General features: G+C 38.0%; 2 protein-coding genes across 6 annotated transcripts; both read right to left on the bottom strand.

Moving 5' to 3' along the window:
* Window positions 1–2572: 2572 nt before the first annotated feature.
* On the bottom strand, window positions 2573–15121 carry LOC103038276 (glutathione S-transferase P). The gene is made up of 7 exons (XM_007253626.3): window positions 14955–15121; window positions 12845–12880; window positions 8581–8687; window positions 6670–6757; window positions 6002–6105; window positions 5583–5684; window positions 2573–2990 (listed from the first exon to the last, which is right to left on the bottom strand). Coding segments are annotated over exons 1-7 (627 nt in total). The 5' UTR covers window positions 14956–15121; the 3' UTR covers window positions 2573–2801.
* A 17163-nt stretch (window positions 15122–32284) lies between these two features.
* trpc3 (transient receptor potential cation channel, subfamily C, member 3) lies at window positions 32285–95270 on the bottom strand. 5 transcript variants are annotated; one of them, XM_022672001.2, is made up of 13 exons: window positions 95047–95270; window positions 84524–85289; window positions 82707–82757; window positions 73991–74176; window positions 63287–63451; window positions 58568–58784; window positions 50781–51014; window positions 48570–48834; window positions 46581–46776; window positions 43971–44186; window positions 37730–37813; window positions 37457–37532; window positions 32285–36523 (listed from the first exon to the last, which is right to left on the bottom strand). In XM_022672001.2, the coding sequence occupies exons 1-13, from the start codon at window positions 95223–95225 to the stop codon at window positions 36381–36383; spliced, it is 2778 nt and encodes a 925-aa protein (XP_022527722.2). In that variant the 5' UTR covers window positions 95226–95270; the 3' UTR covers window positions 32285–36380. The 5 variants fall into 5 exon arrangements, with proteins under 5 accessions (XP_022527722.2, XP_022527723.2, XP_022527724.2 ...); XM_022672002.2 differs by lacking the exon at window positions 95047–95270 and adding an exon at window positions 85406–85496; XM_022672003.2 differs by lacking the exon at window positions 37730–37813.
* Between the last annotated feature and the right edge of the window lie 13313 nt (window positions 95271–108583).

Genomic DNA, 108583 nt, shown 5'->3' with positions numbered 1-108583 from the left:
TATCACATGTGTATTGTAATCATCTTTGGCTTAGAAACCTTGTAAAACATTAAGTAAATCTGCCTCAGTTTGACCAGTACATGTTTTGAATTGTTAAATATGTGTTAAAAGATTCAGAGTTGAAAAAAGCTAAAAAAAAAAATAATAATAATAATAATAAATACAAAATAATAATAACAATAATAAAAATAAGTTTAATTTGGAAGAGTTACAACAAGCAAATGGCACCATTCAGTGGAATGGCCTCTAACAGAATCAAGAAGATGCTGTATGTGTTTCAGCCAATGGAAGAGCGAATAATTCAATGACTGATTTGGGCTCCCAGGGACAAATTAAGGATTTAAGGGCATTACAAAAAGGATCTTTATTAAAAAAAAAAAAAAAAATGCCGCAATCAGACCACTTCCTTTACAAATTGCACTTAAATGTGCTCTGAAAATATTTTTTTTTACAACTTTCATTTGTTATGTTTTTTTTTCTATTGCTATATGTAAATGCAGAACTTTTAATATATACCAAATTACCATTAGCTATTGTTTGTTTAACTCTGCTCCGGAGCAGCACGGGCTGGTCAGTGGATCTGCAGAGATTTTTGATGAAAGGAAGAGTTCCCCTTATTATGAGGCTCAAACCTTTGTCCTTAAATTAGGTCACAGCTTCAGTTTTTCGTCCTGATTGGTCAACTGTGAGGAATGTTGGAAGAGAAAATGCCAGATATGTCAAAGGCAGTCAACTGCTGTAAAGCTCTCTTTATTTAGACCATGAATAGTTTGGTTTGTGTTGGAACAGAACCAAATCCTTTCTTGTTGAGTCTGGTCCAGATCTGGTTCTTAAAGTGGAAGTTTCCAAAGTATATTTAGAGAATGTTCCTTGCATGCAGAGGCTCATTAAAATACTATAAGGCACCATATTTTATAGACAATAAATAACTATATATTTATTAATCATTTTATTTGAGGTCTGAAAGCTCTGCATCTTTTTTGTCATTCTAGCCATTTTTCGTTTTCTGCAAATAAATGCTCTAAATTACAATATTTTTATTTGGAATTTATTAGAGAAACCGATTCAGAAACTGAAATAATCTACATACATAATTCTTTGATCCATTTATTCCCTAAAGCAGTGTTTTTCTTTTGTAGATCACTTTTGTGAGTGAGTGAAGTAATGCTAAAGAAATGGTTATTTTCTCCTACAGAAAATAAAATTCAATAGAGGGTTAATAAAACCTCTGATTTCTCCAAAAAGGTAAATATGTTAGATATATGGTTGTTTGTTGGAAGGGCTCTTATACTATCAGCACTAAAGCAGCTCAGTTTTTGTTCATACAGCCCGGGGGGTTTAAGCTTATGACAGTCATATGACTGTGGTGGACATGAGAGCCTCACACATCTCTCGTGTGTGTGTGTGTGTGTGTGTGTGTGTGTGTGTTAGTTAGTTAGTTCATTGTTAGAGGCCTTAATACAGGGGTGTCCAAACTACGGCTTGCGGGCCATTTGAGGAGAGGGTGCGCATTTCTAGCACAGAAAAAGGGCCTAAAAAGAGTCTAAAAGTTGCCATAATTAAGGAGTTTAATATTGAGAGACATCATGAAATGAAACATCAATTTGAAAAATCTTAGTTTACACAACACTGTCAAAGATAAAGATAGTAAGTCAAGTAAAATGTTGTGTAAATGAAATAATCAGGAAAAATGTATTATTTAAAGTGGTATATTTCATTATTTGTTTTATTACAGAGTGTGGCCCGGGACTTTATTTTAAATTTATTTCTCCTTCTGGCCCCCAACAAAAAAAGTTTGGACACCCCTGCCTTAATAGTTTTAAACTACTAACTACTAAGCCTTTAATTTGTATGCATGTATTTATGACAGAAGTCATGGGATAGCAGCATGTAAATTGATCTTAAAGTGTCACTTTAAGGGGCATCTTGGGAATATCCACACCTGTATCACACACCTAATTAATACAGATTTAAATAGTGATACTCAACTGTAATCGTCCCAAAGTTTGTGCATTTACACTGGTCAATTATTTGGGTTCATAATCTGTGTTCATACAGTTATGAAAATCCTTAAGAAGACATGAAATCTAAATATAGAAATTTCCAGGACTGGAAAAGTTTTGGAATAAAAAAAAAGAATATATATAATTATGTACAAATATACAAATCTTTGTGTTTCCTTTTATCGATGTAGAAAATCTATTTTGAGCTAACAAATACATCAGCACAGAATTAATTTAGTAATTTAGCCCTACACTATGGAGCTCTCAGAATCTGACATTTTATTATTAAAGATTGTGTGTCAAGTTCATTTTAGGCCTACTATAAATCAATTTTGATTATAGTTTTAGTTGATTTTTGGTTTTATTTTCCATGTTTGCACTGATATTTAAAAAATAGTCATCAAAATGTGCCTTGAAGGCATTGAAAATTCATAAAAAAAAAACATTGGAAATTTATTGTTTAAAAAAAAAAAAAAGCATATGAACCCTGTATAATTTTTAATTTATTATTCCTTATTAATGAAACACCAGGACTGATAGAAGAAGAAAAAAAGTAAACTACACAAGCCTTACATTGTCTTTTTATTTTTTATTTTTTTTTTTACATACACAAGTCTTACATCTTAGTCCAAAATAATATCAAACCGTGTTTAAACCTTACAAAAAGAAAAAAAAAAGAAAAAAATACCCACTGAGTGGAATGCTTCACTAATCAATATGAAAGTCATATTTGAGGGACGGTTAGGTTTAATGGCTTCAGAGCGGATAGTGCACATCCCTTTAGCTGCTGCAGCAGAATCACTGCTTGCCGTTGCCGTTGATGGGAAGTTTCTTGTAGTCCTCAGAGTCCAGGAAAGCCTTGATCTTGGGACGGGCGGACAGTGTATCCACGAAGCTCTTAAGAGCAGGGAGAGAGTCCAGGCAAGTGGGGCTCAGCACCAGGTGGTTCAGCAACACCTCAAACAGGCTGTAGTCTGCGAAGGAGATCTGTAGGCAGAGACACAACATCAATATAAACTTATTTAATATTAATATAATTTTATAATATTGTTCTTTTACTGCTAATTTGTTCTGAAACTCTGCACCTTTTCTACTGTACCTAATCAGTACCTAAATTCACAAGCTGAAAAAGTTATGGTTCATAGTAATCTGCTATATTGTGTCAATCTTGTTTGCTAATAGCTGCTGTAAAAGCATGAGGCCAACATATTAGCTAGAATGTAAGGTTACATATAGCAAAGCTTGTACTAAGCCTCATTCAAACGGCAGGTAAAAGCGCTGAAACTTTTTTTTTACCCAGATTCGACTATTATGTTTAGTTGTTTCTCTTACATTATCTCTATTTGCTGATCCCATTTCTCTTTTGTACCCCTACCTCTTGTTTTTCAAGTGTAACCCTTCCCCTTGGAACAGATTTAAATACGAGTTGAAATCATCCCCCTTGCCATCAGCTGCCGGGGCCCTGAGAGAGCACAATTGACATTGCTCTCTCTGGGCAGGTAGATGGTGCTCTCTAACCACATCACTCCAAAGGGTGATGCTATCAATCAGCACAAGGCCGTGTCTGTGAGCTGATGTATCACCGTGCGTCCACACCGAAAGCGACGCGAGCGACAAAGCAGCCGTAAGTCATTCATTTTCAATGAGAGCGAGTGACACTGGGCGACAGGCAGCGACGCGGCGCGACGCGAAGCGGGCGGTTTGAGCGACGCGAGAGAGTTGACCAGAACTTAACTTTATGCAAATGAGCAGCGACGCGCGGCGGCGACTACCAATCAGAAACAGATTCTCATATGTCCGGCCTGAAATCGCTGCTCTGATTTTCGGTTCCTACTGAAGATTTATTCCGCCAGCAAAACGGAGAGTGGGAACAGAACTGAACTGAGCTGATCTGAGGTAAAATACTCCACTACACCAGCAGCTACCCCACTATACTACTATCCTTACAGAATTACCTTTTTTAATAGAAAACTATATATTAAACTGAGGAAATTATTTATAAATTAACAGAACGATTTATGACAACTAAGGGAATATTTTTTTAAATTAACAGAACCTTTTATTGAAACAAAGGGAATTATTTATTAAAGTTAACATAATGATTTATTACAACTGAAGAAAGTAATTAATACATTTAACGTAACAATTTGTTCAAACTGAGGTATGGAATTTGAAACGATTTAGGTAAAACTGAGGGAATTATTCATTACATTTTACAGAAAGATTTATTAAAACTGAGGGAATTATTTATTAAATTAAGAGAAAGACTTTATTAAATCAAGAGGATGATTTAATATATTTAAGTAAACATTAATTACAAGAATTTATTTAATACATTAAGTTAACAATATTTGAAATTATGGACAAATTAAGAGAATGATTTACTACATTAAGGAAAATAATGTATTATATTTAAGTAAACCCATTTATTGTAATATGAGATAATTATGTTAAATAATTGTACTTAAAAATAGTTATAAAAGTTTTTAATGTTTAGGAATTGTGTAGAGAGGCTGAACCCTTGTTTCTGTACGTGCCGTATTTGGAAAACGCCCACCAGCGACAGCTCGTTCTGAGTGAGACACGCCCCCAAGCGACTTATCGCCTGTTTGACAGGCGACACAGAGCGATTTTATCGCGTTCGGTGTGAACGTACAGTCAGAACCGAGTCGGTGCGCTGTGATGCTACTCAGCAATGCTGTATCAGCAGCAGCTGAAAAAGAGGTGGTGGCTGATTGCACATGTATCAGAGGAGGCATGTGCTAGTCTTCACCCTCCTGGTGTGTTGGGGCATTACTAGTGATGGGGTAGTCCTAATGAGTCAGTTAGGTAATTGGCCTCATAAATTGGGGAGAAAATGGTAAAAAATTTGGAAAAAAAAAAAAAAAAATCCCCCCCCCCTAAGAATTGGGCCAACTCTTTAAGAACCCGATACAGATATAGATATAGCAGTAAAGCGCTGAAGTTCAGTAACCTAGCTGCTGCTTAACTGGTTATCTTTTATCTTTAGGGCATTGTACATCTTCAGAAAGGGGGTAGGTGGTGCAGAAATTAATTATTTTTGTCCCTTATTTAATTCCTCTGTGATGAGGAGCTGAAATGAGCTTTTATTTTATTTTATTTTTCCATTTAAATGCTGCCGCCTCTGCTGTCTGTTACCCCATTTAAGGAGGAACAAAAAAATTAGCTAGCTAGCGAGTTTTTTTGTATGCTTGTTATGAAGAAAGTGACCATAAAACACTGAAACTACAGATTAAAATGGTAATATAGTGTTTTTCGTAATTTTCAAGGAAAAATATGTGGGTTTCTTTGGTCGCCATCTTGCCAGTTATTCTTTATTCCTCTGTTTTGAGTGTGTCTCTGAAAAATCTCAGTTTGAAGGGTCATGTATCCATAACACTTCCTCCAATCTACCCCTCCAGCCTAACAAGAATCAGGACATCCTTTCACAAATAAAGCAAATCTGTTTTGGATCGGGGCTCTTTTACCTGCAGTCTGGATGACGCACCCTAGGTACACCAGTAAAACTTAGAGGAGAAATAAAACAAAACTGTTCAGGAGTCGTTACATTTAACGTACCGAGTCTCCAACGAGGAAGCCACTTTTGTTCTTGGCCAGAACAGCCTCAAACTTGCACAGGTGGTTGGGCAGGTCCTTGATGTATGCGTCTTTTCCAGTCTCCTTAAAAAAGAACAAAAGCAGTAAACGGTGTAAGTAACTGTAGATTGAGTTAAAGTCTGTAATGCTCAAATTTTAACTCTTTTTATTAGGGCTGCCCTTACAACTGACATTGTAAAATGTTTTTTTTTTTTGTTAATTTTATCAAGCTATAATTCTAAAAAGCACAGGAATGCTTGGTTTCTTTTGGTTACCCATTAATATGCCTTAGCATGCTGGTGCTGTAAATTAGTTATTTATATTTTAGAAAGAGGGGGGACTCTTTTCTGTTCGGCACAATGAAGCAAAGTGAGCATCCCTAGACAAAATACATGACTCACATATTCCTGGTAGATCATATTCAAGTATTTGGTGCGAAGATCTTCAACTCCATCGTTGAACATGTCGATCTGAGCAGCTTCACAGTCATTCTTTCCGTAAGCCCCTGAGAACAGAAGTGAGAATAAGCTCATTTAAAGACCACATCTTGATTCATTACCCTGGAAAAGCACAGTACAATATAACTTCATTAACCTGCTATGTAAAATGTTACAGGAGAGAGATAAAACCTTCTTAACTTTCAATGGAACTCAACGTAAAACCAGTTTATTTCAGGTAGTTTTGGAGACATTCTATTGGTCCATACATCAAGAAAGTTTAACACAGTATAAGGGACAGTTGGTTTGTTGAAATGATGTAGTAATCTAAAAATTTACACAAATGGAGATACTGGTTTTTCATTGGAAAAAGACTATATACATTCTGGGCACAGATGAAATTTAGCCTCTGCCTAAAACCCATTCATGCAGTGAACACACAAATACACATACTAGTGAGTACACACAAGAGTAGCAAGTAAACATTAGCTTAAATGTGTAGTCCATTGTGGAGACACTGATATCTTATTTTCACTTACTAAATCAATACATGTTATCTGATCAGGGTGCCCAAATCTAACAATATTTTTTTTACTGACAATGATGTGTGTGTATATAGAACAGATAATTACCGTGTTTGCGACCCAGATGCCTCAAGAAGGTATTGGACTGAAACAAAGTCAGGCCACCATCCTCAAATTTGGGCAGCTGACCAAAGACCTACAGAAACAATAAAGAAAAGAAGTTGGTTTATGTAAAGGATCACATACAGCAGATCACACTCTTGTATATGACTGTCAATTTTAGTATTGATGCAATTCAGAATATTGTAGTCAGGGATAGACACAACACACCAAAAAATGTACCTTGGTCACTAAACTAAATAATCTTATGCCCAAAATTAGGATGCAGTATTGTGAATTCGGGGCAATGTTGATAATAGCAGACCTCAAAAAATAGAGACGCATCTTTGACAGCAGGTGCAGCTAACAGGCAGGAGAAACCACCACCACAGTCACCACCCAGTTGCGCTAGCATTAGCGGTAGCTACTAGGGCTGCAACGAATTATTATTTTGGTAGTCAACTAATCTGATGATTATTTTTTTGATTAATCGATTAGTCAATGATTATTTATGCTATGTTCTCTCTAAAATCTCTAAAAACAATAGAAACAGCTGAAAATGAGATTTAAAAGGCATTTAAATGTCTAGATGTAGTTTAAATGTGGAAAGTACTGATATTTAATGATTAAATATGTAATCTGTTGAGTTTGGGCACTTTTGGAGACGAAGACCATTACACTTCTGTCCCCAGCACTCTGTGTAATGCAGTACTGTTACAAATTAACGATTAGTCGACAATATCGACTAATCGTTGCAGCCCTAATAGCTACAGTTAACAACTTCCTACATTTCCTACAAAATCTGCACAAAGAAGCATCTTTAAAACAGGCTGACGCTTGGACAACCAAACCAATGCACTAAAGACAATGTCCACACCTGGGAGGGATTAAAATTAGACTTTAGGAGGAATACAACTAATGTAGTATCAGAGACCCATATATAATATTATATAAGACCTTTCTTAATCCTGTTCTGAGGCTCACTGCTCTGCACAGTTCCTGCTTGAACACAACCCCTGCAGATCAGTAATGAACTGATTAATTAGAACAGGTGAGTTGGGAGCAATGAAAACCCTATTAGTGCAGGACAATGGGCCTCCAGGGCCAGGGTTTGAGAAATATTACACAATAAATTGCATTACATTATACATTTTGGCTGGTAACCACTGTAGCAATCTATCAACCCTGGTATCAGAGCGCTGCTATATAGAGTGCTGGCAGGTAGTTTAAAAATGAAGATATGAGCGCTACAGGGTTAGGATCTAATTTAGCAATCTGACTTTTGTGGTCTTGATGTGGCTTTGAATTCATGGAGTTCTGGCAACATTCTGGGTGATATATTGTGGCATGTTGAGGACTCTAAACAGTAGCCATAGTTAATCCGGTGTGTGTTAGCCAGGGGTGTGGGAAGATTTTTTTTTTTTAATGTGGAGGGGACACACTTGACTTTATGGATGCATTTTAATTTTTAATTTGTGAATACCCTATGATTTTAAGAATACTCTACTCTTACTTAAAGTCAATAAGTCAAAGCTTATGCCTAACATTTCATTGTTTAGCATTGGTTAACATATGTTCAACATGGCCTAGGGTTCATTTTGAAGGCATATAAGAAAAATTGTAAAAGTTTTTAGCAAAGCCTGGACATTGTGAGATGGCAATGGGGCTGACGTGACCTCCTCCAGACGACAACCTGGGGGAGACTTTCAGTGGTACGTGTATTCTCCAGTTGATCATATGGAATATTTTTTTTTCACAAAGCAATAGAAACAGTGCTGGATGAGTTAATATTCTATGTTAAATGTGTGTGGTCCAAAGAAATGATTACGAAATGGCAGGAGCACCCAAGGTGTATACATTACGTATAGTTTAATCATTAGAGCTTTATAGTCCTATTGAATCTGTACATGAAAAACTCACGCAGGTTTTCTTCAGGTCTCCCTTCATCCAGTCCTCGAAGGACACAACAATCTCCTTCCACTCCTGCCCCTGATCAGCCAGCATGATCCGCGTCGCACCACATCGCCCTGTCACAACACAGGACACCAGAACATTAAGTCAGAAGGATATTACTGTGGCCAGTGCACACTTAGAGCACTAAATCCTAAAGAGGTGATTAATAACTGTTTAGATATACAGCTCTGGAAACAATTAAGAGACCACTTCAGTTTCTGAATCAGTTTATCTGATTTTGCTATTTATAGGTTTATGTTTGAGTAAAATAAACATTGTTGTTTTATTCTATAAATTACAGACAACATTTCTCCCAAATTCCAAAAAAATACATTGTCATTTAGAGCATTTATTTACAGAAAATGAGAAATGGCTGAAACAACAAAAAAAAAAAAAAAGCCAAAAATATGCGATATTAGCTGGAATAATTATTTTTAAGCACAGTTTTCATGCATCTGTGCACCATGCATTTCATGCATTTCACGCACCATGTGGCCTCGGTTGCTCGATCCTGCCGCTTCGCGCTTTATAACATCAGGAAAATTAGACAGTTTCTGACGCAACAGGCCACCCAACTCCTGGTACAAGCAGTCGTCATCTCACACCTCGACTACTGTGATGCCCTGCTAACTGGCCTCCCGGCCTGCGTAGTAAAACCACTCCAAATGATCCAGAATGCAGCAGCACGTCTGGTCTTCAACCAGCCAAAACGGGCACATGTCACCCCGCTGCTCATTGAGCTCCACTGGCTACCGGTTGCTGCTCGCATCAAATTCAAAACTCTTACAATCGCCTACAGGGTGATGACAGAACAGCTCCTTCCTACCTGCACTCACTACTGAAGGCTTACGCTACCTCCCGGCCGCTGCGCTCCTCCAATGAACGTCGCCTCGCTTTGCCAAACACTCACACAAAGCAATCCAGACTGTTCTCATACAGAGTTCCCCAATGGTGGAACAAACTACCTTCCACTACCAGATCAGGAGAATCTCTCGCTATCTTTAATAAACTCCTGAAGACAGAGCTCTTCAAAGAGCACTTACTCTCCTAACACCTCTAACACACTAACTACTTCTAACCCCATTTCCTTCTTCCCCTCCTTCACTTCTCTATCCCTTTATTTCCCTTCGACCTCCTTTAAGCCCTATCTAAAAATGGGTTATCTAAATTCCTATTACTTTTGTACTTCATTATTGTAAGTCGCTTTGGACAAAAGCGTCTGCCAAATGAAATGTAATGTAATGTAATGTAATGCATCTTGGCATGTTATCCTCCACCAGTCTTACACACTGCTTTTGGATACATTTATCCCACTCCTGGTGCCAAAATTCAAGCAGTTCAGCTTAGTTTGATGGATGTGCTCATTCCTCTTCCTCTTGATTATATTCCAAAGGTTTTCAATTTGGTAAAATCAAAGAAACTTATCATTTTAAGTGGTCTCTTATTTTTTCCAGAGTTGTCTGTAGAAGCTTTTAATTTATGCTTTGAATAGTTCACTACACAGGATCTTCTCTTTTCACACAAAAGTTTATTGTATTTTCTTATACATCTGTACAGACACACACACACACACAGTTACACACCTTCAGACATTTAACATTTTAGGCTTAAGATGTCCAAATATACTCTAATGTTTAATCATTTCAACAAGGGTTTTAGAGATACGTAATATAAACATTAATTAATTAACTGAATAAAATAAGTGTTTTAGACTACCGGTAATTTTAGACAAATGGTTTCAGATCTGGCTCATTAAATCTCTACTGTATGAATTCTCAAATCTATATAAAAGTACAAATTCTTACTTAAAGGAGCCTAAATTTAAGAAAACCCCAAAAACAGATGCCTTGACAGATATATGTCAGATATTGTGTATTTTGATGATTTATGGTTGTGTGGACTAAGTTACAACATCAACAACACACTGCTAAATAAACACAGCTAGATATCATTTACACATGCCAACATGAGGACATGACAGACATGTATTAAATCAATGTCCAAAGAAAACAGAAAGAGTATGAAAATAATCCTTTTTACATATCCATTACCTTTAAATGCAAATAAATGGCAGTGTCCACTGTACCCAGTGGCAGTTTATCTATTGTTTATCCAAGTGTCAACATGACAATAATTCAATAATTCTTTTCTTTTCTTAATATTACATAAAATCTGTTTTCAATTTCTAATAAAAATCAGTTTCTTAAAAAAATGCAATTATTACTACTGTAATTTCTACAAACAAGTAATTGCAATTTTCCACATTTTATATTTCACTATAGTAAGAAGACATGTGATTAGATAAATGTTTGCCATTTCATACACAGTGTTCAGTTAGTTTTAAATATTTTTAATTTTGTAGATAAAATCGGGGGAAAAGTTATTTTGACATACATGGCCACACCACACAGTAAGGGGTTAAAAGAACATAAATACTTTAGCTATTACAGATAATACTGAAAATGTCTGTGTGATTGTTGATTTAGCTCACACTGTGAAAGCATTGTAATAAATATCCTAAAATAAATAAACTCTTTACATCTGTCAGTTTATGGTTATTGGCATTTGCATAATCTATTAGTGCATCTGAGAAAATGCAAAAATGTGTTTTTGGATTTGCATATTTCACAAATGCTGAGGAGAGCCTTGGTCTGTGAATCTGCAGGGATTTATATGATAAGAGTGTTACTCAGTAACACATCCCATAAAAATAAAATAAAATACAGCCAACCTTTGTCTCTAAATTAGGTCACAGTTTTAAAACTGAGGCCTGATTGGTCAACTGTGGGGAATGTCTGAAGGGACGATGCCAGATCTGTCCGGGACATTGATGTGCTGTAAAGCTCTTATTTAGACAATGAATTGGCTGCTTTACTTTTGGAACAGAGTCAATTCCTAGTCCAGTCTTCCAACATTTAATATTTCATACATACGATCTGAGGAAAGCCAGATCATGTCATTTCATACAGATTAATAATGTTGTAGTTGTTTAAACATTAAAACAATCTATACTATGATAAACTGTGATTTTTTTTGTGTAATTGTTTTTATTTATATGCAGTTTATAAACTTGCTGTCCAATGAAAAACAAGCATCTCCATTTGACAATTTTTCATTTACTACATAATTAGAGCAGACATACTGTCCATTAAACTGTGCCATAATTTCTTGATGAACTGACCAATAGAAATACTTCAAAATTACCTGAAATAAATTCTTTTTACTTTAACTTCAATTGAAAGTTTTTTTTTCTCTCTGACTTGCTGTTTTGGAGATACTTATTTTTCATTGGACTTTTTTATATAACTAATTGTTTAAGGGTCATATGTCCACTTCTACTATCTTATGGCTGTTACATTTACAGTGTTTGATTAAGGACTGTATCCATAATAGAGGTGGGAAAAAATATCAATATTGCGATATGTCGTGTCGTTACATATTTTTTATTTGTGATACTTGGTGTCAAATATAGATATGTTTATTGAAACAGATGTGCACTAAACTAAATATATGACTCTTCCTACAATTGAACCTACTAAAGTTACTGCTTCATTACTCAATCTGATGGTGCTAATCTAATAAACAGGGTAAGACTGTGGTGAAAAATATTGGTTGTATAATTCTGTAAAACTGAAACACCAATACATTGATAATTCCTGTTTTTTGCTTATATGGGAGTATTTAATCCTCCTCAGTAACATAGATTGAAGTATCATAGAGAATTGTCTTGTGATATATTGAGTATCACAGAATCACAGTATTGTGATCTCATTGTTATCATGGGGCAATGTATTGTGATAATATTGCATTGTGTGATGCTCTGCGATTGACACCCCTAGTATCTATATTGGCACATATCTAAATCATGTTACACAGAAAGGTAAATGTAGAGTTAAGAATCCTTGCACCAATATTCAAACCTTTCCACAATGGGCCGAAGCAGCTGCAGGTTTTCATTTTAAATAACAAACCAGCAGCTCACCTGATTCCACTGTTTAATTAGTTAATCAGTCTTTACACAGCTGATCACATGAGCTTCTGCTTGGCTGGAATAAAAACCTGCAGTCACACAGACTCAGCATGGACAGGTTCTACACCCTGCCCTACAGTCATATTTACTATCACCACTAAGTCATCTGACCAGCATGACCTATAAGACCTTTTGTTCATACAGCCCAGGAGGGCAGGGATTAGTCACATGACTGTGGTGGAGATTAGGGTTCTCACATACCTCTCACAGCGAAGTAAGTGATGGTGTAGGGAGCCACTGCAGAAAGAGAGAGAGCAAAACAAGTCAGATACACCTGATACATTCTAAACCTATTCATATACTCATATTCTCATATAAAGCAGCATCCATTTACATTTTTTACTTGACACAGGGCATAATCTGAGTATGGTAGTGATTCTTTACATTGTGTATATACAGCTCTGTACAAAAGTAAAAGACCACTTAAAAATGATTAGTTTCTCTGATTTTACTCAATTGAAAAACTCTGGAATATAATCAAGAGGATGAGGGATGTCACAAGCCATCAAACCAAACTGAACTGCTTGTATTTTTCCACCAGGAGTGGCATAAAGTTATCCAAAAGCAGTGTGCAAGACTGGTGGAGGAGAACATGACAAAATGCATGAAAGCTGTGATTAAAAACCAGGGTTAATCCACCAAATATTGATTTCTGAACTCATATGAACTTTGCATTATTTGAGGTCTGAAAGCTCTGATTATTTTTTGTTATTTCAGCCATTTCTCATTTTCTGCAAATAAATGCACTAAATTACAATATTTTTATTTAGAATTTGGGAGAAATGTCCGTAGTTTATAGAATAAAACAACAAGATTCATTTTACTCAAACATAAACCTTTTTTGAGATTTTTTTTTTTAAAGAGGCCTGACCTGAGAGTGCTATTGCTAACGCCTGATAATGTATGTCAATGAGAATAACCCTTTTAATTCTATTAAGAACTAAAAGTGTGTCTTATTTGGGCTGTTCTTTTTTCAGTGTTTGCTCAGTAATTTTTCTGTGTCTTCATGAGGTAGAGTCATCTCATCTCATTATATCAAATCATTGCTATCCAATAAATAAATAAATAAATAATATATATATATATATATATATATATATATATATATATATATATATATATATATATATATATATATATATATATATATATATATGCAGTTATTACCTATATTGTTTTAAAAGATTATAATAGGATTTTCATAGTTCATATTAAATGGAATAACAGAAATGCTCCATAATTGACTCCAATGACTGGAGGATTTTTACTGAAAGCTGCACCTTTGCATAGTAAACCTTGACTATCTATTACACATTATCTCGTCTAAATTAGATTACTCCAATTCTGGTTGACCTAAAACAGTCTTTCAGCACAACTCGTGTTATGCAACCTGGCTCCAAGCCAAGAGACACCTCCCCCTTCTTCCTTCCTTTCTTTGAACTTGAGTATTGAAAGTGTGCATTTCAGGTGGCCAACAATTCAAGTTGTCAAGATTTCAAGCGATACACTTTAATATTAAGTCATGCATCACCAATAATAATGCATGTTTAGCTTGTCCAGAGCTACTGCACGAAACTGAATTGGTTGGTAATTCGAACTCTACGTTCCACCTTAAATTCTGCAGCCGTACAGTAGTTCCAATGGAGCGCCTGTTTAGGGCTTATAATGAAACTCTATGGTAGCATTTAAGGTGGAACGAAGAATTCGAAAAAGACGCAACGTTTAGTCTTTTAACAGCATGCAAAGCATATAAATAAACACGTACGGTTGCTTGAATACTCTACACTATCTGGTAGCTAATCTATTCACGCATAATGCGAATTTCTTCCTTGAACTTGATTAACTTATTGAAAGTGTGCACTTTCAAGTGGACAAGTCATGTTAAAGATTTCAGGCGAAACACTTTATTAAACGAATATAAAGCCATGCATCGTCGATAATAATGCATTTCTAGCTTGTCCAGAGCTATTGCACGAAACTGAAGTTGGTCGTTAACTCGAACTTCACGTTCCACCTTAAATTCTGCAGCCGTTTCAGTAGATCTAATGGAGCGCCTGTTTAGGGCTTAGAGTGGAACCCTATGGTAGCATTTAAGGTGGAACGGAGAATTCGCAAAAAGACGCAAATTTTAGTATTTTAAAGGCATGCAAAAGCATGCAAACACATGTAGGGTTGCTTGAATAGCCTATACTTTATCTAGTAGCTAATCTATTCATGCATAATGCGAATTTCAATATACGTATCTATATGCACTAATGCACCATGCTATCTAATGCTAAATAAAGCTAGCAGAATGCAGTGAAGTACTCACTTGTCTGGAAGTATTAGGCTGGATGGTAGAGGTGAAGTTCGCGTTGGGGTCTTGAGTGGAAAGCTCGAAGCGCAGGAGAGAACTGTGGAGCTGCTTTTATAGTTAGCTTGTGACCGCCTACTGCTTCTTGCTGAGTCATGGCTGTCTGGCTAGTCTGTCTCTCTGTTATGCGCGTGTGTGTGTGTGTTTGTCAGTATGTCAGTATGTGTGGAGTTGACACGGTAACTGGCTTTCTATCGGTACAACACACCCCACCCATAGCCCAGCACAGCAAACACTAACCTAACCCTCAACACAGCAGCAGCTGCTACCTGAACACTACTACCTGTTGAATGGAGTCTATGGAGTGCCCATATCCTCTTTCACTCCTAAGGCCCACTTACCAGATAACATGCACATGCTCGGCCATCCATGGTTTTATCCTTGGTTTCCCCACATATATTAATGGAACACCCTGAGAAATGGCTAAAAAAATGCAGAGATTTGAGACCTCAAATAATGCAAAGAAAACAAGTTCATATTCCTAAAGTTCATAAAGTAGAGTTAAGAAATCAATATTTGGTGGAATAACCCTGGTTTTTAATCACATGCAACATGCAACTTGGCATGTTCTCCTCCACCAGTCTTACATACTGCTTTTGGATACCTTTACCACTCCTGGTGCAAAAATTCAAGCAGTTCAGTTTGGTTTGCTGGCTTGTGATCATCCATCTTACTCTCGATTATATTTCAAAGGCTTTCAATTTGGTCATTTTTAAGTGGTCTCTTATTTTTTTTCCAGAACTGTAGATATGACCAGACATGTATAAAATACTAAAGACCCAGACTTGAGTAAAAAATAAAAAATTAGACTTCAGTAAAAGTACCAAAATATTCAACATTTTATAGAATTAAGTTTTGCACATAGTTTATAGACCATTTCAATGAGGAAAACAATAACAAAGCTACTGCGCATGTCTGTTCCTTCGACGCTTCCGGTGGCGCTATTTTCAAGTATACAGCTGTCAAAATGAGAGCGCATATTTCGCTCCCGAACACAGAACAAACACGCTATAGTGTTAGTAAAAAGTGATCAAACCTCTTTTCCTGATCCTTTTGATAAGGATTTAAGAGGGAAGTTTTTTCTCTGATTTAAAACATTTGCCAGAGGTGACCTACCCAGATGTGATCACTATCTTGTTGAAACGGAGGCAGTGAAAGCGCACCGCAGTTTGAGCACATTTAATTACTTTCTCAGTGGAAAAGTTGGAAATATTTGTTCCTATAGTAGAGAAGGCATCACTATAGAGTATGGTGAGGTTGGAGCAAGTCAAACGCTATCCAACACGTACTCTGCATGGTTTATAGATAAGAAGGAGGGAGAAGTTGTGAGCGGACACTGTAACTGCAGGGCAGGTTAGCAGTGTGAAAAACGAAAGCAGGCGTGTTTACTATGGAGGACCAAAAATGACATAAGTATAAATAAATAAATATTGAAATAAATAAATGAATAAATAAATATATATAAGAAATGTATTTATTAATTTATTTATTTACCTATACAATTATTTGTGCATGTATTTATTTATTTATATATTTACTTATTTATTCATTTATATGTGCATTTATTTATATATTTATTCATTTCAACATTAATTAATTAATTAATTAATTTATTTATTTATATATTTATACATTTATATGTGTATTTATTTATACTTATGTCATTTTTGGTCCTCCATAGTTTACTTGTTTAAAGAACAATTTGACCTGATTTTCAATGTTTGTGACTCTCAGATTAGGTAAAGTTTGCATTCATGTTAAATTAAAAAGTTACGTCCACTGTTTTGAACGCTGTTTACCGCTAAACGGAAGTGTTCTAGGAACAGCTACGTCACTTCCTACGCTCATGAATATTCCTCTGAAACGGTCTATAGTAAAATGTTGTAGTGAAGTACTGAGAGTAAAAGTACAGTACTGTGTTTTTAGTGTAGTTATTACAGAAGGCAGTGGAAAGTTATCAGTGCTAAAGGCAGAATGGTAGCAGCCAGGTCTTCTCATAAGATCAGCTTGATTCACTTAATGATGAGCAGCTTCATCAAACCCGGTGACAGTGCACAGCATCTACCGCCCTTGTTTTTTTTTTGGATTCAAAATTATTCCAAACATTTTTTTTTTGTAACGAGAAACGATGCAGCACATAAACAATGTATCAGAGTAAAAATAAAAAACTCATCCAAAAAACTGTATTACTACTGCATCCAAATAATGTAGTGAAGTAAAAGTGGAAGTAGGAGAAAAAAATTATACTACAGTAGATACACATACAGCACTTTAGTACTTACAGTAATAAAGTAGTTCCAGATAACAGAGAACGTTATAAGAACTTTCAGAAACGTTTTGAAAAGGTTCCACGATGCTTAGCTTGCAAAGTTACAGAAATAATATTCCAGGAACATTTGGAAAACGTGTGGCACATTAAAGATTTGTTTCATGGTAAAAGTAAAAAGGAAACATTCCCAAAACTACAAAATAAGAGATAAACATTCACCTATTGCGACCATTGCTTAATGCCAGGCTTGATGTTGGCTAGAGCATACTAATAATACTAATCACTAATGCTCTTGTTGCTGAATGCAATCAAATCATCACAGCAATGCTTTAAATGTAGTAGAGACAGTTACTCAAAAATATCCCTGATTTCTGAATAAACCATGAATGATCAGGTGTCTCAATAGTTTTGTCCATATACTGTAGTTTATGTAGGCCAACAATTGACCTGATGCTGCTTTTGCATTATTAACCACAGCAATTAGACAGGACCTGTTTTTCCCCTGCCTTGTCCTGATACCCCAGCTGTAGCATACTGAGACAAGTGTAGGGTATGTTTGACAATAAAAAGCCTCATTATGATGTGCTACATAATTCAATCCTGAAACACTTCTGTTACCAACATCTGTCCCGCATACTGTATCACAAATTTATTATTACAAAATAAAGAATACAATACTTAATGCACTGAACTAAAATCCACTTCACCTAAATTTGGATAAAATTAGGTAGAAAAAAAAAGAAATTTATTTTATACCACATGTTGAATGGTCATTTTTGGTACTTTTATCTTTTTGGCATAGTTTAAATGATACACTGACCACGTAATAGTCCCCTCCCAACTATGTCCTTGCATTGTATCATTAGTTTTTTATTCTTTGCCGTTTTGCTGTTTTCAACATTAAACTGCTGCTGACGGAATGCATACAGCAGATAAAGGTGAACATGTCTGTTTTAATGACATTACCAAACAAGGAACTTAAACATGCTGTTTTTGCACTTCTCATAAATGGACTGGAATGACCAAGGGGCATCACATCAATCAATTTATTACAGATTAAAATTGCAGTCAAACACTTCACCTAGACTTAGACGAGATGCATAGAACTGTATATTGTTTTATTGGTGCTTTTATAGCATTAAATAATACTAGAGTATTATCCAGCACAGCTTAAACACTGCAGCTCTGCACACTTTTATTCTGTAACAGAATTTGTATTCTAATCATGTTTTATTCATGCTTTATTATTTTTTTATTTTTTTATTTCCATTTCCACCTAAAATCCTTTAATTTTCCCCAAAACTGCAGTGCACCACTCCCCTGAAGTGCAGCGTTATACAGAGGTTTGAGTTTAGTTCTCCAGCACTGGGACTGGAGCAGGATTAGCATTAGCTGCTAATCGCTATTTCTCCGTTCAGATGTAAGGATTATCAGCCTGTAGCCTACTGCTAACTCCAGCCTGCACTGCTGGAGAAGCATTAGCATTAGCCACTAACTGCGCTAGCTTTTTCATCGTTCAGAGGTGAGTGGACTTTATCCTGCACATTTATCATGTTAAAACAAGGTACGTGGTACAAACTGTTAGCTAATATCGCCCTGTCTTACCGGAACACTCAGGGTTTCTCAGTGTAGCTCTGCGCCATTATCCGCTAACTGCTAGCAGTTAGCCGCTAATGCTAATGCTCCAGCCTTAGGTCTGGTGAAATTCGAGAATCTAAGCTTATTGTAAATAAACTAAAGTGCTTTACTCTCCCAAATAAACAGTTTTCAGGAGAGAAATCTGTGTAGATTTACATCCAGCACTCATTTGACCTTAAAATAAAGTCTTTTTTTATTACAGTTTCGTTTACTTAACTTAGCTCTTACTTAACTTAGTTAGCAACCCCCCACCACCACCTAGCGGCGAGACCTGCTGAATTGCTGAATTAAAAGTTCCTTAGTGTCTCTTAAAATGTGCTTCATAATCTAGTGCGACAAATACAGTACATCTTTTTCTACTTCTCTTTGTATTTTCTAATTTGTAAAGCACTTTAAATGACGGTTGTGTATGAAAGGTGCTATATAAACAAAATTGCCTTGCCTAGATAACACTGGGTAATACTCTAATACACGCCTTCAAACTTTGCCCTAAAATTATATAATTTGTCTTTTATTCCTTGCATATTTGCTGTGTTCAACATTAAACTGCTGCTGGTTAAATGCGTAGATGTCCCTTTTAATGGCATTACAAACCAATGAACTTAAACATGCTGTTTTTGCCATTTAGTTCTCATAAATGTCCTTGGGGCATTACATTAATCAAGTTACTTTATTTTATAGAGGTTTATTGCAGGCAAACACTTCAAATAGACATGAATGCACAGTACTGTATATTGTTTCATTGGTGCTTTTATAGCATCAAATAACACTGGAGTATTAGCCTAGATAACATTGTCTGAGATCATTACACAAACAGGAACGCAATATAGTTGTTAAACAGATTTATTACCACTCAGCTTAGGATATTTGTTATCTGGTCCTGCCTTCTCTGGAAATCTGTGGAAAAGGCCAATCTCAGTTTTCATTCAAAAAGTGTCCTTTTCCTAGATTTCCAGAAAAGGCGGGGCCAGATAACCTGTCTCTGTAAGTCAGGAGCTGAGTAATAATGAAACTAAAAGTTTAACAACTACAGTAGCTTGCAAAAGTATTCATACCCCCTGAACTTTTCCACAATTTGTTACCTTATAACCACAAACTTAAATATATTTTGTAGAGATTTTAAATTATAGACCAACACAAAGTATTCCATAAGTGTGAATTGGATCGGAAATGTTACATGGTTTTCAAATTTTTTATCAAATAATAATCTGAAAAGTGTGACGTGCAAAAGTATTCAGCCTCCTTTACTTTTAAACCCCTAAATAAATTCCAGATCAATCAACTGCCTTCAGAAGGCACTTAATTAGTTAATAGAGTGCGGCTGTCTGTAATTTAGTCTCACTATAAATATAAACTCCTGTTCTCTGAAGGCCTCAGTGGTTTATTAGAGAACACTAGTGAACAAACAGCATCATGAAGACCAAGAAACTCACCAGACAGGTCAGAGATAAAGTTGTGGAGAAGTTTAAAGCATGGTTAGGTTATAATTAACGTATCCCAAGCTTTAAGCATCCCAAGAAGCCCTGTTTAATCCATCATCCAAAAATGGAAAAAGTATTCTACACCTGCAAACCTACCAAGACATGTCCATTCACCCAAACTGACCGATCAAGCAAGGAGAGCACTGATCAGAGAAGCAGCCAAGAGGTCCATGATCACTCTGGAGGAGCTGTAGAAATGTACAACTCAGGTGGGAGAATCTGTGAACAGGACAACTATAATAAGTCATGTGCTCCACAATATGGCCTTTATGAAAGAGTGTCAAGAAGAAATCCACTTCTTTTTTGCGGCTGCAGTTGCAGCAAACATGTGAAAGAAGGTTGTGTGGTCAGATTTAACCAATGTTGAACTCTCTGGCCTAAATGCAGAGCGCTATATGAGGAAGAAAAGTAACACTGCTCATCAGCCTTAACTGTGAAACATGGTGGTGGGAGAATCGTACTGTTGGGAATTCTTTTTTTTCAGCAAGGACAGAGTAGCCGGTCAGAGTTAATGGGAAGATGCATGGAGTTAAATACGGAGCAATCCTTGAAGAAAAGGCAACAAAAGACTTGAGACTGGGTAGAAGATTCACCTTCCAGCAAGACAATGACTCTAAACATACAGCCAGAGCTACAGTGGAATGGTTTAGATCAAACAATATTCATAAGCTGATCTTGAGCTGTTTTATAAAGAAGTCTAAAGTCTCTAGATGAGCAAAGCTGGTAGAGACAAACCCCAAAGCACATACAGTTGTAATTGGATCAAATAGTGGCTCTACTAAATATTGATATGGGGGACTGAATACTTTTACTTTTCACGTCACAATTTTCAATTTTTTAATTGATAGAAATTTTGAAAACCATGTATTATTTTTGTTCCACTTCACACTTATGCAATACTTTGTGCCTATCACTTTGTGTCTATCACTTAAAATCTCAATAAAAAACATTTAAGTTTGTAGTTGTAAGGTGACAAAATGTGGAAAAGTTCAAGAGGTATTAATATTTTTGCAAGTCATTGTATATTGTATTTCTGTTTGTGTAAGGAGCCAATGTTATCTAGGCGAATACAACCCTTAGCTGTTCAGTTAAAGTGTTTGTACTCGAGTTTGGTCCAGTCACTTGAACAAGTCTGATAAATAACATTACGTACGTAAACATTGTTTTGATGTATATTAACACATAATATGCAGTAAGATCAGTGAGCGTTTTGTAAACAAACAGAAGAGAACGTTTTTTCCTGACGCAGAGTCATGATGATTTTCACAGGGTAAATAGTGATGGTACTGTGACATATCCAGAACTGATAGATTCTACAGTCTGTGTTACCTGTAGACTACAATCCAACAGATTAGTTCAGAGTACAGAGGTGTACAGTCTTATCCACACACTGCTGCTCCACTACTGGGGTAACAGGTTTTCATTCCTGGTTCCAGCTGTTGGAGATGTTCCACATGGTCTCAGTCTTGCGTGAACTTCTGCTTAACTGGAATGAAAATCTGCAGCTACTGTTGAGGATAAGATCGGACGCAGCTGCTGCATTCCAAGGCCTAGTGTGCAGCGAGTGCAGCATACTGCTTTTCTTGGCTCTTTTATGTCACAACAGGCTGTTCTAATACAGAATATACGTATTAATTGCTTGGACTTTTTTTTTTTTTGGTGATTAAATTATGTTTTTATTGAATTACCCCTTGGGTATAAATAAAGGGGTTCCAATTCAATTCCATTCAGTTCAATTCAAGACCTCCCAATGTTTAGGTCAGAAAAAGGTTTAGGACATCAACCATCACCCAAGTGTACAATTTTTAGTTAGTAGAACATTTTCTGAATGTTACAGTTGATGTTTTAAGATGTTCAATCGGACAAGTTTTCTGGATGTTCTTAGAACCTTTTTTTTTTAACATTCTAAAATGTTTGCAACATTTTAATTTTAGTTTTAACGTGTTAGTATTCGTTTAGCTGGGAATGCATGTGAGAAAACTTCTAATAATGAAATCGTGATCCAAACCATTATTGCATCAAACATTTTCATAACTTTCCTGGAAAATTATTTTTGTAATGTTAGGATAGCCTTTCCAGAACCTTGTCGAAATGTTGATTAAACCTCTTATAGCATCCTGAGTTAATAGTACAAATATATGCATAAACTAAAGGTACTGAAGAGATTCTTCTATAAGGCGCACTTAACCCTTGTGTGGTGTTCGGGTCTGTGGGACCCGTTTTCATTTTTCATAAAATGATAAAAAAAAAAAAAAAATTCCAACTCAAACTCATTGGCATTGGCTCATTTTTTGTGAAAAACATATATCAAAACACATTTTCGATAAACACACACTGTACACCCCCCCCCCCCCCCCCATAAGAAAGGTAAAGGGCAAATATTAACCATGTAAGCTGTTTATATTGCTTGCAATTTAGGTGAAGCGAGCATGTGTAAAGCATTTTAATGTAAAATTGCTTAATTTTGCTGAATTAAATACAAGTAACAAAGTAAACGAGTAACAAAAATATGAACACCACGCAAGGGTTAAAATCCTTTTATTTTTCCAAAAATAGTTAGTGCGCCTTAAAATTCAGTGCACCTTTTGTATGAATTTTACCAGTCAGGTATTAAGGAGCAGTAAAGGTACACCGCTGAAGTACATCTTTATACAGGAGTTTCAGGGAAGTTTCTCCAGCACCGAGGCTGGAGCAGTATTAGCATTACACACTAACTGGGCTAAGCGCTAGCTCTTCTGCCATTCAGAGGTGAATATTAGGCTGTAGCCTGCACGTTTACCATGTTAAAACAATCTACGTGGGACGAACCGCTATCTAATATCACCCTGGCTTTCCAGAGCACTCAGGGTTTCTCAGTGAAGCGCTATCTGGCGGATTTTTCTCCGCTAATTTAGGCGCTATTGCTTATGCCAGTGCACCAAGCCTTAAAAGAAATTTGGAAATCTAAGCTTACTGAAAATAAACTGAAGTGCTTTACTCACCCAAATAAACAGTTTTCAGAAGAGAAATCTCTGTAGATTAACATCCAGCGCTCGTTTACCTTAAAAGAAAGTTTTTTTTTTTTTAAGAGTTACAGTTTTATTTACTTAGCTTAACTTAGTTAGCAACCCCCCCACCACCACCCAGCAGTGAGACCTGCTGAATCAGAAGGGAACACGGCGACACCCCTGTTCCTAACTATTGTTACCTAAAATGTGCGTTATAATCCAGTGCACCTTATGTATGAAAACAGACCAGAAAATAGTTGAAAAATATGTTTTTTGAATTTTGAAAGCCAAATGCCCAATTCCCCTCTCACTAGTAATTCCCCCAGCACTAGGAGGGTAAAGACTAGCACATGTCTCCTCCTCCTCCTCCTCCCAACTCTGATACATCAGCTAACAGATGCCTTTGCTGAACCAGCATGAGTGCCATCTACCCACCCACACAGAGCAAGGCCAATTGTGTGCTCTCAGACTCCGGCTGCTGATGCCAAGCATTGTTATCCAGGATTCAGACAAACAATCCTCAGATCATAATGACAGAGTCTTAATCTACTTGATCATTTGAAGTCACACAGCAACAGTTTTGTACCATTTTGTCCAATTCCCCCCTGTAATTCAAACGCTGCTCTCGAGTCTGACACATCTGAAATACACACACACACAGCACAGTCCGTTTTACTGTACTCTGAATGAATCTGAAGGAAATGTTTACCGGTCTGTTAACAAGACTAGGCAAGCCTACGCTACCCAAAACAATAGATCCTGTTTTTCCTGACTGCTGGAAAGCTGGTCTACTAACTGTTGAACAATCGTTTTTGGATTGAACCTATCCGAATCTGCACTCTTTATCTTTTTAGCTGATTAACTTAAGAGGTATTTATGTACTGCTCTGTTGTTTGCTGCAAATACAGATTCTTTAATATTTCTAGGGCCCAAAAATGTTGTTGCTATATTGCACATGTATAGACTTTCAATAAAAGTCTTTCACTAAACATTATAAAGTTCAGTCTGACTGTTTCGTGAATGCTCTCTGTTTGATAAAGCTATGATTAAGTTATTATCGAGAGTCATGGTGTTCTTGGCATACACCAAAACCAGTTGTGGATACTATCACTTTACAGAAAGGTACCTAACTGCATTTAAAAAACAGCTACACACCCATTTCTTACCTGCACTGTGTATTCAATAGAGCTTATTATAGTATGGCCCTGATATCATCGCTGTCCACTGAAGAACTTGTAACTCTCAACAAAAAACTTTAATTTTTAAAAATGTTTAACTTTCAATAGAAGTCAATTTAAAAAATTAATTATTTCAGATCATTTTTTCTATTGGTCCATTCATCAAGAGATTTTGGCACAGTGTAAAGGACAGGTTTTGATTTCAAATTATGTAGTAAACTAAAAATGGACAAAAATGTAGATACTTGAACAGCGATGATATATTACTGAAATACAGCTCTGGAAGACCACTTCAATTTATCTTATTTTGTTACTTATAGGTATATGTTTGAGTAAAATGAACATTGTTGTTATGAACAACATTTCTCCATATTCCAAATAATAGAAAAAAATATTGTAATTTAGAGCATTAATTTGCAGAAAATGAGAAATGGCTGAAATAACAAAAAAAGATGCAGAGCTTTCAGACCTCAAATAGTGCATAAAGTTTTGGTGGAATAACCCAGGTTTTTAATCTTGGCATGTTCTCCTCCACCAGTCTTACACACTGCTTTTGGATAATTTTATGCCTTTACTCCTGGTGCAACAATTCAAGCAGTTCAGCTTGGTTTGATGTCTTGTGATCATCTATCTTCCTCTTGATTATATTCCAGACGTTTTCAATTTGGTAAAATCAAAGAAACTCATCATTTTTAAGTGGACTTTTTTTCCAGAGCTGTAATCATTATTTGCAGTCCAGTTAACTACCGTCTACAGACTGTATAGGTAGAGAGCTTCCCCTGTAACATCTCTCACTTCAGCTCTCTATGGAGCTTGTTATTGAGCATCTCTGTCCCAGCTGAGTGAGAACGTGCAGAACTATTCCCAAATGCACACACACACAAACACAAACACAAATATCAGTCTCTTTTAAGGTTATTTCAGTAAACCGAAGTACTGCATGACGCAGTCATAAGCTGCAGCACTCATACATGTCCTTATCTGAGGCTTCAGGCCAGCATAATGACTCGGCAAAGACGGCCTTTTAAGATCTTTCTAGGAAAAAGCAGAGATATTTTTTGCAGCGATATGACCACAATTGTTTGTGTGTGCATGTGTGTATTTTGTTTTGAGCTTTTACTTAAAAACTGCAAAAATCTAGATTTCAGCAAGTGAAAACCTCTTAAGAATATAATTAGATAATATTCCATTTATTACTAACTTATTTTGACTTGATTGAATGTACTGAACGTGTCTTATTCCTCTGGTGGATAATGCAGCTTGTTTTAAGCATTATTTCTTGACAAAAGAGAAGTGATTTTTTTATTTCTTGATTCCAGCCAAATTATATTCCAATAGAATAAGACTATATAACTTTTAGTAAATAAAAAAATGAATAGTACAAAAAGTAGTTTGACAATAGAGAGTACAGTTCTTACAGAAACTGTGCGTGCATTGTGGTCAGTGCAGATTTTGCCAGCTGGACATTGTTACTAACAATAGTGCTCAAAATATGTACTAAATTTCCCAAGTAATGTATTTATTTAGGACATTATACTAATTAATGAATGAATGTATAGCTATGAGATGGATAGTAATATGTGTAGTGTTGCTATGGGGCTGGTGAAATGGCAGGTGATTGCTACATTTTTGGTAAGTGGTTATATGAGTATCCCAGGTGATTTTTAAGTGACTGCAGGGTGGTTGCTGTGGTGTTGCTAAGTGGTTGCTATGGGGATGTTATGGTGGTTTAAGCTGTGGTATCCCAGGTTTCTTTTCTATGGAGATCCTAAGTGGTTGCACTGGTATTACAGTGGCTCATTTTTGTGTTGCTAATTAACTGATTACTAGGTTGCAATTGGAGTAAAAATACATTTGGCTAAATGGTGAAATGCAAATATGTTTGGATAATTAAGCTGTACATGTAAAAGTCAATGTATAAAATAGTTTATTTTAGATAATTCTGGACAATTTATATTGGTCTATTCATCAAGACATTTTGACACAGTGTAAATGACAGTTTGTGTTGTAGTATCTTGAGCTGTGATGCCATGTAGATGCATGAAATAAGTCTTCGCTGATACTGTTCTTTGTATATAAGAAAATTTATTACAACTGTGTATGCTCAAATATACGTCAGTGTTTAAATCATGTAGTAAACCAAAAATAAGCAAAAATGTATATACTTGTTTTTCATTGGACAGCAACGATATATAACTGAAATACAGCTCTGGAAAAAAATTAGGAGACCACTTCAGTTTCTGAACCAGTTACTCTGATTTTACTATTTATAGGTTTATGTTTGAGTAAAATTAACGTTGTTGTTTTACTCTATAAACTACGGACAATGTTTCTCTAAAATTCCAAGTAAAAATATTGTTATTTAGAGCATTTATTTGCAGACAATGAGAATGGATGAACTCACACGCTATTGCCTGAGATGTTGCCAAAACCTGTTACCAAAAGTTCCTCCAGACAGTATTTGAAAGCAATGGAGATAAAGAAGCAGGTTTGTATTTTTAACCTGGAATTATGTGCTAAAAAGATTATATATCCCAATTTGTTCAAGTTGTTGAATTATTTTTTGTATTATTTCTACACTAAAAAACTAAACTTAAAATTGTTCTCCTTAACATCTAATTAAACAAAAAAATATTGAATTGCACCTAAAAATATAGCAATCTAATCAGCTCAAATAACGTTATTAAGTGTCTTGTTAAAAGTTGGTTTAATTAAATCATTTGTGTTAGCAAAATGTACAAATTGTACCACTGCACATGCTCAGTTTTACTCTTTAGTTTAATGTGGTCTACTGAGCAATCATGCAAGGATTTTCACCTGATATTGTTCACCCTATTTGCATATAGGGTGTGTCCTCCCACCTTTCACTCACCATCAATGTGTAGCCATTCCCCACAGGCTGCTGCTGCTTCTCTTGGGATTTATATTCTATATGTGTTATATAATAGTATACAACTGCCTGGTCTCAGTGCTGGAGGCTATAAGAGCACGCTGCTGTTTTGTGTTGCTGAGTGTATGTAGACTCTATGCTGGCTGGGTCAAGCTGGTCAATCAGTTGCAATCTTATATGATTTACAATAATGCAAATATGTAATAGTCATAAATTCTGAGTACCCAGATGCTACATTAAATGAATAAAAATATAGTGTTGCACCACACTGGATGATTTTGATTATAATCAAATATAATAATATGTAAAACATTTAATTGGCACAACTTATATATTTTTTTTAGTTCATCCTAAAGAATAGTCAGCAAAACTTACAATACATATTTTGTAGAAGTTAAATCAGGCCTGCTAAAAACACAAATGACATTTTTATGTTGGTGAGTTTTAATATTTGAAGTTTCAATACATATAAAACAATAGAAATCTCTACTAAAGATTTCAAGTTGGCATAACTGGCTGTGGTTTTCTTAAAAAACTCAAAAATCAAAAATCTAATGCAGTATTTGCCTTGAATTTTTGAGTTTTCTCAACTTTCTTTTTTTTTTTTTTACAGTGTATCTTCAGTATCTATCGTTCCTCGTCTCCTCTCCAGTTCAAATGAGTTCATCCAAGGCTGGCATAGCAACATAACCTAAAGAGGCCTTTCCAAAGGAGGATATGCTGGCATCACCCTGTGGATATATTGCTCATTATAGGCGGGGCAGTGCGTGATGAAATATACCTCTAAAAAAAAGCTAAACTAACCAGCAGGGAGTCACGCAAGCACTGAGTGATTCGCCGTGTTCAGGCCATCAGGACGTATGTGCTCTATAGGCCTGTCAGCAGCTGTATGGAGCAGAAAGGAAATTCCAGCAATTACATGAATAAACAGATCTTTCCTGGAAGACGTGGTGGATTTAGATGTTTTGAGCTTCGTTATTTAAGTTAAAAGTTAGTCCTAGTCCTGAGTTTTAGCTGGGTGTTTTGTCACTGATCCGTTTCCATTCTTCTGGAACACACAGTATCTGAGTGTAGGTGTGAGACTGTTCTAGACACGCGAGGGAATTCACTGCTGCTTATCTCTCACATAAGGGAGGTGCAGTATGTGTGCTATGCTGCTCAGACTAAAACCCCACAGTCATACTGCAACCAGCAAGATCTTAACTCTTAAATTTTACAACTCCCTTTATCAGTAGAGTCAATTTGACCCAAGCAATTTAAACTTGCAGATAAACAAATAAATAAATAAATAAATAATGTTATAATGCATGCATTAAAAAATGTTATGTTTCTTTGTTGAGATTTCAGTGGTTCTTTCATTACTAGAAGTGTGGTGTTTGTAGAGTGGAGCCTAAAATCATATATGAATTGCATGACATTGTGACATCAGATTTATCCGACACAACAGATATTGTAAAATATTTATATTTCTATCAGTCCTGACACTGTCAGTCTGCCTGCTCTAGATTTAGAAAGACACAGAGACTATATTTCCCAGCATTCTTTCACTCAGGACTACAATGACTCATCGGATCACGTGACACTACCGCGTTCCGGTTCGCCTGCCTACTAATTGTTTGCTTCTAGACTATTAGTATAAATACCCCTTTGTTTGCTTTCAATGTTGCTGAGTATTGAATCTAGGTTTCGTAGCTCCTCTACACTGTTTATTGGCTTTTTGTGTTTTGACATGTTCTGTGTTTCCATTTACCCTTGTTGCCTTGCTTGTATTTTTGACTACTCTCTTGCCTGCAGGATTCACAGTGTACCGACCCTGCTTACTCCTCTACTCCCTGGTATGTTGTTTGTTTTATGCTGCCTTATTGTTACCGACCCAGCCTGCTCTTTGTAAATGAACTGTTTAAATTGTATCAGCATGTATCTCTCCTGGTTCTGGCCTGTTTGATAATTTCTTATGTTTTAAATACGTAACTACAACAGGCTAAGGTCATGTTGTCCAGTCAAAGAACACCGCTAAGTGAGTACAAAATATGCACAGGACATTGCAAATCCTCCCCAATAAATTTGGAAAAATCTATAAATATGAGGCACAACATTATGCCAATCATTTTCACACATATTAAACATTGATTCAGGTCAAATTGACCATAGTGATGTTAATAGAGTTTAGGGGATGGCCGATTCTAGAAAAAGCTGCAATAGTCCTAAAGACTACACATTCACACAGCAGGTAAAAACAGCTCAAATCCAAATCTCTTTTGTCATGTGTGAACTGCAAAAAACAAACACACTGAATCTGACATTTTTAAATCTGATTTAAATTCGAACATCTAATCTTATGTGTGGCAATGAACATCAACAAACTACAATAACTCAAATCAGATTTCTTTAGCATTAGTGCAACATCAATCTGAATTTTTCAAATAAGACTTGAATCACTTTCACACAAGTCATCCTAGAATGGATACATATATTATTTTTAGGATTGCAACATGTATGTATACGGTCAGATTGTATTGCCTTTTTTACAATATTAGATAATCCATTTGCACATTCACTTACTTTTTCTAGCCTGCAATATACTCCATACACGACATGAACAGTACAACTGTTTCTGTAGTTAGTGTACTTAATCCGACAATGTTTTATTAATAGCCAGTGCAGAAATACAGGTACAAATAAAAGGTTGACTTTTATTGATTTTTTTCTTGCAACTACATATGTACAGGAGTGGACTATTTAAACGTATTGAGTGCATTTAATGCATTCTCAAGGCACACAACATGTGCAAAAGTATTGGGACACAAGCTTATTCACTGTTTCTTCTTAAAACAAATGTATTAAAAAAAGTTTATCCTGTTTTTGCTGGAGTAACTGTCTATACTGTCCAGACTTTCTACTAATTTTTTAATAAAAAAAAAAAGTTAGTGAGGTCAGGATGTTGAATGATCACAACCCTGCCTCAGTCATCACCAATTCCCCAACTCAATACTTCCAAAAGTACTGGATAGAGCACCATCATTCCAGAAAATAGTCAGAACCTGGTTCCTAAGCATATCTCCATTTCTGCATGTTTGAAAATTTACGTAAAAATAAGACAAACATAACGAAAATAAAGGTTTGAATGACATGAACTGATAGATTTGTATTCAGGAAAATATTGATGTTTTAGGAAAGAGACATTTTTACGGTTTTATTAATTATATTTTGACATTAGCAGATTTACTAAAATATTTTTTATAATTTCTATTACAATTACAATTATGCTTTTCAGTAACGTTCCTTATCAATCATAAAAGCTTTTTATGTGCTGCTTAAATAGAAATCCTCAATATTTAGTGGTGTAATTTCAGGCAGACAACTGACAAAAATCCTGGCCTGTAAAGTGTTTTTAAACCATTGCACATTGTATCAAGTTTAGATTACTCAATCTTCTACTTTTAGTCTCTAAGAGGAACTTGTGTTTGAATGAGGAAGGCGGGGTGGCCAGCAGGTTCATGCAGTGGTTTTTGAGTTAACCCGTTTACGCACTGTCATCAGGACTTGACATTTTTTTTTCCGGAAAAGATTTGCGTGATTGCGCAAACTGGTTTTTCCTGTCCGGCTCATACAGGCACTGGCAAGTCCACAGTAAAGGGCCTATCAACAATAGAGCCTAGCACACTTTTAATACAGTCAGACTCCTTGCACTGGAATACAAACTACAATGAGTGTTTAATATCCTGTATGATAAAATTACAGCACATAGGAACAATGCTATTGATTTTGTAGAAACTATTGTATTAAGTATTTCCAGTTGGACAGGTGTGAGGTTAAGGTGCAGGTGCAGTTTGCTCTGATTAGTCATTTTTTTCAACTTTTATTTTAGTGTGATCTTCATTTAAACATTAGCTCTAATGTAGCATTCTGCTTTTTCTGCACAGACTGTAAAATGTGTATTAATCAGATATAAATAACTGGTTGTGTGCAGTACTGTGGGTATTGTGTCTCGTGGATGTTTGGATTTCTGCCAGAATCGCTTGTCTGGTCACATGGACAGTTATAGCCAGAAGCAACCGGACACAATCATTAACCCCCACAGCACTGTCCACTGCGGGACTTCGCCCCAAATCCCATAATTCATGTCGCCTTGCCAGGAACACACTGCCAAGTATTTATCTTTGCTTGTAATTTAACACCTCACCCTAAAACTTACAAATGTAGGTGTTCTTGCTCCTATCCTGTGACTTTTGTTGCATTAGTGTAAATGTATGTATTATACTGATTTTCCACATTCAGCCCCAGCTAGATCTTATTGGTCCTCTGTACCCATACTATACAGCTCTGGAAAAAATAAGAGACCACTTAAAAATGATGATTTTCGTTGATTTTACCAAATTGAAATCCTCTGGAATATAATCAAGAGGAAGATCGATGATCACAAGCCATCAAACCAAGCTGAACTGCTTGAATATTTGCACCAGGAGTAAAGGCATAAAGTTATCCAAAAGCAGTGTGTAAGACTGGTGGAGGAGAACATGATGCCAAGATGCATGAAAACTGTGATTAAAAAACAGGATTATTCCACCAAATATTGATTTCTGAGCTCTTAAAACTTTATGAATATGAACTTGTTTTCCTTGCATTATTTGAGGTCTAAAAGATATTTCAGCCATTTCTCATTTTCTGCAAATAAATGCTCTAAAACACAATATTTTTTTGGAATTTGGAAGAAATGTTGTCCGTAGTTTATAGAATTCAGAAACTGAAGTGGTTTCTTATTTTTTTCCAGAGCTATAAACACTGTATACAACACAACACTATACAGACACATTCAGAAATAAATGAACATATTAGATACAGAAGCAGAGAATCAAAGAGTCATTTATTATATTCTTTATCTATCACACAGTCTGAATCATTCACTCTAATAAACCTGATCAGGCTTCACTTCACATTCCTCAGTTTATATACAGCATAGATCTGTAAAACTGTGTTCAGGCCAGAGCACACAACAGCTATGTGAAGTCCCACTGTGTGACTGACATTTCCATAAATCTGTGTTTTACAATCATTGTTTACAGTATATTAGTGTGTGACCCATTTCAAGGTTTGTCTTATCATTGATTACATTTGAATAACTTCTTGATAAATCAGCAATTTCTATATACAATAGAATGAAAGGTTTGGGCACCCCTGGATAAAACATTTCTGTTACTGTGATTTATAATTCTCCAAAAGGCATTGAAACAGAGACATGTGTAAAAGTTTGGTTGGTTTCTCGGGCCTGAGGGCATTCTGCACATAAGGCTCTGGAAAAAATTAAGAGACCACTTCAGTTTCTGAATCAGTTTCTCTGATTTTGCTATTTATATGTTTATGTTTGAGTAAAATGAACATTGTTGTTTTATTCTATAAACTATGGACAACATTTTCAAAAAGTTTTAAGAGTTCAGAAATCAATATTTGGTGGAATAACCATGTTTTTTATCACAGTTTTCATGCATCTTGGCATGTTCTCCTCCACCAGTCGTACACACTGCTTTTGGATAAATTTATGCAATAGCGGTTCAGCCTGGTTTGATGGCTTGTGGTCATCAATCTTTTTCTTTATTTTATTTAAGAAGGTTTTTAATTTGGTAAAATCAAAGAAACTCATAATTTTTAAGTGGTCTCTTATTTTTTCCAGAGCTGTATGTCCTGTTGACTAATGAAGTTAAACTGTTTGACTACAATTAGTATAGGTACATTGGGAAAAAAGCAGGTTCAAAATTGAATGGAAAGAACATCTCTTCACCTGTTAAACACGAGGGTGGGTCAACCAAGATTTGGGCTTGTATTGCAGCCAGTGATACAAGGGATGTTTGTGGACTCAAATCAATTCCAGCACATTCACACCATCTGAGCCATGGCCTTCACAGTTCCTCAACCTGAACATAGCAGAACATCTTTGGAGACACTTCAAAAAAGATGTTCAACAAGATGATACAAGAGTCTCACAGAACTAAAATGCCTGCTTGGAAGAATGGGCAAAAATTCCAAAAAGATGAATTGAGAGACTCTTAGCTGCTACAATCTGTGATACTTCACAATATGGTGCTACTTAGTCCTGACCATGTAGCATGCCCAAACTTTGGCTTCAGGCCCTTTTACAATATTTGTGTCATTCTGAAAATGTAAATTATGGAAATAATAAACGGAAATACGTCTTAAGCCTATCTGGACGGGATTAGTTTCTCAGGGGGACGTCTGTGAAAAATATTTCACACTTTTACTCAGTGAATCTGGATTGAATCTGGATTGCAATTAAAAAAAATACAAAAACAGGAGGACCAGTGAGTTTTTAGGCTTTTTTGATCACGACATCGCGTTCAGTAGCTTCTCCATTTCCACTCGCTGTTGTGTTTACGTGGATCTCCGTGGAAACGTGCACCCAAAACTGTAATTACAATGAATAGCAGTTGACAAATAGCTATTTTATAAAACGCGAGATGACAAAACTTAGAGGTGTGAGTCTGGATGGGAATAAAATTACTGGAGGACCATGGAGTTCAGCGAAAAACAGTAGGTAATTCAGCCTGTAATTTTTTTTACTTAGAGAAAATCTAAGAAAAACACATACATGGTCATTCCAAACGGAAATAAAATCACAGAGGACCCCCCCATAAAAGAGAAAATTACCCCAGGACCCCCTGAGAAACTAATCCGTCTGGACCTGTGAATACTATATGTCTGTGGGCTTAAATGTGGATGTGGTTGCTTTGCTTTTTTTAGTCACATTGACACTTTCTGCAAATAAAAGTCAGAAGCTGCTAGTCACAATCATTACCTTACACCCTACTGCACTGTCCACTGTAGGTGGTAATGCCACACAACTTTAGACCAAAAACAGAATGTCCCATTCATCAGGCCTCACTTAAACTCTGATAACTCACATGGACTTCAGGAGGCGCAGGTGTTTAACCTCACTAACAGGATAACACCTCACAACCAACACCTGGAAACACCAGGTGTGGGTGTTTCCAAGCAGTCCCTGAGGAAACACTTGTGAGATTCATTCACTGTATCAATTATTTAATATTAAAGCTTTAGGTTAATCGCTAACTAAGAAACCTAGCAGTTAGGCTTGTTTGGTTTTGCTTTGTTTGACCTTGACTTTCTATAATAGATCAGTGATCAAAGTGAACTGCTTTCATCCTGTTTATGTAATGACCTCTGCCTCAGTATTTAACCACAGCCTGCCACAGACAAATGCATTCAGAAGCTTTATACAAATTATTTGATGACAATATGTAGCATGAAATATTAGTTTAAACAGTGACGCAATAAACTAAATAAACTGAAAAAAAAAAATTATACCGTGTGAATGAGGTGGAGAAATTCCCGCAGTGTCATCCTGATTCTTCATGTCGACTCTCTGGGGCAACAGAAGCTGCATTAGCATTCCATTTGCAGAAGGTGGAGATAGCCAAGACTGACTTATCAGGTTTCTGTGTGGTTGGGGCTGCTGTCAGTGCTCCTGAGCTGAGGGCAAAGTTCAGCTGAGAGTCTCAAAGAAGAGCTAGAGTTCAAAAGAGCATGTAACCCACCCCAGTCATATACAGTGGCGTGAAAAAGTATTTGCCCCCTACAGATTTCTTTTGTTTTTGCTTTAATCATACTGATATTTTTCTGATTATCAAACTAACTTTAATTTCAGATAAAGATCTGAGTAAATATAAAAAGCACTTTTTAAATTATAATTTTATTTATTAAAGGAAACAATCTAGCCCTGTGTGAAAAAGAGTCTGCCCCTAAACCTAATAACAGAACTGTTATTTACAGAGCTGGTTTAATTCAGTTTAATTCAACACATTAGAGGATTTTCCAGCATGAACGGTCTGTTTAAGATTATTCACAGCATCTAAATCAGACTTTGACTAGGCCACTCCAAAACCTTCATTTTTTTATTTTAAATTTTTTATTCATTCAAAGGTGGGCTTGTTTGTGTGCTTTGGGTCACTGTCCTGCTGCAGAACCCAAGTACACCTGAGCTTGAGGTCATGAACAGATGGTCGGATATTCTCCTTCAGGATTGTCTGGTAAACAGCAGAATTCCTGCTTCCATCTATTACAGCAAGTTGTCCAGATCATGAAGCAGCAAAGCAGCCCCAGATCATCACACTACCTCCACCATGTTTTAAGTTTAGTATGATGTATTAGTTTTACGCCAAATGTAACAGGACAGAGACCTTCCAAAAAGTTCCACTTTTGTCTCTTCAGTATAAAGAATATTGAACCAGAGTTCTGGGGATCATTATGATGTTTGTTGATAAATGTGAGATGTGTTCCTTTTGTGTTCTTTTTGGTCAGCATTGTTTTTTATCTTGGAATTCTCCCTTGGAGACCATTTTGACCCAGTCTCTTTCTTATTATTAAATCATTAACACTGATCTTAACTGAGGCAAGTGAGACCTGCAGTTCTTTAAATGTTGTTCTGGGTTCTTTTGTGACCTCCTGGATGAGTTGTTCATGCCCTTTTGGAGTAATTTCTGTCGGCTGGTCACTCCTGTGAAGGTTCACCAGTGTTCCATCTGTTTTTCTTTCATCTATTTTTAAATTTCTTCAATTTGCTTTCTGGTATTTGCTTCATGTTGTCAGACAGGTTCTGCTTAAGTGATTTCCTGATTCTACAGGTCTGGCAGTAATCAGGCCTGGTTGTGGTTAGTAGTAAAATTGAACTCAGCTTTCCAACAAATGTGATTAATCACAGTTAATCTATGAGGGGTCAAATATTCTTTCACACAGGGCTAGATGGGTTTGGATAGTTTTTGTTCCCTTAATAAATGAAATCATAATTTAAAAAGTGCTCTTCATATTTACTGTGCAGAGTAATAAATGACACTGAACTAAACCCCTGTGCTAATGTAATGTTAAGGGCTGCTTGATATGTCTGTGTTTACAGATGTGAGACGGGGTCAGTTTATGGAGCATGAACAGGACCCAGGTTGACTTTTTCGCTGAGTTTCTGGATGAGCATGGAGAGCTCCTCTGTAGCCTGAGACTTCTCCTCCAACAGCTCGTAGCGCAGACTGGAGATATCCTGCTTTATCTCCTTCAGCTCACCTGCAAAAACACATAAAGCACACACACACACACACACACACACACTGATGAAACATGCCTATAATCACTTATAATACACCTGAAAACACACAGCAGTCAACACCCACACTTTTATATATATTTTGTAGGTCCATAATTGCATACACACACAACCACACAGATTTAATGCCCACAACTGCACAAATACAACTCCCCACAACACATAAAAGCCATGCCCACAAACACAGATACAAACTGTAGCTACACATACAGTTCTGGAATAAAATAAGAAACCATTTCAGTTTCTGAATCAGTTTCTCTGATTTTGCTGTTTATAAGTTTATGTTTGAGTAAAATGAACATTGTTTTTTTTATTCTATAAACTACAGACAACATTTCTCTCAAATTGGTTTTACACACATCACTTAAACATGATAAGTTTTTTTTTATTTTACTAAATTGAAAACCTCTGGAATATAATCAAGAGGAAGATGAATGATCACAAGCCATCAAACCAAACTGAACAGCTTGAATTTTTGCACCAGAAGTAGCATAAAGTTATCCAAAAGCAGTGTTTAAGACTGACGGAGAAGAACTGTGATTAAAAACCAGGGTTATTCCACCAAATATTGATTTCTGAACTTGTAAAACTCTATTAATATGAACTTGTTTACTTTGCATTATTTGAGGTCTGAAAGCTCTGTATCTGTTTTGTTATTTCAGCCATTTCTCATTTTCTGCAAATGAATGCTCTAAATGACAATATTTTCATTTGGTATTTGGGAGAAATGTTGTCCGTAATTTATAAAATAAAACAACAATATTCATATTACTCAAACATTTACCTATAAAGAGCAGAGAATAAAATCAGAGAAACTGAAGTGGTCTCTCAATTTTTCCAAGAGCTGTATTACTGAAATAAAAACAAAATCTGCCTCTAAATCAATTCTTTACCTTCGTTAACTTCATCATTCTCTTTGTCCACTTGTGCTTTCAGGACGTAGCGCTTAATGAGCCGCTTCATTATTTGCTGTGGGAGATAAAAGGAAGTTAATCAATTTGAGATTACTGCATCTGATAAATCCTCCAATCTCACAGATCTGCTGCCTCCAGACATTCAGGAATCAGGCTAAGGAGGAGCAGGAGGAGAGGAATCAGAGATAGGAAGGAGAGGAAGGATAAGCAGTGAGAGGGATGGAGGAGAGTCTGGGAGAGCAGTGGTCTTGCCTGGTAGCGGGTGGGCTGGTTGAGGATGCTGCTGAAGCTGTTAGACTCAGCCATACGCATGTTGGATTGTGTGAAGAGGTTCAGCTGTAAGCAGTGAAACACACAAATACACACAGTCAGTCAGAAACCTGGACAGTGCTGATGTAAGGTGAACATGTAAGGTGGTCTACAGTAAACCAGTGCATACAGTGCTGTTGAAAAGCATTTTCTATTATGAAATTCTAGCCAGATGCCATCCAAGATGAAGAAATCACAGATTTAATGCAAGAGTCCCCACATACAGCCCTGTCCCATGACTTTTGCAATGTCTCAGTGTATTATTCACAAATAAATATTACAGATCATCCAACTTAATAAAAAAGGCAACCTACTTCATGATGTGGGGCGTGCACATTCTAGAGTGGGCGTGGCTATAGCTAAATACAGTTTGTCCCATTGTAAGAGCATCTATAGGGCAATTCAATGGCCGGCACCTTCATGGGCTTATGGCTTGTGATCATCAATCTTCTTGATTATATTCCAGAAGAAGATGGATGATCACAAGCCACCAAACAAGGCTAAACTGCTTGAATTTTTGCAACAGGAGTGGCATAAAGTTATCCAAAAGCAGTGTGTTACCCTGCGTTCACACTGGAAAGCGACAAAGCGACAGGCGACCATTCATTTCCTATGGCAGGGCGCGATTTGTCGCCGCGACACGCGAGAGGCGACAAGCGGCAAAGCGACAGAGCGACAAGCGACACGGAGATGAATTTTTCTCAACTTTATGCAAATGAGTTATGACGCGGTGAAGCGACATTCTAACCCGATTGGCTCCTAGCTTTTCTTTGGACCAATCACAAACAAGGCGGTTCGACGTCCTCAAGCTCCTGCTCTCTGAATTTCTAGTTTCTTTCCCGGTTCTTTCTGTTGAACGGGGTGGACCCACATCAGTCTGTGGGAACGGCTGCGTTTCCAGCGCAGTTAAATCACAGAAACGCACAAGAGTCCAGCAAGTTTGGGAGTTATAGCTGGAGAATAAAGTGGCCAAGTGATTCCTTTTTTGTGCCTTTTTTCTTGTCGGAGGCTGGACCATGATAAACGCGGGCGTTGAGCTTGACACGCCCACAAGCGACAAACGCTGGGCGACACAAGCGACTCGTCGCGTTCCAGTGTGAACGCAGGGTAAGACTGGTGGAGGAGAACATGCCAAGATGCATGAAAACTGTGATTATAAACCAAGGTTATTCCACCAAATATTGATTTCTGAACTCTGATTTCTTAAAACTTTATAAATATGAATTTATTTTCTTTGCATTATTTGAGGTCTGAAAGCTCTGCATCTTTTTTGTTATTTCAGCTATTTCTTATTTTCTGAAAATAAATGCTCTAAATGATAAATATTATTATTAGGAATTTGGGATGTTTGTAATGTTGTCTGTAGTTTATAGAATAAAACAAAAATGTTAATTTTACTCAAACATATACCTATGAATAGCAAAATCAGAGAAACTTATTCAGAAACTGAAGTGGTCTTTTAATTTTTTTGTACAGCTGTGTGTACATCAAATGATCATTCCATTTTTTAATTTTCTCAAAACCTATAAAAATAAATCCCCCAACCCTACTGGAAAAAAAACAGCTTATACCAGCTAAAGCTGGTCAAGTTGGTTGACCAGCTTTACCAGCTTAAGCTGTGTTTTGGAACCTGGTAACTGGTTTCTAGCTGGTAACTGGTTCATAGCTGGTCAGAGCGTCTAAAACCAGCTACCAGTTACCAGGTACAGACCAGCTACAAGCTGGTTTTAGATGTTCTGACCAGCTAAACACCAGTTACCAGCTAGAAACCAGTTACCATGTTCCAAAACACAGCTTACGCTGGTAAAACTGGTCAACCCACAAATCCACTAAATGAACTTGAGTTAAAACCCAATTAAATTGAAAACTGGGTTTTGGGTCGTGAACCACACCCAGGCATGATTACCTCAAGATCTGGTCAATCTAAATAGCACTTAAATAGAATCTCTCTGCCAAATCAAATCAAATACTATGCAAAACCCCAGTGAGAGCCATTGTCCACACATGGAGAAAACTTGAAACTTTACTGGACTGCTGGACTGAGTAGAGTTAATATACAGTGAATAGCCTGTACTCAGCTAATTAAAGAAAATATTACTTTAAGAAATGAAGGTCAGTTAGTCCCAAAAATAATATCAAGAACTTTGAAAGTATCCTAAAGTGGAGTCGCTGGCTCCATGATGAAACTGGCTCTCATCAGGACCCGACCAGGAAAGGAACAGCAAGAGTTTCCTCTGTTGCACAGGATAAGTTCACCAGAGTTACCAGCCTCAGAAACCGCAAGTGAACAGCAGCTAGATAAGAGCACCTAAATGCTTATTTACAGATTATTTTGGTTTTGTTTAATACTTTTAAGTTTGTACATGATTCCTTACGTGTTCCTTTATAGTCTGGAGGACTTCATGATTCATTTACAATGTAAAAAAAACCCTTTTATTTACTATAATTACCATAAAAATCAAAATCCTATATTGTCTGTATCTTGTATTAAAAACACTGGATGATCTGAAACATTTAAACATCACAAACATAGAAGTAGAAATGAGGCAAAAACTTTTAACAGCACTGTATAATAATGAAGGGGCACACAGTTCATAGCTGTTTATGTGCTGCATGTTTAGGGATAAACACACACACACACACACACACACACAAACACACTCTGCAAACTCACTGCTTTATTAGATACCCTTGCCTTGTAGCGCCACCTGGCTTGTGTACAAGTGCACTGCAGGCCCTACTATACTAACCCCCACTACTACTGCCACTTGTACTACTTCTACTACCATATTTTTTGCACTATAAGGTGTACTTAAGTACAGCGTTATACAGAAGTTTCAGTTTAGTTCTCCAGCACTGAGACTTGAGCAGTATTAGCATTAGCTGCTAACTGCGCTAAGCGCTAGGTCCTTCGCCGTTCAGAGTAGGGTTGCCGACTGTGTCTGAAAAAAAAAAACAGAACACTGTCATACTGACAGCTGCCCAGAAATATACGGTTGATGTAACAGAATCACAGACGGCTTTAAGTTACATTAATTATGAGAAGGAACTACTGCTAACTTGCTTATCTAAGTACTGCTGTGAGCTTTGCTTGTGCTTGTTTTTACATCCTCTTGGCAAAAAGGTTAAGGAGGGAGAGCACACTAGATAGAAAACTAGGTAAGGCTATCTCTTAAGATTAAACACAGTAAATGTATATAGAGTAGTTTTTAATGTGATGAGGTTGAATCTGATGTGCTCTCTCTCCTTAATATTTGATTTTGTAGGAGCTGCCTGTACTGATTGGATAGTGAAGTCACATGTCACAGCATCAATGAGGCACAATGGTGCATGTCAGTGAGAAAAAAGACAGATTTAATGCAGGCAGAAAAAAAGTCTAAAATAGTCAGTTAAACTAACCTGGTGAAAACCGAGACATTAAATGAGATTTTCTTTCCAGGACCAAATATTAAAAAGAAGGACAGTCCTGGGAAAACCGGGACAGGTGGCAACCCTAGGTCAGAGGTGAGTTTTAACAGACTGTAGCTTGCTGCTAACCCCGGCTAGCACGGCTGGAGCAGTATTAACATTAGCTGCTAACCGCGCTAGGTGCTAGTTTTTTTCCCCATTCAGAGGTGAGTATTATTGGCCTGTAGCTCTTTGTAAATAAACTTACTGCTTACAAAAATTGCTGTAAATAAATGGAAGTGCTTTACTCACCTAAATAAGCAGTTTTCAGGAGAAAACAATGTGTAGATTAACCCTCAGTTTGACTTTGAAAGAAAATGTTTTTTTTATTTGAGAATAACACTTTTGTTTACTTAATTTAGAGTAACCACGTTTATCAGGGTTTGCCTAATAACTTCATTTTTAATTTAAATAAAACACACACAGACACATGAATGAAGGGAAATAGCAGCCACACTTTACTTCACTCTTTTTCTTTCTCCTTTTTCTGCTCCGCAGCTACCCCAATGGGACATTTAGTGTAAATACACAATCAATAACTCATTATTCCATAAAGTCTGTTACATTAGCTTAGCTTTACTGCTGAATTAGAAGGAAAACATGGTGACACTTCTGTTCCTTACTAGTGTCGCATAATGTGCCTTATAATCCAGTGCACCTTATGTATGAAAATAGAACAGAAAATAGACATTCATTAATAGTGCACCTTATAATCCGGTGCACATTATAGTGCAAAAAATACGGTACAAATGTTACTGATTCATTTCTCCATATAGTGGTGCTTATCAAATGAATAGAGTAAACTTGCAGTGAGAAATATTCATTATTGTGATATCATTGTTATCGTGGGCAACGTATCGTGATAATATTGTATTGTGAGATGCCCTGTTGATGACACACACAGCTCTTATTGTATGATCTCCATAGAAAAGCACGGCTGATACAGTAGGACAAAGTTAATGTAAAATGCTGGATAAGCAGGTGCACTGTTCAGGTGGCACCAGTAGGTGGCACACTGGAACAATAAATACTGCAAAACACACCTACAGGATAAACCCTGAGTAAACTCATTCTAAAACTTGCTATCCATCTCCTCTTGTTAGAAGATTATGAATTAGAGTCCTGTAGGTCTTCAAAGCAGCTGTGGAGTTTAATTACTGTGGTTTAATGCAGTGCCTGACTGCTGACACCAGCAGTAGTGTTTTAATCATAAAGTCGAACAATAAAATGAAAGCAAATCACATTTCTAATTCTAATTAAATTAAACATTGGCTTAGATGAAGGCCAGGCTGCTGTCAAGGCAAGAAAAAAGCCACTTAGACCTCTCAGCTTTACACTTACAGCCTAAAGCAGAAGATCCAGCTCTTTAGATTAAATTAGAAATGTGCAGAAGAGTGAACGAGCAGGGTCTCGCCACACACACACACACACACACACACACACACACACACACACACACACACACACACACACACACACACACACACAGCCCTGTTACAGCTGAGTAACAGGGCTGCTCCCTGCGTTTCTTCCGGACGCCTCTGTGAAGTTTTATTAAGGGATTAATGATGCCTGGCCTGTTAATGAGCAGGGGCTGCCCCTGTTCACCTCAGATCACTCCTCAGCAGCATCGATTCCCACTGCAGGCTACAGCACAGCCGGCCATACGTCTGCCTCTACACACTGTTAACATCACTCGGTCCTTGGGGGAACACTGATATCTCTGTGATACAGAACTGAGCGCCAGACTGCCTCGATTAAAGAGATAAAGAGCTGTGCCACTGTACCACACACACACACACACGCACGCACGCACTGAAACATGCCAGACTTTACCAACCAGCAGAACTGCTGACTTCTCAACTTAGTCAATTATACAGACTAAAGAGAAAGATAGAGAGAGAGAGAAAGAGAGAAAACAGAAGTGATAGAGAGAGATGGAGATATTGATGGAAAGAGAAAGAGGGATGAATAAAGATAAGTGAATGAAATACAAAGTGAAATGGGGAGAAGGAGGAAAAGAGAGGGAGCTTGCTAAGAAATGAGAGTTGAGAGATTGATAAAAAAGGTACAAACTACAGATTTAATAAAAGGAAAAAAGGAAAAGAAAGACAGAAATTAATAAAAAAACAAATAGGAATAGAATAATACAGAAAGAGAGTTGAAAAGCGAAAAGAAGGATAGGAGAATAGTGAAAAACATGGAAAACATAAATGAAATACAAGAGTAATAATGAGAAAGAGAAATAGAGAAATCAGAGAGAAACAGAAATAGAAAAAGAATAAAAGTATGAAAGAAAGAAGGAAAGAAGAGAAAAACAGGGAAGAATGAAAATGTGAAAGAAAGAAAAGGGAAATTGAGATAAAGAGAGAAAAGGAAAAGAAGAAAAATGTGTCAGAGTAAGAATTACAGAAAAAAGAAAGGAAGAGAAGAGAAATATGCTCAGAGTGAAATAGAGACATAAGAGAAATCAGATCAAAAGAGATAAAATAAATAAAGAGAAGAGAAATAAGAGATGTAAAGAGAGACATAAAGAGGCAAATAGAGACAAAAATATGACAAATAAGACAAATGAGACGGAGAAAACAACAGAAATAAAGAAAGCAGAGGGTAGAAATGAGAAAGAAATTAAGAGATTGAGAGGAACAGAGAGAAAGAGAAGAAAGAGAAAAGAACAAAAATAAATCTCTCTCTTTGCCTCTCTGTCTCTCTCTTTTTCTTGTGGAGAGGTGCATACTCTGGATTTGGAGTTGTCCATGCCGAGCTCCACGTCCTTGTTGAGGCGGCGGCGGCGGCGGCGGCAGCGCAGCAGGCTGATGAGTTTGCTGATGCAGTGGACGAAGGACTTTGGGCTGGGGACGATGCTGAAGGGAGGCGGCAGGGTTTTACCGTTATCAAAATACGACAGCCAGAGTTTAGACCTGGCAAACTTCCACTCCACATCTGCATCATCCTGAAAAACACAACCAGTTCAACCAAACCGCTTAGGTTACTGCAGCAAACTTGAGGTAATATTATTTGGCCCACATTAAAGAGAGAAAGAAGGTATAAGTAACCTATTCTCTTGTGGGATCCCTCAAGGCTCAATTTTAGGTCTATTTTATTTGTGTATCGCTGTTGAGCGGCATTTACTGGCGCCAAGTGCTGCTAGCCGTGGCCAGCGCTGCTGCTAACCACGTCTGGTGCCACTGCTAACTGCGGCTAGCACTGCTGCTAACTGCGAGTATTGCTGCTAATACCCACCTCCTCCCCATCTCCCTCCTTCTTTCCTTCTCTCATTTCTCTTCCCATATCTCTTCTTGTGGGGGGGGGGGGGCTTCAGCTTCATACTTTCCAGCGAAGCTGCCCTGATCTCCTACTCAAATCCTCTGAGTTTGCCCCCATCTTTTTCCATCTGATTTCAGTCCAAGGGTGTGGGAAATACAAGCAAATTGTGGCTTAAAATGCATTTTATAATTTGGTGTGCCTTATTTATGAAAATAGACCAGAAAACTGATGTTAATTGATACTGTGCCTTATAATGTGGTGCACATTATAGTCCATAAATTATTATTCTCTTCTCTGTTATACCATACACTTATTTCACCTTGGTCTTCCTGTTTTTCTAAAGACCAAAATCAAAACACCAAGATCACCATAATCACCACAATCAATGTTGTGTTCAGTCTTTAAAACAGAACCTTCAGGGATGTGGACGATGTTCTGTATGTTTGTATGGCTGGTATAGCTTTTCCTGGTCTGAGACATAATCCCCATCATTTCCAAAACTGCACTAATCTGAACTGACAACTAACCGATAAATGTGAAGCTTCCTTTCTCTGCACTCTGAACCCTAAGTGTTTCTGTCATCAAATAATCGTACCGCCCATTAATCTCTGTCAGATTACAGTAGTGTAGAAATCTAATGTTTTAACACTGTCTAGCTTCTAGTCCTGTCTCTCCACCTCCCATTTCTTTCTCTCTCTCTTTCTCTGATTATATGCAGGATTAACACCCGGGATAATCTGAGTGTGCATAATAATTCAACAATATTCATCTATTTATGGAATACACTGTTTAAACGTGCAGTGTTCATTAATCTGAATTACACTAAACTGATTGTTGTATTTGTTAATGTTTCAGTTTAAAAATAGCCCATAATTTGATGGTATTGTATTCACGTACACACAGGACTACGCAAATCCCTGCCCTTCTATTTAGGGGGTTAAATAATAAAAGGGATATTTTGTGCTGAAAAAGCTAAAAAATGGTAAACTCTGATTGCAGCTGCAGTTCTACGGCCTTGAGTCGAAATTTTGCTTTTACAGATTAACAGGAAAATAGAAAATCCTTGTTGCTCTTCAGGAGTAAGTTAAACACCACAATACTTTTACATCTGTAATCATTACCCTGGTGAAAAAAATATATAATTAATTGTACATAAAACATATTGAGAAATGTCTAAGTAGAAGTTATATACTTACTTAAAATATATTAAAAGCACGTAAATATTATGCTTTCAAAAAATATTTGAAAATAAACTTTGATCATACTTTTTAAGTACAATATAGTGTATTTTTAAAAAATGAACTACTATGAAGTACACTTTTAGTTTAATGCAATTCAGTATATTTCTACAATACTTATTTCCAAATATACTTTTGTAAATTTTTAGCCAAGTGTGTTTAAAACAACTGTCACAGTAGTTCACTTAAAGTGCAATGTATAATGTAACTTTTTAAAAAGTAAATTGAATTACTACACTGGTAAAATGTTTTAAAAATATATTTAAAATGCATTTCTCTGTAATAATAATTAGGAAAATATAAATATAAGTAAATTATAGGATACAGTGTTAAGTAACATATTTAAATGTCAAATAAAAAAAAATGTATGTACATGTAACACACAAAAAAATGTAGTACGGTATATTAAAATACATTTTTATGCCCAACAAAGTATACTAGAAGTGTGCTACTTACAAACGACAGAAACAAGAAGCCTATTTGTACTATAATGTAAATATATTTAACATCGATTCTTAGTACATTTCTAATATACCCGGTGTATAAAAGTGATACAGTTGTAATACTCATTAAATGTATTATAGTTTTACTGTAAGCATATTTAAAATATGGGGTTACACACAGAAAATTTTTGTACTAAAGTTTTTTTTACAATTAAAGTATGATAAGTACAAAAAAGTTGTTTCATTTTAGCAATCTTTAAATATACTGATTAATAATGAGGCTACAAGAACACTTTAGTGCACTTTAGCACAATAATAATGCTTAGTATACTTTAATCTACTTTTTTCACTAGAGTAAGAATTAAGAATTAAGAAATAGGATAAGATTCACTGACTCACCTCGATCTCCTGGTAGGAGCTGTTAATCATAGCGATGAGCATGTTGAGCAGAACCACAACCATGGTAACGTTATAGATCCCATACAGAACATAACCGATGTTCTCAATGAACTTGTGGTCATACTTTAGTACCACTGAGGAGACTTCAGACAGGCCGAATATAGACCAAAACAGAGTTTTAAAACTCTCCTCAACTCTGTGGAGAGAGAGAGAAAAACAGATGGAGGGAGAGAAAGAGAAGAAGACAGAAAGTTTACAGTCAAGTTGATAGAAACAACATATGCATAGATACATTATTGAATACATTGCATGATTCCATCATTCATAGAATCACTTAAAATATTTTTTCTTGAAATAAAAAATATTCTTTATTTCAATATCTTGAAATAAATATTTATTTAGAAATACATAATGTAATACACAATAATTAATACTAAATCTGGACAAAATAGAGTCTTTAGAAAGCCCTCAGGTAGAGAAGGTTTATGATATGAAATGTTTTTCAAAAAATTAAATCCACTACAGAAAATCCTATTTTCTCCCCATCTTAAAAAGCCTCATTAGGACTTCCCCAAAGGTGGAAAGTAATGAATTAAATTTACTCAAATGTAATTTTTTAAGTAGTTTTTAAAATAGGTAATTTTACTTTTACTCAAGTACATTTTGAGGTAATTTACTTCACTACATTGGAAAACTCCCTATTACTGAGTAAATAATTAAATGCTGGGGGAAAAGCAGTGTTTATTATGGTTAGAGGGAGAGACGCTGTGTGAATCAGCTGTGCTTGGGGGCAACCGGTGTTCTGTCGAGTTATGCTACCAATCGATATGTGCTTCTTTACGACACTGCGCATGCGCAGACAGTTTTTTTTTTTTTTTTTACCACTTGTTCTTGAAAATGTTTTATGGGGTGGTCTGAACAAATGCCTGAAAGGTCCAAATTATCATTTGGAATAATAGTTCATTAAAAAGATTTAATTTATGATTTGTACTTTTTTACATCAGATAATTAAAAGTAACTATGTAACTTTTACTCAAAGTACATTTTAAATTGAGTACTTTTAAACTTTTACTCAAGTAGATTTTTAGATGGGTACTTTTACTTTTACTTGAGTAGAATTTTAGCAAAGTAAAGGTACTTTTACTTCATTACAATTTTTCAGTACTTTTTTCACCTCTGGACTTCCCCTATTACTAGTGATGCCCCAACACCATAACAGTGAAGACTAGCACATGCCTCCTCCGCTGATACAGCGTTGCAGAGGAGCATCACAGCGCACACTTGGAGGAAAGCGCAGCGACTCGGTTCCAAAAAAAGCTATTTCAGTAATGTGGCTTTTTACTACTAGCTAGCTTCTAAAACTCTGTGGATTTTGTTCCTTGTAACATAGAGTAGCTGCAGTAGTTAGCTAGCTAGATTCTATATGCTCTTTTTGATTGAACATAACCTGGAATTGGATTCATTCGCTCAGAAAGGAGACCGCATCACACCCAGCCAGTTTAAAACGATTCGTCTGCATGCTCGGTGCAATTACCCATTCTCACCAGAGAGGGCCCTAAATCCTCCAAATCCTAAAACTTACAGCTTTAAGAGAAATTCTGACTACATAATCTGTTTTTTTTGTATAATTTAAGTCAGATTTACAGTGTGAAATTAGTTGTTTGCTTGGTATCTCATGCTTATTGTTGCCTCTCTTAGTTCCACCTGAATCAGAGTTGAAGCAGATGCCGGAGCTGAGCTCACCGGGCCTGTACCTCTCTCTGTGCCTGACTGCTCTGGGCTTAAATTACCAGTCTATCCTAAAGCTTTCCCTCCTTTACTGTTGCTTAATTGCCATCACATGTTGTGCTTCACACCACCCTGCCCTCATCCTGCACTTAATACCTTCTCCACACCCAATCGCTTCGGTCTTTCATGCATAGGGAAATAAAGGAGGAGGAGGGGTTGGACAAAAAAAGGCTGACTGATTGTCCTGCCCCTGTCACTCACGTGGTGAAGGCGGGGTTAACCTTGGCTCCCAGATAGTAGGAGTACAGGATAAACATGCCGATCATGAACGCCAGGAAGACCATGATGAACAGCACCATGAACTTGAAGATGTCCTTAACGGTGCGCCCCAGGGAAATCTGCAGCGGCCCGAAGCTTTCGTTGGCTGGGAGGATGTAGGCGATGCGAGAGAAGCTGAGGACCACTGCAATGGCATATAACCCCTCTGAGATGAGCTGGGGGTCCGAGGGAAGCCACTTGTCCCTTGCTGGAGGGAGGGAGTCAAAATTTAAATTTAGACATTATGGAACAATATTATTATAATTTCCACTATTTATTCACTAAAGATTAAAGCATTATGTGAGAAATGGTAGTTTCACTCGGGTAGTAAATACAACTCAGTACCACTTTAAATAAGGCTCATTTATAAAGAGTTTATTAATAGGTATTAATTAGATTATAACCCATTAATAAGCAGTTACAACACAAATAGTAAGAGCAACATTGGCCTGTTGTGTACAAAATAGTGATTCCACATTCATTTATAGTGTTAAAACTCAGATCTTACTAGATTTCTATCGTACTTTCTCTTACCCATCTGTCAGCATTAACATTTTTATTAATAACATTATTAATTTAATTATAATAACATATTAAATGGCTAAACTGACTTTCTATATTATTTTACTAGATATGTTGAGAAAGCAATTGTCAATGTTGTTTTTGCTTTTTTTACTTAAGTTCTACAACTTAATTTATAATCATTAATAAACTCCTTTATAAACTATTCATAAACCCTTTATGAAGCAGCCCTATTTTAAAGTAGTACCTACAAATCAAACTTTGAGCGCTACTAATGGACAGCTGTACACATGCAGTTGTTGACAAGATGAGAAATAAAGAAGTGATAAAAAAGTTATTTGAATATTTGCATGTATGTTTTCTAATATTAACCCATATGTTGTGTATAATTATAAGTATGATTATCATACTTATAAGTATGAAACATTACAATAAGGGTAAATAAATGTACAGTGCTTACAATGAATTATGAACTAACACTTTTTCAGACAAGTTAAGACATTATTAATCATTAAACTGTTTAACTAATATCTCAATTAATTATTATTACAACATTCGTAATCATACAATTAAGTAATGTTTGATGATGTCTAAACTATCAATGTGTCAATGAATAATTTCTTGAGATATTACTTAACCATTTACTTATGTTCATTACTGTCATAAATACTGTCATTTGTAAAAACTAACTGTAAAGTTTTACCTTACTGTAAACTTTATATCTTAAACACACAGGGTCAATATGTAGGTCCACATTTCAATTTCCCACATTAATAAGTACAGAACACACAAAATACCTACATATTAGTTACAGAATAAGTAATATAGTTGTATTTATTTGTGTTGTATAATGTATTGTATTAATGAATAAATGAGTAATTTAATGAATTTTTCTTTTTTTTAATAATTAAAAGTATTTATTAGGGTAGTTAATAAAAAATAGCTGTGTAATTATTGAATAACTTTTAGTTTCTTTCTTATAATCCTTTTCTTTGCATCGGTAACACTATGCCCCTATCACTAGCACCCTATCACTTGTGAGCCTGTTGGGAGCATTGACTGAAAGCTCTGTGTTTCAGAATGCTGGGGGTGAATAAAGGTGGGATATTCAACAAAATGTAATATTTGCTATCATGTTTCACTCCAACCCAAGTCCATTTCACACTGGATTCATTCTGAATAAAGTCAACCATGTTACCTTACTCACCGAGTAATTATCTAAATTATTTACAGGGACACACTTGAAAATGGGACAGGTATAGTATATTTAAAGCAGCAGTATGTGAGAAATGGTAGTTTCACTCAGGCAGTAAATACAACTCAGTTTCCCTTTAAATAAGGCTTGTTTATAAAAGGTTTATTAATATGTACAGTCCCAACCCAAGTCCATTTCACACTGGATTAATTCTTAATAAAGTTAAACATGTTTCCTTACTCACTGAGTAATTTGTAGCAGTCACTTTTTGTAAGTGTAGAGTTTATGGGGTTTATAGTGGTAAGTTGTAAACAACACCTGCTCAAGGAGCCAAGGAAGGCAATTTGTGTCTCTTCAGAACAGACGAAAGGGATCTCTGAAGCCTGGGTAGTGAAGCGTGAAGCCTCACACACACACACACACACACACACACTCACCGTATGTGAAGTACTTGATGTCGGGGGGCAGCGTGACCAGAGACAGGTCAGGGGCTTGGATGTTCTCGTTGACGTACTCTTGGGCCTTCATGGCCTGCAGGAAGGCGAGGAAGCGGGCGGTGAACGCAGCGATGAAGATGGAGAGCATGCCGAAGTCCAGGACGTTCCACAGCTGCAGGATGTACTCCCTGGGTCCCTCCGTCCACAGTTCTTTACACTCAGACCACATCATGCCTGCGGATGTGAGAGTTTTAGACTCTGTGAACTCCTACACCCACAGCTCACCACTTACAGTGCCTTGAAAAAGTATTCAGTATTCATTGAATTTTTCAGGCTTCAAACATAAAGATATGAAATTGTATTTTTTTTGTAAAGAATCAACAACAAGTGGGACACAATCGTGGAGTGGAACCAAATTTACTGGACATTTTAAACTTTTTTTAGAAACGAAAAACTGAAAAGAGGGGCGTGCAGTAATATTATTCAGCCCCTTTGCTTTCAGTGCAGCAAACTCACTCCAGAAGTTCAGTGCGGATCTCTGAATAATCCAATGTTGACCTAAATGACTGATGATGATAAATAGAATCCACCTGTGTGTAGTCAAATCTCTGTATAAATGCACCTGCTCTGTGAGTCTCAGAGTTCTGTTTAAAGCTCAGAGAGCATCAATGAACACATCAGGCCGGTCTAAGATACTGTTGTGGAGAAGTTTAAAGCCTTATTTGGATACAAAAAAGAATTCCCACGCTTTAAACATCTCAAAAACACAGTGCAACTGATCATATTGAAATGGAAGGAGTATCAGACCACCGCAAATCTACCAAGACCCGCCCGTCCCTCTAAACTTTCAGCTCAAACAAGGAGAAGAAGACTGATCAGAGATGCAGCAGAGAGGCCCATGATCACTCTAGATGAACTGCAGAGATCTACAGCTAGGGTGGAAGAATCTGTCGACAGGACAACTATAAGTTGTGCACTCCACAAATCTGGCCATTATGGAAGAATTTCGTTCCACTTCCCGATTAGATCCCACTTGTTGATTCTTCACAAAAAAATACAATTTCATATATTTATGTTTGAAGCCTGAAATGTGGCAAAAGGTTGAAAAATTCAAGGGGCGAATACTTTTTCAAGGCACTGTAAATAAAGTACAACAGTTCCAGAGTTCTGCTTCACTGTTTTACTCCATCTATCTCACTCTCACCACTTACTCTGCCTCTCTCAGGGGAGTGAGCAGATAACACCAGATCGATACGCTTGTTCCTCAGCTGTATTCTCTGGGTTATGCCCTTCATGCAGTCCTGACCGAGGCCGGTATGCATGGCTGCACTTCTGATGTCTTCCTGAAGCAGACTGTGTGGTTATAAATCTTTCCTGAGATAAATGCTGAGAAAATCCATGATGATGTTCAATCAAAAAGACCAAGAGATAAACGGCACGAGGTAGGGCTGGTCTGAACCGCATTTTACTGCCTTTAGATACTCAATATTTAATGACGTTTTTTTTTATTTGTTTTCCTACATAGTAAATGAATACTGAAGTCATTTAGAATATGAAGGAACACATTAGGAATGATGTAGTACCTTAAACATGAAATGTTAAACAAACCAAAATACTCTGTTCTCTTATCTGTGGAGCTGTTAACTTGTGGTTTCTGAGGCTGGTAACTCTGATGAACTTATCCTGTACAGAGGGAACTCTACCTCTTTGTTTCTTTTTTGGGTAGTCCTGATGAGTGCCAGTTTCATCATAATGTTTTCGATAATGTTTTGCTTTTCAGAATATGGATACTGTATCTCACCAACTCTGCCTCTTCACAACTTTACAACTGATGCTCTCAAACACATTAAGAGACAAGAAATTCAAGTTCAAATTCAACTCTTGACAAGTTCAGCACAGCTGTTAACTGAAAGCCTGAATTCCAGGTGACTCTACTTCATAAAGCTGACTGAGAAAATATAGTCTGGTTGTTTAAGACTTTTTTGTCTAATAAATAATTCCAGATGTTTTTCTTCATAGTTTGGATGACTTTAGTATTAATCTACAATGCAGAACATTTAAAATAAAATAAAAAAATAAAAAAAACACATATATAAAGAATAATTCAATTCCATCAGTAATAATCAGTATATCAGCCTGCAGTATATAATAAAAGTGGAAGTGTCTTTTCAGTGAAAGTGTGAGAAGAGCAGCAGGTTGTGGAATACAGTACAGTGTTAACACTGATCTGAAGAGAGTAATTCAGCAGGAGATCTGTACTGTACGCGCTGTATTAAGAGTCGTATTGCAGTGTGTAAGAATGACCTCACACAGCGCTCCTGTATCCGTCTGCTACTAAATGTCAGACCTCCAGAGAGTCCAGTGTGAGACCAGTATGTGGTGTCTGAAGTTCTGTAATTAGCTCGTCGCTGGTAGCTTGTTTGGTTCCTTCTGAATCTTTATGGCATGCTGTTATACATGGACAAAAGTATGCTATATATTACTTATGCTATACATTACAATAAATCAACAATAATGTTCTAATCCATATTATGACAAGAACTAACTAAAAAACTAAGGCAGACTGACACTGGGTGCCTCTTTGTAGGGCAGCTTTTATGTTTTTTTTTGTCTTTAATGCTCACTACTGTAAATAAAGCTTATTAAATGATTTAAATCAGGAAGTAACAGTGCATTTAAATGATGAAGCTAAAACCATGACAATGTGCATTGAGGATTGTATGCATGTTTTAGGCTTTCTATTAATTATGCAAATACATTACTTAGCAACCACCTAAGAAACACCTTAGCAACCACCTAGCAACAAAACCATGACAATGTGCATTGAGGATTATATGCATATTTAGGCTTTCTATTAATTATGCAAATACATTACTTAGCAATCACCTAAGAAACACCTTAGCAACCACCTAGCAACTGCTTAGAGACATCATAGCAACCACCACAAACACCATAGCAACTCCTTAGCAACCACCTAGCAACTCCTTAGCAAAACCATAGCAACCACTATGGATACCATAGCAACACATTAGCAACCACCTAGCAACTGCTTAGTAACAGTATAGCAAAGACTATGGACTCCATAGCAACTCCTTAGCAACCACCTAGCAATCAGCTAGCAACACCTAGCAACTCCTTATCAACCACCTAGCAACACCATAGTTACCACCATGGATACCATATCAATGCCTTAGCAACCACCCAGCAACACCTTAGAAGCCACCTAGCAACTGCTTAGCAAAACCATAGCAACCACCTTGGATACCATAGCAACTCTTTAGCATCCACCTAGCAACCAGCTAGCAAAACCATAGCAACCATCACAGATACCATAGCAACACCTAAGCAACCACCACAGACACCAAAGCAACACCTTAGCAACCACTTAGTTATACCTTAGCAACTGTATAGCAAAACCATAGTAACCACTATGGATACCATAGCAACTCCATAGCAACCACCTAGCAACACCATAGCAACCACCACAGATACCATAGCAACACCTTAGCAACACCTTAGTAACTGCCACAGACACCATGACAAGCACCTCGCAACTACATAGCAACCACCAGAGCGAACAGTGGGAGCCATTTTAGCAGCACAACCATCCTGCGTGTCTTTAGGAAATGCACTTTTTTAGTTATATTTAATGCAGTTGCATCAAAGCTTATAGATAACCAGAAACCTCCAATACCCGACTCTAGCCCAGCCATTCCATATATGCAGATTGTTATTTTCTATTTATTTAAATGTTGTTCAATGCACTGCAAGAAAATGTAATCATAGACTCAGTATCCAATCTAATCCCAAACACAGGATATATATTTACCACAACACGCCTATGTTTAATACATTTCGAGAGCATGTTTACAATATTTATTGCTTGTTTTTTTATTACAATCTAGACGGCGCCTGGCTGACTGCCAAGGCAATCGCTTCCACGATGAGCCGCTCACCTCTTCCAAGGCCACAACATACGTGTTACAGAAATAAACCCATTTATTCACAAAGCACTCAAGGGTGAACCAACCGCAGCCCTACTGAACACAGAGTTAATCAGGACTCTGACCAGTAAGGTCACTTAAACTGGTGAGTTCTGTGAGGGCTGAGCACTGCGACACTGTGCACAACCATCTAGATCTCGTGAACACACACCATGGTCACAGTAGATTGAACACGGTAATAAGAGACTGAGCACTGGTCAGTGAACAGCATCTTCTAAAATGCTGAGACTACTTCAAGTACACAGAACTGCAGGGCATCTGCAGGGATGGGTATTTCTAGCTCAGCAGAAATGTCCACACTGTGATTTCACATGCTTTCTGTTTTCCCAGAAACTGCAGCACACGTCTGTAGTGATATTCTCACACTATGAGTTTGAGAGAGATTGTAAGAATATGTAAGATTTGAAATGTCGTTTCTTTTATAATGCATTTAAAGCTCCATCGCAGGGGTGTCTAAACTCTTTGGCCCGTTTTTCTGCGCTAGAAATGCGCACCCTCTCCACTTTTAGACTCTTTTGGCCCGTTTTTCTGCGCTAGAAATGCGCACTCTCTCCGCTTTTAGACTCTTTGGCTCGTTTTCTTTGCTAGAAAAGCGCACTCTCTCCGCTTTTAGACTCTTTGGCTCGTTTTCTTCGCTAGAAAAGTGCACTCTCTCCGCTTTTAGACTCTTTGGCCCATTTCTGACACCTTGCGTTCAAACTTTGAATCTAGTTTGGACACCACTGCTCTATAGAGTCCTTCCTGAATCTCAAAACAAAATATATCTTTGAGTAGAATGGGAAATCCAGAGCATTAAAGTGCTCCAAAAAAATCTGTTGGATGCAGTCATGTCAACACTGACCAGAATCCCAAAAATAAATATTTCCTGGGCAAAGGAAGGCCCACAGTACTTCTGAAACTACTACAATTTTCTTGTGATTATGTGATTATTATTAAGATTTGAGCCTCTCCACAATAGTACTTGTCTACTCCCCATCTATAATAATATAAGTTCATTGTAATGCAGCTCATTTCCAAAGGCTTCAGTGTCTTGAATTCAATTTAAACCCCTTTGAACATGAATCACAATTGAGAAGCCTTTAAAATCAAGTCCAATTTGTCAGGTTGTCACTCTGTGATGCTTTCACCTGCAAAATGCTTTCTATTCTAATATCTTCAGTTCCAGTGCTGTGAAATCGCAGTTGATGAATGAATCCATCCTCTCTTCAGAAAAAAAAACGTTATTTTACTATTACAACACGACTCCCAGTCATTCAAAACTGAGGCGTCAGGCTCTCTAACCACTCGAGGAAGCTGAAATAGGCTTTTCTTCAGCTCTGTGTGAGGGTACTGTTATTTGGATAGGACAGATTTCCTAATTTACCATTGCACAAAGATCACTATTACTTATATTTACTGCATGTAGTCGTATATTTTAGAATGCAGGTACAATACGCTTGAAGCATATTCTACTATGCTCATTTCAAGACATTTTGTACCAAATGAAGCCTTATTATGTAAGATTTGAAATGTCCTTTCTTATATAATGTATTTCTAATGTATTTAGAAGACCAATTACCTCTGTTTATACAAACTGCCCCTATCACTATCACTCAGTCCCACCTCTTTTTGAACTGCCACCAATACTGCATAACTAGGAAGCCAATACACTCAGAGGAAAGCACCAGACTCCCATCTCAGGCTCTGGCTGCTGATGCCAAAGTAGCACAATTAGGGATTTAAACTCATCACCCTGTTGGATAGTCCCAAATACTTAAGCCCAACCACAAAAACAAATCTGGGCTAGTTTTGGGGAGGAGCTCATCATTGCTAGTTTTCTTTCACATACAGAAAGAAATTCCCTCTGACCGTCCGAATGTACCACTGCACAAATATCACTATTACTTTTATTTACTGTATAGTTGTATATTTTACAGTGGAGTGCAGGTACAATAAGCTTAAAGCATATTCTACTATACTATGCTCATTTAAAGACATTTTGTTCAAAATGCAGCCTTAATATGTAAGTTTTGAAATGTCCTTTCTTATATAATGTCGCCTCGCTTTGCCAAACATTCACACAAAGCAATCCAGACTGTTCTCATACAGAGTTCCCCAATGGTGGAACAAACTACCTTCTACTACCAGATCAGGAGAATCTCTCACTATCTTTAATAAACTCCTGAAGACAGAGCTCTTCAAAGAGCACTTACTCTCTTAACACCTCTAACACACTAACTACTTCTAACCTCATTTCCTTCTTCCCCTCCTTCACTCCTCTATCCTATTATTCCCCTTTGACCTCCTTTTATCCCTATCCAAAGATGTTTTACCTTTAAACTTATTTTACATTGTACTTGACTATTGTAAGTCGCTTTGGACAAAAGCGTCTGCCAAATGTAATGTAATGTAATGTAATGTAATAATGTATTTCTAATTTTACAACCAGTTTCTGCCCAGTTTAAAAGACCAATTACCTCTGTTTATACAAACTGCCCCTATCACTAGCACCTCCTCCAAGACTCTTAAAGTCAGCCCCACCTCTTTTTGAAATGCCACCAATACTGCATGACTAGGATGCAAATACACTAACACAGGAAAGCACCAGATTCCTGGCATTTTCATATACTAGCCAACAGGTGACACAATGGGAATAATAAGGGGGAAGAGCACCACCTATCCAAACCAAAGAGAGCATAGCCAATTGTGCTCTCTCAGGCTCTGGCTGCTGATGCCAAAAGAACACAATCTAGGATTTGAACCTGCGGCGCTGGTGCATAGTCCCAAATACTTAAACCCACTGTCAAAAACAAATCTGGGCTAGTTTGGGGAAAGAGCTCACTAACCTTAGCAAATTGTGATTGCTTTTTTACATTTTAAAAATAAAAATGAATGGAACTTGAATTGAATTTGGTCTTGATCTTGACTCGGACTCAGCTGTAGCAGTCTTGACTAGAACACTAGGACCAACTACATACTAATGACTATTGATTTTGAATAGGAAATCAAAATAGAGCTCCTGTAGGTGTAATATGTAGATGTTTCCATACATTTGTCCATATAGGGTACTTCTGATTGAAGTATTTTCTTTATTTTTTGCTGTTTTCTGACATTGTATAGTAGTATACTGTATGTTTCAGAAGACAACCTCCTTCTTGATCTTGATTTGGGTAAACAACATGGTAAAGAAATGAACAAATGAATATAAATGTTCTAAAAAAAACTATAAAAAGCTATTTGATGGACAGACTAAGACTTGCTTTCATTGCATGTATCTGACTGATACTGGTACTTGGTTGCAATGCTGCCTGTCAGAGTCACAAAACATCTTCACGATTCTACTGCAGGTTTAGCTGCTTTATCTTAGTACCACAGACAGATAAATGACTTGAGTGACTGAAAACCTTAAGCCACTCACTCTTACAATCCTGAGAGGCCCAAAAGCATTTTAGCAGTGTAATGCTTTTGGAGCTCTCAGCAATGATTGAGGTTTTCACTGTTTACTCTTATAGCTCCCCTGTGGATTTTAGCATCTCTTCAGTGCTCACTTTTGTGCCCATTAGGTGCTTCAGGCAATGGGCATCACTCTCTTTTACTGATGATGTACTCCAGTCTGTGGGTAGACCTTTTCAACAATCAGTAAATCCAGTCTAGAATGAATTCTGGTGTGCAGGTACTAATTAAAAGCCAGGATGCATGTTGAGAGTTAGGAAGCATTATGAGATATTTGAGATGAAAAAAACTTCACATGGTATAGCACTTCTTAGGAAAACAAGAAACAGTGTATTTAGTTCAGCTGCCTACCTGCCACCCACACCATGATGAGAATCTCAGTCCATGTGAAGCGAGTGGTCTTCACCCTGAAGATCTGGAGCGGGTAGTCCGTGACCGTGACGTTGGGTAGAGTGGTGATGCCCTCAAAGCGGTCAGACGCGTTGAAGATGAGCAGGCAGAGGAAGATAATGAAGGACGCAGCGTGGGCCACAAACTTCATGAAGGGGCTGCGCAGGACTTTCCCCAGCTGGAAAAAACAAGCCATTTACAAACCCAGTCATGATAATGTTCAGTGATTTGAAGGAACATCTTGGAGCATATTCATTAAATGTTAATTTTATTTACATTCTGAGAGTAAGAGTAATCAATAGGTCAGCATAAAATGATTTGCCACTTTATATTTACTTCTACTTTTATATTTACTGCCTGGCCCCAAAAAAGTCTCCACCTGGATGTAAGTAGGTAAAGGATGTGGGGTTGATGCTGCAGTTGTTCTGCAGGTTTAGGTTCAGCAACAGTATGTGCTGAAAGAATGAGGTCAGCTGACTTCCTGAATATACTGAATATAGACCAGGTTATTCCATCAATGGATTTATTTCTTCCCTGATGATAATGTCAGGATTCATGGAGCTGGAATTGTGAAAGAGTGATTCAGGGAGCATGAGATCATCATTGGATCACACATGGATTGAGAGAGAGTTCACCACAGAGTCCAGATCTTAACCTCATTGAGAATTTTAGAACTTTCGGAAATGGAATGTCCTATCCATCTGCTTGTCTCACATTTGCTTTAAAACATCTATATAACCTTCAGGACTTTTAAAACACAATTTTCTGTGGACTGATGTGAAGGAATTTTTTGCTTCTGCTTTGCGAGCCTGACAATTGTCATTTCTCACTAGATAACACCTTACAGCTTATACTAATGTGGGCATCCAAAGACAGCCATCCCCTGAGGTAACACTGTATAATCTGTATAATTTGCACACTGCAGATAACCTCATGAGTTTAGGTGTGTATGTGTAGTTGAATGATGTGTAACAATAACATTTAAGAAAATATGACAGTATTTCACTGTAATATATGCAAAATTAGAGTCAATAGACATGCTCAGGAGAGAATATCCCTTTTCTAACATTAGACATTAACATCCAGTTACTCTCACACTGCAGGCGTTCTATGTAATTCCACCCATTCTGTAAAAAAAAACCTTTAAAGTTAACCTTTTCACCCCATTTTCCTGAATGTCTGCATAGTTCTGTATGCAGTAATGTAATGTAAGTCATTCAGAGTTTAATGTTTATGGAGTGAAATGGTTTATTGTAGGGGAACATGCTGAGTCAGGTTTCTGTATACAGAAATATAATACAGAACCTGCGAGGCATTACACTCCACTGTGACACTGCACATTACACAGCACTGTGAACAATGCTTACTAGTTTCATCATGTTTTCATTCGAAACAAAAAAAAAAGAGAGATGTTTCTTCTGGGAAACATGTCATACGTTGCATGAAAATGACAACAAAGCAGATTGTAGAGGTGTGTATTGATCCGTCAAATTCATCTAATGCAGGTATTATGGGCTCATGCTGAATGTTCTTCCTTATTGTTCTGTTTGTTTTTAATATAAAACTCTGAGCATCTGCCACTACAATTTATAATCCACGCGCTATTGGGTTTGAGCCAAAACAGGAAGGTTTATTAGCAGTCGACTGATGTGCCATCTCTGCAGTTTTGGTGACAGAAATGCCAGAGGAGCTGGCATGCACCATCTGCTTTTATTCCTCATCAGATACAGCCATTCCCTGTGAAACCTCCTAAAATAAAAATCCTTCTCATATATATATATATATATATATATATACTGTATATATGAAGTGATCACTTATTAGGCTGAAAACAATACTGTGACAATACAATGCCAAAAGTCATGGAGCAGTGGTATGTAAGTTGAACAGAATGTAAACTAGGAACGTCCTCACCTGTATAAGCTGTGATGTGTTATCTTGTGAGTGATGTGAATTCAAGTTTGAGTGAGAACTGATAATGGGTGCCACATCTCTGAAATTGTGCAAGCATTTAGGACCATTAAGGATTATATTTTCTATAGTAACTCATAACATGTTCAGGATGTATCATGGAAATCTTTGTAGGATGTCCCACCCCCCAGTCTCATTTCCACACCCCGGATTCCCAGGTATAGAACACAACAGCACGCAATCAGTGAGTTGCAGCCATGAAAATTGGCTATTTTTATGCTGAACAGGTAATCACTGAGCTCTAGTAAGGTTTATTAACCATCCATCCATCCATCCATTCATTGACAATACACACGTTATACCTCAGGTTCACGTGGGGTGGGGGGGCTGGACACTATCCCAGTCGGCATCGGGTGAAATGCAGTATACACCCTGGACAGGCCGCCAACCATGGCTTGATAATTTATCATTTTGGACACTGAATTGAACATATTCACTGATCAGCTACAGAGTAAGGCTCATCGTTGTTTGCCACTGTTTGTCAATCTGGCAACCCGTTTAAGCTTCTTGTCTGGGGATGAGCGGGTGGGGCAGAAATCTCTAGTCCGTGTTTGGATATTGGATCCCTGTAGCCATTTCACACATTCATTCACATTTATTACTGATACTTTCTTTTAAAGTCTCATTCCATATTTTTTTATTCATTTGAAAATGTCGTTGTAGTATCTAGTATGAAAAAATGCTGTTTTTGTGAAAAAAAGTGCTCCAGTGTTTTTATTTAGCCCTGCTTTAGTTGTTGAATGCAATCAAATCCTTACACCAATGCTACTTGTCATCCTTATCCTGATAGTAGAGACAGTGAGCAGATATCCCAAAACATTTGTCAGTTTAGTGTAAAATTAGCAAATGTTGGTCCTGGCCTGTCTCTAGATTAACCCTTACTAATGGTCTTGTCTTGCTCGTAGTCTTGACAACAGCCCTGATGAAATAAATGGTGACTGTCTTCTTTCAATCTACAAACTACAGTTTTTGTCACAGCCTTGAGGTTTAGGAAGATGAGGTTTTGTAACTTCCTATGGAAGATGGAGGTGAATAATACTGTCTGCATTAAAAGTGAATAACAAACACTTAATGAGGGGAAGATTACTGTGCACTGTGTTTAAGATGCCTATAAACCACCCAGTCACTCGGTAAAACACACTCACTATAAATTGCACGTCGGCACGTGGAATTAGTGGTGCACTGGGGCCATTTATTCTAATCGACCAATCAGTCATAAAATCGACCAGGAGTGGCGGTCACGGTCAGCAGGAAGGAGGATAAAGTGAGCATGCTGTGACCCTCAGGCGTAAAAAAAAGCACGGCCGATTCCACGTAGACTGAATTAGCTGTTGGCTTGTAGTTTCCATTTGTGCAAAGTCAGTCAGCGTTTTATAGGGCCTGTGCAGAGATGGAGCACCATTGTTTTGTTTGCTGTTGGTTCTGAAGCTCTTATTGAGAGAGAGAGAGAGAGAGAGAGAGAGAAAGAGAAAGAGGGCTATAGCTCTACAGACTCGACAGGTTAATGCTGCCAGGGAACAGCTCTAAATTGTACTACAAAAAAAAATAACAAAGAAGAGTCTAAGTGCTGCCATAAGCAGGAGGGAGGATGGTCATCATAGTTATATCAGTAATACATATAGTGCTTTTCAGTTTGGTGCTTCCTTCTCTCACCTATAAAAAGGCCCTCAGAGGCTAAGTAGTGTACCTCTTGGTGAGAAGTCGCGGACTGCTAGATATGCCTCTTTGGCTATGTTCACATTACAAGACACATTGCTCAAATCTGATTTTTTGGCTCAGATCGGATTTGGCTATCTTGATGGTTCACATTCACAAATGTAAGTGATCTGTATCTGTGTGTAATGTGAACAAATCTGTCCCTGAAACGCCTCACATGCTGCACATTGATACCTGTATAAACTTCGCCTAATTCACCAACAACAAAAAAAATCATATTTGAAATATGACCCATAGCTTTATAAAGTATAAAGTAAAATATATCAAAGTTACTCAAATCTGATAAAAAAAAAGAAAATCAGATTTGGCATGTTCACACAGCCATGAAAAAAAACAGATCTTAGTCACATTGAGCAAAAAATCTGATGGATGATGGATGATCACAAGCCATCAAACCAAACTGAACTTCTTGAATTTTTGCACCAGGAGTAAAGGCATAAAGTTATCCAAAATCAGTGTGTAAGACTGGTGGAGGAGAACATGATGCCAAGATGCCAAAACAGGGTTATTCCACCAAATATTGATTTCTGAACTCTTAAAACTTTATGAATATGAACTTGTTTTCTTTGTATTATTTGAGGTCTGAAAGCCCACTTTTTGATATTTATCTATTTCTCATTTTCTGCAAATAAATGCTCTAAATGACAATACTTTTATTTGGAATTTAGGAGAAATGTTTATAGAATAAAACAATAATGTTCATTTTACTCAAACATATACCTATAAATAGCAAAATAATTCCATTTTAGCCATAAACATTCATCAGTTCTTTTTGTAAGTGGCTGTACATAATGTATAATGTAATTTTTTTAATAACCTGATGCAGACGAGCCCAAAGGCTACTGTAAATCTGGATGATGTGATATGCAATCTTTAAATGAGGCTCATATATAACTTTGCACATTTTTAAAGCTGTCTCCCCAGCCCTACACACTGCTAAAAGCTATGAACTACCCATGGTCAGTGGGTGTTATTTTGAAAGATGTGCTTTACCTTACTGCATGGAGCGAACCAGTAGCCCACAGCTAGCAGAGGGAGTCCTAGAGCCACCACCAGCACCACCAGACACTTCACAGCGATGGTCTGCTCCCGCAGGCCTGACAGGTTCTCATACCAGATCGTCAGCAGCTGCTGCTGGCAGTTAGGATGAGCCACAAACTGCAGAGGAAACAAGAGGATATGAGCTGATTTTAAGTAGTTATAAATGTGGAGGTGTTCTTATGTTCTCTTCACAAGAAAATGCATATTAATTAATTAATATTAATTATATTAGATATTTTCAAAGTTTTATGCACTGAATGGAGATCAAATTTCCATATGTTTAAATATGTTTAAAAAAAGACATATTTACTCACATAACAGCATAATAAGATTATGGCTACAGCTATCAGGTGAAATAAGATGGTTATAATATCAGCCGTGCGATCACACTCCTTATGTAACATGTTGTAAAGGTGTTTCAATTACGATGCATTATTGAAAACAGAACCTGAAGCAGTGTTTATTAAGCTCTTGCAATATTTACTATCCATTTATTATGCACTCAATATTTTCTGTTGCACAGTTTGCACACTGCACTTTATACTTTTCATCACAGCCATTCTGTATATATACTGTGTGACCATACATTTATCAAAGCATATCAAAGCATAGGTATATGAATATATTTGTGATAAATACACATACATATATTATTTATGTGTTTTATATTATGTACATAACCTGGAATTGCATTCATCTGCTCTAAAAGGAGACCGCATCACACCGCATGTTTTCATGCTTATACTTGTGTTAATCACTATCATTAAATAAGTTAACTATGGCTGCCTTAAAACTTTACATTAAATCTAACCAGGCAAGTCATTAGGATGACGTTTTTATTTCCAATAACAGCCTGACAATGATCCTATTTTCACACATGAAAGTCAGATTCCAAACCAAGGTGTGGTGGAGAAAAGGCAAAATATTGTGTTTAATGGTACCAGTGTGCTGGAACCACCATCCCTGCTAAGCCTTATATATTAATTCTAAAAACTGGGGTGTCGGGTTGCTTTTCATGGGAGTTCTTCTTCTGGCCACGTCACATGTCTTTACGTACTTACATCACACGTACAGCCTCTAAAAGAGGATCCGGCTCAGTTTTACTGAACGCGAGTGGCTGGTGGAACAATGGAGACTTCAGAAGGGGAAACTCAGAGCTCAGTAGCTCCTCCATTCACTCATAGTAAAACTAAAGAAACGAAGAAGTTAAGCAAATTCTGAAGCCAATAAAGAATGTGATAGTGAGAGTGATATATGTGAGAGAGGTCCACAGAGTCCACAGTCTCTCTGACTGAACATAACCTGGAATCGGATTTATCTGCTCTAAAGGAGACCGCATCACACCCACTCAGTTTAAAATGATTCTTCCGCATGCTCTGTGCAATTACCCATTCTCACCAGAGAGAGCCCAAAACTTACAGATATCAGCTTTAATATTTGTAATTCTTTTTTAAAATATATCTTCAAAGGCACACTGCAATCACAACATGCTGCACTATGGATTAATAGTATCATGGTGCCCTGATTCAGCAGATCAAAGAGCGCTTCACTGTAGAACCTCATACATGTTGACCCTGCTGATGCACTCAGCAGGTACTCAGCAGCTGATGATCTCTTGCTGTCTTGAGTTTACACACACACACACACACACACACACACACAAACAAACACACCACGGCAGGTGAAGCTTCTAAAAGAACGTAGTGAGTGTGCATTGGAGCGTTTGGCTTGGTCAGCAGCGTGCGGAGGCCGAAAGGATGTCTGGTCATTTGCATGTTAAGTGGGTATGTCAGAGCAACAGAGAGCGGTAGGACTAATCCCATTAACCGTCGTGATCTGATTCTGAGCAGATGGATTAGACTGGGGCTCTGGGGAATGGAGAAGATGGTAATGGTGGTTGGGGAGAGTTCTCAGTGTCTGCACTGGCACGCATGGAGAGTGCTTGACCCGCTGCTGGGCAATGTCTTAAAATGAGCTTGGTGTGGAAATTGAGAGCTGCTGGAGCTCATTCTATCACAGAGTCACAGACTGAGTTCAGGATGGAGTGACTAACAAGAAGAAGGGTAGACTTAAGAAAATGTAGACTTGAGAAAAACTTGCAATGAATTTGTTTCTCGATAAGGGAGTCTTAGGGTAATTTTTTATTTTATGGGGGTTCCCTGTGATTTTATTCCTGTCCAGAACGACCATGTATGCAGCGCAGCTACAAACAGAGCAGCAATGGAACTATTTTAACTCGAAGTGTTTATAACCCACTCAAAATCTTTCAATAAACAGCAATAATGAAACTGTGATATAATCTCAATAATACACTCGAGGTTCGTGCTATAACATGTAATATTGGCACTGCTTTGCTGATCTACAATCACAGCACAGCAAGGCCAATATTACACTTTATTACACTTTTAGCACGAACCTCGAGTGTATTATTGCTTAATTATAGTAATAGGTAAATTCACAGTACCAGTAAAATATACCAAAATAAGTTTGGACACACATCTCATTCTGTGTTTGTAGTTTTATTATTTTCTTGCATTTTAAATCAATACTGAAGTCATCCAGATTATGAAGGAACACATAAGGAATCATATAGTAACTTAAAAGTGTTAAACAATCCAAAATACACTGAGAAGCATTTAGGTGCACTTATCTGGGCAGCTGTTAACTTGCAGTTTCTGAGGCTGGTAACTCTGATGAACTTATCCTGTACAACAGAGGTAACTCTCGCTCTTCCTTTCCTGGGCCAGTCCTGATGAGAGCCAGTTTCATCATAATGTTTTTGATGGTCTTTAGGATCTCAAAATGTTTTGGATTGACAAACTTATATATTTTTTTGTTTAGTTTTTTTAGTTGAGTAGTTCTTGCTATAATATGGACTAATTGGAACATTACTCAAATAGAGCTATTCACTGTATACAAGCTCTACCTCTTCACAACTGATGCTCTAAAACATTAACATTAAGAGGCAAGAAATTCAAGTAATTAACTCTAAAAAAATGTAAAATCTAAAACATATTCTGGTTTGTTTAACACTTTTATGGTTTTCTTCAATGTTTGAATGACTAGTATTAATCTACAATGCAGAAATAGCTCAATTTTCAATAACGAAAAACAACTGAATTTAAGGTGTGTCCAAACTTTTGACTGGTACTGTATGGCAACAGAGGAACTGAAAGGAATGGAAAATTTGGTTTACCCAAATACTTGTGCATTGGTGTCATGTTCTTGTCCTGTTTTTGCGTATCTCTGGTCTGTCCCTGTGTTTATTTACCCTCCTCACTTGCCCTGTGTTTATCTCGTGTCTCTGCCCCTGTTGCTCACATGTTATTTTGTAGTCCCACCCCTTCATTACCTGGTCCTAGGTGTTTCCTGTTTCCTGTCCTTGTCCATGTATATAACTAGTCCCTTCGTACCTGTTTCCCCTGTCTGTGGTTATGCGTCTTATGTCAGTCAGGTTATGTGTTCCTTTGATCTTTTAAGTCTCCATGTACTCCGTGTTTCTTTAATTCTTTATTTATTTTGTGTTTCTCAATAAATACTCACATTTCTGCTCCCTACCTCACAATTGGCTTTTTGTGAAGGTCAGTCGCACTCCACGACACACTCCCACTTTACTAAACTCCAGCACACCCAGCATCATACAACACACACTCCCAGGTCTCTCCTCCGGTTTTGTCAATAGGCTGTGTAACAATACGGAAAATCTAAACATGAGCTGAGCCTATCGGTACATTATAAAGGGTTATCTGGGCCATGGGTAAGCAGACTGTCTATCCAGAGGACTCAGATGGTTCTGATTTGATGTAGTAGGTTAATTGAGTGTATCTAATGGGAATAACAGGTGTTAAACTCTGTCCTACATACCACAGGACTCACAGCTTCATTATACATCAGTGATCTCATAATCTGTCTGTCTAATTATCCTAGAATATGGGAATTCAGGTGAGAGAAGGACAGCTATGAATAACTACTCTATAACGAGAGCAGGAGATCATGTAAACCTGGACTGTTAACCTGAATAGTGTTTGAGATTTTTTTAATAATCACACTATTAGATTTCCATCTCATGACCCACCAGATCATTATTCTTTTTTTTATTCTTTTTTTTATTTTATTTAAAATTTTTTCCCATTTTCTCCCCAATTTACACGGCTAATTACCCAACCCACTCACTAGGACTCCGCCTATCACCAGGAGGGTGAAGACTAGCACATGCTTCCTCCAATACATGTGAAGCCAGCCACCGCTTCTTTTCGAGCTGCTGCTGAGGCAGCATCACAGCGCACTCGGAGGAAAGCACAGAGACTCGGTTCCGATACATCAGCTCACAGATGCCCTGTACTGCGGACATCACCCTAGGAGTGATGTGGGGAGAGAGCGCCATCTACCCATCCTTTAACTGTTTGAGACATGGTTGTCCTTAATTGTTAAAAACTTTAATTTAAAACTTTGTTCAAATCTAGTTTAAAGAAGAAATCTCAACATTTTCTGAAACTGGGGAATATTTTCTGGGGACAGTTAAACATGGAGCACACAGGTGTAAAACTGTCGTTTTTCTGTAAAGCTGGGTCTTTCTCTGCTAACACTGATGTTTTGAGCAGAACAGTGGAAATTATATATTATGACCTTTTTAATGATGTTTTTGAGCACATAAACCAAACTGTATGTAAAACTTCTCAGCTGTTACCACTGTTAAATAAAAACATAATAAACATAAAGTGATATAGGCGACTTTGATAATAAAAAGTCATAATATTTGGAGAAAGAAAGTCAAACCCTGTGGCATATTGAGAATAAAGATGTAAGTTGTCTTAAGAATAAAGTCGCAATATTGTGGTGACTTTTATAAGATATAATTGTTTAACCCTTGTGTGGTGTTCGGGTCTCTGGGTCCCGTTTTCATTTTTCATCAAATGATACAAAAACACATTTATATTACATACAGTATGTTTGGCCAAGGTCTAATAAACATTGCTTCATTTGTAAATTTGAAACTAAACAAATTTTCTACTCATATCTTGAGTTGAATTCATTTTCTTTTACATTTTATTAAAAAACTAATAAAAAAAGAGTAGCACTTTTTAAAAGAAATGTAACATAAGAAAGGTAAAGGGCAAATATTAACCATGTAAGCTGTTTATATTGCTTGCAATTTAGGTGAAGCGAGCATGTGTAAAGCATTTTAATGTAAAATTGCTTAATTTTGCTGAATTAAATACAAGTAACAAAGAAAACGAGTAACAACAATATGAACACCACACAAGGGTTAAAAAAATAAAGAAATAAAAATAGAAATGTTGAGAATTTTGATAAGTATATTTTTGAAACAACAAACAAATAAAGCAATAAAAAAACTCTTATAGTCTATCAGGCCCAGATTGTTACTGTTATAAAAATGCTGGAACTTAGAATAACATTGGGAAAAAAGACTGTAATTACTTTTTAAGGTCTATTTTCATTGGCTGCTGATGGAGTGGGTTCAGACTGGAGTTGCTGAAGAGTTTAAACTACCAGATTGCACACAAAATATATTCTGATCATATATTATGGTTTATTTTCAACATAATTATGACATTTATCTCTAAATATTAAGACTTTATTCTCAAATTCTACAGTTTTTTTTCTACAGTGGCTCTAAGATGTTGTATAACACCACTTGGTGCACAGTGTTACTCAGAGAATCCATTTCAGAAATAACCTTTCACCTCGCACCTAAAACATCACAACACAGATCTGCTTTAGTTTAACGCTTTGTAATTGTTTGTCCATATCAGTAAACATATCAGTAAATCTGACTTTTTGATTAAATTCTCTGTGCATGCCTGAAAGGGTTAAACAGTGTAGGGTCAATATTTTTTTATGATGATCATCAACCCCAGCGTTAATCTGCTGTGGATGAAGTGATTTTTTACAGGCGCTGAGCGGACGGCTATAGGACCGCGGGGAATAGCTCAGGCCAGTGTGTCAGAGCTATCATGACTCAAACTGTCCCCACACTCCCAGCAGGCAGGAGCCATTAGTTACACTTGACAGCAAATTACAGTGACGGCTAAATCTCACTCTGGCAGGTGTTAAGTAAGTAATGGGTGAAAGTGTTAAAACTGTCCTGGATGTTTTATCCTAATCCCACACATCTGGAACAACTTCACACACTGTGATATACAGTAATATTCAACACACACACACTGTGTGATACACAGCACGATCCATATCAAATTGTGTACGAGTTACACTGTTTTTAAAAAGACAGCGACTACAGTAGGAGTGGGACGAAATATCAATATTGTGATATATCATATGCTTTTCATTTGTGATTTACTATTAAATTCATCTGCATTATGGGTCATGATTAGTTATCAGTCCACACTAATTATTCAACCTATACTTAGTGTATTCATATTGATGTATATTACATTTAAAGGTAATGTATTTCCCCTCATGCTTTAGGAAAATATATAGCAATACATACAGCTCTGGAAAAGAAACCACTTCAGTTTCTCTGATTTTATATTATTATATTTATAGGTATACGTTTGAGTAAAATTAACATTGTTGTTTTATTCTATAAACATTCAGACCTCAAAAAATGCAAAGAAAACATGTTCATATTCATAAAGTTTTTAAGGGTTCAGAAATCAATATTCTGTGGAATAACCCTGGACATTAATCACAGTTTTTATGCATCTTGGCATGTTCTCCTCCACCAGTCTTACACACTGCTTTTGGATAACTTTATAACTCTCCTGGTGCAAAAATTCAAGCAGTTTAGTTTGGTTTGATTTGCTTGTGATCATCCCTCATCCTCTTGATTATATTCCAGAGGTTTTTAATTTGGTAAAATAAAAGAAACTCATCATTTTTTTAAGTGGTCTATTATTCTTATATACATATATAGCAATTTAAACATAATTTAATATTTTATATATTAGATTAGCGCCATATTTTTCTTTCATGAAGTTTGTGTATGTGTGTGTGTGTTTGTGTGAAAAGTGGGAGCTGGCGGTTCTGGTCCGTGTGTTATTCGTCAGAGTGTGAAGAGCAGAATTTAGGCTTTGGCTCTTTGCTGATGAGTAACAGTTCTCTGGGGAGAAGCCAACCAGCAAACATCTTCCTCCAGCACCACTGCAAAGCCTCCTGCAGCGTGTTCTGATCTCTCCACAAACAATCCAGCTGTACAAACCTCTTTCTAGTGGTGTGCAAATGTATATAAAGCTCTGCAAAAAAATATGTTCATATGTTATATGATGAGTTTCTTTAATTTTACTGGAATATAACCAATTTTTGCACCATTATGCACACTGCATATAAAACTGTTCCTCAACCTCTATTGTCTGCAGTAGCTAAGAAAAGTTGATCAGAGAGATGTTAGGTGTCTATGTCAACCCATGAGTTCATGGCCTTGCCCACTTTGGCTCGGGACCACCCACAGACAAAGCTAAAGCCAGACAACAGCAAAAACAACACTGTCTTGTCAGCTAATAAGCTTACAGCTCTGTTTACAGCAGCTAGTTAGCATTAGCTATCTTATGTAAGTAACTATAGGTTAAAATAGGATCTCCGGTTGATTCTGTGTTTTACTGAGCTGCTTTGGGGGTTTATTGAGCAGCCAGGCGGCAGGTGGCAGCCTCCGCTCTCCCGGAGGCATTAATAACATTTATTTTTGGTGGCGCTGAGAGTCTGATGTTAAGTGAAGTTTAAGGGTTTACTTTACCGAGCACTCAGTGCCATATCTTTATAACTAAAGCTGTATCTCTAAAATCATTTTGTCCTAAGAGTTTTAGAGCTGTAAAATTGACTGTGGGGGGGGGGGGAGGCAGCAGGTAGGCGTTCTCTGCTGCAGTGCTTTTAGCCAATCAGAGGCGATATGTTTGCATGTATGAATATTCATGAGCAAAAGCCGAAATCCTGTCTTTATTCAGAGACCACTAATTCAGAGATCTAAAGCAGGGCTATGCAGAAACACCTGAGCACTTTTTTCAGAAGAAAAAAAGTGCTCACATGGCATTCATTCATACTAGAAACCAGAGACTGTAAAAAAGATAGACGCCGTGTCGCCGTTTCCATTCATTTAATGAAAATTAAGCCAAAATCTTCCACTGTTGGCGATCCTGAAGCCTGAGTCTGTGCAGTAGAGACCAGAGGAGGGAGAAAGACTGTGGAGAGACAACCTACTCATTTGAATAACCCCGCCCCTAAGGGCTGCCTCGAGGTCACAGGCTGCAGAGCGGAGCGGAGCTGACAGTCTGTAATTGGTCCCGCCCATAACCAGCCCTTTTACAATAACCACACCTTTTTAAATAGAGCTGAATAACGTTTAGAAAAACAAATTCTGTGGGATATAAAAATGTAACAATATAAACAGAGGTTACACTAGCTGTTGTATTTAAATAATGGAGGTATAGTTACAGTATATTGGGAAAAAAACGTGATTGAATGTTGTCTGTTTTGCCATTGAAACCTGTGGGGATGGGTGGGGTTACACAACTTTCTTCCGCCCGACCTGTGGTGGCTTCACTTTTCAGAGACGTTGCTCTGTCCAGCTATACACAGTCTATGCTAGAGACCACAACTAGAAGTTAAAATGAATTTAAAATGAACGAAAAAACAATGGAATGAGTGTATGTTAGTAAATATCATTTTTTTTCACATTACTGTAGCTACCAGGTTCCATAGAGAACATCTGGGGACATCATAGCAATACTCAGAACTGATTAAGCTGTACAATAACTCTGTATTTTCTTCAGTAAAAGCACTTTTCTAGTTGATTATAGCTGTGTTTGATAGAGTGTGAGCTCGTTTGAGATGGCATGATGTTTTTAATGATTTGCTAACAAATCATAATCTAGTGGAGATTACTGCACAGTCAGATATTTACAGCCCACACTCCTACAGTACGTTTACGACTGCAAACACACGGCCGGCCATTTAAATCTCAATAACGCAGCAGCTTGATTTCCTCACTCCCGGTCGCCGGGCTCCTCCGGGTCTCTCCCTTCTCCAGAGCTCATTCTGAAATTGCACTTTACGTCTGGCTCACTGCGCTTAGCTGCTCGAGCTGTTAGCTTGATTAACCCCCTCCTCCAGCCTCACGCTGCGTGAGTGTGGGGTGGTGTGGGTGCTCGACTGTAAGTGTGTGTGGGTGGATGTGTTCTGTGCAAGACAACATCTGTCCAGTAATTAAATGAAAGCTAAGAACATGGCAGATTAGCTGCATCTGCTTTACAAGCTTTAACAATATAAAACGCAGCCTGGGGGGGGGGGGGGGGGGGGTGGCACTGAGGGGTCTTCATTCTGAATTCAAATAAAACTTTTTTACAAACGTAGTTGAGATATCCAAAGTTCATCCACTAATGCGTTCTTTCATAACTACTGTTATTAAATCCCATTCATCCTAATGAAAATCTGGGGTGTGAAGCTGGAATTAGACTACATGAACAGCATTGAAATTAGTGCTCTGCTTCTAAAAGACACACATACGTAAGTCTTAGAGCCTGCGCAAGGCACGTCACGATGCTCATTGCTATCATACACCTTGCATACAACAGTCTATTTTCACACCTTCCCCCTGCATAGGTTACATCGCAACAGTACTTGTGAATATACAGTATCTATACTGATGGGTGTGGTTGTCTCAAAATGAGGTGTGCTCAGGTACATTTCTGGCATATTGCTATCTTGGCATCAAAAAACACAGGTGCACCACTGACTGAATACAACCTAGGGCCCTATTTTAGCGATCTATTGTGCACAAGTCAGTTACTCTTTGCACAAAAAAATACGCCTTGTGCAGCTCAAAACGCACAAAAAGCATGTACTCATGTACTAATTATTTAAGTTAATCATGGGTGTGTTTTTGCCGTGACGTAAAATAAACCAATCAGTGTGTCAGTAGCATTTAGTAGTATTCCCTTTAAGATCCAGACGTGCACTGACTTTGACGCATTTCTGAATTTAAGAGCCCTGTGCTTTGTGTGTATAAGCAGAGGATGCTGACTGTGCCATCACACTGTGAAGGTACGTCAGCGGCTCATTTAAGAGAACAGCAATGTTATTTTATCCTTTATTCTGTTTTTATTGTGTTGATTATGTAAAAGCTGGATTTGCAACACTGACTGCCCCGATAAATCGCTTTTTACCCCGTTATCCAGCTTAAAGTAGCTCCACACCTCCTTACTAGAATCTGGAGAGCCCTAATATTTACTACGCAGACTACATAGACTCCACATAGCGTAGCAGCCGGCACCAGGAGTAATGGCAGCATTTGGAGCTGAAGCTAGCGTTATAGGATGTAAACAGTGGTTTTTAATAAGCTTCTTGTGCACTTTTTAAGTTATTAATGCCTCGTTTTACATGTCAGGGCTCTCCGGATTCTAGCAAGGAGGTGTGGAGCTACTTAGAGTTGGATAACGGTGGAAAAGGCGATTTATCGGGGCAAAATATGCCCTGTGTCAGTCTGAAGGGTGTTTGGACAAACTGTTAAAATTTCTGGATCTCAGAACGCTGTGGGAGAACGGAGGTGTGCTATCTATCAAAGGTAAGTACTTTTTTTTTTTTATCATGTTTTACAACAACAAAAGTCCAAGTTCTCCTTTAATATGTTCTTAAACTGTAAAAGCTATGAAAAAAGCAGGTGGGTGTGTTCTAAACAGCACTTGCCTTCTTGACTTCGTATTTAATGGCCAGTTTGACTCTGCTCAGCAGAGAGCGGTGATGCTGGCCCTCCTCCAGCTCTGCTGATATATCTCCATTCAGAATGGCCTCCACCTCCTCCGTGTCCCGACACAAGTCCAACACCCCCACCACAAAGTCCTTACACTGCATCGACAACTTCCTGTAGTCATTCTGCAGAGAGAGATAAAGAGAGAGAGCGACAGTGGCGTGAGAACCTCAGCCCCTCCCTCCACACGGTGTTAGAGTATCAGTATATCACTGTAGACTGATTTAAATAATCTAATGCAGTAAAGAGTCAGCATCATAAGTTTTTTATTTTTTTTCCACAGTTCCATTTTGTCCTCACATATTGATGTAAATGATCAGGATCAGAAGGGGTTAAACAAGGGCCCCATCTGGGTTGTACCAGATAGGATAGGAGCCATGTGTGATTATAAGGTAGGCTGTAATGATGGGGGTCCATTAGGGAAGCCCACCTGAGTCCCAGTAACAGCACACATACAAACCGAGTTCAAACAAAAAGAACGATTGAGAGACTTGAGGCAAATAGACATACCTGGATGAAATACAGAGAGAAAGAGAAAAGAAAATGAGAACAAGGGATCAGTAGTGAGATACAGATGTAAAATGGATAAAGTTAAACGAAGTGAATCAGTAAGAGAGGTGAAGGAGATTTTCTGATTAAAAAAAGAAAGGGAAAAATAAGTAGAGGGAGAATAAAAAAAACAAAGCGAAAGAGAGAGAAGGGAATAAGTTACAGACAAGAAGTGAGAGGTAGAGATATAAAGATTGAAACAAAGAAAGAGAGGGAAAGAGAAGAGAAAAACAGACAAAAATGAGATTAGACACATAGACACAGAATAAAAAAAATACAGAGAAGAAAGGGAGAAAGACAGAAAGAGAAAAACAGATCAATAGACATTTTATACATAAATAAAATAAGAGGCCACTTAAAAATGGTGAGTTTCTTTGATTTTACCAAATTGAAAACCTCTGGAATATAAGAGGAAGATAGATGATCACAAGCCATCAAATCAAGCTGAACTGCTTGGATTTTTGCACCAGGAGTGGCATAAAACTATCCAAAATCAGTGTGTAAGACTGGTGGAGGAGAACCTGCCAAGATGCATGAAAACTGTGATTAAAAACAGGGTTATTCCACCAAATATTGATGATTTCTGAACCCTTAAAATGTATGAATATGAACTGGTTTCTTTGCATTATTTGAGGTCTGAAAGTTCTGCATCTTTTTTGTTTTTTCAGCCATTTCTTATTTTCTGCAAATAAATGCTCTAAATAACATTATTTTTATTTAGAATTTGGTAGAAATGTCTGTAGAGAGAGAGAGAGAGAGAGAGAGAGAGAGAGAAAGAGAGGGAAAGAGTGAGAGAGAGAGAGAGAGAGAGAGAGAGAAAGGGAGTAGAGACAGAAATAAACATAGAGAGTGACTGACAGACACATATGGAGACAGTAAGAAAGAAAGAAAAATAGATAAAGGAACAGGGACAAAGACAGAAAGAAAGAGACAAGGAAAGAGAGAAATATACAGAGAGAGAGGGACAGAGACAGATACAGTGAATGAATATTGAATCCTCAGTGACAGAAAAAAGAGACAATCAGAAAGAAAGAGAGGGAGAGAGAGTTAGAGAGACAGACAGATAGACAGACAATCAGAGAGAATCTGGACAGAAAAGAAAAGGCAGAGACAAAGAGGCACAGACAGAGGAAGAGAGAAAGAGAGAGAGACATAAGGAAGACTCAGAGAGAGACAGTGAGTGAATGAGTGTCAGACAGAGACAAATAGACAGAGAGCAAAAGAGAAAGAGAGACAGAAACAGGAACAGAGAGAGAAAGAATACAAGAATGAGACTCAAGACAGGGACTTCATGATGAAGGGATGAAGGATTAACAGAATACCCAGAAGGATGGATGGAGGAAGGAAGGAAAACATGCTGCTCTGTTATTGGCTGCTGCTGTTAGACCTGACTAAACAGCAGCTCTGCTCCCGTCCTCCAGAGTCGTCCACAGCAGAGTGAAGAGACAAATTCAATTAAAGCATCACAGGAGGAGAAGAGTGCTCCAGAGCGATTCTGCTCTGAAGGCTTTAGAGATGAGTGGCAGCGCTCGGCATTCTTACCTCATCAAAACCAGCCCGACTCGGCCCAGACCAGCCGCCGAACACTAATTATACAGTGAGAGAGCGAGATAACGCTATCAGCAGAGAGGAGCGGGGGAACTCTAATTAAATGTCTTATCCGTCCCCGGGAAACACCTCGCAACAAATTTGTGTGCGTCAGCGCAGACGGCTAAAAATATAATTTAGCATTAGCATAAGTTTTCTATTAAAACACTCTGGAGATCATTTCCTCTGAATTAAAAAAATACGTGGTTGAGATTCAAATACACACATTATAACACTGTGTTTCGCATCTTAACATGCCAGCATTTTTTTCAATTTTCTGCCTGATATTATATAGCTATATCTTGTAGATTTCTCTTTAAGCATTACTTATAAAGGTTTCATGTTTGACACGAAACATTACTGAAATTCTTAATTGAAATTGTAATAAACGTAAAAAATATTGAAGTAAATCTGCAATTGTCAAAATGTAATGAATAAAATCATAAAATTGGCACTTTCCTGAACTTTTCACATTTTAACCCTTGTGTGGTGTTCATATTTTTGTTACTCGTTTACTTTGTTACTTGTATTTAATTCAGCAAAATTAAGCAATTTTACATTAAAATGCTTTACACATGCTTGCTTCACCTAAACTGCAAGCAATATAAACAGCTTACATGGTTAATATTTGCCCTTTACCTTTCTTATGTTACATTTCTTTTGAAAAGTGCTACTCTTTTTTTTATTAGTTTTTTAATAAAATGTAAAAGAAAATGAATTAAACTCAAGATATGAGTAGAACATTTGTTTAGTTTCAAATTTACACATGAAGCAATGTTTATTAGCCCTTGGCCAAACATACTGTATGTAATATAAATGTGTGTGTGTGTGTGGGGGGGGTGTACAGTGTGTGTTTATCGAAAATGTGTTTTGATATATGTTTTTCACAAAAAATGAGCCAATGCCAATGAGTTTGAGTTAGAAAAAATATATTTTTAGTATCATTTGATTATAAAGCCACCACACAAGGGTTTAAAATCGATATTTTTCTAAATATAAATTAATCATTTAACTGTCTCCTAAACCTTTTTTTTATGGTTTTCTAGATATTATGTCTATTTTCAATCATGCAGAATTTATGGCTGATTCCTCTTAAAACCAATCTGAAATTATTAAGTGTATTAAGAGTACAATTCAGCTTTTCCAAGTGTTTTTTAAAGAAGTCTCCAAAGCTTTCAAACTTTTTAAAATGTGAATAACTTATTTATTTAACTGCTAAAGGGATTTGTATCACCTTCACCAGTAGCCCATACGCAGGCCAATGACTGTTAATGGGTTAATACTGAGACCAAGTACACTGCCTCACCAAAAAAAAGGTCACACGCTCTAATATTTAGTTGGATCGCCTTTAGCTTTGATTGTGGCACACATTCACTGTAGCATTGTTTCAATAAGCTTCTGCAAGATTTATTTCAATCCAGCACATCCCATAGATTCTCAATGAGGTTAAGATCTGGACTCTGTGGTGAACTCTCTCAATTCATGTGTGAAAATGATGATCTCATGCTCCCTGAATCACTCTTTCACAATTCCAGGAGTAAACATGAGGTAACCGCATTTACATGGCTGGGCACGTGCTTGTAAACGCTTGTGTGGAAAGCTGTGCACCTCAGTCCAGTATCAGCACAGTTAGTTAGCACAGATATTTCCAGTTACAGCTGAATTCATGATTTTAATCCAAGAAAAATACTCTAATCTACTTTTTAAAAAGCCATTTAAATGCCCGGCGCTGACTCTTGGCTTTTGATTGGTCCGGACACGGGTGGGGGCGGGGCTGGTGACATCATGGGCTCTGTATTGTTTAATATCTCGATAAATATAATCGAAAAAAATAACATTTGCAATGTAAATTTTTCCGATATCATGCAGCCCTACTCTGGACTGAGAACACCTCTTTCGGTTGGACCAAACTTTGGTCCTTTTGAACCAAACTAAAAAAAAGTCTAGACCAAACAAGTAAGTATCAAGCACTCTGACCTAATAAAGAACTTTACTCTCATCTTCTCCAAACAATGTTTAAACCATCACCAGCTCCGAGCTCTGAGCATCTACTGCACTTATTAACTGACCTGCTGAAGGGGTTCAGCCTTTACTTTCCCAACAAACCTTCTTACAACCCAATAACAGTGTCTCTGCTTATATCTCCTTCCAGACCTGATCAGATACCGCACATTATCTCCCAGCATGCACTGTTTCTGAGTTCCTGTGCCAAGCACATGCTGTGCTGAACTTTATTGTTCTCAGCAGGGACCATATCACCTCTTCTGATCAAGAGCAGCAGCATGGGAGGACCAGCGTCACCGTCCATATGGCAGACGATACTACAGAGTAGCCTCTGTGTGTGTGTAAGTGTATCACTGGTGACATATCTCATCAACTTTACATTGTTCTTTTACCCTGGAAAACAAATACAGTTCACAACTGACTGAACATCTATAGTTTCAATACTGTCATAACACCGCTATAACATTATTATTTCCATTTACATGTTATTTTCCTAGGAATCCAAGATGTTTTGTGTTTTTTATTGGTTAACAATCCAACAATTCCTGCATTTCAAGCCTGTAGCACTTTCCAAAAAAGTTGGGATGGAGAGAATATTTACAAAAATGTGTACATTTTGACAAAATAACACCTGAAACAGTTTTTTTGGAATGTGCTGCAGGCCCAAAATACAGAAATGGATGTACATTAACAAATAAATCAGAGTAAATATAATTTGTTTTTGTTTTTTTCCATACTGTACCATTTTTTTTTTTCAAAAAAATGAATTATTAAATAATTAATATAAATCTCTGTATTATTTAAAACCATTTATATGCTATAGATGTTGCAACAAAACATTAATGCAGGGTCCCAATCCTGGTTCTGGTGAACTAGCTACCATCCTACAGAATTTTTAGCACAAACACACACACACACACACACACACACACACACAGATCTGGACATTATTTAGCTCGAGAGAGAGGTCTGGTTCTAAGTAAAGATGCACCAAAATATTTTTTTTTGCCTGAAACCAAACTCAATTACAGATATTTTTTTATTTACAGACATGCATTAACCTCAGCTATGTCTCATAATCCAAAAATATATATTTTAGCCATGATACTCTAGTGATATTTAGCTAGCAACCTTTTTTCTCATACTTTTACTTCAGAAGTGTTATCCTAATCACAAATTTACCTCAGCGGTGCTACTCAAGTCACATGTGCCACTCAGAGAGAGGCAGACAGTTGATAAAGATAATGTTACTATCCTAGTTCTGTACAGCTCAAATTGTTCGGCTGCAAACTTCACAAAGTTTGTGAAGAGATGGAAAACTGTATAAAATTATACTTAACTGTAATAAGAAAAGTTATGTGAGCACACCATAAAATGAAGGTAACATTAACCTGCTGTTTGGCTTGCTGCCGGTGCTGAAAAAATCCATACACTGCATTTTGACTTATAAATAAATAATAAATTAGTCATTGTTCGATATAAATTGTTTTCTCTTTCACTTATTCAGCTAAATACTGAACATTTTCCTTTTTGACTGATTTTTTTTGGTTGCCAAATATTCGGTGCATCTCTTTTTCTAGGGTCTATTTCACGCACATATGCACACATGCACACATACACACACCCTCAGGGAAGGACCTTTGCTATTCATGTCTGCAGAGGTCAGTACTGGATCTCGAGCAGCACGCATACTCCGTTATTCTGTCTCCATACGGGTCCTGTCTCAATATTTATGAGCAAACCTGCATGTTGGATTTCAAAGTAAGAGCGAGAAGAGCGATCTCTGCTAAGAAATGAAAATGCTGCTGTTTCTGTACAGAGAACAGCTCTCAGAGCCAGGCTGAGCTGCACCGGGTGAATTATTAAAACACACCCTGCTGTTCTACTGTCCGAATCCGACCGAGCTCCAACCACCTCCAGAATAATCACCGATACCCACACCTGAGTCAACGTAAGAGTCAACACACAAGAGTAAACACGGTGCTAGTGCTGCACTACATGCAGTTATTTTAATAAATAGCAAAAAAAAGGATACCCATTAAAACCTTTTTTCCCTTTCATTATTTTAACATATCAGAACAAATGAACATTTAATATTCATTTAGAACTATAAGAAATCAGCCATTCCACTATCTGCAAAATAATCTGTAACAAAAGAACAGCTAACACGGCCTGGTCAGAACGTCCTAGCAAGTTAGGTCCAAGAGCAGACCACAGTTTTTAGGGGTGGGGCAATATGGCCCTAAAATAATATCACTTATATAACTATATTCTTGCTGATATAAATACTGTATATTGTATACAGGTGCATCTCAAAAAAATGTAATATCACTGAAAAGTTACTTTATTCCAGTAATTCAGTACAAAATGTGAAACTCATATATTATATATAGATGTGTTACACACAGAGTGATCTATTTTAAGCGTTTATTTATTTTATAGTTGATGATTTTGGCCCACAGCCAATGAAAACCCAAAAATCAGTGTCTCAGAAAATTAGAATATTAAATAAGACCAATTGGTATTTCTGCAGTGTGGGCAGTGTGCCAAGTCCTGCTGGAAAATGAAATCCGCATCTCCATAAAAGTTGTCAGCAGAGGGAAGCATGAAGCGCTGTAAGATTTTGTGGGAAAACAAAACTGCACTGACTTTAGACTTGATAATAAAACACAGTGGATCAACACCAGCAGATGATCAGCATGTCTCTCCAAACCATCACTGACCATCAGTAAATTTTACATTTTATCTGTAAATCAAGGGAGCAGAGTTTGGGGAAGAGTGGAGAGACACACAGTCCAAACTGCTCGAGGTCTAGTGTGAAGTTTCCACCAATCAGTGATGGTTTGGAGAGACATGTCATCTGCTGGTGTTGATCCAATGTCTGAGAAACTGATTGTTGTGTTTTTTTATTGGCTTAAAATAGATGACTCTGTGTGTAATACATCTATATAATATATATGTATAAATATATGTACAATATAATTACATTTTTAACTGAATTACTGAAATAAAATAACCTTTTTTAATGATATTCTATTTTTCGAGATTTCAAGAGACAAGTATTTAGTACTAACAGTATCATACAGTCAGTAGAAACAAAAAATCTATAAACAGTTTTCAACCTGATTTTGTATAAAATGATCAAAGTACAGCAAAAATGTATCAATGTATTAAAAAAACAACATATTTAGTGCATGTTTCTGAACTGCAAACAAACAATTAAAAGCAAACACAAAAATACATAGCAAAACAAATACTAAATAGACTGCTTTAAAGAGTTTTGCTGTTATCAAAAAAATATTATATGTTGGAATACGATACAATATGGGAACCCAAACTCTCTTAGCTTTTTCTAAGCGATTTCTATGGGGTGGTTGGTGGACAGGAGTTCTTTAGGTGGTCACTTAGGTGCCGCTGCCAAAGTTATGGCTGTGATTGAAAGGGAATTGGTAGATGGTTCCAGAAGGATCTCTTATGAACGGTATTGTTGTTGGTTGGTGAAGCTTAAAAACAGTCAGATCTTGCCACAGTTGGTATCAAAGTACAGCATCTACCATCAAAAACAGACCAAACTGATTTGATTTTCATGAAAGGCGTGGTTGCTAGAGTTTAGTGAAATGTCCAAATCGTCGCTGTCCTATTAAAAAAAAAACTTCTTCAATCTTCATGTTTGTGGATTTTTAGTTTACTACATAATTTAAACAGACAAGCTGTCCTTTACACTGTGCTAAAATTTCTTGATGAACGGACCAATAGAAACTTTTCAAAATTACCTGAAATAAACTCTTTTTACATTGACTTTTATTGAAAATTTTCAAGGTTTTTTCTCTCTCCTGTAAAGTTGCTGTTTTGGAGATGAGTGTTTTCATTGGACAGCAACGATATGCCATTCCTGCTGGTTGCTAAGGTGTTTGAGAGGGCAAGCATGAACTTTATGCTTTTTCTCAGAGTGAACTTCTTCTTTCTGCTCACTTTTTTTTCAAATCAAACTTATCTGGTCTTTTTTAAGGTAGATGCTGCTCTTTGCTGTACCCACCCATAGTTTTCACAAAAAGTCTGACATCCACCAGCGTTTTTGTGTTCAGTTAACGAGAACAATGGGATTTTTCATCATAAGTGAAGAGCTGTGAACAATCCTGCAAGTTTAAAAACATTTAGAATTTTGTGTTAGAAATTGTGTTGATTTGTTAGGACATTACTCAATAAATAATTCAAACATTTTCTTAGAAAGATACTGGTAAATGTGGCCCATAGTTCTTTATCAAACCAAAAGTGATTCTTCAGTTTTATCACCCAAAGGACCCTATGTAACAATTTCAAATTAAAATTTAAAGAGTGTAGCTGCATTTTGAAATAGTTAATCTGGCAACAGTTCTGTTCAATTTAAGGCTTTTTCTTAAATAATTAAATAAATAAATAAATAAAATATTGTAACATGACATCATCCAGCCCAGGCAGCGATGAATCACACTCTGCTCAAAAAGAATTATGTTAGATATTTGTAAACATATTTACCAGAGAGAAGCAATTGTGCTGCGTCGTCTCTTTTTTATGCCTCTTTTTATCCTGTCGCCAGCAAACGCCCACAAAAAAACACAACACAGACACACAAACACATGCATGAATAAGAGTTCAACTGAAATCAACCACTTCACTTCAAGCTGTATAAACAGTCCACAGATTAAAGACCTTAATGAAGAAAAAGTAAAGAAAAAAAGAGAAAATTATGAATGTAAAAAGTATCAGTGGCCGACTGCAGCGACTTAGAGAAAGAGAAGAAAAAGAGAGAGAGATTCTGCTCCTCCCGTCACGCTCTGCGTGTTACTAAACCCGAAACTCAATGTCCTAGTTCATCATTTTCTCACTGGGAGATCTTGATTTATGTGGAAGTTTGATTTATAGGTGTCTCCTGACAATCTGCTATCTCTGGCAGTGACAATGAATCTACAGGACACACTTCAGTTACGACCAGAATCCTGCAAAGACCTCAAAAACCAAACTCCTATTGCTCTGCATGAATTACAAAAAACCCATAGTGCTGAAACTTTGGATTGAATATTAAGTGGATTAAGTGGAGGATTGAGTTCAGTTTTGGCCTAAATTGCAGTCTAGGAAAATTATTGTTTATGCAGTTGTTATAGTTTAGGCTTAAACGGAAAAACTGGACTGAAAAATGGTTTTAAATACTGTATATTACAATTAGCCGTAACATTACAACCACTGACTTGTGAAGTGAATTAACCTGATGATCTGGTTTAAGTGGTACTCCTATTTTGGTAGATGCACTACCACAAGAACATCACAGTTTGGCCTCTATAGAACTTATAAGACAGGACTTTTTACAGGACCTCCTGCTAGGGTCTTGTACAGGATAATACAAGACACATCTTCAGAGGTCTTGTGGTGTCTGTGCCTTAAATGGTCAGAGCACAGTTTTAATGTTATGGCTGATTGATGTACAGCTCTAAAAAAACAATGAGACCACCAAATGATTTTTTTTATTTTACCAAATTGAAAACCTCTGGAATATAATCAAGAGGAAGATGGATGATCACAAGCCATCAAACCAAACTGAACTGCTTGATTTTGCACCAGGAGTGACATAAAGTAATCCAAAAGCAGTGTGTAAGACTGGTGGAGGAGAACATGCCAATATGCATGATAATTGTGATTAAAAACCAGGGTTATTCCAACCAAATATTGATTTCTGAACTCTTAAAATAACAATATTTATTTTACTCTAACATATACCTATAAATAGCAAAATCAGGGAAGTTGATTTAGAAACTGAAGTGGTCTCTTATTTTTTTCCAGAGCTGTGTACTGAATTAAAAAAGTGACACTTCTACTTTTTTTATCTATAAATACAGGCTTAGTAGGGTTTAATTTTAATTTTAAAATGCTTATTACTGTCATAAGCACTGTTGGTTGTGTCCCTTATTGTTAAGTTTGACCAAAATCCTAAAAACATCGAGTATAGTATAAGAAAAAAAAAGTATAGAAAGTATTGCAGTCTACTGAATTATTCAGTCTACTGAATCTGTACACTTTGTACAGATATACCTCAAATCAAGTCTCAAATTAAGTTAATTCATCTCAAAAAGACTTGCTTGTGTGATTCGCCATCATATGACATACTGTTATCAGAAGCCACATAAACAAGTAAAAGTATAAGAGATTACCCTCCAGTACTTGTAGCTACTGTACTGTATTAGTCTCAAAACTCAAAACTAGCTAAGACACCGCCTACATCTGAAATAATGAGAAAACTGCCTGTTTTAAAAGTGCTGGTCGATTACACCCAACATGCAATTAATAGTGCACCATCCTACCTTAAACTCCTTCTCGATGTTGGCCAGCTTTGCCAGTTCATTGCTGAGCTCCAGGGCGGTGAGGACGGGGTCTTCGCTGGAGAGCGAGAGGTATGCGGGGCTGGCCAGGCCTCGGTAAGCGTTGATCCTGGAGCGGGAGTGGCTGAAGGAGTCCTTCCTCTGCTTCTCCGTGCAGTCGGCGCACTTGCAGAAGTAGTCGTGCGGCCGCTCGATGCGCGCCCCCTTCAGCAGCAGCATGTGCACGACCTCGTACTTCTGGCAGTGGGCGGCCAAGATGATGGGCGTGATGTCGGGCGAGAAGCGAGTGCCGTCCTCGTCGTACGAGTAGAAGTCGTCGTCCTGCAGCTCGCAGGGGCTGCGGGTGAGACGCTCTCCGCCCGCCAGCGAAGGGTGACCCAGCAGGGCCTCTACGATGCGTATGTAACCCTTGGAAATGGCCAGCAGAAGGGCGTCGCCCACTCGCGCCAGGTTTTCTCTCCGCAGGAGCAGCTCGGTCACCTCCAGGTGCTCGTTCCCCACGGCGAGCTGCAGTCCGTTCTGCCCCATGTAGTCCACGCAGTTCACGTTGAGGGTGGCCGACTCTTCCAGCATCTTGCGGACCACCGGGATGTTGCCGTACTCCGCAGCGTCGAGAAAGCGTTCCTCTTCGGCGGTCAGGCTGCTCCCACGAGCGTTGAACATGAACGCCGGACCGCGGACAGCCTGCCTGCGACCTTTTTCCCGCTGCAGGGTCATCCTCCGGCCGGGGAAGGTGTCCAGTGTCTTCCTGGAGGTATAAAGAGAAACAGAAGTGGATGATTAACCTCAAACCTCAAGAACTCTCACTCAATACTCAATACTTAAGATTTTACTGTAAGTTTTTTTAAAGGTACTCAATCACACTTTATGAGTAAAGCTCTGTAGACGTCTCCAACAAGAAGCACTTCAGACAGATACACGTCTCCTCAGACCATCCTCGTTCATCCAAGTGGAAAGACGACTCTCTGGACTCTCTAGACTTGGCTGCCACTGCTGAATATGATATTACACTTTGACACCACACCAACAGGTAGCCACCCCTGAGCAGGATGTTTGGTTCGGGATATTAACTCACGGGAGAACTGCGTGAGACAGGACGTGAGCAGCAGCAGACCGGGGCCAGAACCCTGCCGACACCATAAACACCTTCTGTCCTTAATAGCTTTTTAATGAAACACAACAGATGCCACAGTCAAACCACAGGTTGGTGCCTCATCATCACATCCACTTCAGTGCCAGCAACAGACTGAGTCTCCTCCTGTAAGAGTGCTGTGAAATGAGCAGTAATGGCACAATATGTTTAAGTAAAACACATTTAAATCAATTATTTTAGAGGACCTGACTCCTGAATTTAACTGTAGTCACAAAAGCAAAGGTGTGACAAGTGTTGACTGACATTCATTACTCTGTAGATAGAAGTATAGATACTAGGCTTTAAAATACTTCTGTAGAAGTTGAATCATCAACTCAAGCTTTTAATCTTGAAGTAAAAGTGTAAAAGTACTGGACCTGGAAAAAATCTAGACCTCTACAATAATTGCTTCTCACCACTGTTTAAGACTAATGTCCACATGTATTTTTTTCTTTCGAGTATATATCATTTATACGACAAATTTTAAACACATTCCTTTCTTTGATTTTTGATGCACATATCAACTGCCTCTTGAGTCTGACTATACAAACAGTGATGAGGAAACAGGAAACAACAACCACAACGTCCACAAACACAGCTTTCACATTTGCATGATCTACAGTAGAACACCATTAAATCCAATAAAACTATGGCAAGCATATTACAGCATCGCTAAACAACATTAACTGCAGCCACAAACACAGGAAATGCAAACGAATGCAATTAAAGCACATGCAAATGTCCAAGCAGGGCTTCTGTTATTATGAGAGCTTATTCGAACTGTATTTTCCTGGGAATGGTCGAATAATAAAAGCTTAGTAAATCGAACTGAAATACCATTAAAAAAAGACACTGTTGGCCAGCTCCTGACCAGCACAGGGTATGATTTGTTTGATTACTTTATTATCCTGGTTAATAATGACGATTTATTTGATGGTTTTGTTTGATGGCTCATTAACAACTAGTATGACCAAGGCTGAATGAGCTGGTTGACCAGGAGGGGTGTAACAAAATATTGATTCAACAAAAATATCACGATATATTATATTGATTTCATTTGTGACACGTTACTGATACGTGGCGTCAAATATTGATATTTTTATTGAAACATAGGAGCTCTTAAGTCCCCAAGACTTTCACCCAATTTGACTTACTAAAGTTGCTACTTCCAGACATCCCAAGTTGCACAAGTTGATTTCAGGGAGGTTACCCTACCACCCCCCCCCCCCCCCCTATTAATTGATTAATAAATGATTAATGAATTAATTAACTATATTTTAAATTAAATTTAGAGTATTCAGAGGTGAAATGAGTTTTATCTTTTTTCTTTTTGGAAGGCCCTGCCTCTGCTTTCCTTTTTTTTTTTGGGGGGGGGGGGGGGGGGGGGGGGAAGCCTTTATTTGACAAAAATTGACAGTTACAATATCACAAAAAATTGCACAACATCAAAAACATTTCATATCATATTACAATAATTATTAATATTGCCTCCGCCATGATCTGCTTTCTCTCACTCACTGAACAAATCCCGTCCGGGAGGGGGGAAAAACACTGCCCGCCCACACTAAAAACTGATTGGCTGTCTAACAGACTCTTTGCAGAGAACAGGCCAATCAGAACCCTCTCTGTTTCCTCTCTCTCCTTCCCACACGCGATTAAAGAAAAAAGTCTGTGGCCTGTGTGCGCGTTTGTGCTCGTTCTGAATTCCGGGAGATTATATGTGACTCGCGGGCATCAGGGAGCCTCTACTGAAATGAGGGAGACTCCCGCAGCTTCAGGGAGGCTTGGTTTGTCTGTAATTCATTACTACATGTACAAATCAATAGAGTAAATTTGTGGTTAAGAATATTGATAGTAAATTCGGGGAAACCTTAAAACACCAATAAATCCATAATTCCTGGTATTTACTTATTTAGGAGTATTTTATACTCTTCAGTAACACAGATGCCATAGAGTATTATAGAGGATTGTCTTTCAATGTATTAAGCGTCATCATTATTGTGGACAATGTATTATGGTAATATTTTATTATGGGATGCCCAGTAATTCCCACCCCTATTTAACAGCATGACCAAGATCAGCAAGTTGGCTAACTAACTACTCAGTTTGCCTGAAAGCAAATTCATTACCTATTAAAACAACTTAAAATAAATTACATCATCACATCAGATGACTCCTCCTGGAGGATTTTTTCTGTCAGTCAGTCTCACACTCTTCTTATTGGTTCCCATCCCCACTATTACACATAAAGGGCATGACCTCCTCAGGTTATCTTCTCTTAGCTACTTATATAACGGCTAAATGCTTGTATAGAGTGTTGTAGGCTGTAAGAGCAAGTTGCTGTTTTCTTTATTGTTGAGTGTTGCAGTGTTCACAGTTGTATTACTGCACAGTTATACTGCCTTTGTGTGGCTAATTAAGGAATGAGAGCCTAGTAAGAAAAGGTTCTTTAACTTTAATTGTTACTGTATTTTATTTTTAATTTTGAGTTATTCTAACATAATTAACAAGTACAATAAGTTTTATACTTGTGACTATAGAAAGTAGAAAAATAAATAATGTATTTCATGAAACACTAGATGAATTACAGAATTAAAATGATTGAATTAGTTTATTTAAAAGTAAAACTATATATGGCTGTAATAGAAAAAAAAAAATATATATATATATCATAAATCATCTTTTTTATTTGTTTTAAATAACTTGTTTAAATCAAAATGTTAGACTCTAACTAAATCATAAATATACATTGAAAAAAAACAAATATATTTAGGTGTAACAAATTAGAGTATTTTTTTTTTTAGGTTGGTCCAAAGTTTTTTTTTTAAGTGTAAATAAACCACTTTTAATCAAAGACTAGCATAGATCCTCTGAAATTAATTATCAATTAAGTAATTTATATGAAAATTTTGAATTGTCACTATAAGCCATTCCCACTAGAACTTTTCACAGCACACCCATCCATCCTTCACATACCCCAGTGATCAGAGGCAGTGCGAGAATAAACAAATGCAAAACGACATGTGTTTAATTACATCTTCATTCCCCAGACTGCATCAGCTCTGCTCCGCAAGGGCTTCACTTCAGCAAGAAAATTCATTTCAGTCAGCCAAGCCACACACACTCCCTCTGGCTGGTGGTCTCTTCACTGCCTGGATGCTTGAGAAAAGAGAGCCACTTAGCTCTAAACCAGATCTTCATTCTAACATCTTCTGTGCTCCTCAGAAGCTGCATTACTGCTGTACTAATGCTGCTCCTTCTTCCTGTCAACCAGTCTCAATACGGGTCCAGTCAGCTCTTAAAATGATCTTCATGGAAGGCATAAGCAGGAGCTCTCCAGTCGTAAAAAAAGCAAGCAAAGGAACCAAAAAATGACCCCAAGAGATGTAGCTCATACGCTACATGTGCAAAACTTTGTAGACACCTGCTTCTCTTGAGCTGCTCTTCTGGAAAACCCTTGATGTATGTGGGCGAGCATTATCCTGTTGAAAAATACTTTTAATTACATTAGAAGACCAGCCAAAGGATGTCCTGCACATATCTCTGAGCTGTTAGGGTCCCTCGTATCACTAGAAAAAATGTCCTGATAGCTGTTGTATACAATGGCTCCCCAAAACGTGGAACAAACAGCTGGTGCAGTGTGTTGCTCCACAGCAAAGGCAATATTAAAGTGCACACCATGTGGCCTTCATACGTAACCTATACTTAATCATAGGATTCCATACAGAACTAGAATTTGTCACGTAAAATTATGTAGTAACAGTTTGAGGAAGTCCAGGTTTCTAATTCTCAACATCACTGCCATTAAAGGCAATAGTGGCTGGTTGACAGATGGAGTCATAGAAATGACTATCCTGTATCTCTAAGTAAAATTATGCATTGCTCATGGGGTTTGTTTCAAACTTTTCCAGTCTGCAACATCCCATGTACAAACTAACAGAGCAAAAATAAAGACCCATTAACACAAAAAAGCTTGGTACAACTTTCCACATTGTAGAAAAAATGGAAAACAGAACAGCTCAAAAACTCTGGTGTCCACTCATAGTACGAGAGCTCTACTACTGTACTGGGGAGGATACAACAGTTGCGTCCTCAAAATGTAATGTAAAACTAGGTGATTAAGGTGGCAGGGTAGACAAAAAAGGCAGAAAATAGAAAATGGGAAACATTTTACATCATCCTTTTCCAACATATTAATTAACAAACTCTTTTGTGTGCACTCTGCTGTACACTGTGTTGTTGCAGCATCACACTTCCTACACAAAAAAACCTCAGAGCCAAGCTAAGCTAAGCTGTAGTTATTGTCTTACACAAACTTTCCATTCAACCCGTCCCCGTCTTAAAGTCTGACAATTGGACAAAATGGCTCTGAGTGTGTTTGTAGAGGCATGTCTAGTAATCAGCGAGCTCTCACCAAGAGGTGCACTACCTCCTATTCCAATGAATGCATTTATCTACTTTATGTTGCACTTATTGCTGACACATATGTGCAAAGGCACACACACAGCTTGTCAAGTCTCTGTGAAAAGTATACTTTTGTCCATATAGTGTCTGTTCCAGATGTTAGCTGTTGTTCTGACTAACACTACACACACACACACACACACACACACAGTGCAATCCTTGTGATAAAGTGGCTAGAAGGGGAGATGGCAGCACCCTCTATTATGCGTTTGTATTAGTGGGGTGATTCCTGCTTAAATCAATTATAACTATAATCAGAGCACCTCTCAGACCTTAGTTAGGGGTTATGGCCCAGTTTCCATTCTGCTGATGGAAGTGCAGTTTAATTCACATCAGTGGGCCATAATTGTAATGAGTGAAAAACTGACTGTGTCCAACAGACTCACCACTCTCACTCTAACCTGCTGCTACAAGCAATATCAATCCTTCTGGTTCATTAAATCAGATGATGACAGGATTTAAACACTCTAAAATAGTAAACAGATAAATATAATACAATGCAATATAATATAGCAGGTTAGTTTAAAATTGTTATAAGGAAGACTGTAGGGATGTGAGAAAATAATAATATATATCAAAGTATTGCAATGTTTTATTATTGTAATTATTGTTTTGTTATTGCAATATATACATTATATTATACATAGTTTTCCATGTCCACAGGTGTATTAAAACCAAGAAAATAGTCATGCAGACTGTTTATATAACCACATAGAACCACAAATGCTGGGTTGCATTTTCAAGTTCCACTGTAAAACAGTTGCACACTGCACACTCTAAACTGTTTAGTTGCCTTCTGAGAAGCTCTTCACTTCAGTAGCTGAGAATATTGTGTGTTAATTGTGCCTAGAGGATGAAAGAGGATGATCTGCTACCATAACACAGTAATTGGAATTTTAAAAAGCAGATACCCTTTGCCATCAAGCTTCCGGCGCTCAGAGGGAGCAAAATTGTCCCTGCTCCCTCCGGGTGGGTAGATGGCGCTCTCTCCCCACATCACTCCTAGGGTGATGTCCGTAGCACAGGGCGTCTGTGAGCTGATGTATCGGAACTGAGTTGCTGCGCTTTCATCTAAGTGCGCTGGCTGCTCGGCAATGCTGCATCAGCAGCAGCTTGAAAAGAAGCGGTGGCTGACTTCACATGTATCAGAAGAAGCATGAGTGTTTGTCGTTACCCTCCTGGTGTTGGGGCATCACTAGTGATAGGGGGGGTCCTAAGGAGTGGGTTGGGTAATTGGCTATGTAAATTGGGGAGAAAATGGGAAAAAAAATTGAAAATAAAAATAATAATAATTAAAAAAAAAAAACTGATCCACTGGATCGGATCGCAATGTCCGTATCTGTAACTGTGGTAAAGAAAAAATATATATTTGAGAAGGTATTACTTTTCTTAATTAAATCTTTACTCATTTCATCTCTGGAAATATTAACTGTGAGCTATTCTCAATATTCAGGAATGCCAGGCCTCAGGAGAAGCTAAAGGTGGCTTTTTGTGGCCAGTTTTGGCTGCACGTTTCTTCATAAGCCATTCAAAACAAACACACAGAAGAAAAACCATCTGTGCTGCAGAATCCATCACCATGCAGACCACATGTCCACTCGCACAAGAAGAATATAATGTCGGTCATTGCAAAAATCTATTTCAATTTCTGTCAGGACAGCACACGCACACATTACAGGAGGTAGTTGAGCTGTAGCGCTAATGTGAACAGTCGTTTTGATGTATTACAGCATCTCCAAAGCTTGCGCATGTTTATCACACACAGGCTCACAGGTACACACTATTACAGCCTCAGAGCCTGAAGCAGCCATCCGGTCAGACTGGGGTTAGCACGGCTGCTCAGCAGCTGATCACTGCAGACGCTGTGGCAAATACGCTGTGACAAACAGTCCAACTTATCCACACCGTTTCTCATCATAGAGAAAACAATCTTTAAAGAACCATTAGGGATTATATATTTTCTGTATTATTTCATAATATGATCAGGATGTACCATCAGATATTAAGGAAACATGCTGAGTTTAAGCACTGGAAGCTCGTCTGCAGAGTTTTAGACAGTATTTTCTTACTTAAACTCTGAAGTACATCATAGGGGTTCAATCTATGTGGGATTTAGCCTCCGAAATTTCCCACTGCCATTTTACCTAGCCCAACTTCCACACTCAGGTTTGCCAGGTGTATGCAACATCATGCAAACACTGTGATGTAGCCATAGGAATGGGTGATCTGTTTATATTTCTGCTGAACTGAGCTTTAGTAAGGTTGCTAACCATAGCTAGATAGTTAACCACAATCACTAGCATAGTAAAGAAGGACATTTTGGACACTAAAATGTATATATTCACCTATCCAAGTAAGAAAGTACAGAGTAAGACTCGCCATCGCTTGCCACTGTGTGTCAATCTGGCAACCTGCACGAGCCATTTCACATTTCACTCATTTTAACACTATTTGGGTGGAAAATAAGGTACTCAGGGGATCCTGGGGTAATTTTCTCTTTTATGGGGGGGTCCTCTATGATTTTATTTCCATCCAGAACGACCATGTATGTGTTTTTTTCTTAGATGTCCTCTGAGAAAATTACAGGCTGAATTATCTACTGATTTTCTACTGTTTTTCAACTCCATGGTCATCCAGTAATTTTACTCTTGTCCAGAAGCACATCTCTGAGTTTCGTCTCCTCACGTTTAATAAAACAGCTTTTTGTCCGCTGACACACACCATAACTACACTTTGGGCGCAGGCTTCCATGGAGATCCACGTAAAAACAAAGCAGCGAGTGGAAATGGAGGAGCTACTGAACACAATGTCACATGACCGAGAAAGGCAAAAAAAAAAAAAATCACTGGTCCTCCTGTTTTTCATTTGCAGTCCGGATGCAAGAGTTTAATCAAAGAGTAGTGTCTTATATTTTTCACAGACGCCCCCCTGAGAAACTAATCCTGTCCGTATAGGGCTTTACTCATGTTTATTACTGGTAGTTCCTTTAAAAGAGATATTTAAGTATTAAAATATAAAGATACATAAACAGTCACATGTCATGTTTCATGGAACAAGAACTAGTAATATATCCCATGTCTTTTGCCATGTTCCCTAAAAGCTAAAAACAATGCTGCCCTGACCTGTGGGATACCTGTATGGGGTCTCCAGTGTTGAATGTGGATCTGTTTTCTACCAGACATTTCTTACAATGCTGGTCACAATCATTACCACCCACTGCACTGTCCACTGTGGGTGGTAATGCCTTCTATTATCTACAGTATAGCCAGTGCACATGTGACACTTTGGATCAAGAAATGTTAGATGCATGCACAACATCAGAAATGGAACATCCCATCCACATGACACCCACTATCAGACCTCACTCCAACTCCCATAATTCACATAGCTTTACCATGAGCATGCTGGCCAGTGTTTTAACCTTACTTACAAGATAGCACCTCAGAACGTATAAAGGTGTTTTGGGACACTAGCTCCTTTATTGTTTCTTCAAGGGTATAAAAAAGTGTTTATCCTGCTTTTGATGGAGTAAATGTCTCTATCCTGTCCAGGGAGGATTTTGGAGGATTAATTGATTGCATACAGCAACATCCCCAACTTTCCAACTTTTACCCAAAAGTACTGGATGGCTGCTCCATAGCTCAATACTGGGGGTCTTTATACACCTCCACTGTCCACAAACATCTGGACACATAGTTTGAGTGGTATTATCCCACCTCCACCTTACAGAAAACAAGAATTAGATTAGACTAATTAAAGCCTTCAGTGAAGATGAGTACAGTATACAATATAGTGTACTCATCTCATCTTCACTGGAGGCTTTTACACATTTTAGTCATTCATTAAAAAAGACACATGGGGATTCATACCGAATGCAGGCCTGTTCATTCTGACGCTTCTGTCAGCGTAATCCATCTGGCACAGTCAATCAAAATAGTGCTGTATGAGCCTGAACCATATGAGGAGAGCCCTAACATTTAAAATGAGGCATTAATAACTTAAAAACTGCACAAGAAGCTTATTTAAAAAACACTGTTTACATCCTATAACGCATTACTGCACTGAAAATAACATAATGACATATATATATACATAGACTCCACATTGCCTGCCTCCTGGTGCTGGCTGCTATACGCTATGTCAAGTCTATGTATGTATATGTCTATACAGGATATAAAAGGGTTTTTTAAAAAGCTTCTTGTGCACTTTTTAAGTCATTAATTCCTCGTTTCCAATGTCAGGGGTCTCCGGATTCTACCAAGGAGATGCAGAACTACTTTGAGCTGGATAACGGTGGTAAAAATGATTTATCAGGGCAAACTATGCCCCATGTCACCCAGTCTGAAGGATATTTGGATAAACTGTTAAAATTTCTGGATCTCAGAGCGCTGTGGGAGAACGGAGGTGTGCTATTTATCAAAGGTAAGTACTTTTTTATCATGTTTTACTACAGCAAAAGTCCATTTTACACCGGAGTTCTCCTTTAAGCTGGAGCTAAGCACTGAAAACCTGTAGTAAATGGAGTAAATAGAGTAAATGTCCACTGGGTGGCGCTATAGAGTCTATGTCCTCATCAGGGCTGGTTATTAGGGACTTATTTTGAATAATTATTTTGAGTCCCACTCACTCATGCCCTTCATGAACAAATACTGAATAAAACCTGCATCTAATAGAACAGGGTTAATAGCATCCTCCACCATGACCTGCTGAAGAAGATCAGTTACTGGTTGAACTGGTGATGCTGGGAAGATCAGAGTCTAAAAGTCCAGTAGTAGTTTATTATCTCCCATTAAACTCCCCCCAAACTCCCCCCACCAGCCCCCTGAGTGCGCTAAGACCCCCTGAGGATGTATTAAGGGGGTCCCGGAGAGGGTCCGGGGCAGGGTCCGGACTCAGCCCGTGTACTCACATGTTGTACCGGTATCCTCGCGCCGCGTCCCCCGCCGGTTTCCCGCTCTTCAGGTAATGTGCATCCACACCGCCGTTCTCCTCTTTCCAGCGCTGCTCATCTTCACCCCCAGACCCGGACCCGGACCCAGAGCCCGAGCCCGCTCTCTGGAGCCTGCCCGCCCGGCTTCTCGCGGACATGCACGCGGCTGCTGCTGCTGCTCGCTCTCCGCCGCTTCAGCGGGTGCGCGCGTGTCCCGCAGGTGCCCGATGGGAGCGCGCGCTCGGGAGAGAGAGAGAGAGAGAGAGGAAGAGAGAGAGAGAGAGAGGGGGGGGGGGGGTCTTATCCTCAAGCTTTCCCCATTCACCAATATCACCATCCTCGCGCTCTCATTAGTCATCATCCCTATAACCCCTCATCATCATCATCGTGATCATCTTAAAAACAACAGGAAAGAAAAAAAAAACATTACACTTAGAACAGTAAAGTTTATAATATGATAGAACATTGGGGAAAAATAAACATAATAAAACAGAAAAGAACAGTTTAGACACTAAGCAAACAATGTCGAACACTAAATAATAGAAAAGAATTAAAGAGAATACATAGTAATACACAGTGATACGTAGAACAGAATAAAATAGAATAGAACAATACAGAAAAAAATGCAGAATAAAACAGATTGGAATAGGATAGAATAAAACAGAATAGAACCACATGGAATAGCCATGAGCAAAATAGAATAAAACAACATAACAAAGAATAGAATAGAATAGAACAGAAAATAATACAGCAATAAGGAATAGTATAGAATGGAATGGAACAGAATGGAATTGAAAAAGAGCTGCATGGAACTGTAGTGAATAGAATAGAATATAAATGAATAGAACAATATTAAACATAAAAAATACAGAAAATAGAGCAGAATGAACATAGAGCCAAACAGAAGAGTAATGAATAGAATATAACAGAATAGAGCCACATTAAACAGTAGTACATAAAATAGAATAGAATAGAATAGAACAGATAAAAGTTGCAGAATGAAGCAGAACAGAATTGGATAGAATAACATAGAATTGAACCACATGGAATAGTCATAAGCAGAATAGAATAGAACAACATGACACATAGAATAGAATAGAAAAGAGCTGTAGTGAATATATTACAATAGAAATGCATAGAACAATATTAAACATAACAATACAGAAACAAATAGAGCAGAATGAAGTACATCAAAATAGAGTCCAACAGAAGAGTAATGAATAGAATAGAACAGACTGGAGCCACATTGAATTGTAGCACATAGAAAAAAATAGAATAGAACCACATGGAACAGTCAAGAGCAGAACAGAATAGAATAACATGACACAGGATAAAATAGAATAGAATAGAATATAATAGAACAGTCGTGAACAGAATATTACATTACATTACATTACATTTGGCAGACGCTTTTGTCCAAAGCGACTTACAATATTGAAGTGCAAATAATAGAAGAGGTTAAGTACAAAAATAATAGAAGTTAAAAATAAAGCATCTATAGATAGGGCCTTAAGGAGGTCAGAGGGAAATAATGGGATAGAGGAGTAGAGAAGAGGAAGAAGGAGATGAGGTTAGAATTAGTTAGTTTGTTAGAGGTGTTAGGAGAGTAAGTGCTCTTTGAAGAGCTCTGTCTTCAGGAGTTTCTTAAAGATAGCGAGAGATTCTCCTGATCTGGTAGTGGAAGGTAGTTTGTTCCACCATTGGGGAACTCTGTATGAGAACAGTCTGGATTGCTTTGTGTGAGTGTTTGGCAAAGCGAGGCGACGTTCATTGGAGGAGCGCAGCGGCCGGGAGGTAGCGTAAGCCTTCAGGAGCGAGTGCAGGTAGGAAGGAGCCTGTACTGTCATCACCTTGTAGGCGATTGTAAGCACTTTGAATTTGATGCGAGCAGCAACTGGCAGCCAGTGGAGCTCAATGAGCAGCGGAGTGACATGTGCCCGTTTTGGTTGGTTGAAGACCAAACGTGCTGCTGCATTCTGAATCATCTGTAGTGGTTTTACTACACAGGCCGGGAGGCCAGTTAGTACGGCATTGCAGTAGTCGAGGCGTGAGATTACCACAGCTTGTACCAGGAGTTGGGTGGCCTGTTGCGTCAGAAACGGTCAAATTTTTCCGATGTTGTAAAGCGCAAAGCGGCAGGATCGAGCAACCGAGGCCACATGGTGCGTGAAGAGAAGCTGGTCATCAACCATGACACCCAGGTTCCTAGCAACCTTTGTCGGTGAGAGAGAGAGAGAGAGAGTCGATGGTTATGGCAAAGTTGTGTTGAATAGAAGGTTTTGCTGGTATGACCAGAAGTTCAGTCTTTGAGAGGTTTAGTTGGAGGTGATGTTCCTTCATCCATGCGGATATGTCTGAGAGACACTGTGATATTCGTGCAGAGATTGAGTGATCATCTGGTGAGAACGACAGGTATAGCTGAGTGTCGTCAGCAAAGCAGTGGTAGGAAAAACCATGTGAGCGGATAACCCGACCTAGAGGTGGTGTATATTGAGAAGAGAAGAGGTCCCAGTACCGAACCCTGGGGAACCCCAGTGGGTAACGAGTGGGCTGGGGACAGCCGTCCTTGCCATGACACCCTGAACGAGCGCCCAGTGAGGTACGATCAGAACCATGACAGCGCATTGTCTGAGATCCCCATGTTCGAGAGTATAGTTAGGAGGAAGTCATGGTTGACTGTGTCGAAAGCAGCCGAGAGGTCCAGCAGAATGAGCACTGAGGACTGACCTGCAGCTCTGGCAGTTTTTAACGCTTCTGTCACAGACAACAGAGCCGTCTCAGTAGAGTGCCCTTTCTTGAAACCAGATTGGTTCTGGTCCAGGAGGTCATTTTGGGTGAGGAAGCCAGAGACTTGATTGAGAGCTGCTCTTTCTAATGTTTTAGAAAGAAAAGGCAGTAGTGAGACCGGTCTGTAGTTATCAACCTGGGCGGGGTTGAGAGAAGGCTTTTTAAGCAGTGGTGTGACCTGTGCTTGTTTAAAAGCAGTCGGGAACACACCAGATGTTAAAGAGGCATTGATCGTGTGAGTAATAGCCGGAATAATTGCAGGTGCAATGGTTTGCAGAAGGTCTGAAGGAATCGGGTCAAGTGGACACGTAGTAGGACGGCTACGCGTTAGGAGAGCCAGTGTCTCGTTCTCAGTGAGAGGAGCGAACGAGGAGAAAGCGACGCCTTCGGTAGAGGAATACCGGGCAGCAGAGCATGATGTAGGACTGCTACATGTCGCATCAGTAAACTGTCTGCTGATAGCTGCCACTTTCCCAGTAAAGAATGAGGCAAGAGCTTCAGCCGTAAGGCAGGTAGCCTGAGGAGGAGGTGGAGGGTTGAGTAGTGTTTTGAATGTAGCAAATAGTTTCCGGGAGTCTGCGAGGGAGCTGATTTTTTTGTGATAGAATTCAGCTTTAGCAGCAGTGAGGCTGGCTGAAAAAGAAGCCAGGAGCAGTTGGTAGTTTTTTAGGTCTGTCTGGTTTTGCTTTTTTTGCCATTTTCTTTCAGCAGCTCTGAGTTTGGAGCGTAGTTCCCTGAGCGTGTCATTTTTGAGCCATGGCTGCGGTTTGCTTGGTTTAATGGCTCGAGATGTTTGAGGACAGAGGTCGTCCAAACAGGAGCTTAATGTGGAGCAAAGAGTATCAGTGGCATCATTAACATTGAGTGATGAAAATGAGCCTAATGGAGGCATATTGTCAGTCACCAGCGAGGAGTACTGGTCTGCTGGGAGATCTCGAAGATTTCGGCGGAACGAGACCATAGTAGGAGTAGCTGTGGTTTTTTTCGAAATGCGAACGTTGAGTTGCATGAAGAAGTGGTCTGAGAGGTGTAGAGGAGTGACAGTTAAAGAGTCGGTGTCACAGTTACGAGTGAAGATCAGGTCTAGATGTTTGCCAGCTTTATGTGTTGGGGGGCTGGGGACCTGCTCCAGATCGAAAGACTGCATGAGGGATGAGAAGTCTGTGAAGCTGTTATTGTCATGATGGATGTTCACATCCCCTAGAATGAGCATGGGGCAATCTTGCTCGGGGATAGAAGACAGTAGCATGTCAAGTTCATCCGTGAACTCGCCCATTTGTCCAGGAGGATGGTAGATGACAACGACAGTAAGTTTTGATGGAGTATTAACCAGTTTGGCATGATACTCGAACGAGTTGTATGAGTTTGCAGGTAATAGTGGAGTGTATTTTAAGCCATTCGCGAGCAATAGGCCAGTTCCACCTCCTCGTCCTGAGAGACGAGAAGTATGGGTAAAGGAATAATTATTTGAAAGTGCCGCCGGAGTAGCAGTGTTTTCAGGTTTAATCCAGGTTTCAGTCAGAGCCAGTAGTTGTAGTGAGAGATGATTTGCATAAGAGGCGATGAAATCTGCTTTATTAACCGCCGACTGGCAGTTCCACAGCCCAACAGAGAATGAGGTAGTAGTGGGCGTGGCTTGCTTAAGAGGACGCAGGTTAGTATGGTCCTGGCGCCTATGTGTGTTTTTACGCCTTCTGTGCGTACCGGAGATGACAGGAATGTGATGGGAGCACAATTTGTGAGGCAGTAGGACGGGCTGCCTTGTCAGTGGCCTTGCTCGGTGGACTCGCGCAGGTAGACTCGCAGGTCTTTACCCGAGTTAGGTCTTTACCCGAGTTAGGTCTTCACACAACAGCTGACGCCTTCGGCTGACGCCTCGGCGAGTGTGAGTGACGACATAGGAGTCTGATTTTGCGCGCAGGTGCGGGCGATATAGGAAATCAGCTCCACCAGACTGTCTTTTAAAGCGTGAGTAACGCCCCTGAGGTGTGTAGACAGAGAATGTGTGAATGAGGGGGTTTGCCACGCCCCGCTCAAGTGAGAATCGCTCAGCCTTGTCCGAAAAAGCGCGCTGAAAAGCGCGTTTGCTGTTGCTCTTACAGCGTAGCTGCAGTTAAAATGGAGTAAAAAGCGCAGTCTGGTGTAGCTTCAGTTCCTGTTTGCTCTCGTAGTGTGCCCGCTCTTATTTAGAATAGAATAGAAACACATGGTACATAGAATAGAATAGAATAGAATAGAATAGAATAGAATAGAATATGTTTGGCTGTTTGTAAGGGACCAAATTTCCCCAGGCTGACTGCTCTCCTCAATGACATATAGACACAGTCATCATCCCTCTCCCAAAGACAAAGTGTGTACGAGTGTGTGTGTGTGTGTGTGTGTGTGTGTGTGAGAGTGAGAGTGAGTGTGTGTGTGTGTGTTTGTGTGTGTGTTTGTGTGTGTATGTGTGTGTGTGTGTGTTGACAGTAACAGATCTTTTAAGCTCTTCACTGTGTTAATTGATTAGCTGAGAGCTGATCACGCTAATAGTGAAGCTGACAGGCCTCTCTGTAGCGTTGTCTGAAAGGCTATATTAATATGACAGTAGTGATATATGTACATATATCTATATATCTAAGTGATATGTAAGTGATTCTCCTCCCAATTTGACTTACTAAAGTTACTGCTTGATTACTCATAGTGGCACTAATCAGATGAATAGGGTAAAGAATATAGGTTGCTAAATTCAGTGAAACTGACACCAATAAATCCATAATCCCTGGAATTTGCTTATTTAGGAGTATTTTATCATTTTCAGTATCACAGTATCCTGATATCATTGTTATGGTGTGCAACACTTCGCAATAACTTTCTATCGGGAGATGCCCTGTGATTCCCACCTCTATATACAGCGCTGAAAGAAAAAAAAGAGACCACTTAAAAATTATGAGTTTCTTTGATTTTATCAAATTGGAAACCTCTGGAATATAATCAAGAAGAAGATGGATGATCACAAGCCATCAAACCAAGCTGAACTGCTTGAATTTTTGCACCAGGAGTGGTATAAATACATCCAAAAGCAGTGTGTAAGACTGGTGGAGGAGAACATGTCAAGATGCATGAAAACTGTGATTAAAACCAGGGTTATTCCACCAAATATTAATTTCTATGAAGCTCTGCATTTTGTTGTTGTTTCAGCCATTTCTCATTTTCTGAACATAAATGCTTTAAATGACAATATTTTTTATTTGGAATTTGGGAGAAATGTTGTCTGTAGTTTATAGAATAAAACAACAATGTTCATTTTACTCAAACATAAACTTATAAATAGCAAAATCAAACAAACTGATTCAGAAACTGAATTGATCTCTTATTTTTTTTTTTTTCCAGAGCTGTATATATACACACAACACCCACCCAGACCAATGCTCTTTGTGGATCATACTGTGTCCCTTGTGTTATTAAGCCAATGTTAGTATTGGTGTAAGGTCACTGAAGGCACAATGACTTCACATGAAGGTTTGATTGGTTATTGACAAGTCACTGTGTTGACTATGCATAGTAATTGACTAAAAGTGACTAAAAGACTAAAATGGGCAGATGGTACAGTAATTAATGGTATGGTGGAAGGTAAGAATAATCAATAAACACATTTAGTGTAACCAGAAAATTAAAACAGGGACAGTTAGACAGTGAAAAATAGCTTTTGTTGCTTCCTTTTCACACAATCTATCAGTTATTTACTGTGCATTATACAAGTGGAGTATTTACTGCAGGAATAAGTGATATAGGCCACCACCCAGGGAGACACCTAGAGTGATGGGGGAATTCGACCAAATACTATACCTCTAAATTGGTACAGTACTTATGCAAATATTAAAATCAGCCACATCACAAACTGTGTCTGGTTTGTGTAATATCATTAAGAATAATGTAAACCAGTCTACAGACAATACACCACCAAGATAAATGAAAGAATTTGGCCCAACTCATGGTGGACCCTGGGGATGGGTAGTGTATTGATGCACCAACACAATTAGCAACACAAATGTACAAGACAAGCCAGTCTAAGACAACAGATTTCCAGTTTAATAAGAAAAGGAAAGAAGAAAAAGTATGCAGCTGCTGCAGGCTTACCAATACTTTAAATAATACCAATATTTTAAATGGTACCGATGCTTTAAATGGTTCTTAAAACAAAGCTACAGAAGAACCAATTTTATCTTCAATAGGATCCATGTTCATAAAAAATGTTAGATGTGTGTGAGTGGGAAATGTTTGGATTTTTAGGAAAAGGAATGGTCCTGTGTAGAAGAATGATGACTCCTGAACAGATGAGTTCAGATGTCAGCAGTGAAGGCCTTCTTTGGCCATTTAAAGCATTTATTTGCAGAAAATGAAAAATGCAAAAAAGATGCAGAGCTTTCAGACCTCAATTAATGCAAAAAAAGAGTTAATATTCATAAAGTTTTAAGAGTTCAGAAATTAATATTTGGTGGAATAACCCTGGTTTTTAATCACAGTCTTCTTGTATCCTGGCATGTTCTCCTCCACCAGTCTTACACACTGCTTTTGAATAACTTTATGACACTGCTGGTGCAAAAATTCCAGCAGTTCAGCTTGGTTTCATGGCTACTGATCACCCATCCAGAGTTGATTTTAGCAATCCCAACATTTGATTGATGTCTCTAATCATTTTTATTCATATTTTTGAGCCTAACTGAAGCTTAGACTTCAATTGGCACAACTATTATCATCATGTTGAACAATGGCTACAATATTTGAATTATATTAGACTTCAAATGGATTTGAAAGCTTAGATGCAAGCCTAGGTTAAACCTTAAACCTGGACTAATTGAGCAGTGAATAAATATAAATATATAATAAATACCTGTATAATCTGAATGCTTAAATGGTTAAAAGCCTGATTAATGCGTTTTTTTTTTGTCAGATTTGTGAAAAAAAAAACCTTGAAAATGATTCTATAACAATGGCTTTATAATAGCATAACAAGTTATGATAAAGTTTGATTCTTTACCCATTGCTAGAACCACCACTGCATCAATATATAAAAACACAGAAACATGTGAAAGCAGAAATGAAACCTCACAACAACACAAGTCGCATAATAACAGCATTCGTTTTTTTTTTATTGACAGTACAACAAACTGAGCTTTTAAATGCTGCTGATTAAGTCAAATTCAGGAAGGAAATGAGCCAAAACTCTGTATAATTATGACGTTTATCATTCCCGCTGGTATAACGGATGCCGTTTTTATCCATGCTGTTATAATTGATATTGTCTTCCTGGGATTTACTTGACACTGTCAGTCACTGTGATAAGAGTATTTGGGGTCTTTCAAATATCAGCTGTGTGAAAAATACTATGCATATATATGTTTCAGTAGGGGGTTCCATTGAGGTCTGCAGATATGCTTTCTATGGAGACCTGCCTTCATTCTGCCCTTTTCACTTTCGCTTTGTCTCACTGGAATAAGCTCTCCCTCAGGCTTCTGAGGAGAACTCATCTGGAACTCAGCCAGTGTGCTTCTGATGGGTGAGGGGGGATGGAAAGGTGTGGTTTAATAGTGTGTCAGATTAGACAAGAGCAAAACTTTCACATTCCTGTAGATTCTTCATGAGTTGTGTTGTAGACTGTAGTGGGTCTATATGGAGAAATGCAACTTTGATGCATTTTTCTACCATATTTAGCCCAATAGAACCAATTAACACACACATACACTAGGACTCCCCATTAGATGCAATGCCCCCAACACATAGAAGTTCAGGAAAAGCCAATGCTTTCTTAAATACATGTGAAATCAGCCACCGCCTCTTTTTTATAGACTTTCACCAATGTAGCATTTTTAGGCAGTCGATACACTCAGAGGAAAGCACTGGATCTCCAGCTTTGATACATCAGCTAACAGACGCCTGTGCTGGCCAGCCCTTTATATGGATGTGGGGGATGTGAGGGAACAGAGAGCTATGGCCAGTTTTATCTCGGACTCTGGCTGCTGATGGCAGTGAAGTACACTGTAAAACCTGACAAGTTAAGTAAACTCAAACAACTTGAGGAAACCGATTGCCTTAAACCATTTAAATTTAACTCAAACAATTTGAGCATAAATAATTTTTATATATTTATATATATAAATATATATTTTAATATATTTATTATTTTAAATGAGTGTGAATAATGTATAACACCTTATCATTGTTATATAGAATTGAGTAAATCAAGTGACTTATTTAATATTTTGGACTTTAAGTATGTGCACTGTAAACCCTAATAAGTTAACTCTACTCAAATCATTTGAGGTAATTTGTTGCCTCAAAGTAATATATATATATTTTTTTAAACTCATTTTTTTGGTTAATTTTAATACTGTGATGAGTTAAACAAACGTTCATTTGGTTCAACTCAAAGATCTCCATTTGGAATTATATAATAGTTGGGCCAACTCATTAAAATTAGTATGTCTGCCTTATCAGAAATGCATTACACCTTATTGCAACTTAAATTCACTGTTTTACACAACTCCAGCAAATCAAGTTGAGCTAACTCATTTACAACTATTAAAGTAAAAGAAATAGGCTTTTGTAATAAGAACTTCCTATTAAACAGCATCAACTTATTTCATTTGAGGAAACCGATTGCCTTAAATTATTTAAGTTACACTAACTCAAATCAAACACTTGAAACAAACACTTTTTAAAAAGCAGCTATAAATGCAAGAAGGCAGCAAATTCTTTTTTGAGTTAGTTTGACTTTATCAGCATAAGTGATGCCAAGTTTCTGTAATATTTAAGTTACATTAACTCAGTTAGTTTCGTAAGAAATGCAGTTAGGTTTTACAGTGTAGCATTAAACACAATTAGACTGTCAATTTTGGTCAACGGTGCATTCTGACTCTCTTGCAGCAACAAACAGAGAAAACAGAGCTGAGCTCCACTACCATAAATGTATAGACACACAAAAAATGCCTCCAGGGGAAAAAATCCACATTGTTTTTGTTTTTTTAGGCTATGGTGTAAACTCAATGAAGGCAGTCTGAGACACTTGCTCTAGGGGAAGGGGTCGGGCCTACCAAATGAGTCTAGCTTTGCTGCACAGACACTGGTTGCAAAATCTAAAGAATTGCAGACATTTTTGTCATTATTTCTGTAGAACAGACAGGAGAAAGGGACTGGAACTTCAGTTTTCAGATTTTTATTACACCAGATATGTATGTTATCAATGCCACGGTGCGAGCGGACCCACACCCCCCTCCCGGTATTGATAAAGTTTCTTTTAGCTAAACTAAGCCTACTAAACTCTTACCTCAGACTTGGTGATTCGGTGCTTGAGCAGTTTCACCACGTTGAAGCCCCAGATTAAAATCCGATCAAACAGTGCCTGCTTTAACCAGTGTTCAATCAAGTTGTGCTACCTTGTCAAATCATGCTTCCCTAGTGTATATTTAAGGTCTCTGTAAAAACTCAGAATCAACTGGAGATCCAATTTAAACCTATAGTTACTTACACAAGATAGCTAACGCTAACTAGCTACTGTAAGCAGAGCTGTAAGCTCCTTCTTAGCTAACGAGACAGTGTCGGCTCTGCTAAGGCTAAGGCCTTTTTTCTTAGCCACTGTAGACTATGGGGTTGAAGTACAGTTTAGTGTGCAGCATGCATATACAAATCAGAGAGACATATATTATTATACAGAGAACAAGAACAAGAAAACAGTGGGAGTAAAAGAGTAACCGTAACTTTTTTCTTGATTCAGAATTTGTGCATTCCTCATAACTAATCAGTTTGGGGTCAGTCTGACCTGTAATGTCATGGATGTATTGTCTTAATATTGGCATGGTGGCACTACAAATGGATGTATTTTTAAAGTGTAACTGTAACTGTATCTTTAGCTGCACACACACACACACTCACAGGACATTTCCAGAAGTGAAAACTCTGTGTTTTGCGCACTAGAGTGAACCTTTCAGGTGTGAAATTCAGTGTACTCCTCCAGAGGGGCTAAATGTATTAAGGCTAATATGTCATGCGGTCGGTCTCCGGAGGATCCTTTTCCATTACTGTGATTGGTACACACTCCCTGATGGGAGGTCTAAGAATAGAGGGCCGATTTGTGGGTAAATACGGGCTTTGTGTGGTCAGAGTGGCCCACTGTATCGAGTGGAGGTTGAACAGCGCTGCCCGGTTACTTTAGCAGAATCGAGCGGAACAGCGGTCCAGAAGCTCGGCCTCGTCGATGTGGAGCGCTGCGTGATGCCCCCCTCGCCACAGCTGTGGGTAAAAGAAGTGCCAGAATAAAAAGAAAAAGCAAAAAAAGAAAACAAAAGGATGGAAGGGTAAACTGTTTCCAACCACGCGGATCTCCAGGAACAGCTAAACATCTCCTGTTGCTTTACATGAAAGCAAAGTTCAGCTTAAAAACAAGAAAGCAGAAGAGTTTACTCAGAGCTTGCAAGGTCAGAACAGAGTCAGACCACCTTAGTCTGCTGTAGATTATGTATTTTATATATAATATATTTGCATTAGTTTGTCAAATACTCACTTTAAAGTACTGCATACAGTGTTGAGAATAATCAACGGAACTGCTGTGGAGAGGGTGAGCAGCACCAAGTTCCTGGGTGTGCACGTCACAGAGGACCTCTCCTGGAGCACCAACTCAGCATCACTGGCCAGGAAGGCAAATCAGCGTCTCTACTTTCTCCGCAAGCTGAGAAGAGCTGGAGCCCCCACCCCCATCATGACCACCTTCTACAGAGGGGCCATCGAGAGCATCCTGACCAGCTGTTTCACCGTGTGGTACGGGGCCTGCACAGCATCCTGCCGCAGGACCCTACAGCGCATCGTGAGAGCAGCTGAGAGGATTGTTGGCACCTCTCTCCCCTCCCTTCAGGACTTGTACAGCTCCCGCCTCACACGAAAAGCCCTCCGTCTGGCAGGAGATCCATCCCACCCACTACACAGCTTCTTCATCCTGCTGCCATCAGGGAGGAGACTGCGGAGTCTCGGGGCGAGGACCAGCAGACTGCGAGACAGCCCCATCCATCAGGCTGTGAGGATGCTGAACTCTCTTTCTGCTCTACCCCCCATGCCAATCCTGCCCCCAGCACACACTCACTCAGCATCCTGACCCCCCCACTAATACAGTACTGAAACTCTGCACTACAATGCACAAAGTACTGGTCCCTTCCAAACGGACTTGCACTACACAACACCTGCACTACTGATATACTTGCACTGTCAATACGCACTTTAATTCCACTTAATTCAACTGTGAACTTTAAGAACTTTACGCACTCATTCACTTTACCAGCCTTAAGCTATATACCATATACCATATTTGCACTACCGATATATACTATTTTTACTGTCATTCCATCTCAATCACCATCAATATTGCACTATTGTCTTACGTATGTTTATTGTGTCTTGTTGTTTTGTACATTTAGTGTCTCCCACTCTTTTAGATTATATATCTTATTTCTTTTCATTTCTATTTATATATCTATTTCTCCCCCACCACTACTGCACCTTGTTTCTGTCTCATGTATGTCTATTGTGTCCCTGCTGTATTGTACATATAGTGTCTCCCATTCTCTTTTATTATATCTATTATCTGTACTTGCTGTAAATTTGGGAAGGAGAGTAACGTAATTTAAATTCTCTGTATGTCCTGTACATATGCAGTATTGACAGTTAAACTACTTGTCTTTACTTGACTTCACTTGATAATGCATTACGAAACAAATTACATTTTTTCCCAAAAAATCATTTCTGAGTGTGTTTTTTTTTTGTAACTGTAACATGATACTTTCAACCACGATTCCTTTGTATTGAGTTTTTGTGCCCACCTGTCCTCTAATCTCAGCATGCACTTGTGTCCTCCACGGGTGGTTTCCATGGCGCAAATAGGCACGGTGGGCAGGAAGGTGGTCCAGCTGTTGCCTCAGTGTTTAATTATTCCACTATCAGGGTAGAGATGAAGAGGAGGGGGAGGGGGTAGTGGGGGAGAAAGGAAAATACACTAGGCCTTAGTGATGCATGTGCTTTAGTGATGACAGTGACAGATCTTCTCAAGCTCTATGCTCTTAATTGATCAGCGAGAGCTCATCTCACTAATGGGGAAGCTGACAGACAGATCTGCTGGAGCTTCTGTGTAGTCTTTAACATCTAAATTGTAGCAGTTAAATAAAAAATAACTATTATCAGTGATACACTTCATCAACATGGAAGCCACACTCGTCCAGATCAGCTTCAGAGAAGCTCCTGGAACACTGCAGCCTCTGCCTGAGGACACAGCTAATTAATCTGCACCGGTAATAAATCCGCTCTGTAGTATCATTGGGAATAATCCCAAATATAGCTGTTCTTCTTCTTGCTCTTCTAATATCTGACCACTTTTTCCCCTCTCACAGGGAGCGTTCAGGCTGTTCAGCAGAGAGCTCATGTTAGAAACAGCACAGGGTACAGAGTACAGGTTGGACTGGTTTTTAAACTATATATTCTCTCTCTGCACTCTTTAAAATATTTGTTCCTAATGATTCTCTGAGTGATTTCATAGAAGAACTACTTTTGGTACATAGACTCTGCTCATACTGCTCAAACTCAGGTTTCTAATTCACATATGGCTACAAAACTCATGTGACATTTAAAAAGCATGTTTAAAAGCAAGTCCACTAATTACTTTGATTTTCTCTCAGGAAAGTCTTTATTTAAAATAAATGGTTATTTGCCCATT

The sequence above is a fragment of the Astyanax mexicanus genome, chromosome 2 (genome assembly GCF_023375975.1).
Source record: "Astyanax mexicanus isolate ESR-SI-001 chromosome 2, AstMex3_surface, whole genome shotgun sequence".
Lineage (NCBI taxonomy): Eukaryota > Metazoa > Chordata > Actinopteri > Characiformes > Acestrorhamphidae > Astyanax > Astyanax mexicanus.
This window is presented reverse-complemented; position numbering and strand designations above follow the sequence as displayed.

What these genes read in the sequence shown, in the direction of transcription:
- LOC103038276 (XM_007253626.3), bottom strand. An exon ending in CACTTACTTCGCTGTGAGAG is followed by an intron (nt 8,688 to 12,844) that starts GTATGTGAGAAC and finishes GTGTTGTGACAG; the next exon opens with GGCGATGTGGTGCGACGCGG. An exon ending in GAGACCTGAAGAAAACCTGC is followed by an intron (nt 6,758 to 8,580) that starts GTGAGTTTTTCA and finishes TTGTTTCTGTAG; the next exon opens with GTCTTTGGTCAGCTGCCCAA.
- trpc3 (XM_022672001.2), bottom strand. Translation starts at nt 95,225, where the DNA reads ATGTCCGCGAGAAGCCGGGCGGGCAGGCTCCAGAGAGCGGGCTCGGGC. An exon ending in TTAAATACGAAGTCAAGAAG is followed by an intron (nt 63,452 to 73,990) that starts GCAAGTGCTGTT and finishes TTTCCTCTGCAG; the next exon opens with TTTGTGGCTCATCCTAACTG. An exon ending in CATCATGGTGTGGGTGGCAG is followed by an intron (nt 51,015 to 58,567) that starts GTAGGCAGCTGA and finishes TCACATCCGCAG; the next exon opens with GCATGATGTGGTCTGAGTGT.